The sequence below is a fragment of the Anarhichas minor genome, unplaced genomic scaffold (assembly GCF_050575085.1).
Source record: "Anarhichas minor isolate MPS153535 unplaced genomic scaffold, ASM5057508v1 ptg000024l, whole genome shotgun sequence".
Lineage (NCBI taxonomy): Eukaryota > Metazoa > Chordata > Actinopteri > Perciformes > Anarhichadidae > Anarhichas > Anarhichas minor.
This window is the reverse complement of record NW_027466470.1, coordinates 16,673,160-16,817,338: the sequence shown is the minus strand read 5'-3', so window position 1 is coordinate 16,817,338 and position 144,179 is coordinate 16,673,160. Positions and strand designations below refer to the sequence as shown.

General features: G+C 44.9%; 3 protein-coding genes and 1 long non-coding RNA gene across 25 annotated transcripts; 3 read left to right on the top strand and 1 right to left on the bottom strand.

Moving 5' to 3' along the window:
• Window positions 1-16,419: 16,419 nt before the first annotated feature.
• On the bottom strand, window positions 16,420-19,603 carry psma8 (proteasome 20S subunit alpha 8). The gene is made up of 7 exons (XM_076097766.1): window positions 19,400-19,603; window positions 18,428-18,554; window positions 18,116-18,240; window positions 17,845-17,967; window positions 17,600-17,719; window positions 17,035-17,097; window positions 16,420-16,935 (listed from the first exon to the last, which is right to left on the bottom strand). The coding sequence occupies exons 1-7, from the start codon at window positions 19,499-19,501 to the stop codon at window positions 16,840-16,842; spliced, it is 756 nt and encodes a 251-aa protein (XP_075953881.1). The 5' UTR covers window positions 19,502-19,603; the 3' UTR covers window positions 16,420-16,839.
• A 635-nt stretch (window positions 19,604-20,238) lies between these two features.
• On the top strand, window positions 20,239-30,701 carry ss18 (SS18 subunit of BAF chromatin remodeling complex). 6 transcript variants are annotated; one of them, XM_076097765.1, is made up of 10 exons: window positions 20,239-20,407; window positions 20,888-20,964; window positions 21,058-21,142; window positions 22,256-22,412; window positions 23,892-24,116; window positions 24,296-24,466; window positions 24,784-24,861; window positions 25,920-26,042; window positions 27,673-27,803; window positions 29,066-30,701. In XM_076097765.1, exons 1-10 carry the CDS (start codon window positions 20,339-20,341, stop codon window positions 29,090-29,092), a joined length of 1,143 nt encoding a protein of 380 aa, XP_075953880.1. In that variant the 5' UTR covers window positions 20,239-20,338; the 3' UTR covers window positions 29,093-30,701. The 6 variants fall into 6 exon arrangements, 5 of the variants coding, with proteins under 5 accessions (XP_075953880.1, XP_075953879.1, XP_075953878.1 ...); XM_076097763.1 differs by lacking the exon at window positions 24,784-24,861 and adding an exon at window positions 28,245-28,307 and having other exon boundaries at window positions 20,241-20,407; XR_012956011.1 differs by lacking the exon at window positions 24,784-24,861 and having other exon boundaries at window positions 20,241-20,407; window positions 27,673-28,307.
• A 23,036-nt stretch (window positions 30,702-53,737) lies between these two features.
• On the top strand, window positions 53,738-143,734 carry znf521 (zinc finger protein 521). 17 transcript variants are annotated; one of them, XM_076097756.1, is made up of 9 exons: window positions 53,738-53,892; window positions 61,655-61,708; window positions 68,588-68,788; window positions 94,179-97,690; window positions 97,813-97,897; window positions 99,002-99,082; window positions 125,568-125,699; window positions 131,127-131,242; window positions 142,258-143,734. In XM_076097756.1, the coding sequence occupies exons 4-9, from the start codon at window positions 94,535-94,537 to the stop codon at window positions 142,285-142,287; spliced, it is 3,600 nt and encodes a 1,199-aa protein (XP_075953871.1). In that variant the 5' UTR covers window positions 53,738-53,892; window positions 61,655-61,708; window positions 68,588-68,788; window positions 94,179-94,534; the 3' UTR covers window positions 142,288-143,734. The 17 variants fall into 17 exon arrangements, 16 of the variants coding, with proteins under 16 accessions (XP_075953871.1, XP_075953870.1, XP_075953864.1 ...); XM_076097755.1 differs by having other exon boundaries at window positions 53,743-53,892; window positions 61,652-61,708; XM_076097742.1 differs by having other exon boundaries at window positions 53,892-54,612; window positions 61,652-61,708; window positions 97,816-97,897.
• LOC142956266 (uncharacterized) lies at window positions 71,748-90,259 on the top strand. Its single transcript, XR_012956012.1, has 2 exons — window positions 71,748-75,081; window positions 75,636-90,259. It is a non-coding gene; the product is annotated as an uncharacterized LOC142956266 (long non-coding RNA).
• Window positions 143,735-144,179: the final 445 nt, after the last annotated feature.

Genomic DNA, 144,179 nt, shown 5'->3' with positions numbered 1-144,179 from the left:
TGAGGAGTTGTTGCAGAAAGAACACGCAGGGGATTTTGGGAGAAGCCTGACCATCCGGATTACATGCTGAGATATTTGTTTTGTTATTTCTTCTTTGCTAGATTCTTAATCCTGACAAACAACACCTGCAAGTGTGTGCGCCAAATAAAAGGTATTTCTTCTGGATGGGTGTTTTGTTTAGTGGAAGAAGTGGGAGATCACTGTCTCCCCCTCAGCTTTTCCTCCAACGTCCCGCTTTTGTAAATGTATTTTAAGTGATATATGCAGCTCCTCGCCCTCCTCCTCCTCCTGCTCCCCCTCCCCACCTTATCTCAGGTGAGAATCTGCTCTCAGCGTTTGCCCCCGAGCCAAGATCCGCAATCTGGGTGTTGGGTGTGTTCTTTTGGAGATTAGTGCGGATGGAGGCTGTTGCATGTTAGAATAATAAACAGGTGAACACTTTAACGGTGCATAATTCTCTATCTCAGCGCCACCTTAATGTATTAAAATCGTATTCTTCCTCGGGGCAGAAAACCAGCAGCAGATTATGTCCAGGGCACGGCGAGTGGAAACCCAATGACAAATCCCGCCACTCGCACACAACAATGATCACCTGGGCAGGAGGTCGCTGTTTATCATGCTTTTCACCGACTCCTGACACTTAAGGGTGCGACTCGAGCTCTTTTGAACTGTAAGTATTGCTAATGTGACTGGTGATGGTGGTAATGTCATGTTTACACTGGGACGCACTTTGCTGTGTCTGCAAACAACTACTTACTCCAAACACATGTTCACGTTCGCACCCCCCCCCCAAAGTTCTTGCATTTCCCATCCAGACCGTACCCACTCCACCAGCCCCCTCTTTGAGTACTCCAAGGGTTATTCCGGTCCCCTTGACAGCCGAGCCAGGTAGGGGGTAGTGTTCATAATAGCTGGTGTTCTCAGCTTTGGGTTTTAATGCCCCCTCCTTTTACACACTCACACACACACACACTCGCACACACACACACACACATGCACACAACAACGCCCCCTGCACCAGTCTCATCCACCCCCAAGCGCTCCCTCCCCAACTCACTCTTCTTCTTCTTCTTCTTCTTCTTCTTCCCCCAGATCTCTTTTTGCCACAGCTGCTGCCTCCCAGCCTCGCCGAGAGTCTTCAGGAGGCTTCCCAGCTCCCTCTCCTCTCCCCTGCAGCCAAGAAGGAAAAGCAGGCAAAGGAGGAAAATAAAACTTCAGGCACACCACGCGAGGCCATCTGGGTAATCTTGTTCAAAAGGCTTGAGGTGATAGCTGCAATTTACACAGGCAAAAAAAAAAAAAAAAGGAGAAGAGAAAGAAAAAGAACAGACCTCATTTCCATACCTACCAGCCTCAAGGAGATGAAATTGAATAAACTAAGAATTAGAAAAGAATTACAGTAAAACCAATACGGAATATTCAACATTAGTTCATTTTGTCCTTGTACCACCCCCTTCCTTACACACACACACACACACACACACACACACACACACACACACACACACACACACACACACACACACACACACACACATACACACATTTTGTGATTTACCAAGAAACAGAACAGTTTGGGTGACATGACGGTGCCATGGACAACTAACAGAAACACACACACACACACACACACACACACACACACACACGCATGCACACATTCACTAACACAGCTCCACTTAAGTACACGTGCAGAAACACACACACACACACACAGCCGAGGGGGGAAGCAATATTTGTGATGAAAGCAAATCAAACTGAAATCCAACATGTTAAAAGTCAACTTGATTAGTGTGAAAATGTAAAAGCATCTTCAACTGGCATATCCCACAGTCATAAAGATATGTTAATTTGCAACTTAATGGCTGAAAGCATAATTTTGCTTATATAAACCTTGAAACATGCTGCATTTTTTTATTTTTTTTTTCCAGTTTTTAAATGTGCCTTAATTTAAGGAAGTAAACACCACCACAAAACAATAAATGCCCCAATTAAAATACAGGCATGAAGAGAAGTGTCTATTCCCCATTTTGCCCCCGCGGACATATGTACCCAAGCGTGTCCGTGCATTTACCCACACGCGGAAGCATATGCGTCGTGCGCCGCTCGTAAACATCATGCTTTCACATTAACATATGCGCCGTGTTGTTGAAGATGTAGGTTGTCTGGTGTGAGATCCAGGTTACATGTGTATGGCGATATCACCTAGCGCGCACGCATGCGCGCGCGTTGGGGTTATAGGAGTCTTGTGTGGTTTCACGCAAGTGTACGCCAGTGACGCTGTGGTCTTACTGTATAATTAGTGCATAATGTAGTCACGGTTACCATTCATAATTGCATGCTTGTTATTGGAACATATTGCGCGTTGAAGGCAGGATGTGCCATCCTCTATTCTTCCTTCCTTCTTCGCCTGCCCGTGTCTGTATGTCATCTGGCCTGCTTCGCAACCCCCCGGGGGGCATATCCCATCAGGCTCGCTGTGCTCCGATGTGTCCCGACAGACCTGATGTGATCTGAGTGGCTGACGGGTTTGTCCCTGCTGCCCGCTGTCTTTTCTCTTCCCTGTTTCTCTCCCCCTACACACACACACACACACACACACACACACACACACACACACACACACACACACACACACACACACACACACACACATGTGCCTAAGAAAACCCACAACCTGATGCAGGCTGACCGGAGTTTTAGCACCTCCTGTGGAAAAGCCTCTGATCACGGTGCACGCCTCACCGTCCACCCCCAAAAAATGTTTTTCCAGCACGTGCGCGGCGCCTCGCGACTTTAATCTCCGGCTCCATCTTGAGTTTCAATTTTGCCGTGGCTAATTCGAGTGTAGATCACGGTTACGTGCTTCACTTCCACTTTTAGTATCCATTTGAATGAGTGCATAAATGTGAACGTTCAATTATGAAACCCCGCTGGAGAGAAACAATGCCCTCTTGGTTCAGTAGCCATGTTACACGCACGCAGAGGCCTGAGGGGATGCAGAAAGAGTGGGGGTTGGATACCATGAGACTAGGGCATCAAACTGGGGCTTAGAGACAGAGATATACCAACTGGAACCTTAGATATATGCGTGTCGGCTCGCATCCTTGTGTTCACAAAATCTCACACATATGGAGGAAGCGAGTGTCATACTGAGGAAGGGAGAATGCTGCATAGGGGAAATACGCTTTTGTGGAGGCTCTCTCTGTGCGCGTGTGTGTTTGAATATAATCTAATTGCTTACTAGTGGAGGACAAAATTGTTTCGCCTGCAGGTATGAGTATGGATGGCGCTGATGAGAACTGGTCTGATATCTCTATCCACCAATCAGCGGTGCAGGGCCGCCCCACAGCCTACCCTCTTAAAAACATCACGTCTTTCATGTGCTAATGCTGCGCATGTGAGCGGAACATGTTTCGCTTATAAAACGTGTTTTATGCTCTAAAGTCTGTGTTGCGAGTACAACCACAACGGAGAGCATCGGGCTTTTAGCCTTTAATTAAAAAAAAAAAGATCAGGGGGGGTTTTTATTGATATTTCTCTGCACACTTGAGGCACAGAACTAGAATGCCCTGAGTCCTCAGTAATGTTTTTTTTTTTGTTGATCAATGATTAACTACGTTAGTCGGGATCGTAGATCACCTTTAGGTGCTCCTCACAAGCTAGTTTGTCTTGTGGCTAAAATGAGCCTCGACGTTGGAGGAAATGGCTGCAGAAATGGCTCAGGGAGGACGGTGACGGAGCAATGTCATTATCCCGCTTGTGTCCGTTCAAGCGGCAAGCATTTGCTTGAACTCAAGGTAAAAGGTCCAATGAGACAGGTGCCTTCTATCACTAATTTGCTCTCAGTGACCATTGCAGAAATGACAGATGGCGTGCTTAGTTTCACTGTAGTCCTCAAACTTTCTCCACATGAGTAATATTGCAGCTGTACTGCTTTAAGATGACACATTAAGGCTGGCCGTTTCTGACATGATGTTTTGACACTGTCAACTCGGAAAATTCTTCCTTCAAAAGCCCAAGGACATAACCGCCATTTTTTTTTTCTTTTTTAGGGGAAGGGCAAATGTGACCCTTTTGCCGCCTGTGATCATTCTAACCGACTCGCCGACATGAAGGGAGGGGTTTCAGGAGGCCAAGCAGGTCAGGAGTCACTCGAGTCATGTGACGACCCCCAGGGTGTTGTTGGGAGTGACGGGGAGACCAAGAAGCAGAGCTGTGGTGTAGCTGCAAGCCCACGGGTGAAAAGGAGGTCAGTGGCCACAGGAAGCAGTAGCAAAAGAGCCCGGAGCTACTGTCCTTAATGAGAGCACATCCCCTGGGGTGTAGATCCCAGCAGCCTAACTGCCACATGAAAAACTCCAATCTATACAGAGTGCTGCGGGCACAAGAGAGCAGCCATTTTCATGGTCCATTCCCTAAGCCAGGAGCCATCTTGTGAGGTAAATAAAAAAATAAAAAATAAATAATAAAAAAAAAAGAATATAATGGTTATGGGCCAGTGCTGTTCCATCATGTGGTCCATGACTCCTTGTGTCACCGTTTGTTTGGTTTGAAAGATCCTGACTGCTCAAGTCTCAAACAGGAGCCTCCTCCTCCAAAGTATTGTAAATTGATTTATTAATAAAGTTTGTGTGCCGCCGAGGAACCGAGGCTAATAAAACAGGAGCCCTACAGGGCGAATGGGGGGAAAGGCATTTGAAAATAAACTTTGAGCAACTCATTAGATTAAGAAAATTATAACAATAATAACCCTGAGCGCTGCCCGGGGAGGGAAATCTCATTAACAGGTTTTTCGATTCCTCCTTTCAATACATTTGTTAAAAGTGCCGGGGAGTGTTCAATTATCGCCCGCCCTCTCACCTCCGAGACACAGGGTGACAAGAAACCCCAGAGAAACCCCCGGGGCCGGGGAGGGGTTTGTCCACACAGGGCGCGCGTATAACCACACATACGTATGCACACGTGCGGTTTCACTTCATTCCCCCTTGAGTGATGGACTTTCTGACCATTTGTTTGATACCGGCAACAAACAAGACAAGAGCCGGAGGGCTACTCAGGCGATGCAATCCCACTCTTGAATGAGTTTAAAAACACCCACCCATGTACACTCTGAGGTCTATACATGTCCAAATGTTCACATCCTGAAAAGGAACAACAATATTTCTTACATTCGACGGAAACCGCTTTCATCCGGCAGGGTTTTCGTGAGAGCCATCAAGAGGCCCCACCGTAGTTTCTTTCTCTCATGTGTTTCCAATCTTCCCATTGGCCTATGGGCTACATCCTTCAGGCAGGAGGCTTGGAAGGCTATATTTGCTCTGGAACCATTTACCGTTCCCCTTCTCGAGACATGGCGGAGCGCCGGAGGGAAAGGGGGGGGGGGGGGGGGGGCTGCAGCTCGGCCCACCTGGAGTGCTGTGTCTCCACCCAACCCCCCCTCCCACCCCACCCTCTGGTGGTAGTCGCCAACACCGTGCAGCATTGCGTTGTGCCTCGCAGGTCGCCAACCACAGCGACTGCTTGGAAAGACATTGCGATCTGGAGATCAACGTTGAACAGCGGCAGCTTCCAAAACACCACTTTGCACGGCACAAAGCTGAGAGAATGGATATTCGAAGCATATGTGGCCCATTGAAAGCTCGACCACAGCTATGTTGTGGCAGCGCCCATTACCATTTACAAGCTGGGTTTTTAAAAAAGCAGAGACGAGATGCTGGGTGAAAAAAGAAAGTTGAACTGTATGCTCTAAGTGCACACTGTACTATTCCCGAGTTTATTTCTGGTACCAACTGGCTAACAGTTTGCTGCACAGCAGCAACACCTGGAGCTACCGCCTCTTGCCAGCTAATATTCCTTAAAATAACTTTCAAGATCCATGCAAAGAAGGTGTAAAATGGACTTGTAATCAACCAAGACAGCTAAGTAGATTGTTGATTAAAAAGTAAGACTTCAATTAAGTCATATGTGGTTAGGCTGCCTGTGCCAAATTCAGCACAGGCGAAAAACTATTTATGTTATATCAGAAAAACTTGTTTTCTTGTTTACTGCTAAGATACACTCTTCCCACTTAAAAAAAATCATTGGTGGATGTACTTTTGCCTATCAGTGTGTCCAATATACAGTATATGTAGTAACAGCTTCTGCCTTATGTGTGTGATTTACTACTAAACCGCAGAATGGATCGTACCTTTGTTTTTATAATGATGAATCCCATTGTCCTCGTGAATTAGTTTACTCGTGAAGCTTTCTGTAGTTCAAATTATCATCAGGCTATAGAAAATGCCGTGCTGTTTACAAATGCAATAACATCAATGGTGCAAATAGGCTACAAATCCATAGCTTGGCGGTGCTTTATATGTTTTTTAAAATAAAAAATAAACATCACCAAATATAGAAATACAATATGAAATAAATCAAGTTTTTCCATATGTTGTCATGTATGAAAAAACCCTCATAGGTGAATGCCAGATTCCTCGTGAACGGCCCATTGTTCCTATAATGTAGAATGTGATTAAATAACACATTGTGGACAGAGATGTATGACGACTATTTGGTATATTTACTCACATTGTACACAAGTGTCTGTTCTTGTGTACAGAGGGCAGATGATTTGCAGATAGGTAAAAAAATATAAAAGATGACGATCTCTTAACTTGAGGCAAGAGAGAAGTCATTTCGTTTCTAGCCCTCGAGCAGCAAACCTCGGCGTCAACCATTTCCATTTCTCTGTTGTCTATGTGACGGTTGAAACTGCAGCGTGTGCTTGGCCTGTTTCATTTTATATCCGATGGATTGGCATTTCGTGTGACAGAGGAAAGGAGAATAAGTGAAAAAAATCAATCCTTTGAAAATGGGTTTTCATCGGGGCCGCAGTGTCTGATGTGATAGGTTTACGAACGAGGGCACACGGTGCAGTGGCATTGATGCAAAGCACCAGAAACCAGGACCAGACTAACAGCATCCAGCCACAGAGCTGCAGTGGCAGTTCAACCTCAGCCACTTATTAGCAAGGAAACTATCAGCAAGTTTTGACCTGCGTGTAGATGATGTGCACGTAGACCCTTTTTTTTTTCAGCAGACATTTTGAGTTGTCACGATAGTAAAAGCACAGGTGTTACAAATACCATTAAACATGGCTCCGTTCTATTCAACTGTCCCTTTAACTCGTGACCGTGTGAGAGTGAACGAGCATGCACCCGAAAACTGGAGCAGCTGAATGGAATTTAGCCATTGTTACTTTCATTACTTACACCTGTTTTACACCAATTTTAATATTGTGCTACAAAATGTATTTTTATTTTTCATATCTGCTGTTTGTGTGTGAACATACAGTTTGTGCGTGTGTGTGTGTTATTGAGGTTTAACACTTTAAACCCAACCATAGAAGGGGAAATAAATGACAAATTGACTTAATAGATATTGTGTTTTATAGCCACAAAGTTGTGTTACTATTTAGATATATTTACTGTATATGATATCCATTGGAGGTCAACTAATTATTTTTATTTTGGTAAAAAAGACAATAGCAGTAACACTCGTTGCCTGTAGGTGGTGCAAGTGTTAAAAATGTATCTTTTTCTTTGCCTGTAGGTGGCGACATTAACGTGTATACATGTAGGACTACGGCTGCATTCACGCATGGCGATATGTTGCTGTGTTGATGGAAAAACACATATGAAATACAATTGTTTCATGTAATTATTCTAGTAATGCATGAAATACAGCTTTCTCTTAATATCCGATTGCACACTTAAACAACTCTCTCCGGTCTGAGGGAACTACGTAACATCCAGTTGTGAATCCCGTCACGAAGGACGGCAACGTTTATTTCTACTTTAGACAGCATCTACTGTTGCCCGTATTCTCTGCCGGCCTCGCCGCTAAAATGATATCCACTTTGCCGTCGGCCTGTTTCCATGTGAATGCAGCTTGTGCCTGACAATGACTGAACAGCCATCTCTTGTGGAGAATCTCTAGCATGCTAAACGTAAATTTGAGTTTGTGGGTGAGTTATGAGCAATTTTAATTATGGGATTTGCAAACATATATATATATATAAAAGAAAAAACGTTGACGATCAAATGTTGCTCTGTCTATGATACTCACAAGCCCCTGTTCCCTGGCTAAGATTACCCATTTGCTGTAAGCTACAAAATCTAAGGTAAAAAGCAAAGACCGAAAGGAGTAATGATGCATTCATGATAGAATGTAGAGCAGAATACACAGGCACACACATACACACACACAGCCAAAGTTTTAGTGCTTAGTTTTGATTCAGCTCTTCATTAGCCACAGGGCCCAACTCCGGTTAGCTCCAGTATTAGGCTCAATTAGAACAAGATCCAATTAGAGGGCTCCTTTCCCCTGGGGCAAGGAGAGGCAGGAAATGGAGACTGAGAAATGTATAAGTCGACAACATGCGGACACAGCCAACATAAACAAACTTACTTTGTTGATCTCTGCTGTTGCTACGCAGGAGTCCTCTGGGAGTTAAAGCCCTGCTAGTCTAAGCTATGAGATAAAACAAAATAAAAAAAAAAAAGCCCCGCAGCAAAACATGAACTCTGTGAACACAAGGGCTCCGACACCATGAAGGGAACGTCTGGGCCCAGAAAATGAAAAGCCCACAGGCGTTTTCCATTTACAGCTAAAAATCCAGCACTAGCTCCTAGCCAGGGTTAGTATCAGACTCTCAAAATGAACACTTACACTACGGGGGGAACAAATGAGTAGCTTTATATCGGCGCTCTATTAAATCTGTCGGCTAATAGACATATACCTTACTACTGACAGAAATCAATAATGTACAATAAGATAAAGGGCATGGAGGGAGGGAAGAAAGAAAGAAGGGCGAAAAAAAACAAAAGCATAATTGGTAAAAGAAAAGACGAAGATCCAACTGTGTGATTCGGAGCTCAGTATTTCTGTCCTCCTATCAGTATGGTTAGAGGTGGTGATGGCGGCAATGTTGTGCGAGCTGTTCGGGCTTGCCCTTGCCTCGGGCCTCTGGTGTTCCTCCCCCGGGCGGCGTGTGAGGGAAATGGTGTGTGGTGCGAGGGTAAACCTTGACCTGCCTGCCAGGAGGCTGCACACGGAATGAAATGAGCACAAACAAAGCAGAGAGGAGGAGGAGGAAGAGGAAGAGGAAGAGGAGTAGGAGGACAAGGAGGGGTGTCAGACAGCAGTGGAGGAGGTACATGGCATTTGCTTGTATCACCGCTACACCCCTTTTCGTTGCCTTCTGATATGACTCCGAGTGGCAGGATACCCACCATACATCCCTGGCGGGACACACACACACACACACACACACACACACACACACACACACACACACACACACACTGATTGGGAGCGCTCAGGTGTTGTGGGTGGCATCCTGGTAACGCTGCGAAGATGGAATGCGAAACATTTCCCTTCATGCTCTGCCAAGTTGTGGTTCGGGGAAAGATGGAAATCCCATTATGTCACATGCCTAACTTGGCCCCCACAATCTCTGAAACTCATTTGTGAAATTGGGTTCAGGTCTTAATGAGTTGCAAAGTGGTTTTGGTGTCATAAGTCTGCAGAGGATATATTTGTTGAGACATAAATGTGTATCGGTCCTGATTTTGAGTTAACTTCAACTATCAAGCTGGAAACCTTAAGTTGCGATTCTATTCTGCTTACAGTAGACGTTGTATTTGAATCTTCATTCCGTGAGGATTATAATCGCTGTAAACCAGCGTGTTGACAGAGGTGTGTGTGTGTGTGTGTGTGTGCCATATCAGCCTGCTTACCTGTGAAAAGCCCAGTGAAATCCATTACATACTTTAGAGACGACTCGTGAATGTAATAATTAGCACAGCATGCTTTTCCCGCCCGGCTGGAAGTCTCTCTCGATAATGAACAAAGGAAAGGAAATTAGCTTTTGTCTCATAAAGTCACAACTTCAAAGATCCCTGCCATTGCATTAATACAGCCATAGCCTGCAGCGGCATGGAAGAGAATAAAATAAGCACTCTCACTCAGACCCCATTCCTACCAAGGTCTTTCTCAGGACAAATACTGTGAGCTTGACTCTTACAGACCACACACACGTGCACACACGCACGCACGCACGCACACACACACACACACACACACACACACACACACACACACACACACACACTTCAATGACACTGATTCCGGACTGGACTCGATCAGTAAGAGAAATTGGGAGAGAAATAAAAAGGTATGCAAATCCACCCCAAGCCAGCTCTCATAAACCAGTAAAATAACCAGTATTCTTTGTGGATTCCGACTTAAAGCATGGTTTGCATTAGTGAAAAAAATATATAATTTCCAGGTGTAACACTATTTCAACAAACTCTCCCTCCATGCAGCTGGATAGATACACTTAATCACATCAGGTCAAGCCTTGGGCCCAGGGCTTCCCAGCTGTGGCCTGGGTGACCTGAGACCGTCGTCTCGCCTAACTGCCGTTCCAGTCAGCTCCCCCCTCGGGAGCGTGAGTGGTACAGTGATCTGGTGCTAGGTCATCCTGCCTGGCACTATACAGCGTTACAGCACAGTGAAAAAAAAGAAAGGAAAAAAAAAAAAAGAGGCCTAAACAGCCCAGTGTTTGTGGTGGAGCTGACACGATCAATGGTGAGTGCAGTTTAAATCACAAATTGAATCAATTTGAGGGGTTTCCCCCCCGATTACTTTGCAGTATCTGTATGGAAAGTGAAAACACATAGTGGAGAAATTACATTAAATATTTTCTTTAAAAAAAGAAAAAATATGACTCAAAAACAATATGACTGGTTGCTTTCAACCCTCCTCCTCCTCCTCCTTCTCATCATCATCATAACCATCAAAAGTGGTGTTTTTCCCTCCCAACAGTTGTTATCGCCATTGTCTCAGAGCTGAAAGAAGCAGCACTGAAGACCACAGCGAGGTTTGTCCAAGGCACTCTCCCCGCGCGCTATCTGCTCCTTTATCTGCCCAGGATCAGTTGTTAGTGCTGGCAGTTTTCCTCTCCTGTCCTCTGGAGAGAGGTGGCTCTCAGCTGGAGAGAGGCGCCGGAGGCTACGCGCCGTCTCCATTGTGTGGAGAGAGAGAGAGAGAGAGAGAGAGAGAGAGAGAGAGACGCATGGAGGACTTGAGAGACCCAGTGCAGGTGCAGAGAGGAAGAGCGAGAGGGAACACACCTGAGGGGGCTGATTGTTTTTTATATTTTTTTCTCTCACAAAAGTCAGGCTTGTTTTGTTGAGGGGGCCTTTTAGGCGCAGGGACGTTGGCTGTAGGGAGGACAGATTTACTGGAGGTACAATACACTGGAGGGAGGGAAAGGGTCCTCAGTCAGAATGCTTCACCCTCCAACTGCCAGAGACATTTGGTTACAAACGCGGCCTGCCAGAATTAATACAATTTTTTAGCGTAGAGGACAACATGCAGGACGTATAGTACGGTATGATGAGGCGTGACACTGTCAGGTGTGTGGGGTCATATTCCTGTCTACAGTCGGGGTCGGTCTTCTTGTTCGGACAGGACATAACAAGCCGCCGCCTATGACCTCACCTCAGAACTGGGAGCTTTCCTGGGAAAGTGATCCTTTTGCTAACTGTTTGTTTAAAAGCTGACAGGCTACAAGAGTCTCAGTGACAGCATCTATTCATCTCGGGGTGTCAGACAGAGAGAAGAAAACAAACGAGGAAGGGATAAAGAAACAGAGAGAGAGAGGTGGCGGATGAAGAGAGATTGAGAGAGGAAGCTCAGTAAAGAGGAAATGGGGAGATTGGTGTGCTTTAACAATAGGCTAGATTTACCTTTAGCTTTGAAGCACCTTCGGATCATCTCGGTAGCGATTTCAGAAATTCATCTGGCTCAGTGACTGAATGTGTACTGATGTTTTCATCACTTTGGTTTTAATTATATGTCTCACTCAGCACAGTCTTCCTTCTACTCAGCTAATTTAGATTGAGATCCTTCCAGGCTTTCCCCTATCTTTCATTTCCCTCCCCTCTTTCTCTCCTCTGCATCCCATCAGCCCCTTTGTAGAAAAAAGAAAAAAAGAGGAAGGGGAAAAAAAAAAACCTTCATGTCTGTGACTTTCTTGCCCTCCAGCATTAGAAGCCCTCTTTTATTTTGATCATCGCAGCACAATGGATTCATGCCATTCTGGCAACTTTATTCAGTATCAGCCCAAATTTACATACTGCTTAACAAGTTTGTGCGTGACTGTTGATGCCTCTGATCAAAGTGCTTTTGGAAATCTTTCTCATCAGATTTTTTCCCCCATCCTTCATTTCAAATGCATGCTGCAGACAGGCATCTTTGACTCAGGGGCAAAGAAAGGTAACCTTAGTGCTGCACAAGCCCAAATGTCATCCAACAAGGAGGGCTCATGTCCCGGGGATAAAGATAATGTAATCTAAGCAGTATACAGTGTGTGACTGTGTGTGTGTGTGTGTGTATCTATGCTAGCCTCGGTGTTTGTTGGAGGCTTGGGTTCAGGGGGGGTGGGGAGGGAGACAGGGGATGACAAAAGTCAAAGCAGTCATGTGTCATTTTCGGCGCTGAAGGGCTGGGACCTGCCTGCAGGGCTGTCCTCTCTGTCAGACGCACTCACATATCTGCGCTGAACTCTCTCGCCGTCTCTTTTTTCTTTGCTCCGTCCGTCCCTCTGTCTTCATCCGATGCACGCCGCATTTACTGCAGCTGCACGACTCCGTGCCCTGAGCTGCATTGGTAGAACAACATTTTGTGTCACAAAGATAATACAAACATCTGCTTTTGGATGCGCGCCGTGCGGTGACTCATTTCATATTTCTTCATCATTGTTGCGTCTTGATCACATCTGGCACAGGAGCAAGACTGGGAGGGACCTGATTGGTTCCATGACCAGTGAGACACTGTGAGAGTGGAGGAGGACATGTGTGTGTGTGTGTGACAAAGATCAGGTTGTAAATCAAGATATCAGAGGCCAAGCTACAAGCCAATGGCCCATAACATTCCCATGGGGACAACAGAGAAGGCTGCACACACACACACACACACACACACACACAGACACACAGAACCCACTGCATGAGCCCAGTATAGCCCCCACTTACAAGTAGATTCGTAAATATACGACTACCAGAGCAAACAACAGAATTGAAAAACATTAAATAACTGAAAAGGAAAAATTGGATTCAAAAATACAATGAAAAGAGGGCGTGGGTGGAAAGAGAGGAATCGTGGGAATGCAAGATTGCACCTCCCTCAGGCAATCGAATTATCCTATGGGCTGATGGTTCCTCCTTATGCGTCGGCTGACATTTTCCTGTAACCCCATCCCGTGTAATGCTATGTGATGTGTGTGACTGGCTTCTGCCACGGCCCTGAGAGGCCCCGGAGCCCCGGGGCCATTTGCTTTTGGCCCGCAGCATCCTGGGAATTGTTTATTTTTGCTCTGTCTGCTCCCTTTTTATTTGCCTCTCCGTCTCATTTTGCCTTCTCCCTCGTCTCTCCTGTTCTCTCGGTTTCTCGTCCTCTCCTTCTGGCCCAGTGGTGTCTACTTTCAATTAGGGGAGGATGCACTCGTATTCTTCCGCGAGACACAACTCCCTGACAGGTGACTCTTGAGGGGTAACTCAAAACCATGCCTTTAGTCTCTTCGCACAAACTGTTAGTATTCCAGCACCTTTTCACTGGACACAAAAAAAAAAAAACTGAAGCTGCCGGTGGTATCTGTTACTCAACTGTATACGTTGCTCTGTGTGATGATGATAAGAGGGGAGGGTGTGTTCAAGAAAAAGAAAACAGTAGGAAATCAAAATGTGCTGTGTGTTGTGCGAGGGAGAGAGAGGAGGAAGAGAGAGAGAGAGAGGAAAGAGATTTGAGGACAGAGAAGATGAGATGTGTGATATGAGATAATAGAATGATATTCAAAAATATATCCCTGGAGCTAAGAGTTGAAACAGACCATTAAAAGAGAACATATTTCTGATGGCTTATGGATATGTAAGCCAGCACACCAATATGCCCAGACCTTATTCTCATACTGCAGCAGAGCCCCAAAGGGCATAAGAAGAGGAGGCGGGCCAATCCTGCTAATACACAAATAGTGTATGCGTGGAGCTGTCGACATGTGACAAGCAGAAAAGGGACAGTGTTGAGAGCCGTAGCCTTTTATGACCCAACACACTTTGACAGCTTGGCCATCGCTCCAGGTCACGAGCCATGTTGCTTTTTTTCATCTGACAATTTTGTTTTAAGCAAAACAACTCTCCCTCGATGGATTCAATTGTTCTGAGAGCTTTTGTGGCTGCGTGTCAGAGCGCAGAGACAAAACACCAAAAAAAACAAGTCAGCGGCCCCGTAAATTCTGCTCGCTGTTAGCTGGAGGAGTCACACTGTCAATCTGGAGGCCCAAAAAAGTGGGATGAAAGTGTAAGCGATATGATAGGAAGGCTGCTTTTATGCAACACTGCGCTCTGCTGGTGGAAGGCAACAACCACCTCGGGTAATTCCGCAGCAGTCTAATGCGACCTGAGTTCCACAGGGGACCCTAACGTCGAATGCTTCTGTACCGTTGAAGCAGTTGCCTTATTTTGGACCTGAGGACATTCGGCACTGACAAATTTTAAACGTCCCAAGAGGGGCACGCTCTGAAATACGGCCACAGGGTGGCACATTAGAATGACAAAAATGGAGATCCTCAAAGTGAAATGTGCCTGTGACTTGGAAATGAGCTGGAGAGAGAAGAGCAGTGGGTTTTGTTATGAGAGGGACACACTATTGGTGTTGGATGCATCCAAACAGCACAATCAGATGCAATGGTTTTTTTCCCCCGGTGTATGTTCTATATTAACTACAACATGAGAACACTCTTCGCCTAAAGTGTATGTGCATGACAGATCAAGAGAAAAGGAGATGTGGGCACAGTTTAAAAAAAAAAGAAGAAGAAATCTGTTGTGTGCTCACATTAATACTGTTTGGTACGTGTAAGCTGGGTTTCTGTGTGTGTGTGTGTGTGTGTGCATACAAACAATGCACTCAGTCGACAGCCCGCAGCACTGCTCATTCTTGCTCGGAGAGTACATGTCCTCGGGCCTCGTTCCTCCGTCGATGACCTCTGGTGAAGCCATTATTTTCTGCATTAATGATGAGCAGCAGCCAGCGATGAGAGAGATGGACTTTGTCCTGAGGCGCAGTAGCGCTGATTATGGGCAACAACAATGCCGGCAAAAAAAAAAAGAAAAAAAAAGAAAGAAAGAAAACTCTTCCCAGAAGCAGTTGAAAAGACGAGGAGTCTTAGCAGCAGCACAAAATAAGCTGCTCTTGCTCCATTGACAAGATGGATCAGATAACCTCTGTGGCTAGAGGATTACCCAGAGTTAACTTTAATAAAGTTTACCTATGGCTTGTTTTTGTCATCTGCTGGATTCAGCACCTGCGCGTCAACAAACCGGTGGCTGTGACAGCACAGTAAACATCGAATTTCTTTGTGTACCTGAAATGCATTAGTGTGGGGCCAATTAGCGTATGGATGAAAATGGCTGAGTGAGTCATACAAACCCCTGTGAGAATGTAATGACATTACGTATGGGAAGTAATATCAGAGGCTTAATTGATCCTCTGACATCACCCATAAAAACACCAACCTTTAAGACTCACAAACAAGACAAATTGCAGACAAAGTGCAATTGCTCTAGTTGAGGCAGCCAGGGCACCCACTCAGGAAATCCTGGCTTGGGGAGATGACTCTAAATGAAGGACTTTACCATTCACCATTATGTCTTTGGTGAGAGTCAGAGGGAACCCCCGGGGCTCTTCAGCACAGCACGGTACAACTTTTCAAAGGGCTCCAGATTAAAGTCACTGAAAGTTCCCACTGGGGTCTGAGGCCAGGATCCCATTAAGCAGCCCTACCACACCGCCGGCCATAATTGTGTCGTTGAGAATTCAGAGCAGCGGTTGCTTGATAAGCGAATTTAGGGTGAAAAAAAAAAAAAAAGAGAGGCAAAAGGGGGTCTCATTGGGCCACCATTAGACACTTCATTCGCTCCTCACTAATTTGTTTTAAATGACTGAGGGAGAGGTGAACACTTTATTAAGCAGTCCGAGCTACCTCTTCTTCCCCTCCCCAATTCCAGGTCTGTGCGACAGAACGCTGATAGATGAAAACAGCTCTTTACAGCCACACAGCATACTGCCGCTAGTGGGGTTTTAAACTGTAGTTCTCTTTATCGCAGTACTTGCTTTGCAGTCGGATAATCGATGAAGAGGGGAAACTCATTCCTCTGCTGTTTTTTTTTTTCCAAGTCCCTATAGTCTCCTCTTAAAGAAACCGATCAGGGCACCACTAGTTAAGACAATAGTACTCACTCGTATACACAGACACCATCTAGTGAAGCCATCTGCTAATACAGACCGTTTGATAACAAATGACGTAAAAACATGTTACAAACAAGTCCGCTTTTATTGAGCATTTAGTTTCATTAGGTTTCTGAATGTTACAACCGGGTTTGCTATTTCAGGTTTCTCAGCGCTGTTTGGTGTACGATATAAAAACATCTTGTAAGCGTAGTTTAAGATCTAAATCCTAGCTTGATATCTATGCATGTGCTTTTAAACATCAGTTAACTCAACAGATGGAAGTATAGGAACTGGATATTCTTTGCGGGTGGCACAGTGTCACTCGGAAACAAATGCAAAACATTTGAACAACATCAACGGATCTCAAGTTAGGATTTAGGTTTTCACAATGAAATGAATGCAAGAAGAAAACCCTTTGAAACTTACTAGTATTTGCAACCCAAATATGCTATTGGCATCAAAGTGTAATAATGAAAAAAAAAAAAAAACTCTTGGTTAACTGCTTCAAGTGGATTTTTTCTGCTTCTTCTTCTCTGCCTCTTCCTCCTTTTCCTTCTCAATCTCCGCCACCAGGGTCTCGATTTCCTTGGATTCCAAAATCTGAAAAGTAGCAAAGAAAAGCAATTATTAGCCATTTCATAAAAAAGTAAAATAAATAAAAAAATCAACAAATGCCAGATATAATATGCAGTGACTCACCTTCAATGGCTGATTCCGTCTGATAACAGCAAGTTCGATATTTTTCCCTCCTGACTGGACAACCTGTGAGGAAACAAATCCCAGCGAATCAGCGTATATTAACTTCTGCAGCCTCTAACACATGTTCATGTTGAGGTTAGGAAACACAGTTTTAGGGTATTTAAATGGAAATATAAATACAGAAAACAAGTCATTGAATACTGCAACTCAAATAAAAACACCACAGAATGCAACAACACATATACAGGGCAAAATGACTGTGCTTTTATTCGCTTAATTTTCTCCTTCTTTGGTCTGCAGGTCCAGCCGAGCACAAGCAACCAACCAAGCAATGTCATGCATGAAAACCTAACAACTATGGCAGATCACTTCCTGGTTTACATCTGGAAGCAGTTGTTGCTCTTTGATAAAGTCACGAGGAAAGTATTATATTCGTGCCGGGGTAGATGGAAATACTTTTGACGGGACAATTTCTCTTCTTTCGCATTTCACAGTATTTGTAATCGAAAAAGATCTTTCTACTTTATACAAAGTGTGCAAATTCAAAGGCTAAATTTGACTTTACCTCAAGCAAAGCTTTGATAGCCAACTTGATCGTTTCGTTGTCCCCAGCAATGGCGTCATCCGTGTAATTCTTCTCCAGGAACTCTCTCACGGTTTTTGCGCTACGGCCGATTGCATTTGCCTGTTTTTTTCCGACCCCAACAATTAGACAAAAATGTGTTATTAATCAAATTCATACAGACGTGGTACTTGTCGTACAAGTGCAACAAGAAAACAGAGTAATGTACAGAGGGCGGACTCGCTGACCTTCCAGGCATGGTAGGTTCCTGAAGGGTCCGTCTGATACAGCCTGGGAGTTCCATCGTCGTCGAAGCCGACAATTAACGCGGAGATGCCGAATGGCCTGCGCCCATTGCTTTGAGTGTAGCGCTGCAAATAATAGGACCAATGTACAGACAGGTGTGACTGGCCATTCTTAGAAACCTTTACATAAATAAGCCAGTTCTATTAGAGCACGGCAACTAAAACTATGTTCTTGAATAGTAAACAATAAATCATGGGTTAGAAGGTTGGGCACCTGTTTCAGTGTAGCTATGTAGCGTGTGATGTATTCCACTGTGACTGGGTCCTCAACAGTTAGCCTGTGGCTCTGGCACTCCACCCGAGCTCTGTTGATCACAATACGGGCATCTGCCGTCAGACCTTTAAAAAAAATGGAAAGATGTTAAATGGCTATACAAACATAAAAGGTCAAAGACTAGTGCTAAATAGATATCTGTTATGATGTAGTGGTTGTAACACCTTTTCTTAGTCCATTACTCCACTCTGCCATGTTTCATGATAAATGTATTATTCAGTTACTGGTAAAAGGTTTTGTTGTTTGAGGTACCTGCAAATGCCATGCAGACGTGCTCGTCCAGGGCACATATCTTGCGGACGGTCCTTTCCTCCTGCAACTTTGCCACAGATTTCTTCTCAACCCCAAGGACAACAATGTCTTTACCTCTGATTCCCACCTGCAAAGAAGGAAAACAAAATGAATTTCTGAACTTTGGCATCACAGAACATTTCACTCCCAGTGGCAATTGTTGATATGACGTATTGAATAGCAATGAGCAAATATCAAGAATCGAAAAACTGATCTAACAAACTGGGGGTCTGTTACAATTAGGATAGGGACACCTTTCAATTGAGGACTTCAGGCTGAATGTTAAAAAGACGGTATTTTGATGGTTTACAAGCCCATCCAACACTTTTATTACGGTCAGATCTTCTATTAAGGTCTATTCAACAAAATTGGCTTGCCGTTAATCAGACTACTCTAACAATTACTCTTTAGATAAAAGCTCTTCTAAACATTTAAGGGGTTTTAAGGGTTAACTTATAAATAACAGGTTTCGATGGACGGATTACAATCAGACAGTTATCGTTCAATGTAATTCTGCCAGAAGTCCCTTTACAAGCTACAAAGTTACACGAACTACCACCATACTATTGTTTAGCAAAGTATGACTTCGCAGACAGTGTATTAATCAAATATTGTTTGAGTGAGCTAGCTTGAGTTGATATCTCATTGAAACTGAAACTATTGAGAGAGTGACACAGCAACAACATGCTTGCTAGTGAGTCTTTCGTCTTCAGTATTTTACGTGAGCTTAGCTGTTATAGTTCTTTCATTGGCTACAGATTAGCACACCAGCGGGGTCGTTGAAAATGACAACACTTAAGTGCAACAGATTGTGTGATACAACAAAGCTAAATAGAAGAGTACTAAGAGGGTATGCTAGTCGCTAGCTTAGCTGGTTGGCTAACTGACGTGTGCTAACATTAGCTTAAGCACTAGTTTCATTTCAGGACTTACCGCTGTGGAGCCTTTCTTTACAGCTTCTTGTGCATACTCCACTTGGAAGAGATGACCATCGGGAGAAAAGACAGTGATAGCTCTGTCGTATCTTGCCGCCATTGCACTGCCGGACAAATGACGATACAATCGCAAGAAAAAAGGGAGACTAGCACCAAATGATTCAGCTAGTTAGCAATCTGTGAAGCTGGCTGCCCTGTGTTGAAAACAGCGCATGCGCATGCCCTCTGAACTCGGGCGATACCATTACTAGGGTTCATACGTTCGCTAGAGGAAATGTGTAATTAACATTTGATTAGAATCCTCGCTATTTGATTTGCTCTTCGTACCAATAGTTTTTATATTTCAAAGTTACAATACGAGCATTTCTAAGTTTTCATTGACTTTGTCAACTTCAAGACTGAGCCAATGTGGAATGAGAGTTAAATGTGGGTGAACTAAACACATACAACGAGGACTAATATACATGTGTATCAGCTATTACTGCACAAGTGCAGCATAGACGGTATTATTACTACTATTTTCTAGAAATAGATTAAAGATCTGACTGTGTTTCCCCTTTCTTTAGTTTAGAGCATTCCATTTCCCGTGGCCTTGAGGACCAGATCTAGACTGTTCCACTATATGAAAGAAATAGGTGAAATCGTGATTCAATTAAGCCAATCTATTGTGGCTATCAATTATATAAGTAAATATGTTGAAATATTATAATACATGAAACTTTTATTTTAACACCAGGTGTCCCCGTGTGATTTAAAAATCAAAAATTTCTACTATGTTTTCAAATGTGCTGTACGGCCCCCCCCTAAAACGGACCACTGCATTACGAAATTGAATCCTATTCTAAACTGCTTGATCTGAGTTCAACCGATGTGAGAAGTGTGTTCGCTACTTTGGACTTTTATGCTCTCGTCCACTTTAATTGCATAGAGTATCACCATGTCGGTGGCGTTTGCACCTCACAGGCAGCGCGGGAAGGGTGATATAACACCCGCTGGAATACAAAAGGTAAATCATGTTGGCGCGTCTCAGAATGGAGGCAACGGCATCAGACGGTGCTAGCGGCGGGGCTAATCTGTGTAGCGGTGCGCGTCCAAGTCCGACTGGGAATAGATCGGGAACAGTTTTGCAGGGTCAAAGCGCGGCGGATATGAACCTCTCTGGAGTCACGACGCCACGCGTGAACGAGTCTTAGGTCGATGTACCGGCCTATCGCATAATTATATTTCTAATGAATGAGGGCCTGCCGTTTTGTTAGCGTGGGACAGCTAACGTTAGCTAGCGAGACGCGTCTTTTGTTAGCAAGAATCGCAGACTCGTGTCACTAAACGTCCTCCATCCTCCACGTTGTTTTCAAATTGCGGCAGAATAACCCCCACAAATCAAAGGGGTAGCCATACGACATTACTCCGTGTCACTAATTGTAAACGGTGTGTTATCACACATAACATAAACACGTGACATAAATCTCTGCATTTGCTGTTGCAGTTACTTGACGAAAACAACCAGCTGATCCAGTGTATAATGGACTTCCAAAGTAAAGGCAAAACAGCAGAATGTTCACAGTAAGTTATGAACCCCCCTCTCTTGTATGCACGTTAGTCATTTTAAGTGCACATTAACTCAAACCCTGTCTTGACGACTCTCCACCTGCGCAGGTATCAACAGATGTTGCACAGAAATTTAGTGTACCTGGCCACGATAGCAGACTCCAATCAGAACATGCAGTCTCTCCTCCCTGCTGTGAGTATTGGTCCTTGCTGATTGTTATGAGTGACAGAATTGTGTTTAACAGTGTGACCTCTCTGCATCACGAGGTAATGTTTCTGCTCATGTCCAAAATAAGTCTTTTTGGTATTAGTTCAGGTAAATCACATAAACAATACTCAAAGAAAACTTTTATAAAGTCAGGATTCTGATCAAAGAGTTCAATGCAATATTGCATTTACCAATGAACAAGAGCTAGTTACACTAACAAACAGTTTAAGTTTAAATGTATGATGTAATGTTTTTTTCTTATTTAATGTCAAATCCAGTCAAACTAGAGGTTGAAAGGTGTGTGCTCCTCTAAGTATCAGTGTGACCTGTTGACCTATTGTAGATGTTATTTATGGATGCACAGCCAGTTTAAACTTGTTCTATACTGGGTTTGCTTGAAAGCTCATTCATTTTGGAAGAATCAGAATCGAAGTATATTAACATGCAATGAATTTGGTTTGGTGTATTGGTGCATAACAATTAACTTAGTGAGAAATATTTTTAAAAAGCAAGTACTACAAAAGTCAAGAAATATAGATAAAGAAGTACAATAATGTGAAAAAATATACTACGAAGAATATGCACAATATAAGTATTTTAAAATGAAAGAGCTGAACAGTTTTAGAAGTAGTAGTTTTGTGCTGAAATGTGCTAAATATTGTGCAGGGGATGTGCAAAAGTTCACCATAGGAAGTATAAAAAGTGTAGTCGTACATCATATTTAAAGCTGCAGTGTATCGGATTGATTTACTATTAATTAGATAATAATGGTCTGTGTTTAATGCTTTTCTAGTCATTGATGAGCCCTGGTTATGACTTCATTGAGAGCAGTTAATTCAGTGTTTGTGTGACTATGTATTGTACTGCATGCGTATTTATTGTCCCTTTTTGAATCCACTATCTTTTAAAAACGTCTGGCTTCCTTGATTAATGGAGCTACAGCCGTTCTACTGTATTGTAATATTTTCTACAGAGATCTTGGCTTTTATCCGCTTCTCTTTTCATCAGTTTTCTCTTTCTTTTTTTAAAGCGGCTCCGGCTCAGATGTGTTTCTAGCGAGCTGATGTGTGTTTTTGTGTCTGTGTTGTGCGCCTGCAGCCGCCCACTCAAAACATGCCCATGGGACCTGGTGGGATGAGCCAAAGTGGACCCCCCCCTCAGCCTCCTCACGGTCACAACATGCCGTCTGAGGGTATGGTCAGCGGTGGCCCTCCAGCCCCACACATGCAGAACCAGATGAATGGACAGATGCCTGGTAAGTGACCCCCCCCCCCCCACCTTCCCTCACTCGTCTTTCTCTCTATTTTTCTTTCCCCTTCTTCTTCTCTCAGTCCCTGTCTCACTTGGGTTGCCTAGCAACACCACAGAACTGTGAGGGCGGTCGCACTGCTGAAGGATGATGTCACACATTCGCCTGCATTGGTGGTCTTGGACTTGACCTTCGTTTAGTCGTGGTTATCCCCTCCTCCTTAAACATCATGATTTGTTTCAGTGTGTGTGTTTTGTTGTTTTTTTGGCAAATTTATATATTTTTTTATTATGTTAAAAAAACATTAAAGAGGCAGTGATTGCTGTACCACGCAAGCATTGTACATTGTGAAGGGTAAGCGTCTAGGACCTTATTAGAAACCAGAACATGTTGCATGTAGGGTCGTTTTTTAACTGGTAGTGTTCACTTAAGCTGTGCTGTGATGTTTCCTGAATATCCATTGACAGCTTACAACAGTCAATATACATTTATAACAATATAATGGTATTACTTTTACTCTTTAGATGACTTAAGTGTAGGCACCGGCTTTCAGTTTGAAATGCCTTTGTAGCATCACGAAAGAGTTGCCCTCCTGGAGGTTGTCTTCCCTCGCAACTTCCCATTCTTCATTGAACAAATGGGAACCTTGTTGCTCTGATCTGCTCATTTTTCTTTTGCCATGCTGTTGGACGTGTCGTGAAGTCAGTGGCATTTTTTATATAATGTGTGACACATGGTAAATCGTTAAGCGATAGAAATCTTTCTACATCTAAATATGTAAGATTCAGTTGCTTTTTGTGGATCGATCAGCTTTAAATATTGCAAGCGAGGAATGAAAAGAAGATGCAAACTCAAATGGACTGGTTGGACAGAGGTGCAGGTGATAAATTATAGTTGCTTACAATTTGGATCAGCTTATTTACTCTACACAGGAACAACAATAACAACACGTGTCGCTCGCTACCTCATCCCTACAACCTGCCTGATCGGTACTGCACATAGTACTGCACACCTGTGGTCAAACACTCTCATCCAACCTATTGTTCTCTGATAATGCTACATTGTGAACAACACATCTGTGTTGAAATTGGCAGGAGGAGAGCAGTTCAGCTTTTAGCAGCTAACAGCGGCTAAATAACGAAGCTAACGGCTAACGTCATCAGAGGTTCCATTGAGTTACATAATGATGAGTTCAAGCTTTATTCAGTAAAAATGAGTGTTGGGTGAAGTTTTAGCAACTGATAATATATTTTAAAAAAACTGCCAATGCCAAGATTTTTAAAGTAAATGTTAAAACAAAAATACAATGATTTATTTTCTAATCGTATATATTAAAAATCTAAGGTATCTGCGAGGGACAAAAATGAAAGAATAGATTGATTTCCAACATATATCACAATGTGATGGAAATTACACACGTTTGCGTACTAAATACGATGGTGGTTTTTAAAGTCAAGTCATGAATCGTCTGTTGTCGTTTTCCAGGGCCTAATCATATGCAAGGTCCCGGTCCAGGCCCCAACCAGCCCCCAAACATGCCCAGTGGCTCTATGAATATGCCCCCCAGCAGCCATGGCTCGATGGGTGGTTACAATCACACCGTCCCTGCTTCCCAGGGCATCCCAGCGCAGAGCCAAATGAACATGACCCAGGGCCAGCCCATGGGAAACTATGGGCCTCGGCCAAACATGAACATGCAGCCCACTCAAGGTAAAGCAACTCATTTTGTTAGCTTTCACTTGGTTGTGTTGATTGATTTCCAATACCTAATCACCTACCGGCCTTATTGGTGCTTCACCATCCACCTGCATTAGATGAGCCGTATCCTGCTGGTATGTTTTTGCTACCTAGTACAGTTTGAGAGTTGACTCTTTGTTGGTGTGCCGCAGGCCCCATGATGCACCAGCAGCCTCCCTCTCAGCAGTATAACATGCCTCCTGGTGGTGGTGCGCAGCACTACCAAGGACAACAGACTCCAATGGGCATGATGGGCCAGGTCAACCAGGGGAACCACGTCATGGGCCAGAGGCCAATGCCGCCCTACAGACCCCCACAGCAAGGTATACCCCTCAGTGTGTCTGTGAAGTGTGCAAGTTGTGAGCGTTGGCCTTTCTTCTTCCTAACCTGCCCTCCTGCATTTCTTACTCTTGTTCTTCTCAATTTCCCCTATTTCCACTTCTGCAGCTCACAGACATCTTGATGACTAAACATGTAATCTAAAGCCTCCAATTACACAACTAGTCGAGTGGCCAAAAGAAAAGCTTTCTAACAAGAACTAGCGGCAAGGAAATCCATCCTCTCCACTCTTCCCCTCACACAGCCAATCCAACAACACCTTGAATCTACTTGTGTGTATGTTGTGTGTACGTGTATGTAGGACCCCCTCAGCAGTACCCAGGGCAGGAAGACTACTATGGCGACCAGTACAGTCACGCAGGACAGGGAGCCTCAGAAGGTAGGAGAACCCTCCAGTCACTTGGAGAAAAAAAAAAATAGAAACAGAAAATAAGCCCCGGAGTTGTGTTAAAACACAAATGATGCAAAGAGACTGTGACAACACCAATGTTTCAGTTTCTTCATCATTTTCTGGGAAATCAAAGTGACTTTGGGCTCTTATCAAAGGCCAAATACGGCCTCTAATTTTGAAGAAACATCCAACATGCGCGAGTGCACCCTGTTCCAAAAGGTGCTGCAGTCCATGAACAAGTTAGCACCTAGCCAGTCTTGTAATGCCCCCCCCCCCCTCCCCAATCATGTCTGATGCTCCACCTGCTGGTGTGAAAGAAAGGTCAGGGACAGTCTCGTGTGAGTCTTAATGGCCAAAGTTGTCTTTAAGTGCAATGTTAATCCTTCAGATACTCACAATAACATGCCAGAGGATCCTTTGATAACTCCATGGCCTGCCACTGGTTTGCGTGTTTGGAGTATAGTAATAACCAGAGTATTCATATTGCCAACTTGCAAGTACTTGAAGCGTACTGCCATTGTTTGGCGATACACAGATTTTGTGCACACTGATTTGCAGAAGAGCAGCACTATTGACAGTTATTTTTGAGAACTGTGCTACCACTGCATTACCCTCTAAATATAACATATGATCTACTGCCATGTTTCCATGTTTATGTGTTAACGGGTGGTATTATTTCATTAGCAGCCACACTGACAAAAGTCACCACAGATTCATAATAAACAGCTCCTTCTCTTTCTTTGTCGAATTAACAATTACTTATTTGTTGTGTGTGTGTTTTGTTTTTCTTCTCTACTGTCTACGCTGGTTTCCTTTTGACCTTTTCCAAACACAACTGCTTTCCTTTTTCTTGAAGTAAAGACAGTCCAGCCATTTTGACACAAACAAAAACAACAAAATCTTCTTAAAATATGGCTGGCTCAAACACTTTGTTTGTCTGCTCTGCTGTTGTAGCTGTGAACATGTTGCTCACATTGCCTGTGAACATGTTGCTCACATTGCCTGTGAACATGTTGCTCACATTGCCTGCTGTTGCCCCCTTGAAGGTAACGCCCAGTATGGCCAGCAGCAGGAAGCATACCAGCAAGGCCCCCCCCAGCAGCAGGGCTACCCTCCTCAACAGCAGTACCCGGGTCAACAGGGCTACCCACCGCAGCAGCAGGGCTACGGTGAGTTGCTTTCCCTCCAACAGTGGCACACATTTGTCCTGCAGGAGGCACTATCCGCTCTCTTTCGCTCCCCCCTTATTTCTTTTTGTAACTGTCGACTAATAATTCCTCCTGAGTGAGTCGGTGGTTGCGGCCCCTCGACTGTGCCAAATGCATGTCGAGGCATCATCAAGAGCAAGGAATTAAAGAACCACCTTAATGAACGGTTGGGGGATTGGAGCTCGGTGGAAGAGAAATTTAATCAGCATAGTGGTGGCTGGCACCACATTAGCATTTCTCCTGGTGCTGCAGTTTGATATGACACACTGTTCTGAGGGAGTGGGAGAGCAGCTTTGGCTGATGGGTACACACATTGGCAAAGTGTGTGTTGACTGCCAGCCAAACATTTTGAACTCTAGTTTTTTTTTTTTTTTTGAATAGTAAGCCAATATGTTAATTGTATACATACATATTAAAGAGTAGGTGTAAGTTTAGTTATTGAAGAGTAACTTTTTTTTTTTCGTTGTTGCTTGAAATGGCTGAATCATTTTACATTCAGCAGTCTCCACTCTTTGGAGCTCACGATAGAAAAGGCAAGCTCATGGAGAAATTAACCTGAACTGAGAAAAGTCTAGTAGACTTTGGTTAGACCACTTAATTTACCTATTGTGTATTCTTTTTTAGATTTTCAAACTTGAAGGCATTCACAATGAGCGTGTGGCCTCTGGGTTTTAACCAAAATAAAGTGTGTTTTAAAACAATGTTCCGCGTGCTATGTCAGTATGTCGGTTCCTGCAGCTCTCTGGTCTTTGTGTTTTTTCTTCTTCATCCCATTTTTCACCGGAACTTTCCATCACTCACCCCTCTGTCTGAGCCAGAGCTCGTGTTAGTAATGAGCTTGCGGAGAAGCAGAGGTTGTGAGGTGAGCTCCATCTGGCACACACACACACACACACACGCATGCCTTCTCTCGCCGGCCCTCACAAGGTTATGCTCAACAGCAGAAGGCATTATGAGCTCCTAACGATGCTGCGTGGGCCTCATTTGACTTCAGCCACAGTCGAGCTTAGCGTGGTCCTCCGCAGCACCTGCATAGATAGCTACGGTGTACGGGGGCTGATGGAAGTCATTTTTTCTCTCCTTTTTTTTTTTTTTTAATGAAGCCCGCTCCTCTAATGAAGACCAACAGAATCTCCTTGATGTCTCCTTGCATTAGGAAACCACCGCCCCAGCTCCAACCCGGCTCACTCATTTTCATTCATTACCGAGTCAGACATGGACGCAGCCTCAACAAATGGGTCGGACATATCCACCATCCTGTCTTTGTCATCCATCAGCTTTTTTTGTTTTTTTTATTGCAGCCCATTAGCAATAGTGAACCAACAGGGATTCCCTGGAGTTCTCAGAGTAACAAGTGGGAAACAGAAATAGTTAATGAGCAAAACACGGGCCGCTTTCACACTGGGTTCCTTTGCTTGAGTCCAAACCTGAGTTCCACTGTCCCACCTCCATCGAAAAGACCGAAGCGTTGCACTGCGTTAAAAGAAAACGTGTGCAGTGGGGCAACTCTTTTAATTGTGTGAGCGAGAGTTCGAGTCGACTCTGCCCAACAGCATTTTTTTTTAATTTGAGTTCTCATCGTTTGTCGTAGGGCCTACCCAGACTGCCCCAGGACAGTATCCCAACTATCCTCAGGGGCAGGGACAGCAGTACGGGGGCTATCGCCCTCCTCAACCGGGACCCCCACAGGGCCAGCCGCAACGCCCTTACGGCTATGACCAGGTGAGTATGCCCACAACACCGGAGAGTCACAGCGACTAGTTAATGCATCGGCCTTAGTTTGTCCCTAAGTTGCCAGACTAAGTTGTATATTTTATGTAGTGACACCAATACGAGTGAAGTTAGAAGGTAAATATTAAAAGTTAGTATGTTGTGCATGCCCACATCATATTGGGGGGGTTAAATCTGCTCTTCCCAAAAGAGTGTATGTGTTACTATTGTCTTTCACTTGTTTAGTTAAGTCTTAGTTGTATATCCTGGCAAATACGGTTAGATAATGAGGAATTCAGTGAGATATGAGGGCTTTACGAGGACGCTTCCTTAAACGTGATGCAGACTGCTGCAGTGTTTAAAAAGGGGGATCTATTTGTTTCCCTTGTATTTCCTGTGGTCTTATGTGGGGACCACAGCTACACTTTGATATCTTTATCTTTGAATATTCAGGGACACATCAGGAAATAAAGACCCGGGGATTTGAACCCCTGACTAGCTCTGTAAGAAGCAAAGGTAATGGTTGCTGTCAAGACCTCGACGTCCAATCTAGACGTTTGGCCACCTAGCCTTAATTTGCATTTATTATGATTCTTCTGTCTCTCTTTTGTCTTTCCTCCATCTTTCTCTTTTTCGTTCTTTAATTTCTTTAATTTTAATTTTATTTGAATAACCAGGGGTCGAATTGTAAGTTATGAGGTCCAGAAACACAGCATGCTTAGTCTGCAGTGACACAGCCAACAGCTCAGTGCTTTGGCTGTGTCCTTAATCTCTTCAATTCCCTGTACTGGTTTGGATGACTACTGTGCTTCTGATAACACCATATATATATATATATATATATATATATTTGAATTATATCAGACTGTCAGATCATAGTTTGTTTATCAAAATTTGTGTCCATTGTATTTTGCATCAATGCCAAACGCATACTTCGACCCCTGTTTAGAACTGCATCAACTACTGTTGTCGCACTTGAAACAAGTGTCTGCTATTTATCGAGGAATACCTCGTGTCCTCAGCCATGTTGCTGCTGAAACCTGAGGTACAAAGTTAGAATTTAAGAGCTCTCAAGTTGTGAGGCCATGCTGCCACCTGCTGGTCACTACCAGCTAATGCAGCCATACGTCACGGTTTGCATTATGATGTGGTCGAAACCCCAGATGTTTGTTTGCACCCTATCGTGATTGTGTGAATAAAAGCTTTTACTGTGCGTTTTTTTTTTTTTCTCAAGAAGGTTCAGTAACACGACTCTGTCTCATTTCTCTCTGCAGGGCCAGTATGGGAATTACCAGCAATGAGAGACAGTCACAGCAACCCACACAGCTCCGCTCTGATCTCTGCCTCAACTTTGACCTCTGGTCAAATGCCGAGCAGACTCAAACGATGGTTGTAGCTCACTGAGAGTCTCAGACAAAAACATGCAACACTCAAAAATACAAGATACGTTTCCCCCTCTCTTTGGGCTCTGATCCTCGCCTCTAAAATGTATTCTGTTTGTCATGTACATTGACCCTCACCCTCTGGTTCAGTAAGTCTCAAAGCAGCAATGCCTTAAAAGTGGAACTGCCTTATCCTTTAGCATTGCAGATTGTGAAAACGGGCTAACAAAAACTTTGGATATCCGAGATGATTTAAATGTACAGTTTTAATCTACCGTGGTGCATTGTTTCTCTGTCCTTCAGCTCCTCGTTCATAAGAAGCAATAATGCCAGCACTAGGGAAATGTGGGGTGGGGGGGGGGGGGGGCTCGGTGATGAAAAATGCACCAGATGAACTTCCGGCTAGGCCATGGTACGTGTCTTGATGTATGTGATGATGTAAAAATATATTTTATGCTTTTTAGATCACGCTAACTTTGTATAAGACATTGGAAACTAGTACTATTAGCTGTGTCGTTTATTTCATGAAGTGTATGTGTCAAGTTTTGTTTTTTTGTTTTTGTTTTTTTGTTTGTTTGTTTGTTTAATGATGATCCCATCCAGCACATTCTGTTTTTTTTGTTTTGTTTTTGTGTTGAATTGTACTTTTGAACGATTCCATTGGATCTGCTACATCAGTGACATGGGCACTGTATGAATTTATTTGTGTAAAAAAAAAAAAAATTGCAACATTAATTGACATGCATGGAGATTCCTTGTAGGATAAATGCGATCATGTCTGAAAACCCATTCTGTGTAAAGCTGTGTATTTAAGTCTGTGAAAACAACAAAAAGTTATACAATTTTGTTCATGCATAGATTTTTTTTTTTAAACCACATAACTTGACAGAATAATGGCCACTGGCCTTTTTTTTTTACTATTTTTTATTTTTATTTTGGACAGATGTGCCCTATGAGGTGATATGTAGCAGATGCCACTGCAAATTGCAAGTCAATGCTCTCCGGAGCCTTTTTTTTTTTTTCTCTGCAAGCACCTCAGTCTTGTCTGTTGACTGCAAATTGGTGAATGGGAACGATCAAACTTGGTATAATAAATATTTCTGACTAGGACTTTTGTTTTGTTAGTCTTGACGATGCTGGAATCCCCTTTTCCCCTTTGAATAAAACGTCGAAGTTGATGTCATTCAAAAAAAAGTGTTGTGTGTGTCTGTGAATAATAAAGATTGTTACTGTCAAATATGTAACATAAGATGTGAAAATACTGTTCTCAAATGGATTCCTTGATTTCACAGTAAAGACCGGTTGTGCAGTTTTTATATCACTGGCTTGATATTTGTTTTTATGGTGCATACTTTATTGATCCCACATGTACAGCGGCGTAAAGAAGAGGAATTCATTCGTCCTCCGATATTGTTTATATGGCTGTTTTTAATATTTGGCGTTCTGCACCCCTCATCCAAGTGGTCACATGTGTGTCATGGCAATGTATACCTGTACATTACAATAAATCGGAAGAATCTTTAATATATTTTATGACTTGTGTTATTTATAGCATTTGACCGTTTACTGGGAGGCTGTGAATGACTGCATAAACAAGGCGTACGCCGTCATAATGTGACCGTGCGATATAATTGTTTGGTCTTCATCCGCTTTCTGGTAATCACCTTACCGACTGATAATGACCCTGCGCCGCTCAGCAGCGTGTCTGCTCCGTCCAGATGCATCCAGAGAGGTCCAGAGCACATTTACACCCAAAATTACCTCCATGCCTCCCTCTCTCACCCCCTCTGCTCCCTCCAGAGAGGGAGAGGGACTACCTGTCACATTGGGGGGAGCGATACAGATGGCGCACCAGATGTGTGGCCGAAGCACGTGATGGGAGAGTGGTGTTGGGAGTTAAGAGGGCCACGGGCTGCGTGGGTTGCCCTGGTGGAGATGATGAGTGTGTGCGTATGTAGAGCAGAAAAGGTTTCAGAAGTGTCAACTTTTTGAGTGTGCCGATACGTATATATATATATATATATATATATATATATTTAAAAACTTGTTTGTGCATTTGTGTAAACCCTGCTCAGGTTTAGTGGCATCTCCTAGTCACCCCTCCGTCCTGCTGCTCCACAGCTGGCCGCCCCACCCTTCCCAGCTGCCACTGGGGCTCCCCCCGTCCCCTTTGCTTGGCAGAGCCGGCGTTTTGGGCGCTCCCCCACCAGTCCTCCCTGGCAGCTGCTGCCCTCAGCTGCGCTCTCGCAGACGGTATTGGGGTCGGACAAAGTCACTCCTCCTGTGACTGTGTCTGGGGCCGTTGGGGGAGGATGAAGAGGTGGCAAGGAGACTCTTCCCCTCCTGTGAAAGATCTCCTTTTAAAACACTCATGAATTTCAATGGATGGACGCAGGACTAAGAAGTGGAGATGTGGGACTTTCTACATATGTGACAAAGTGCAGAGATGCACCAGCTTTGGCTGTGTTCTTCTAAATGAGTTGTTATGAGAGCTTACAGGAGATCATTACTCCATCCATGTTCTAAGACGGCAAATAGTGAAGTGGCAGCATCATGTAAGAGGATGATTATCTTGTTCAATATTTTGATAATTATAATTCAGGGCACCTTTCAGAGGAGGCTCCTAACCACTGAGGGGGAAATGACATTGTGATCATAGCTGATCTCTCTCTCTCTCTCTCTCTCTCTCTCTCTCTCTCTCTCTCTCTCTCTCTCTCTCTCTCTCTCTCTCCCCCTCATACCCACGCTCTCAGTGTGACAGAAAGTCTATGGGGAGGTATAAGAGGTAGTTATGGGGGGGAATGCAGCAGCCTCCACAGTTTAATTGGAGATGTGTCACACTAAATAAATGGTGCAAAAACAAGCGCTGACTGGAGGCTTGAGGGAGAGGCCCTGGGGACGCAGCCTGTTTTATTGGGCAGGAGCTTTGCACCGCTCCAGGGTGAAACGGGGCTATGCACCGCTGAGATAGCCTCCAACTCACCAAAACCACCAGGCCTCCAGAAGAAGACAAAGGCAGTCATTCCACTCCGCAGGGGGGGAGAAAAAGCATCTCATTGGCGCTGAGGAGAAGGTGCGGGTGAACCCGGCAACCCGGTTGCTCATTCCTCCAATAAGGGAGCGCATCGTCGTCCTCATCTGCAATTTCAATTTCGGCACGCTGGCGAGCAAATCCATAATTGTAAAAATCTCGAGCAAGCGCCGTCTGCCTCACTTGCTCCCAGATCTTATGTGCGTCAATTTATGTTTTGAGTAGACGGCCAACGGCCTCCAGCCAATCCCATTTTCCTGTGTAATCCATACATGACCTCCAAGTTACCAGCAGAATGTGTTTTCCAATATTCTATCAATGTTGATATAACTGTTGTCTCGCTATGCGTATGCAGTGTGTGTGTGTGCGCGTGGGTGTGTGTGTGTGTACCTCAGATTCCAGAGTTCATGGCACGAGTTATGATTTACCTCTACAGTGTGCCGCAGTAATTGGATGTGACACCATCCTCTCTGCTCTCCCCGGGGGATATAACAGGAATCTGACTATTATGGCCCCAGTCATGAATGTGTCACGACAGCTGCAAACAAAGGCCTGTGATTTGGATAAGACTCTGTACGTCGTCTCTGCGCTGATATATGGGGATAAATGCTGCGAGGGCAAATTAGTTTTCTGTAAAGCAATTTGCAGTGTTTACAAAGAATGATTAATTGCCATTGTTTGGAAGAAAAAAAAAAACTATGGTCGATGTTCAATATTACATGTTCATCGTTATCCCTGCCAGATACATACTCGCCCAACAGATATTTGTGTAAACTGTCACATCTAGTTTTCAAAAACAACAGAAAATATTTTTTGGACCTGACGTACACAAACAGGGGTGATCCCCTGGACACACGTTTTGCATGCATCTGATGTGCGGCGCTTTGTTTAAATCCCATCGTTTGTTGAGGGCTGAGCCATCAAATCAAATTGAGTGTGCTGTTTTGTATGTGTTCTAGCCTCATAAAAGTAGTCTCTGAGTGAAATAGCAGGTATGCTGATATCAGTATTCCCACAGCCTGCATAATTGCTGTAATTTGCTTTCCCTTTGGGTAATCTGTAAACATGGCTGTTTTGATGTTTTTGGCATCCTCCATTGGCTGAGCTCTCCACTCCTCCAGCGGAGCCCCCATCCCAGCCCAGGGTGACACAAATAGATCCTTCCCCAGAAGGCGCACGTAGTTCCACGCGGGCACAATCAATATGGCCCAGTCGTCACTGGAACTATGGCAGTATTAAAAGCGCCCCGTGAGCTGGTTCTCGCCACGCCGGCGTTTTAGGGAAATAAAGCTATTGATCCTTGGGGGCCTCTGGCGGAGCATTAACCTGGGCCCGCAAATTAGAACGTGCTCATCTGGACACATCTGCCCTGCAATGCTCCCACAAAGCCGGTACCGGGGAGAGAAAAGGAGGGCTGTGAGGCCTGCTGCTTCCGATGATGAGTAGAGCGCTACTTGACGTCCGTGTCGGAGCGGGGGAGGTGTCTGGATGCCCGGGACTTCCATTAGAGGCCCAGGATGGTGGCACGGGTCGATGTGGTAAGGTTTGGTTGGGGGTACTCCATCTCAGATCCGTGTGGTTCCTTCCCCCACCGATGTAGAGAGAGAGGGGGCTGACCCGCAGAAAACCTAAGCTCCTGACTGGAAGGACAATGAGGGAAAGAGCTTCCAATGCTTGTTCCAGCGGTGTCAACGACTTTGCCTCTTTACTCTGTACAATTCTCTTTGTACGAAAAAAACTGATACATCATTTTCTGTTATTATTTTACAGAAACATGCAGAAGATTTTCACGCCCTTTCACTCTGCACGCTGCAAACGGTAAACATCACCTTGTTTGAAGTATTGTGTACCAGAAGTCTTGGATTTAGTACAACAGTAAACTGTAAATTCCATTTTTCAAATTGCATTTTTATTCGTCTGCAAAACCTAGAATTACACTTCCCTCCACGGACACCACGAGGCTCTCTGAGCCATCGATTCAAATGTATCAGTTGCTGGGGTGTTATACAAGTCAGTAATTATATTTGACTAGGAGATCAGAGTCTGGATTCACAGAGATAGAAACACAAACACAGTTATATGCATCTACGTGCACAGACATGGGTTTAGTATTCCTATATTTGAACTACATCTCCAATGCAACAACACACCTATGACTCGTGACCCCGGCCTGACCCTATTTATTTTGACACAACATGTTATTTAAGTATGAATTATCCAGTTTGGTTTCACCCGTAGACCACATTTAAACGTTCTTTGCTTAACATTTGCCTTGTTAGTGTTTACCGACCAAGAGAATGCATGTATGTCTCCTAACAACGCATTTCACCAGCTACGCTCACACAGACAGAGACACTTTGGAAACTTTCCCTCTTTTTTTTTCTTCTTTTTTCCCCCTCAGCCTGCCCTACCAGTGGGACGCCTGGAAGTTCTCTGCCCCAGTTCTCCATGTCCTTGAGAGTTGTGCCTTCGGGCCGGGGCTGGTGGGGTCCCGCGGTGCACAATGTGTGCTTCTCACTCAGGCTCCCGCTGTACTCCGCCGCCCCTGCATGGCTCTGGAGAGTTGCCAAACTCCGAGGGGTTGTCGGCGCGAGTGGGGGAGCGTGCGCGTTGCCACAGAACCCGCTCTCCGAACATCTCACTTCCTTCCCCCATGACAGTCGACCGGATATAAATCACTTTCCCCCGGATTGGCCGACTATAATGGGATGCTTGGGAAGATGTTGTTATGAATAATCAGACTAATGGCAGCAAACAGTGTGAAGTGATGTGCATATGACTGAGGATCTTTCCACATCCTGCTTTTGCAAAGGTTAAACCATAGGGTAGGGTGTGCGATGCCAGCTTAGTGAAGTCAACACAAGCCTATGTGAGATTAGAAAAGAGAGAGAGAGAGAGAGAGAGAGAGAAAGAGATTATTTAACTTGTTTGATGATCAAATTAACACGAGAAAAGGAAATTCTAGAGGGTGGTCAAAATTTGTAGCTGTGTGTGTTCGACAAATCTCTTTATATTTTATTCAGTACAAACCCAACGTGTTTTTTCGTAATTAATATGGATATTGGCCGACAGCAAAGATAAAGATCCATTTTCTATATTTTGTCCTTGGACCGTGCGCTTAGGGAATTCACTCCCCTTTTTCTTTTCCGTTTCCCTGGCTTAGGCATGGGGAATTGGTGGGATAAGAGGCTATTCCCTAAATAGCCCATGGCAAGAGGTATCCTGATTAGCATGCTGCCTGCTCTCTGGCAGCAGTCCTCCAGGCCACCAGCGCTATCACTTACGTGCTGTTTGTATTTGTAGTTGATAGTGTGTGCTGTTATAATTGGAATGAGCTCAGGAACCTCGTTTGCTTTTGATCCGCTGCCAGCCACTCAGAGTGCTAGTGGGCCACAGCTCTCACCTCAACACTCCCGGTGGATTATGGGAAACTGCAACGCTTATGTTCTAAAAAAGCGCCTGACAGCATCTCACTCAAGGTCGAACAATACAATGGTAAGAGTGGGGAGCGGAAACCGAAAAAAAAAGATGGAGGAATAAAGTTGAACAGATATTTGATGTAAACACTGGATATTGAGTGGGGAGCTGGAAAAATGGTATTTGGCATCGTGGAACAAAGACGCAAATGTCTGAGGACCGTCGTGATTGTTTGGGGGGTAGTTTCAGTAACATGCAAGAAGACATGGAATCATAGCTCTCAGAGGACCTTAGCGTAAATGTGAACTTCTACGGACAGCAATCTGAGCTAGTGATGTACACGATTAACCAGTGCAATCAAACTAACAGCAGTCCTTTCCACAGTAGACATTTTGACTGAAAAGTACACGTGTTACAAATAACATTAATGTTCTAATCCTTAAGGTTTCAGTCCTGGTTGATTTGGCGATAGCTGTGGCTGCAGCATTAATACTACAGCACACACTCCTGGAACAGGAAAGTTACTGCAACCAAACAACATTTATTCTTTTTGAGTCACATTCTTTGTTTTCTTTTTACAATCATTGCCTGAACACAACATCAGTGAGAAATACATTGTGTTTCCTGTTACTGCTTCACAATAAAGTCCACCCTTTGCTTCCACCAGCGCACTGCTTTTAATGTGAAGCAGCTCAAATAGCAATTGTTCCACTTGAATTAGCAGCAACTTAACAGAGAGGATGCAGCTGTGTGAGAGTGAATGGTGAGGCTCATATCAGTGAGATAGCATTACAAACAGTAACATTTGTATCCCGTGAATCCCCTGCACGGTGATTTGAATCCAGCAATGATATAGCAGACTCCGTCACTATAAAAACTACGATGATAGGAGGCCATTACAGAATGTATGGTATCATCTTTTCATGAAAATCGCATTATATTATTTTAACTTTAACATTTCTATTGAAGTCTCCAATGAAAAACACCAGGACCCTAAAACTGAGGCAGCTAAATGGAATTCAGCCGTCATTCATTTTATTGGGTACGCCTGTGTCAAAATGTTAAATGGTGCTTTAGAACTTAGCACTAACTTAAATGCATAATAGTTTCTGCGATTCAACACAGTATCCCTCACCTGGACCTCATCAAGAACCAACGCGTCAGATGCGAAGAAGACTCTCAATTGATGCACGCTTGAGGTTCACCTCCTCTCACTCACTGTGGCCTTTCGACAGTTTGATTTGCTGGCTCAGCACTTTTCCAGAGTGGACCAACTCCTGCGACTTACGGGAGTTTGATGCTCCCTTGCTGCCAAAATGCCAGCAGGCCGGTGAAAAAGGATATCCGAAGCTCCTAAGCTCAATATTTAATCAAGCGCTAGGTTACATTTGCTGTTTGATTAGGTAAGAGAATTCCACCTCCCAGAGTCTCTGATTGCTTTGAAAATATTTGGCCAAAAAAAAATTATTACTCCTCTTTGAACTGTGTGCTCTCAGCACTAGTAAAAGTTTATAATTGTCACAGATTGTTGCTGTATTCTCATTTCCCTTTTCCCTCTACTTCATCTCCTCTGTTTCTTCCTCTTCTTCGAATATTATAATTATTACTAAACATTGTTTGCATTACCATCCTTATTATTGGTGTTTTGTTGTCGTTACTGTTGTCCTATTCAGCAGCCTCATTATTATCCATGTTTTTTTTTTGACCATGAGTCCATCTTGTCGCGTCCTAATCATCCAGGACTGCAGGAATTCACCTGAGAATAACCCTGATGAGCTTGTTCCAGGAGGGCATTACCACTGGTTAAGTACAAGCACCTGCTAAAATATTGGCAATTAGGACATAATTAGCTGCTAATGTATTTCTAATCCGAAGCGGGCCATAGATTTGTCTTTTTTTGCGTAGACTCCCTTTTTTTTCTAATGTTCTCTGTTGTTATTGTTTTCCTCAGGTATTTGTATCCCGAGAACATTGACTAAGTGCCCTAGTTCATCATATGCAAATGGCTTATTAATTACACATGCATTATGCCCGTATTCAGAAGACATCAAAGGGCCTGCGAGTCTTCAGATGGTCCCCCTCTGTAACACACTCGGGTTACAAATGCCTGCGTGTGCACTTTCCTGCATGCCTTTTCGGGCAGAATAACTACATCCTCAATTAAAAACAAAATTTCACAGGAACCTCTTCCTCCTTTGCCTCCTAATATCTGAGAAACACCTCCGGTGGTCTGGGGTTGTTTGGTAACTGCAAATGGCAAAGAATCATTTGAGCCTAGATTACATAGCGCTATTAGAAAGCAGTGCGACTGTGAGTGTATCTCTGCAGCAAAGCAAAACCAACATTTGCTTTCGTAAATGAGACATGCCTACAGTCAGTTCAGTGTGCGGCCTCACTAAGTTGTACCAGATCTTTCCATTGATCGGCTCCTTGATCACCATAATACTGTTTTGGTATCAATGCCTCGGCCCGAGCCTCAGACATTTCTGTTCTGTGTCTGCGGGTTGGCTCTGTCTATCTCTCCCTGGTGAGTTCTCTGTTAACGACCCATACAGCAGGTGTCAGAGTGTGATTTATACGACCTATAATGCCTCACATTGATTAGCAATAGCGCTCTAATGGGATGCCAGCTCTCAAACTCAGGTTAAAAAGGGGGAGAAAAAAAGGCATTGCGCATCACACCTTCTTCGTGCTGTTCTATATCATGAAGCATCCTTCTTTTTTGCATTAATATCAGCAACCCAAGCTGCCCGATGAGATGGCGTAGAGGGAGTTTGCGGCGTGCAATCACTGTAACCCTGGGCAGTCCTCTGTTATCTGTCTCTGGTGGGCTGCTCCGACTGGGTGCTGCTAGCATAATTAGCACAGCACTCACTTTGATGATAAAATGGGTAATAGAGCATTCCTTCCCTTCCCCTGCCTACCTGATTTTACCAACGTTTATTGATCTAATTAAAATAATTCTGCTGTTAATGGTGTGCTTTTTCTTGTTATGGGAAGGAGGTTTTGATTACAGACACTTAAAAAGATGACGAGCGTGAGCGGAGGCATTTGATTTCAAGGTAGATTTCATGTATCGGTTTAGAATTTTGTTTTATTAATGATACCAGTGCTTGGTGCTGACAATAAATGTCTTCTGATTTATCCACCCAGGAAAGCTGGAAAAAAAAAAATCTCCCATTGACAATATATATAGAAGTGCTGTGGAATACTGATATTAGAACATTTCTTCTCTTCTCATGTATAGGAGCGTATAGTGTACATCAAAGCCACCAGGTGGGGCTGATTCTTTCACAAATGAGTCTCACTTTGGACATTTTTCTTGAGGATCACAGCGGAAAATGCTTAAACGAGGTGTTATTCTATGGCATTTTTGTATGGCACTTCCAAAACTATCATTTCTCATTAGGAGAGCAAACTGTTTGTGGTTGTCCTCATTACTAAAAAGACAGAGCTCTACCCCCAAAGGTAACTTCATCAACACCAGAGACAAATCTATCTTAGGTGCTCTATTTATATTTCTGACTCACTGCCACAAAGATTTATTCTGCACTCCTGTCAATCCATCTCTCTAATGGGCAATGGCATCCTTTTTAGTTTCGATGGCTGGTTGTGTGTGTGTGTGTGTGTACACACATGCATGCGTGCACATTCTTTAGCACCGGGATTATTCTTTTTTTTTTGTCAGACGTGCACACAAAAACAAGTACCTCGAAGTCACAGAGCCCGTCTCCTCTCTAAAGAGAGTCATCTTTAGATAGAGAGCTCAGATGTCATGTAATTAAGATGATAAAAAAAAAGCCCATTTGCCATTCCATGGGTTATTAATGTGGACTAATGACGCTCAGATCAACTATAAGATGTCTGCCTGTTATGGGGTTAATCTCCTCATTCTCGCAAAAGCCATGAAGATAAACATCTTTACACAGAAATGGGCTCATGAAAATCCCCGGGAGAACTGTATCCCAACTTCATAAGAAAGTTTGAAGGACCAAAAATAAAACTGCTGCGCGGACTTGCATGGTCATTTCTGCAAAATGTTTACACGAAGCAAAGCTTTGAATCTTAGATTCTTTGCAATGCGGCATCCATGAACAAATTCGTAAAATTTGCACCACAAAAACTACACGTTAACTGATAAATATTTGTAGTAAACCATTTAAACACACTAATATGTCCATTAAATACAGTCAAAATACAGTAGAACTTGCATTATATCACAATTGAGCTACAACCACTATTTGTAATTGAGCTTAATGTCTATTTTTTGCTTTCTTAGTATGTTTTCAAAAGGTTTCAGCTGTGCAAGTATACAATATTTATTAATCACCTTCAGGGGAGCTTGTAATCCTAACATGAGACTCATCCAAACTGAAGATGCAAAGTTTTCATCTAAGAAGTGAAGATACGACAAGTTGTTCGTTGCCACTGAAGGTCACAGTTGCACACTCTAAATTAAAAATGTTAATCACTTTTCTTTCTCAAATTGGCAAATTCATGAGGAGTAACCCGTGGGTTCACCGGAGTGTATGGGTGGCGGACGCCCCCTAATATATCGAATGTGTAAATGTCATGCCTTCTGATGGCTCTATCATGAATGCTGTGATCATTACGTTGTCATTAGGTAGCAGACTTGGTTGCACCTCGTTAATGCACCCGAGCAATCTGAGGAGCGGCAGATAATGTTGTGTGGTGGTGGTGGTGTTTAATGAGGGTCCGTATTTGCATACTGGCCTCCACCCCCACTTGCGTTCCCACCCCGCTCTCATTTATAAAAATAAATCACATTAGAACATCACCGGCTAATAAAGTCGTCTCCGGCCCGCATCCCACGTCCCAGTGATAGCCAAATCTCAGTGCAGGAAATACAACAAAGCAGTCTCTCCGGATTAGAGAAAACCTATTATAGAGAATTCTCACATGGCACGGCAACATTCTTCATATTAACACCGTGCTGCTGAAGTAAATTACCGCGGTTGTTGTGCACGCTACAATCAAATGATTTATCAAGAAATCTCCGATTGGAAGTTGGAGCAAATGTTGAAAGCCAGCCTATCAAATAATGCAACCACTTAGACGAGTCAGATTTAATTACACATCCCATCACTGCAAATAGAAGTAAAATAGGAGCGTGTTTGATTTTGAAGTAGTTTGTAATCTTGATTGCACATAATTGTACAGGGTACCACCTGAGGCGAGCTAGTTTCACTGCCATTTCTGCATTATTGAAAAGCTTTGATTTTTGCGAAGAAAAGAGTGTGTGGCTTTGATTGTGAAAGAAATGTAATTAATAGCAACACTTGGATTTTAAAGTCAAATGACGAAGCCCGTTTCATATGCATCCCTGATACCGTGTAGTGCTGACTAGGAACATCACTTCCCAAACTAGAGAGGCCAAGAGCCGCAACCTTGTGAGAGTGCTTTGTCCTGTGTCGGTGTGTCTGTCCAAGTGTGCACTCTGTTCATGCCCCCAAGTCGAAGCCCGCTAAATAAACAGTGTGTTTCCTGATGCTTAACGGTGTGCACGGCCCATGCACCGCCGATGTCAATCCACCCAGGACCACCAGTGGCCCCACTTCGCGTACTTACTTACTCTTTGGCTCACTCCATCCTTCCTTCATGCTCAAATTGACACTTGGTGCAGAGGCAGGCAGACAGGGGGCCTCTCCGCCCTGCGCCTCCAGAGATGTGGCCCAGCTGTCAGCCGTCTAATCCAGTCCAACCTCCCCCTGAGCCAGGCAGGAACTCCGGGCCTCTCCCCCCTCGTCCTCACGCCTAGAGGCACAGCAAACAACCCTCCCCTCGTCAACACTAACACACAGCAGGCCGGGAGGGGACCACTTTGCTAGTCAAATCAGTCTTGACCAGTCTTCATAAATCAAGTGCAACCGTGTGACGGCACACCCCAAAACCCTGTTGTGCACGAAGGACAACAGGTTATTGACATTATGTTAACGTCGTGCTGGAATATATTGCATTACGTATCACAAAACCAGTTAAAAAATTGGGTTTGTAGCACAACCACCGAAGTGGTGCAGACAATTTAAATCATTTTTGGTTTCCAATCAGCTCTCACAATCTGAACAAAGAATCCTCCGGCTCTATTGTCTCCTTTTACATCATAGGTGCTACTGTTGGCATTGTTACTATGGAAACGACTGTACAGAGAAAATGGCACATTGGCAAATATAGATACACTAGTGCGGACATGAGTGAGATATCCAATACACTGCTGTGTTTTACAGATATAGTCATCTGATCTGGCTTTTGCAGCCATGCATATGTAAATATGTGTATTACACTAATAGGCAATTTGATTAAACATCAGAACAGCATTTAAAAAAATATGTGTTTATTTTTGGGTTGTTCGCGAGTGCTCGTGGCACAGTCGTGGGCATGTGTGTTTTATATGTCTGTAGTGTGGACTCCCCAAGGCATTCCCAATATCAGTATTCCTGTAGATGTGTTTGATGTGTTTGAAGCCACGTAGCATACCTTGGAACATGACAGTAAACATGGCAGAGGCTCTCCCTCAGTGGAGCAGTGATGCACGTCACCCCTCAGAAGTGTGTGACGGGTGTACAAACCAAACCCACCGGGCCACGTCGTCCCCCTGGGATTCTCCCCTTACTATGCTGCGCTGGCTGGCTGCATGTTGCTCAATGCCACGCTGTTCAGAATAATTCCACCCTCAGCCTGGATGACAAAAAAAAAAAAGAAGAGCAAACTAAAACGGGAGACAAACAAAGAGAAGGAATGCAAATGGACTCGTGACAAGTTATGGAACCCACTTAACTTGTTATCTGACCCAGCTGCAGCAGATGTCATGATATATCCCGCTCTAATGTTTTCCCGGTGTTTCATCCCTGGAAAATCACTAGTGTATGCCTCCTGCATGCACCCCTGGGGAAATTAAGAGGCACACTATGTATCTCGTGAGGATTCCCCCCCCCCCCCCCCAAGAATGAGAATAAAGCAGGCGGCATGAAAGAGTAGTGTTGGTGTGAGGGAGTTATTGGTCTGGCAAAGGGATTGCCAACACATCAAAATAGCATGGGTGTTGAACAAGACAAAAACTTGCACCATTTACACCTGCCAGAGAGAGAGAGAGAGCGAGAGAGAATGAGCGAGAGAGAGAGAGAGTCATCCTGACATGGAATATTTCCATAGCCACATGCGCACAGCATGATGTGAAGTGCAAGAGTTGACGCTTCATGTCAGACGGAATTTCATGAAGTGACATGTACAACATGTTCATGACAGAAGGAAGTGCTTTGAATGTTGTTTTTGGGGTTGATAAGATAAGTCATTTGTATACAGTAGCAGTTTGAAAATGTCACACAGGCAAAGCTTTGAAAACAGAAGCCTATGATCCGGGACAGAACATTTAGAGTGCGTCAACAATTTGACAAAATAGTCAATAGTGCAAGCAATTTTTTCTCAGTGTGTTTGGCACTGAATGCCAAAAGTGCCAAGAGTGATGTTACAGCGTAATGAGACTCACAGTGGAAGATTGTGTCTGGTCTCACCTGGGATCCTGTAACAGCAGACATGCAGCATTGATGAGTAAACATGCATTCACATCATCTATAAAAAAACAGAAAGACCTGCTTTTAAATCACATCTTCATAATTCTAAAGAAAGAAAAAAAAAATCTGGTTTTAGAGCAGAAGCTTAACTCAAGGAGGAGGGCAGAGGTCCAGAGAGGTGACACACTGCACCCAGCTGACAATTTGGAAGAGACATAGAGGGGTGAGGATGCGTGAGGACCCTGGCCATCTGGGGATAGCACTCGGTGTAAGTGTAGGCCCGCAACAAATGCACAAAAGTGTAATCAAATTAACTATTGTTTTCATTATGGGATATGGTTATGGTTTGCATTACTGGTGTAGTTGAAAGAGACAAAGATCACTGCTTTAATGCACCACCTAGCAGCTAAGTGACCCAAATCAAACACACTCATGATGCTGAGTCACGTAGAGTCTTGCTAACGTGCTAAATGCTAAAATACTCTTAGTGGGTCCGGACTTCTGTGTTTTTTTGTTTTACCTTCAGTGAGGTGTGTGAGGCCTTGCTGCTGTTTGTCACAGTGTGACTGCAGAGCCTCAGTCAGTCGAAAACGTTTAGAATTTATTGGAGAAGCGCAGCGGGACCAGAGAGGCTGAGTGGACTTGTGATATCATGCTTTGAGAATGAACGAGCAGGGAAGCTGAACCTGGAGTGTGGAAGACTTTGCTGTACTCAACACTCGCAGACTGACGTTCACCCTCCAGATTAGAACTTTGACTTTTCTAGCCTCTTACTTCACTTAATCAGCAGTCTCTTTTGACAAAACGTATCCACTCAAATCCTAAATTAAGTCACATAACAAAAAACTATTTAAGAGCCCAATATTATCAATCCACCTGAATCCTAACACATTCATTCACTGCCCATTCATCTTTTTAATAATTTTACTTTTGTATGTATTGTTTATAATTCATCCAGTTCAATTTGAAATCTGACAATAAATACTGTTGAGATATTATTCAATTGAACTTTCTTCATTTTATTTGACAGTCAGTTGTTGACTAGACGTTGACACCACTGCTAGGCTGCTTCAACATGTATGGCACTAAATCATAGCGCAATTTAGACATTATTGTGATGTTCCAGACCTTTGCATGAGGCAGTTCTCTCTAACTGGACCTCGCTGCATTTGAATGGAACACCCCGGGCCTATTGTTGAGGCTTCGCTGTCTGCCTCTGAGATGTTTTATTCTGCTGTTGGTTTTATAAGAAGCATCAGGCTATTCAATTTATGTGGCTCAATAATACTTGTTGCACCTCCTAGTGGTCCTCGGACTTTTTATTGACTGTTGGTCAATTTTGTTTAATTATTTTAAATGTTGTCCTCTTTAGTTAATCCTAATAAGGCTGCACTGAGGAAGGTCGTACTGTTTAAAATGTACAACAGTACAAGTAAACTACAGTACATTTTTCCTCGAGTAGCCTACTTTTATTTTAATTGATTAAAATGTGATTAAAGTAACAGTCGGCTGGGTGGAAGTAACGAGTAAGTTCACTCGCGTTACTATTAGTCGTTTTCTTGTGTACTTGAGCTAGTATTGTTTAGAATTGGTAACTTCACGCAGCCCTTCATTCCTCTAAAGTAGTAGGCTATGCTTCGTTACATTTCATGTCGCGTCCGTTACAAAGTAAAAAGAAACGTCACGTGAAAAAGTCTTGATGGACCGCGTGAGAACGGAAGTAAAAGAGATAAATCAGCAGCTGCATTAGAGAAGAAGCTGCAGGTGTGTCTGCGGCCGCTGGAGAGAGGTGACGCTCCGGCTGTGATACTGTTGGGGGTGTAGCTATTAAAACAATGTTGCACCTATCTTAATTAATCACCCATGCAGCACGTGACACACCCGAGACGTTCCTGACCTGAACATGTGCAGCACGGAGGGGCTAGCATGCTAAAAGCTACTATGTGTGAGGACTCTCCTGCTGAGACGGTTAAATACCTTAATGCGACAGTATAGCGCCTCATTCAGCTCAAAACCTTTGTTTCTGTGGAGTGCAGTGGGACCACGAGGCCCAGAGAGAGAACTGGTTATACCGGAAAGAGAGGCAGACTGTACCAGTGACGCCATATGCTTTAAGAGGGAACGAGCAGAGCAGTTGAACCTGGAGGACTTCACGGTGCTAAAGACGTGCAGGGTGTCTCTCAGACGGGTGAGCAGCCTACAAACATATGCCATGTTCCATATCTATGCCCACAACAACACACTGCTGAACTCTATGAAACATGGTTAAAAAACCCATCTCTGGCAACTGTGCAGTCTATCCTTTGCTGTAATAGTTGGTGGCTGCAGCTGCTGTGGAGTCTATATTGTTTATACATGTCCACGTTGCCCGTGTTTCATTTAATTATTTCGATCATTCTAGGAAGGCATTTGTGCGTCTGTAATTGATAATCAGTTGTGTGCACAGACTGCAGAGTGCTGCCCATCTGTTGGTTTGGACATAAGGAGCCTTGTTGCTAATGTTGATTCATGGGTGTATAAATTGACATTTAATGCGATCTATCCTGTACCCCCCCCCCCCCCCCCCCCCTTTTATGTAACATTTACATTTCAATCTACCTGCTTTTTACTGTTACTGAAGTTACTTTTACTGGAGCTCAACATTCTCCACATTGTGCCTTGAGTACATTATTCTGGTACTCGTTGCACCTCTGGTAGTGTGGACTTAGATGCACAAAGCTGGGCACGACCTTGATGTTCTTGTTTACAGTAGGACAAACTATTTTGACTTGACTTTTAAAATATCAAATGTTAACGGGCTTGCCGAGCAGCAACAGTGAAAGCAAGAAAGCAAGATGGGGTGGAGGGATGGAGATGGAGGTGTTGGAGGAGGAGGAGGAGGGCAGTTCATTGAGGTCAGGTTGACAGTAAAGAACGGATGAGATGGGGCGGCTGAGGAATGTTTTGTAGGTGAGATGTTGTATGATGGGGGGGGGGGGGGGGAAACTAGGCCAGTGTCCAGACTCGGAGCTCCAAAGGCCCCGCGTCCCTGGGTGCCCCGTGTCAGCCCTCTGACAGGAGAGATGGGACTTTAACACAGAGTTTTTCCACCACCAGACGCTTCCCCGTCTCCTCTGAAGAATATACCCCTCCTCCTCGACGCGCTCACCAGTCAGAGTTTGAGGAGAGAAATGCACTCGTTACAATAAGGAGGGCACGTGGCTTGGGACCATGCGGCTTTGAGTGCCGCCTCCTCCACACTCTCAGTAGGATAAGGATCTTTCCTGCAAGTACTGTGCATTTTCCAAAGTTGACACGCAGTAAATAGAATTTTTGAGGCGAGTTCACACTGCTGAGGCGGATGACAATACAATATGTGTCTGCTCTTGTTGGCTGTAGAAAAACTAACCTTATTAAGCATGGACACATGGCTCGCCGATGGCCGAATTTCAATATTCCCCCTCACCCCTGCAGTCTCTTCTGCTCGCTGCTACCCCACAGATAAAGCAGACTTATTGTCGGGCTTAATCAGGTGGTCTGTTACCTTGGCAATTAAAGCCTTGTTAGAGATATAAAACCTTGAGACTCAAATGGAGAGTCCCTGGCGAGTCAAACCACTGAGCAAATCCTTAAACCAAACAACCTTCCAGTGGGAACACTTCTTCTCCGAGGATAGATGTTTAATTATCTCTGCTTGTTTGGGGGGGGGGGGGGAATGAAGAAAAAAAACTGTTTCACTCCCTCTTGTTTGTCTTAAAAGCTCATGAGTATTTATTGGAATTAATTCAAGTGGCAATCAGTGTGCTGTGTTTGATTGTCACAATGTATTGACCTAAGATAGAGAATATTGTGAACCATTTGTGAGAGACTTTACTAAGAGGGGGGCAATCGTGCATTGTCGGGTTCACCATGACAACAAAGGACCAAAATACAAATATTAAACCGTCTTTTGTAAGGGATGTGAAAGTGATTTAGTGTTTCTTCATTTGCTTTAATGAATTAATCTTTATAATATTGCTGCTAAGTGTGATCATTTATCATTTATTCCCAATTGATGCATAACACACCTATCCCGGTGTTGGCTTTCCTAAACTAGGCCAGCTATTTCCCCAAATGAATGTTCTTTTTTTTGAAAATAATGCAGCACATTTGAGCAATATGAAGTGATAATTTATCATTATTTAATGGTCTCCCACAGACAGTGCATCACACGCGGTGCAGTCAGTGACAACAGCTGTGCAGGATCTTGATGGGCTTGTTCTCCGAGACTCAACTTCTCTGCGTGTTCGATCCCGCGTAATCCTTTGACCCCTTTATTTGATGTCCAGTTTGACTTTTTACCCTCCTAAAGGCCGTTCCAGTACCTCTCCTTGTCTCCCTTCATCCCACACTTTGTCTGTTGCTCCTTACCTCCGTGACATACTCCTCTAAATGGGCCTGGCATGCGTCCCACTGTCTAACGAAGGTATGTGTGTGTGTGGTGTTTAGGGAGGTGAGACCTTCTCTGGGACACACTAATCAGCTCCAAACCAAGGCCCGGGCAGGGAGGTGCTGGACAGGTGAGCGGAACCGCTCGCTGCACCCCCTGGCTGCTCCTTAGCGTGAGGGTCAAATCAGCTCCATCCTTTATGGCCCAGTCACTCCTTCATCCTGGTTTCCCCGATCACCTGGCTTCCATCCCTGGGTCGTGGGCCTCTGAGGGAGGAAACGGTGAGCAGCTGCTCTACCAAGGGAGCCTCCTGAACGCGCCTTCTGCCTAGCCCCGCGTGTGTTAACCTTTTTCTTTTAATTAACGCCGTCCCAACTCCCAACTCCCGCCACCGGGGTCCGGAGAGAGGTTCTTCGGGACTTATGCAACTGTCGGGGAAGTGGGAGAGTCATCAGGGAGCGAGAGAGGTGGTGGGCGGGTGGGGAGTGATGAAGGTGAGAGGGGTGAGGAGGACGACGAGGAGGAGGAGGAGGAGGAGGGGGGATGAATAATGCGTGCAAAGGCCTTGGAGTGAGGGTTCTTCTAATCCTTCAGAGCCTTTTTTTATCCACATGCCTTCACACAGCTACAACACACCAGTCATTCCACACAGCTGCCTCTTTTCCCGGGACGATCCCGAAGTAAATTGGACACGCTGATGAGGAGATGGCCGCCCTTAACTTGCACGACAGCTCATTATTCTGCAAGCGAGACAAACATACATATTTTTCCTCTTACCTGTAGAGCTATTAGTCAATCTAGATTGTTTTTGTGTGAGTTGCCTAGTTTTGGGGATATTGGCCAAGGGACGTCTTCTTTCCTTCCAATATAATGGGACTAAATCACATTCGGCCTGTGACGCTCAAATCATCCAAAAAAATGAATTTGAAAAACTCAACAGCAATGTCTCTTTCCAGAAGTCATCCGCAGACCTTGTTGTGAGTATTTTCATGTAGGAACTCTGGCTGAAAGCCAATAGTTCCCACATGAAAATGCTCTTTTTGGCTTTTTAGTAGTGGCATATAGTCCCATTATATTGGAGTGAAGGCAGACATCTCTATGGCCGATATCTCCGAAAACTAGGCAACTCAGGCCAAAACAATCTAGAGTGATAAATAGCTCAACAGGTAAGAATATATATGTATTTAGTAATATGTATTTTTGATATTGGGGTGAACTGTCCCTTTTAAGTTAATAGCCATAAACCATTTGTTTCTTAGTTTAATCATCAATGCAACCCACCACCATAGCTACTTAGCTTTAGCCATGTTCTTCATCCATGTTTTACGTCTTAATTCTGAAAATTATGCTCAACTTACTTATTAAATTCAATGTGAGATCCATTGAACCTGGTAACCAGACATCGGTAGCACTTGGAGGTGCGTCTGGCTGATTGTGTGAAATGCTCTGTATGATAAGGGGCTCTGTAGCACACTTACAGCAGCTTAGTTATAGAGGGGTGAGTAGGCTTGATCTCATCTCTCAGTGAAGATCTCCTAATGAGAGAGTGGTAATGAGCAAGAAAAAAAAAAATCACTCTCATTCCAGTACAAAAAAGAAAAGAAAGTGTTGAAAGGTTTGCTATCTTTTCCCTCTCATCTTGTGTGGCGGTGCCAAGTGGAAAATGTCCATCTTTCACCGCGAGATTTTTATGTTCGTCTTGGCTCATGGTAATGCCCCCGGGGGATCCTCTTTCTTGGCATGGCCAGAGTGGTCACCATTTGCTGGAGACGGGCTGTGGAGGTCAAAGCCATTCGAGAAGGACATAAAACCCCTAGAATGGTTTTTGATCGCACTATGAAACCGTCCCGTTGTGGTTAAATGCTATTCTTCATGCCAGCAACACATCTTTGTGGAGGTTATTGTCAGGACGAGCAATTTAAAGTGGGTCTGAGAGTGTAATTCTGCTGCCCGTTTAGTCGTTGCATATTCTGGGCATTACAGTAAAGCAGCCAGCTGGTGAGTGAGTGGAGATGTTTCAGCTCGTCTGAGGAATTTAATCACGAGCTAGCCGATGATGTGAAATAACTTTCAGTGCTGGATCCAGAATATTGTCGCCAAAGCCAAGACACCGCCCTACGGCTCGGGTCGTGATGCTGCAAGTCGGGGCTACGTCTAACGTCTCGTGACCTCGGGTTTTTATGATGGAGTAAGTAAGGGGGAAACTGCCAGGACCTTCTCCTCACGAAGACCCAGAGCAAGGGCACTGTCTCCCCAGCCCCATAGATCAGCCAGCCCTGAATGTCAAACCGCACAGCAGCCACCGCGGTGCCAGGAGTCCCCCTCTTGCTCCCTCTCTGGCCCGTGATCCGCTGTCTGGTGACACCACTGCGCTAATGACCCGGTTTGGGAGTTGCTCCACGGGGCTCCTTGGCTTGGGAAGACGGAAGTTGTGGATATATCCAGCTGGAAGGTCACTGTCGAAACGACGACCACTCACTCAACATTCCCTCTATACTTTGTAGACATCCTTCAGTTTGTTTAAAGGATGTTGCGACATGGGGCCCTGCCGCTGACCTTTTATCGAAACAAGGCGTGGCTTAGCGGCGAATCAGGAGTAAGCTGATGTGGTGTCCATGCTGTTTTTGGTCATTATATGGACTAGTTCTTGTTGGAGACAGGCCCAATGTTTATGTGAACTGCATACATATGATACCGTAAGTGTTTAATTGGCCAGCAATTTGGATAAAAGTGAAGTTGGAAAGCAAGCGCTCACCCTTACTTGCCAACTCTGAAGCCATCTGATTGTTAGCTGTTGTTTTTGTTCTTTCTTTTTTTTTTTTTTAATCAGTTTACCGTGGAAGTATGTCTCCGTGCTCGGAGAGCGCAATGTTTTTAGTCACTCGCTATCTAGACTTTTATTTTTTTCCTTTTTCTCAGCCTCAGGAGTTTGGCTTGTTGGAGCAGAGTTAAAGTCCCAGGGGTGCACTCCTCTGGTGATGGGGGCGCTGCCTCGACCTCACTCATGCCTGGTGTGGGTGGCATCCAACCAGGGAGACGCACAATGGAGAGCAAGACTGAAGATGGTGATGCTTCTGGTGGACTCTCCCAGGACTCAGCCTTATTCTCAGGGTCATGCATTTCAGCAATCTCTGTAATTATAAGCAAGTAAGAAAAAAGTTGAATCTTCTGCCTTTCTCGAAAATGAACGTGCCCCGCTCCTCAAGGGAAACATTCACATCTCTGAGTTCTAGTAGCTGGATGGGTTTTAATGAGGCAAGTCAAGTGTGTGTGCGTGGTTTGGTGCACATGCATGTCTGTGTATCGGCCCCGTTCTAACGAGCGTAATTGACCGACTGTGCTTTTAAGCCGTCGGTTTTTTTTTTTTTTCACCATTTGCGAGATAATTCTACTAAAATAGCCTTCAGTGATTATTATTTCTACAGGAGACACTTCATTTGGATTAAAACTTTCTCTGGGTTTTAAAGTTCAGTTTTTTTTTTTTTTTGGACAATGTGCAGTCGGAGCCAAAATGGTCAGAGGGCGAGGGGGCCACAGGGTCAGGAAGAACTGCTGGAGGGTCTCGCCACACGAGGGCCACTGATTCCTCGGGGGAACGTTTCACCCCCGCAGAGAGGCAGAGTGAAATCTCCAATGCTGCGGCACGCACACTTGCTGCGGCGTCTCGATGTCTAACTAAAAGCTATGGGTGGTGGCAAAAGGAACAAATCTCCACATAACTGCTCAGTTTTACTACAGATGTAAGAAGCTTAGGTGATCTGAAAACAGACTGTGCCTTTGTGCGTTTGATAGCATTTCAAAGGCATTTCATGGCAGCGTAGAATTTTTTGAAGGACAGAACAATTAGAGAGTCGATTAAGTCGTTTATGTGAATGAGTAAATGCAAAGATGCACCGTGTAGGCCTACACGAATGAATCGCTTGCTTAATTTTCATAAAGGCACATGCTAAATAGAACATTTCCTGGCTGGCATCGTTTTTTATGACAAACGTGTCACGTTTTTTTATTTTATTTTATTTTTCTCATTCATCTTTGTTTGATTCCCTTTTCCCTCGCGCTCAGAGGTGAGACTTGAAACAAAAGCATTTTTTTGTTGACTTTCATTGTGCCTATTTGCTCCCAAAAATGTATATTTGATTCTCCTTTCCATATTTATAAAGTCATCCCCGAGGGACCAGCCGTGTCAGGCAGTTTGTGGAGCATCATGAGCAACATTCCTCACATGAGGTTTCTTCACTTGAAGAGGGGGAGAAAAAAAAACAACAACTTCTGAGCAAGTGTGTACTGTAACTTAGACTGAACTGTGCGAGCACTGAGTCAAGTCGAGCCTTTTCCCAGTTACTTTGTCACTAATGAAAGTAGCAAAGAGCCCTGGAGGACTGAAGAGCACTGTTTGTTTGTTTTTGGGAGAGCATTCGAGAGGTATGGGGGGGAGGGGGGGAGGCAAGGTGGTAAAACTTTGGGAGAGCCGCCTGACAGAGCGCTGAGACAGAGGGGAGAACTTCGGAGCATTTTTAAGATTGAAGTTTTAAGGCACGCTGGGATCTCCTGACAGATTCCAAGCACCTACAAATAGATGTTTCATATGTGTGTGTTTACCAACTTTACTGTAGCTTGTGAGGGCTTTGAATTTACCAAAGCGCATCACGTCAATCTGTGTCATACTTTGTTTCATTGATCTTCGGCACGCATTTCGTGGCAGCGTGTGGGTGGGGAAATGATTTGAAAAAAAAAAGCGAAAAGGGGTGCGGATGAAATTGCACGATTTCAAATTGAGCAAACCGAATGGAAGCGTTGACATCATATGTAGGTCATAAGTCCCCATTTATTATGTTTAAGTCTCACATCTGCTGCCCATTAGGGATATAAGAGGGGAAATAACAAGGCCTCTTCTAAAGAAGGAGGCTAATAATGACTGTCAGCTACCAGACAGAATTTTCTATTACATGTATTACTTTGTGCTGCTGTAGGTGATTACCTTAGATGTCTATAACAGTATAAGGCCTCATTATGAACTCCACATTAAAAGGTGGGAACACCCTATAGAATAAGAGCAGCCTTATTATGTACTCGCATCATTAACTTTTATAGTTTTTGGTTAACTTTAGTGGATAATTTCCTTTTAGCGAAGTTAAATTCAGCCACGGTAGAGGCTATCAAAGGTTGTTGTTAATTTTCTTCCTCTACTCCAGCCCGTGTTTGGGAGTTGCCCTATCGACTGTTTCCCTCCTTCCCCCGTAGGTGTGCAGGGAAAAGCTCGCTCTCCTCTTACGACTTGTCTCTGTGAATCAGTCGGAGAAGAAAATGCCAATTGAAAGTGGGGGAAAAAGGCGAGTCGCGTGACTGTGATTTTTAGATGGGGCCCCTGGCGGAGGCCGCCTACAGGCTGCAGAGGGGCAGGGTGAGAAGCTCTCTGCAGGACTCCTCTCTGGATCTCATTTTCACATAGCAGGGGTAGCATGGGGGCCTGCATGTTATCATGCAGGTGAGGGTGGATTCCAATGCACCGTTGTGTTTGAGATAGAAAGAGAAAGAAAGAGGCTGTGTTTACATCTTCTAAAAAACAAAACAATAATAGGCCTTCTAATTAAATCACTTCAAAATTTGAATACTAAGATTAGAGTTCATTTTACTGGAACTTATCCTGGAATGATAATTATCGAAATGATAAAATAAAAAAAATAAAGACAAAAGAAAAACTTATAATAATACTAAAGTCTTAGCATCTTTTGACTCGACCTCAAAATAATCAATATATTATTTTTAAAAAACAAGAGTTATTTCTTTATAAATAGAATCCAAATTAAAGGGATACAAGAGGCTATCATTTAATTCATAGTGAACGATAATAGTGAAGAAGAAAAAAAAAAAAACTCAGCAGTAAATAAAGCCATCATCCCAAAATTCTATGCGTGCCATCGCATGTCATATATGTCAACAGCCTCACAGAAAATGTATTTCTGCTGAACCATTTCTACCAGAAGGGGGACCAGTCCGTCTGCCGTAGACGGAGAGTGGCCGACGGCGAGCTGAGGCGGAGGAGACGCCAGGGTGAGCAAGCCGACTTTGGGTTTAGAGTTCGACTCCGGATCCGGGGACCAGCAGATCCAGCAATCCGCATCTTGCCGTGATCCCTAGGATTTTAATCATGCCTCTCTGTCTGTGTGTGAGTGCAGGCAGGCTGACAATGATTTCCTCAGTGATTACGTACAGAGCGAGTCCCTGCGGGGTAGGGGCCCCCTCTGGAGCCATCCTGATGGCTTTGGGGGCCTTGCTTCCATTTTCCATTATTATGTGGACTACCGGAGCGACAGCGCAGTCCAAGACCTTGCAGGTTTGTGATGAGGAGGGAGCTTCCATCTTCTCTCTGCTTCTTCATCCTCTTTTAAGAGCAATTTAGACGTAGACTTAGATCAGATTCCGAACCTAATTCATGATTAGCTGACTGGAGTAAAGAGAAGGAAGAGTCTATCATAGTTTTGATGCTGTTAGGTGGATATGAAGTGAAAAGTGTTATTATCATTTTTCCTTCTTTTTTTTTTGTGGTTTTGTTGCATTTTTTTGTACTCTCACAGGAGGCGTTTGGCTGATGTCTTTCTCGCGCGGATGCATTTGAGATGAGATGCGAAAAGCAAATATTCCGCTTTTATTTCTAAACGAACATCATGCCTGCACGCGTGTGTGTTTTCCCGGAGAATGGAAGCGCATGACGGGGGATTACTATATTCTCACACTTTTCCAGATACCCAGCTCAACTAAATAGAGTCGCCTGTACCGATCGGGGTAATTGGATTTTATAACATCCACCTACTCATCATCACACACAAAAAAAAAATAACAACGGCAAACTCGTGTTTAGACCGCACGGCAAAGGGCTAAGTTGCATCGTTCTGTAATGGTAAAAAGGCTGCCGCGATTGTGGCCAGTGGAATTTAGAGAGAGACTGCCTTTAGACAATCCCGTTTTACGCAAATTGTCAGACTGAAACTGAGCAACTTCAGCGTTTTCTATAGGATGTCGCGCCGCAAGCAAGCTAAGCCAAGATCACTGAAAGGTAAGTGATAAGCCTATGTTTGGTGGCTCTCCGCACATTTTATTTGAGGCTGATGACCAGTCTAAACGAGCATGAACTGAACTTCTCGCTCACTGAAATGTAACTGTCTGCCCCTATTTTGTTTTTTTTGTTTTTTTACGCATTACCAAGTGTTCTTCCTGTTTGTGTTGCGCATGGGATCGACTGCATGTAGCTACGTAACGTTACTTGGCATCGGGTATAAAAAAAACAACGCTGGCCGTTTACAGTTCAGGCTTGTATCGTGATGATATAGTTAAAAGTGCAAGGGGCCGGGGCAATGGATAATCTCGAGATGCAACAGTGCAGGGCGACGCTGGCAAACATCTGGATGTGTTAAAGACGCTCCTGGTCGGAACTTAAGCCGTCTGATGGAATGGGGCGCAGAGTCACGTGAACCCCCCCCCCCCCCCCCCCCCCCCCCTTTCCCTCTGTCTGAGAAACTAAGGAGGAAACATTTTATATGTTGAAGAAAGGGAGGGCTATGATGTGTGTGTGTGTGTGTGCAATAGTTAAGAGATAAATTAGTGGTAGTGTTTAGTGCTAATTGGACGTAAACACATCTGGATTTATCAGGCAAGGCAGAAAAAAGAAATTAACTTTATGATGTTTTTATTTCATATCAAATCTCAGCACGTCAGGATATGCACAGTAGACATCCTGTGTGATTTCTTTTATTTTTATTTGTTTTTGTTTTTATTTTTACTTTTTTTTTTCACACAGTTGGACTGGTGGTAATTCGACCATGCATTTGTGTCTGATTGTACATGTGAGCGAGAGGGGGGGGGGGGGAGATAGAGACAGAGCAACATGCATGAGCGCACACACACACATATTCACACTACTTTTCTCTCCGTAGCATTTTGGTAGTGTTTATGTGTGTGTGTGTGGGGGGGGGGGGGGGGGGGCTGCTGGGCTCTTTTGGAGGTTGAGCTCCAGTTCATCTGGCAGGCATTGTATTTTGCTCAGCAAATAATTGTCCACAATTTCACATTCCCAGCTTGTGGTCTGTGGACCCCTTTTCTCTCTCCCCTTTCGTTCTCGGAAGTCTTCATCTCAAAGGAAGATTACATGGTCTGCGGTAGTACATTCATGCAGCCACCATTTTAAATCAATACCCAGGAGAGGGTGGAAATGTGAGTGCATGCACGTCTTGAAATTGTCACATTCTGTTTCCAGACATGCACTGCTCTTTTCACAGTAAACAGCTCCATACATAGATTCCATATTTTCCCAGACCAGATTGGCATTGACTGATTTTTTTTCTTCTTTTTGTTTTTTTTGTTAGTTGGCGTTGACAATTGCTATTCTCAAAAGACACGTCACTTAGATATAATAGTCCCCTGCAAGCGTGCCTACATGCTACAAGTGTGTGTGTGTGTGTATGTGTGTGTGTGTGTGTGTGTGTGAGAATTCTGAAGAACATCTGTCAACATTCGTGGACATCTATGTGTGCGAGAGAGAGAGAGAGAGGGATAGACGGAGAGTGAGCAAATCAGTATGCAAATGAAGTCAGAGTGATGACATTGTTTGTTTTGTTATTGTCAGTAAAATTTAAATTGGAAAAATGTGGTGCACAAAACATCTCGACTTTTATGTCCTCATAGCGGCTGCTGAAGCGGAGCAGAAATGCAGATACGTCATAGATATTTCCCTGCTTTGGATCGGACCCAGAGAAGGCCAGGCAGATGTTATTTATTGTTCTTTGTCTGTCTCTTTCCTCGGGGACAGAGATGCACTTATACAGATGTCCACAATAACTTTCCTTGTAGTTGTCTGACACTGTATTATCCTCTATTGTTTAGCAGAAGACAGGAATTGTCATTTTATTTCCAGGGTTTTGTAAAAATATTTAGTTGTCACAAAAGCAGCATCTCTAAATTTGCGGCACCACGTTTTCACGCGTGTCCTCGTGAGCACGCACGTACCGCGTGTTTGCGCTGAACAGAACGCAGTCGCAGAGTTCAGGTTTCACTTTTATAGGTTGTCTTCTGCTAACTTGAGGCAGTGGTCAATGTGGACGCTGCCCTTTTTTTTTTTTTTCTTTCTTTCTTTTTTTTTTTTTTCGCAGAAAGAACACTTTGTTCTGCGGAAGGTAAAATAAACAGAGGTGCCGGTGGAACACGGAGGGTAAGGTGGAGAATGGGCACCGTGTGCGGCGTTTTTAGGGACTGGCGTGGATAGTACGGACATGGAAGTGTGTGCGCAGGAGATGAGAAAATAATGCCGTGACAGTTGGCACTCTTTTCTTCCCCTGTGTAGCCCAGCACACCCACTTCCTCGGTATTGGCTGCTTGTGGGAGTCAGAGGTTATGTTTTTGGTCCCATTGAGGAAAAGGGCAACATTACAAGTCCCGTTTCAATTAAGTCTGAGAGACAGATCCGGCTACGTTATTGCTTGGGGGAATAAATGGCACAGGACACGACCATACATCATTCGCTTATATGCAAACACTTCACCCTCGCCACTGACATTTACTCAATCCTGAGCCGTCTACATTTCTCAACTGTAGGCACATTGTAATTTTGTTTTGATGTGCAGAGGCTTTGGGTCAGCACATTGCCTCAGTCGGTGGTGAGCAGAGAGAGAGCGAGAGAGAGAGAGAGAGAGAGAGGGGAGGATCTCGCTCAAAACTCCTGCATGTAGCGCATGATGACTGCCACGTTGCCCCGTCCTACAGCACTTCCTGAATAATGCGAGGCTGGGTTGATATTTTCATCTGGAGCACGAATGACAGTCTCAAGCCTGACGTGTTTATTGGCTGAGGAGGAAGTCTCCAGGCCTGTCATCCGCATATATAAATATATTTTCTGCGCCATTTACTTTAAGTACAGAGGTTTTCATGAAATCAGCAATGTGTCATGTACACCTTAAATATTTGATGTTTTCGAGGAGCTGAAATTTGTCGCCACATGAGCGAATTGTGCTCGTCATGAAAGTGCATATTACTTTACTCTTTAAATATAAAGGTTGACTTTGCAAAATCTGTGATTGGCCTTTTGAACATAAAGTTAATGCAATTTTACGTTAAAATTCCTCTGCTCAGAGATGAGGAGATTAGACTTGAAGCACATTTTTATTTCCCTTCGTGTCAGGTGAAATAATACTGCTATTCAAATTAATTAATTTTTGGAGAAAAGAAACAGTGTCTGTCATGACATGCGTAACCACTCCCCCTTTCACTCCCTATGAGCATAGGTCTGTGTAACAAAAAAAGTGTGGTGGCACCTTTAAGCCCGAGTATTTTTGTCAGCAGAACTCCTCAAAACTCATTTGACTCTATTATTTTGAAAGTCCACTATATTCAGTGCGTTTAATGATAAATGTCACAAAGGCCTCTTCTCAATTTGAACGATTCAAAAACGCAGAAACGTACTTCCTCCGGCTCCATTTCTCCTCCCCTGTTATAACAGTTGGGTCAGTCTTAGTTTAGAGGAAGCTGCAGTATTCCAGACTGTTCACAATTAATGATCTGTGGCATAACACCCATTAACACTTTTCTAATGTGACACAAAAATATGGTTAGTATTATCATTAAGGAAATTATGATGGAGCCGTGGAAAAATCCCATTAGCACGGCTGTCAGTGCTCTTGACATGCGGCTCAGTGTGTTGGACTGGGTGTCGCGGGAGCTGGCCGATATCTCTCCCTACTCCGTGGCATGTGTCTCGCTTGTTGTCATGGATTGTCTGCCACATGGAGAAAGAGTCCTGATTCAGAGACGGTGATTGATTTGCATCGCTGCCGCAAACCCAAAAAATGTTTGCAAGGCTTATTTGCATCCGTCTCGTTTCCCCCTGTATGAACAGCATTAATCATTTATTTTTTTTGGAAGCTAAATTTGCAGTAATTGCATAACGGGATCATTGATTCGTGACATTTTTTTTTGTCTCGCTACTAGTGGAGTTTTTTTTTTTTTAATCTTCTTTTTTTTGTTCTTATGATTTGCTTACAGTACGTGTTAATATATGAAGGATTACAAATATTACGCAACGTGATTAACATGCTCCTCTATTGCAAATATTTTATGACACTAATCACCAGTTCAAATAATGCTCATTAAGAAAGTTATTCATGTGCAGTGTGTGTCCTCCCTCCCTCCCTTCCCGGCCCTAATTGAGGAGGGTTGACCTCTTGACCTGAGCTAAATTGAGTTGTAGTCCCTGTGGCGAGCGTCTCCTTGCCGGTCAGTCAGGGCGGATTACACAGCCATTGTGTTCGCCACTGTATCGTCCAAGCTGGCTGTAACCAAGCAGATGAGTCACGCATATCCAGGAACACACTCTGGGCTGCTTTCTTTTTCTTTTCTTCTGATGTGTATGAGAAGTGCTGCGAGATGCGTACGCGCACAAATACGTGGCAATGCACAAAAATATGTACAGTAATTACACACACGTGTTTGCGTGCGTGTACGTGCTCGTCACTCTCTTCTCCTCCACAGCAGGAATTCATTTGATAGATTAGGAAAGGTCCACGCTGCTGAGAGTTTGTCATGTTTTTGCTTATTCACGTCTATTAAATCATCCGTTTTATGCAGGCTGTGTGCATGTGGTGATCAATCTGTTTTGTTGTTTTTTCTCTTTTTTTTTTTTACTTTGCATTTTGTTGTTTGCGTCTCGTTCTGCTCCCCTATCTGTAGAAAATGAATTCATCCCTAAAAAGGAAACGTCCTGCCTTGGGGATTGTCACTCTCAATATGACGACGGTTACTCAGTGTTAATTTTTCGTGTGTGGCCAGTGTGTTAATTAGTGGCCTTTAATGCTGTGCCACTTGTTGTGGGATTATGTCTTTCCTGCTCCGCGTTTTGAAAATCAAAAGGAGCAGTGCTGAAACGGTCCCGCGTGTGTGTGTGTGTGTGTGTGGTATTGTATCAACAAAACCTAGCAGCATGATTACAGGTTGTCACCGACTGAGTGATACACTGTACCTTGTCAAACATTAATTAACTGATAGCGGTGAGACGCGTAGAACAATGTGGACTGAGTTTTATTCCGCTTAAGTCGTTGTCATTATGAAGTGGTCGTGAGCGTTGAGAGCGTTTTTTAATTAAACCGGTCCAGCTATTTGTTTTAGTACTGTGTCACGATTGTTGATCAAATGTCCAGCCAGTATGAAACATCACGGGGGTCTGGCCTTACCTGACAGCTCACCCTCCATTATCGCTCCTAGCTTGCTATTAATTATCCGGAAGACAGGTGCAAATGAGCGGACCGTTTTTTGCGCTGTTGACGGACGCCATTTACTTTAAATGACAAAACTTTTAATAAGTTCACAGTGGTGACAAAGCTGGTCGCAAGCCGCCGTAATGTTTAGGTTCTCGTGGAATTGTGAAATGGAGTTTTTCTGCCTGAACTCCCTCATCTCGCCAACAGGGACGGTAATCAAAACAAAAAACCCCCGGCTCCCACCGCCAATCTCTGATAGAACCGTGGGGGATTTATTAGGACCCCCCCATCCCTAGCCCATTTAAATGATCCTAGATGCAAGGCGCTCAACAGTGCTGGAGAAACTCATTAAACTCTCAGGGCGTCAGTCGCTAAGGCCTCCTTTAACAGGACGTGGTTTCTGTGTTGGCTGATGCAGTCCTCTTTGGTGTCTCAGAGGGACGTACCTCCATGGTGTCCAGCTATGTCTGTTCCATCACTTTTAATTGATTTAGCTAATTAATTGCCAGACCCATGGACATTTCTTTAGCATATTTTCTGTGTGCATCAATTCTAATAGTAACTAAAGGAAAATATTTCAATATTGTGTATGTTGGTATGTATTGAGTGAAGAGTGCGATTTCTTTGAAGAAGGAAATTCTGAATAAAAGCGTCTCAGAAGAATTGCTTCGGTATTCAGTTTTGGCCGGACGAGGCCAGACATCGAAACGGCGTCGTACGGTCGTTCGCCGTCTTCACAAGAAACAGCTCGACACTTTCCTCTTGGTTTTTCACCGAGGTTTGACACCCTGCTTGACACTGACTCTTGCTCCCCTGAGGGGGCTACTGCCACCATAGGATCCTGCCTTAATTATGCAAAGTACAGGATATTTTGTGCGATTTTTAAAAGTGCGCCAGTTTCTGCTTTGGCAGTCACCGCCACACTCCCCTACTGGGAGGTCCTGTCAGACTCCCCCCTTCCTCTTTGCCCAGGAAAATGAAAGGCTAGAAAGAAAAGACATAATGGAGAATGCATTTCAACTGCAGGGGTGGAACGCAGAGGCGTAAGAAGTCCTCAGTGAGACCCTCATTTTACATGGAACAGGTGGGAGACTCTTTTGTTCTCTTCCCGCTGTTAAAATCCATTTCATTTCTTGTACTTGACATGGCACGAGGAACTCTCACCAGTTCCCCCCCCCAAAAAAGGCTCTAATGTAAAAGGTTCCTGCCTTTTACTAAACAGAAGTTGGGTTTTTCAGGGCCATGCTGTTTTCAAAAAGTCAAAAGTGGTTTAGTTGCCATGTGCCTAATGAGAGCATTTTCAGCGTGCCGATCGAGCTGTCACTACTTTGTCAGCCGTCCTTTTTAAAAGATGAAAAATCACTTTGCAGCCGCTTTGGTTGTTACGACGCGTAACGTGAATATATGTTTAATGCATTCATGTTTTCTTTGCTTTTTAAGTTTGGATCACAGTCAGCTTTAAGAAGGTCCACCTTTTTTTTACCGGGATCTACGAATCTTGTTTTATCTAATTTAGCGAGGCGCTCCGCTACCTTCATCAAGGTGTTTTTCACTTGGTCACTGTTGATGTTGGGAGGACGTTTCATAATTCATCGCGTCATTACCCAGTCCAATATGTTATTTACGTGGGTGGCTGTTTGCCTTGTTGCCAAACCTCATACATATGAAAGGCTTGTGTGGATTCCCAAACCACAGGTTGAGCTGTCGAAAGCTGTTGAAATCTCCTGGAGTTTCCATACAGAAAAACCTCAATTGTAAATAATAAAAAAGAAGGAAATCTCAATGTGTCTAACTTGTTTTTCACCGTTAACTGTTTCTTTCCCTCTTTTTCTCCCCCTTCTCTGTTTCTGGCAGTAGAAGACAATGTGACAGAGGACCAGCACAGTCCTGGGCAGACTGCCATTCCAAGCGGTAATGCTCCATTTCATAATTTTCGGCTGGAAAGTGGATCATGTGTCATGTGATTGCGCGTGTGTGTGTGTGTGTGTGTGTCTGTAAAATCTTTGTTGGGTTCGGAATGTTAAGAAAAAGTGTGTATTTCCTGTCTTTGAGGTTCTCACTCTGTAAACTGCATGGTTGCATGCGTCTGTATACGAGAAGTGGCAGAGCGGTGGCACTCTTCTTCTTCTTTGTTTGTGTGCATGCGTACGTGCAGGTGTGCTTATAGCTGTCCCTGTGTTTCTGTGTGTTCCTGCCGTTTTTTTTTTTTTTTTTTAACACTCTTTGTTTCCCAACCCTCTGTATGATGTAGAATAGAGCTACCCAGATGAATGTGTCCTGTCTCCGCGCGTGCCATTCACAGTGGCCCTCCAGGAACGGAGCGGTAATTCAGGTCAGGCTAGCAGAAAGCCCCCTATGAATGAAGCCTGCTCCTGATGCTCCACACTGTATATTTTCATTTCATTTGTCTCTGGTAAAGGTTAAGTCTCAGGCGTGGTTATTTTAAACCCGATATGGATGGTTTTGCCCAGCAGGCTGGGGACCCTGGGTACTCCTAGGCTGCCACATTAGTCCAGCATTTACCCAGAGCTTTCTGAGTGCAAAATACGGACGCAAGCACCACCACAATAGGTCCAGTTTTCTGCTTTTGACTTCAGTATTATTGTTTCAAAACGTAGGCTTTGGCGTCTAGCAGGTATTTAAAGGTAGACACCAGTCAAAGGTTTCTGACCTTTGGTGTTACCCATCATCACGCCTCTCATGCGTTTCCGATTGATCTGAAACATTTTTGCAACATTTTCTTTTTTTCTTCATCTCTGGGGAAAAAAAGCAGATACGTGTCCGCCGCTGAGTTAATGTGTATTGATAGGTATCGGTGGGCAATGCCGAGGAGAGAAACCGCCTCCTCAACAGCCTCTAACCCCCGACTCAAGGGATGAAGGACTGGGCATAAAAGGCAGACTTGCCTCGGAGACCTCCCGTCATCCAGAGCCAAAGTAGAGCTAATGAGTGTGCCTGATTACAGCGACCCCCTCAGACACACGAATCTCCCCTCTCCCCATCCCTCCACCGCCTCTATCTCCAGAGTGAGGGGAGACAGCCGCCACATGATCGATGTCTGCCTGTGGAGAAATCAGGAGGGCGCACAAATTAATTTCTCACTTTCCTCATTTGACTTCGTCTGACTTCGTTTTTTCTTTTTTCTTCTTTCAAAACCCCCTCTCAGGATGCGGTTTGCCGAATGGTCAATAAGAAAAGAGTTGTTTGTTGTCTCCTTTAACTTTTAAAATGTCCCCCCCGTCGCTTGTGCGTCTCGATCGTAGCAGCAGCAGCGATTCATCCTCGTGGTTAAACCACTGCCCAAAGCGGGCCCTTTTTTAACTCCCAATTGAGAAGCGGCGGAAAAGCTTACCTACTCGTCATGCATTTGCCACTTTGACGGACGTGGCCACAATAGCCGTTAGAGTCCTGACAAGCCGAGGGCTTAATCAGACACGGTGTCAAGATCTGCCTCATAAGTAGGACCCCCAGTCGTGCTCTTCTGTGACTCTGCGAGCGTTCCGCAGGCCCCGCATCCTGTTTCTCATTCAATGTTTGATATGTAGCAAAGGAGAAATGCTAACAAAAGAGGCCCTCTCAAAGACAGACAGTATTATGCATAGTATAGAGGGGCAGGAACAGTTTGATATCTGAGATTTAATGAGGCGGTACGCTTTTTTACCCAGAGAGTGTCGAGCAGGCTTAAGATCTGCAGCTTGGCTTTACCACTGCGCTGCCTGTGTGTAATTATAAACACATGCTCCGTGCTTTTTCTTCTCTCATACATATATATATATATATATATATATATATATATATATATATATATATATATATATATATATATATATATATATATATATATATATATATATATATATATATATATATATATATATATATATATATATATATATATATATATATATATATATATATATATATATATATATATATATATATATATATATATATATATATATATATATATATATATCCCTTTCTTTTTTTCTCTCGTTCTCTCGCTTGCTCTCGGCTGTGTCAGACTCGGCCTGTTTTTTTTTGGATGAGGGTGTCTGCTCTGTCAAAGTGGAGTGGACTGAGGCAAATGGGAGCGTTGTTACAGAGGATCTGAAGGGTTCGTCTGGGTGGCAAGGTGCCGTACGGGGTAGAGTGGCGTAGCGCAGCGGCGCGGGTGTCTGGGTCTCTGGCTCTGGCTGAGGCTGCCCACAGATCAATGTACTGCAGGGCTCACTACAGCAGGAAGAGGGAAAGGACTCTTTCACACCACCACTTCAGAAAATCATATTCTCTATTATTCATTTCCTTTGATGTTTTACTGCACTAATGGCATAGCAAGGCGCTCCGTTCAATATCATCACTCCGTGCGAGAGAGGGAGGATTAGAGAGGGAGATAGCGTTTGGTATGATCAAATGTTTCTCATTCAGCTGCTTTGATTTGCCGTCCTGTTTGTATGCTCGGCTCTTTTTTATTTTTATTTTTTTTTTTGAGATTTTAATGGTGGATGATGCTGTCTGTGTAGCCTACCTGTTGTATGGGCTGCTTCCGTCATGTTGTCGTCGTCAGTGCTTGTTCTTACGGCTCCTGTAATTGTTTCAGCATCTTTTTCTTTAACTCGGCACGCATCATAACCTCGTCATAAATGTACTGCATGCTTTTCTTTTTTTTGTTGTAACACACAACAAGGGGGGAAACATTTGTCTGTCGGCGCATCACTTTGTTCTTGTAATGTGCTCAGTGTTTTTTTTAGAGAAATGGCTTTTGACAAACAACCTTCGCTAATCTACTTTCAAATTTCAAATGCATCAAAACATTAAACAGCAATTAGTCCTTAATATGAATCCGGGGGACTTGAAGCAGATAACTGGAATTGCGTGCGCCGACCATATGAACACAAACCCCCCCCGCCCCCTCCCCATGCAAATTGTTGAGGATCGTTAACAATCTGGCAAGTGTCAAGCGCACAGCCGCGTCGTAGGATCATGACATTCTTTAATGATGGGGGATCAGTGGATGTGACGGTCTAAGTGGAGAGCCCCAAATCCCATCCACACAGAGGAGGATACACTCGGAGGCACATGTGGCATTAGAATGTGGCGTGACCTATATATATGGCGGGTGCTCGGCAAAAGTTTTAGATTTTTAAATAATGAGGTGCCGGCAACCGTGTGAAGGTTATTCAATCTTAATGTCCTCCTATTTCTGACAGCCTCCCTCACTCTGATAAAGGAGCGCACTCACCTTTGATCAGGCCCGCCGACATGTGTCGACAGAAGCTGCTCGCTGGTTGAAATAAATTCTTAATTCCAACTTGGGGGTGGGTGGTTGTAGGGTGGGTTGCCGAGGAGAGGGGGAGGGGGGGGGCATCATAGAATCAGGATCTCTGGGAAACGATGAGGGAAATGAGGTGATGGGTGAGCTGGTAATGATGTATCTGACACCGAGGTCTTTCATAGCACAAAGGAAGACTCGGGCTGAACCCTGATGCAGCGAGACATACTGTATCTACAGGCAAGCACGAGCGTAGCCCTGAGTGGTTTCACGTCGCGCTTTTGGGGGCTAGATTTGAATGAATTTCAGTTTAAGACACTGACATCCATCACATGTTGCATTTCAAAAATGGCTTCATACCCAACAACAACTTTTCCGAGTCTCTTTTTCTTGTTTTATGCTCTCAGTATTTTAATCTTAAAGGCTTAGACAGATCTCTAGCAAGGCTAAAAGCAGGGTTCATGGTGAGCGATAACTTATTAGATCATAATTCTATTTTCAGGCTGTGCCGCTCGGCCAAACGCTTTCTTGGAGTATTCCTATACATTCGTGCCCTTCCTCCTCTCCCCGTGGTCAGTGTGTCTCCACCTATCTCAGTGTGTGGGCCCCGGCAGTGGGGGCACGGGTGTAGGCTTCCCTGCTAGGGACCGCGGGTCCCTGGTGGGACCGAGGGGAGCAGAGAAGAGAATATCAATTAAAAGGTTATAAATATTTAAGAGCAGAAATATTCGATAATATAAGGGTGGGGGGTCCAGGGGACTCTTTAACTCGCAGGATGAAAGTTGTGGCATGATAAATGTCACTAGGCGCCATAAGAGACAAGAGCGTGCATGATGGATGGACTCGCACTCAAGACAGATATTACATGGCTGTAAAGACGTCAGTCACCATCCAGATATCCACGTTTTGTTAGTGCAAAACTAACGTGGATTCAGTATCATAAAGATTAAAAGTGTCTGCTTTTGGTCAGATCTTCATCGTATTCCCCTTGTTAATAATTCCTCAGTCCGAGCTGCGATCGTCTTACTTCGAGCCGACCTTTTCAGAATATGGATCAGCGGTCAATGTGGCCTCCCTCTTCTCCTTCCCTGCCATGCCAGCTTGGTCAAGCTGATTAACTAAAGTAACAAGGGCGTCAGGCATGATGAAAAAAATCTCAATATGCTATACACACCCCCCCCCATATTCCACATGTGATTTTCAGCCATTCCAAGCATGCTGGTATCGATCCGCTGTCCAGCCTGTAGAGACTGGTAGAGGAGGATGTCCTGATCTGATGGATTACTGTATGAGGCCCAGAGGCACTGGAACCTCAGTATTGACGTGGCTCTTTAATCCCAGGGTTGGACGTGACCTTGCCGTGTCAAGCCCCCCCCCCCCCCCCCCCTGCTCCCCACCCTCACTCGCGCTTCCCCAACAACCCCCAAACAAACGTGTAGTAGTTTACACTTCCAGCGTCGCATCACAGTGGTGCACCGTGGGGTCACTGGGCTCAACCGAGAGCACTGACCCAGCGTGGCTTCACTCGACGCTGCAGCTGAAACTTGTCGCTCGAAACAAGAGAAAAACAAGCAAGTGGGGATTATTAAACTCACACACGCGCATGAAGCTCTTTGGGTTTTAATAGCATAAAGGTCCCTGAAAACATGTGACGATAATATTAAAAACAGAATAAAATGCATCTTCCTTCTGCACTGAGAAATGTGTTGTGTTTTTTAAATTGCAAACATAAAATGCTTAAACGTAGCCATCGGTTGTTTTTGTCTGATGGGATTGAGCTGTAATATTAGACAAATTAATGATTCATAAAGGCCGCTGGAAGAAAAGAATCTAAGCCTTAACCTTCTCCACAGGCACTCCGTAAAAAACAAAAGTGCAGATTGTGAATTCTGTGTCTGTGCATGAATCATTAGTCTATATTGTGTGGCTTTTGGACTCAGTCAGAAGTGTTTCCCCCCCCAGAGCAAGAAAGGCCTGCATCTGTGAGGATTGGGTTGGGATTTTCATTTTCTTGAAACACCTTCTGTTCTGTTCTGCATGGTCCCACTGGGGACCACAGTGCTGATATTTTTAGAGGGCATGTTCCGAGAGCCTCAGTCGCCAAGAGGGAAGGACAATGGAGGGTGTGATGTTACATCAATACTTGGCGCAAGTGGGGGGGAAAGAAAAAATAAAAATAAAAAATCCTGGGTGGCCTTGATGAACGCCTTTCCTTAAGGAATTTCACAGTTTAAGAGCACCCTGCAGAAGGAGGATTTAAAATGGCCGCCCATGTGTATAGACACCCGGTGTTTATATACAGCTACACCTGCGCGCGTCCATGCCACACACGCCGTTGTCCTCGAGCGCTGTTAACCGCGTGCTAGGCGAAGAAAAAAAAAAACAGGCTTCCTCCATCGCGTTCCCGTCCGGAGTTTCAACAGAAGCTGAGGAACACTTGCATCAGTGGGGCTTAAAATGGCTGCCGGTGAAGTGCAAGGGCTCTCCTCTCCCACAAAGCCTTAACCAGGGTGACGTGATTGTTTGATTGTAAGTATGGCTTTTTAATCAGTCTTATTGTGAAGTGCAATGGTCACAGCAGGGGAGAAAGAGGGCTGCAGGCCATGCCGCCTATTTTTAAGACGCTGTCGCAAGCCAGATTCACCAATGCTTCCGAGGGAGGCTGTTTATGGCGCGCTGTGAGTGAACAACGCCAGGTTTGATTTGTCGTCCGAATATGTAAGCGCCGCGACGAGATCTTCAGATTAGACTGCCGGCCTTGAAAGATGATTCCTAGTCCTGGTTCAGTCAGTCGCCCACCCCTGGCACTGCTGCAGCACAAAGCCAACAAGAGACAAAACTGCAGATGGATTGGAGAATATTGATGTGTGCGACCCGCGGCTGCCTGCGAGCAAGGCTGAATAATTTAAGGATGTGTGTCGTGACGACAGCCTAACGCACACCAATCTCAATTTTTGTGTGTGTCTTGCTGCGCTCCATACATCCACACATCTGGCATAGATGTCTGGATAGTATGGCGAGGTCTGCCTCCTCCGATAGACGCTGACTGATGCAATTCAGCACTCACTGGCGGAATTTCATATTTCTTTGGTCGAGCCAAAACTGCAATCCAGGATTTATTAACTACACATATTCCCATCAGTCTAGTTTCATATACTGAAGTTTTGCTTGGGTGAAGCAGGGCAAACACAACGTAAAACCATTTCTAATAACAGAGGCGTGTGCGTGTGCATGTGTGTCTTAGATTTGTGTGCGTGTGTGTGAGCGTCGTGCCACCTTGTCTGTGCGTGCCTGTGTGTCTCTCGCCCTCACCTGCCCAACCGTTCCGTTATGGCATGAGTGGTTGAGTTACAGAGGCCCAAATTGAACCTGCATTTTTATTACAGCTTTTATTATTGTTTTTATTAAATCCAGAGTCTAGAAATCCATTTTATTGTCACCCAGAGGAAGCTGTAGTGCCTCGCCGTGTGGGTCACCCCTCTGACTATGTGGTGCTGTCATTTCCTGTGGCTCGGCAGATCCAGAGTGCGCCCTCGAGAGGGCGGCGGAGGATGGTGAGACCGGGCGTCTGAGGAAGAGGCTGCTCTCTCCAGAGGAAGCAGAGGAGGGAGAGGACGACGACGAGGAGCCCGCGCTGCACAGCTGCGACAGCTGCCGGCAGGTGTTTGAGTCGCTGAGCGATCTCACCGAACACAAGATTAATCAATGCCAGCTGACAGGTAAACAACGTTCAGCCTCCCCTCCACTCTGCCACTCAGCTCTTCTCCCACTCCCACTCTCACTCTATGCCTTCACCAGAGAATATGCCACAATATGTGTGTTAGTGTGCTGCACTGAGGGGAGTGCAACACCAGACTATCACTTTCCTTGGTAGATATCCAACAACGCAGACACACACACACGCACACAGGCCTCACACAGCACATTATCTATATGTGCTGCACGTCAATATCGACAGGCGTGACACACAAATAGGCCTCCATGTGTCCTTATAGTAGATCACTGTAGGCTGCAGTATGTGTATTTATAGTATGTGCTTTGTGTCCTTGCCTATTTCAGTGTAACATTTTTATACAGCACTACACCAATTCTAACCTTTCACTAGAGTGTAACATGCAGCTACGAGGTCCCACAGTAACCAGACCACCAACTGGAACCAGACCCGCGCTGCAGGAAAAGTCCCTCAGCTGGTCCCGTTCGCTAGCCGCAGTAGTAATGCCTAGTGGGAGTGAAAGAGAAGGATGCCATTGGCAGACTGTGTCATTGACCTGTTGATGGATGAATAGGACTATAAATACCCTGACAAGGTGGCAGACAGAACTAATGATGTGAACTGAAGGTTTCCATGCGCTTCTCCTGGACTTGCTGTCCTCCTTTTGCACGTCCTGATGGGCCCGCGTCGAGAAACGCCAGCCCGACACACATTTTACCAACGTTTTGGCACAGCCCTCGCCTCTTTTTATCTTGTTCTGAAACATAACATGAGGAGGCTCGCAAGTAATAATCCCGATTCTGATGTGCAGAAGCTATAAACCTATCATCTCGAAAGCAAAGCCAAAGCCCTGTTCATGAGAAAGCTAGTGGAGTCTCTTTTCTGTTTACATTCAAGCGCAGTTTGATTTCATATTTTACAACCCACAATCAAAAAGCCACAAATTACAGGCTACTGTGGATATCCCACGAGTTGCACAAAGATTTTCCACTAACTGTAGAACAGTCCCACGAACCGAGCCCTGTGTTTGTTTGTGTGTGTGGATGTGTGTGTGTATATAAGCGTGCACGTGTGCATTCTGTCGTGCCCCCCCCCCCCCCCGATTTGTGTTAATTTAAGCAGAAATGCACGCATGCTCATTGAAAGAGTGACTTCGCATGTGCAGGGCGGCGCTTGTTTACATGTATGTGTGCGCAGGGTGTGCTCATGCATGCAAATTCAAAGTGACGCTCAGTTGACTAAAGGTGTGAAAATCAATACGCTGTTCACTTTCACATTACTGTCCTCCAACAAAAGCATGCACGGGTTTGAAGGAAACTAAGTGCAGCACCTCCTGTCACCTTTTTTTTTTGTCAATGTAACACCTAATTCCATCAAGCCTGTTTCGGGAAGCTAGGAAATAAATACACAAAGGGTATGCATGATAGGGGGGCGTGCTCTAACACTGCATGAATTTAAATGATCTTCAAATTATACTCATTCGGATGTTCTGGACACAGTCATTTGTGTTGATACGAGTTGTGTATTTGATTCTGGGGCAGGCCTTCTATCTTCAGCACCGTTGCAATATGGTCATGACTGACTCAGCCATATTTTTTTCAATAATTAAGCCTGGCTTTTATAAATGTCAATCTTACGGACAAATAACTCTTAATTGCTCAATGGCGGAAAAAGAAACACAGTTTGGATAAGAGCCCCCGTGGAAACCAAACAAAAGAATCTAATTGCCATTAGGGTATTGTGATTGTGCAGAAACACTCTATTAGTATTCAAACACAGTGGGAGAAAAGAAACTTCTAGATGGCATACTAAGTACTTTGAATGTGCGTGTGTGTGTTTGTGTATACTCTGGAATATGGGAGGATATTTCCTATGTGGCATTATGTAGACATCCATGACCAATTAATCTGCCTTACATCAAGTCTCTACTCACAGATGGATCCTTTATTAGAACCATTTTCTAATCAACCACCAGCACCTGCTAAACCTTCCATTTTTACAATTTCAAATGTTTTATTTTTGGTAAACAAATTGCAGAGCTTGACTGGAACCAATCCACGTATGGAAATTTGCTTGCTGTTCCCTGACAGAACTCGGCTCTTTTTTCCCCCAGCTGATATCCCATAAGCGTATACAGTGTATTACCACAACCAGACATGCCCATATAAACCCCACTACCTCACATGTTTATTCTGGGCCTCATACTCTGCATCTGTGATCTACGGTAAAACACGAGTTTCACCACAGGAGTGAGACAAAACAGACTAAAGTCTAAACAGATGCTAGCTGCATGTCGACCACGCCCGGTGGACTGGGAGAAAAGAGAAAGATGTTACATGTCACCGCGATCAATGGCGGCCATTGTTTCCCCCCCGTCTGCCAGAGGTATAACACCTTTCCATGCACTTAAGCCGTGACCACTGCAGTGCGCTAAGGGAGCGCATGGGTATGGATTGCCTCGTGTCCCTGATGCGATCGGTGCTATTGATCGCACTAATGCTGGACTGCGGAGGAAGGCGAGAGTCTTGAGGAAGGGAAGGAGGGAGATGGGGAGAGAGAGGGAGAGAGAGTGCTGCAGGAATGCGTCCCCAGAGAGCCCGTCTTGGGCTGGGGCAGGGCTTCAGGAATGCTCCCCAGGAGATCCCAGTGAAGGCTAGGGCAGGGCTGGAAGAATGCTCCTCTAGAGAGTTGAGAGTGGAGGCTGGCTGGGGCAGGGCTAGAGGAATGTTCCCCCAGAGCACCCCTTTAACTCTGGAGCAGAAGTGGAGGGGCTCCGCGGGGGGAGAGCGCTCCCCCGTCTCCCCCCCCCCCCCCCCCCGGCTCCAGGATGGCTGCGGATCAGGTTTCCGTGTGGGGATCAGCATCCTGCCGACAGGGCTTTAGGCTGCCCTGGGGAGGAGACAGGAGGCTGGAAGCGCTGCTATTCCATAGGCCTTTCCAAAAACACTTCACAAGCGCTTTGTCTCACTGTATTGTCTGTGCAACCCTGTATTGTTACCGATCCTTCACGGAGAAAGAGAAACGGTGTCCACAGTTTGACTTTTGTTCTCAGTTGGCACAAGACGTGTTCATCTGCTGGAAATGAGATTGCGATGGTAGGCAAGGAACCGTGCCCTAAGACCTACTCGCCAAAGAAATACCTCACTCCTCAGCTCATTTCAACTTGTTTACCAGCTAGCCCACGCCGTAAATGAAAATAACACTTCCAGCTCAGAGTTTAATTCAAAGGAATTGCATTTTCACAAAAGCCTCTCACTGTCAGCTCTCCACTTCCATGTCTCTGAAGGTATTTGAATAGTCCAGTGCACACATGGGCTGGCAGCCTGGTGGCCATTCTTTCATTACGGGTCCAGCTCCCTTGAGCAACACCTTTTCTTGTGTCCTTCACTAGAGGAGGGGCATGGCTGCCCCCCCCCCCCCCCCACCCCTGAGAGATCTGTGCCCTGCTATTTTAACCCTCTGTGAGGTGACCTTTTTAATAAGTGTCTTTCGCTGTTTTCCTGCCGGCCACTGCGCGAGCAAACAGAGCATGTCTTCTGCTTCCCTCAGATAAAGGAATCAATCAGAGAGGGTGCAACAGAGAAAGAGAGGGAAATAACTGGGCCATATATGGATTTATGTTATGTAGATTTCCCCTTTCTTCTTCCCCGTAGACGCTGCAAAAATGCACTCAGCTTCAATAAAATACGTTTCAGATTTATGAGAAAAATACAAATGAAATATTAATACTCTGTGAAAAACAATAAGATCCCCCCCACAATGAAGAGGGTGGTAATATGATAGAAATTTTAGACAAATTTCTAATATGAAGTCTCTGTTTGCAACGGGGATCCAGACACATTTTTGAAACCCACTGATGTATGTTTTCCCCGTCTTCCATTCCCAACCACGACATGTTTGTTTTGAAGTGTTTGAATTCATTTGCATCAAGTCGTTGGGTCAGCAGCATGGAAACATTCAGTAATACCCTCGACTATGAACAGGCTCCTGGCAGTCCATGTTTTCTACTAACTGTTTCCAACAGGCTCCTATTGGTTGTACTGGGGTTTTCTTTTTTTCTTTTTTTCAACTAACTTTGCGTATTGATCCAACAGCTGCTTTGTGGCTGCCAAGAAAGAATGTGCCAAACTGAAAAGACTTTATTTGCTTCAAAAGGGCTCACATAAGAGGAAAGCGACACGAGCAAGACCTGATTAGCCGAACTCTGAGCCACTGCCGTTCATCAGAAATTCTGCTGTGTTTTTTTTTGCCGGGGCGTCTTGCGACATCCTGGTACAAAGAGCAGCACACTGATTACAAGGCTTTGAAAGGAGGAGAGGCGGTCAGGGGAGAATAGCTACTTCTGGCACAACGCAGCCACTGAAAAGAGACCTCATGCTAGAGTGAGCTCTCAGAATTGGGCTTGAATCTTTCCTGTGTGTATGTGTTTGTGTGTGTGGGGGGTGGCATACTCTGTGAGTGTCTATGGGAGAAAGAGGAATAGGTAAGGAGAGAAAGAGAGGCTGGGAAAGAAAGGGAGTATTAAAGTAGATGTTTGACTCCACGGCGTACCATCCCTGCGCGTTTCCTCTCGCTGTGCGACCGTGCCAGTAACGTTAACAGGAATGTCATTAGGAATTCAAAGCATATGCCCTCGTGAGGACGCCCTTGTTCTCTCTCCCCAGTGCGTCGCACCGCACACATTATGCACTGTATAAAGTATTTATTGGTCTTTGTCAGACGAGGGCTGCATTTTCTGCAGAAAAAAATCCCCAATCAAAATAAGGAAAGAGGAGCCTGCGTTTCTATTCGTGCCGTTGCGTGTTCATGGCAGAGATGGCGATGGCCAGCGCTGTTCATATTCACATCCCCCTCCATCCAAATAACGCTCTGTCTCTTTTGCTTGCTCAATCAGTCATCCGCTTAGGCGTGCAAACACACACACCGACACGTGTTATCGTGCGCACACACACACACGCACGCTCCTTCGCAGCACCTGCGTGCTTGCACTTTGCATTTTAGACGACACATAATTCATCGCCCGAGAGGGTAAACACATGCTGCGACTTCATCCAGCTGACCTCTTTCTTAAAGTAGGTAGCCACAATAGCAGGGGTGGCATGTGGACAAAACGGAGACAACCTCGTGTTCTCACCTAGAAGGACACACACCGGAAGAAAACAGCATATCAGCGACACTGTTGTTATTTCCCCCCTCCACTATGTAGCATCCCTTTTGAAACTACTGACTTCGGCAGAGTGACAAAGACGTGGCCGCGGAGCGGTTGTCTCGGTTTCTCTCGCTCTCTTCATCTCTCCCTGGCCCTGGCTCTGCCTGCTCTTTGTTCACTCTCCTCAGCCTGCAAATCTTTTTCAGCGGCACAAGCAGAAGAATGGCACATTAAATCTTAATAGGACTGCGTCTGGCCGTGTTGAATTGCAGAGCGTGTTAAGCCGGCGCTTTCCTCCCCCTTGGCACACGCTCGTGGAAGTGGAAAACAATTGAATAAAAGAAACCGCTCCCTCCCTCTGTAACACAAGTGACTTCGGCTGCCCTGCTGAAGCTATGAGACTGAACTGACTCCGGCTCACAAATGGCATAAGCCCTCGCTGAGAAACTGTAGCATAAATGGCATTAGTCCTTTTCTAAAATGCACAGCCACACACTGGAAAGGTAGACACAGGATTTACCTGGCCACCCACAATGTAGCTGTTGCATATTCCCTTCTGAGTTGGAAAATACCACCATAAAACTCTGCACTTATAGTCTAGTAGCCTGTTGGCTGAGACAAATGCAATGGGGTAGAAGAGGACAAAACTAGCCAGCAGAGACAAGTGAAATGGATTGAGACATGAGAAGGAAAGGGGGATGGGTAAAAGACAAAGAAGTGGAGAGACACACAGTCAAGGTAGGAGAGAGCCAATCTTTGCAGCAGCAGCCGTGATGTGAGTCCAGGCCTGCTTTGTAAGGCAGTCAGAGGTGGTAATTAGTCAGTGATGAGTTGACTGGTTGTGTGTCCAGTGCACGGCACTGCTGGGTGGGGCTGTGGGAGGTAGATAAGGCCAGCAGTGGGCTTATCTCTGAGAAGGACAGGCACCAGGCCTGCCAGGCAAATCCACCCACAGACCAGCCGCATTTTTATTAACAACATCATTAATGCCAGACAGGTTATGTGCAGTGGCTCAGAGGAGAGACGGCTAAAAGTAAAAAAAAAACAAAAAAAACAAATAGTCTCAATTCCTGCTTGGCCGGCCAGTCTAAAGTACATAGGCACCGGTTGACGTGTTTTGAAAGCAAGGAGCTTGTGGAGATGTTTACCAGGTAGGCAGCCAACGGAAGGGCACGGAGAGCGAGCTTGGATCTTACCTCTGGGTTTTGCTCACTCTCCTCCGGGTCCCCAGAATTCAAATGATTTTCTTTTTTTTTTCCTCTTTCAAACGTGGGACTGCTCACCAGAATAATGATGAAGCAGATACAGAGAAAAAAAAAAAATCCAAAACTTTACGGACATCCTAGGCTCGGTTTTCTGACAAATGCTTTGTGAAATGTCGCTTTTGTTTTTTTCTCTCTTCTCTGAATCGGCAAAGAAAAAATCTGGTATGCATGGTACAGTTTATTTGTACCTTTTTAAGTAATAAAACACAATGTTAAGCGTAAAAATGCAAATACCTTTTAAGGTGTGTTCTTTTTACACTGTTGTTAGCAGTAATCTGATTTCCTTTGATCAGATGGCACCCTAACAGGTGCCTGGCGTGCTACATGGCAAATGAGCATTCGCTCGCTCTGTATTGACTTTATAAACAGTCATGTGAATTGCCTATCGTGAACAAACACTTGGTTTGTAATCAACACTTTTCTCTTTATCTTTTCAACAGCATGTTTCCCTTCGATAGGTTACACCCGGAGTTGACAGGATGTAACATGGCTTTGAGACAGAGAAAAGTTCACCAATCGAGACGTACCTCATTCACAGACACCTTTTAAAGAAACATCTATGGGCTTTTAAAATCCCGTCAATACTCCCTAATGAAAAGGTCATAGGATTTAGCTTGTGTCTGCGTGGAAGTGTTCTGCACATTGATCCCCATAAGGCTTTTTCCCTTAGATGGCTCTTGCCAAACTCACCAGTAATGGGAGGAGAGGAAGGAGGGAGACGGAGGGCGGTGGAAAGAGTGACCAGTCCGACAGGTTTATGTCTCCCCGCAGGCTGAGCTCCATGGAGCGGGCCCGCAGGAAGGAGCGGAGCCAGCTGTGACGGCATCCTGCTAGCCTCTGTGGTTTAGGAACTTTGGGGCTACACTATCACCGACTCAACATTTCCCCCTTCTCCTCTACCCCTCCCAGGGGTTGTTTTTGTTGGCCAGGGGGTAGTGTTTGGGTGGGGGCTGCTCTAGGGCTCTTTGAAACAGCCACTCCTATGCTTCAGGATATGGCAAGTTCAGCCACCCACAAGGACGGGTATTCTCAAATATCATGTGAAGTAACACACTTGTTCCTTCGTGCTAATTGTCATTTTCGGACTGGAAGGTGGGTTCATAAATTGAGTTTTATGGGCAGGATGGGTGTCGTTTAAGGTCTCCAAGGCCACCAGCTGGACTATGCTTTGGCGGAGGGAACATTGTGTGTCGGTACAGAATGGAATGGTTTGACAGTAAAGCCACGCTGTCAGGTAATACAGAGATGTCCTCTTAATGTTAAGAGCAGTGGACAGTGGGGGGTCCAACGCCGCTGAGAATGTAAAGGTCATCTAATCTATTCCACCTCCAACCTGCCTGGCTCATCGATCATCCTGGAGGAGTCGATCGATTTGATCAGAGAGCCTCTCCGAAGAGATGGCCTCCCAACGAGTGGCTGGGATTCTGTGGAAGGCTGCAGAGTGTGCCAGCTTGGTACATGTCTCCGTGATAAACCAAGACATTAAAATCCCTAATTAAATAGTAACTCGCCACCTGCGGTAGCCATTCTCTAAATAAGCCGCTGATTTAAGACGGCAAAGAACATGCAACTGTTACTATTGCGTCATCGTGTTATCGGGCTCATTCTATATGCAACGCATGTACGCTGAAATCAGATCAACAAAAAAAAAAAGCAGCAGTGGTAAACAGAGTGGTAATCTGTATATTGGGACATTATGTGCCCCCAGTCAAAGCATGATGCATCTTTCTCATCATGAACTTGGTTTGTAGAACATACCCCACAAACAAAGTCAACAGACAAAACCATCGTGTGATTGGATTTTAATCCAATCGCATTATTATTCAGGCCTCCCATTGGCCATTCATTACTCTCACATGGAGCTTGTGTGGGTTGTTATCACCCAATCAGGCTCAAGACTGTATTCTGGAGAGCATGCTTTCGTTTGCATCCTTTAAACCCTGTGAGCCTTCCCTCTCTCCGGGCCCCGCCAACGGAATACCTAATTCCAAAGTAAACTGATTGCTCTCTCCAACAAGATTACGCTGTGATGATGTTAGCCAAATGAGACCGCTATTCGGATGCAACCGGGGCAGGCAAGGATGCTTACCGCAAGATGACTGATCAGCATGTTAAGAGAAACGAGGTTGGAGAAAAAAATAAAAATGAAAAAAAAACGAGGGATAGAAATCGAAAAAGTGTGAGAGAGTTGTGAGCGTGGGGGTAAGCAGAAATGTAATTTGCTTCTCACCTCAGGCGACTGGGCTCTGAGGCCAGTAAATATGCAAACAAGCTGAGCCTGGCCATCAATATGAAGACCCTAGATGATTACTAATCTCCACCACAGAAGTAGATTGAGGTCTGTTCAGCAGCGCCATGCAACATGAGGGGAAAAAAGAAGAAGACGGTTAGAGTCCAAACCACATCTCCATATTGGCCCCAATATTATGCGCAACTCAGAGTTAAGGGTATATCTGACCTTCAGTTTGAGATATACTAGGCCATCCACGATGCATACAAATCAGCACCACCACACCATTACAAACATAGGCGTCTTAAACCTAAGGATGCATTCATCTCAACTTCAGAATGTAAATAAAATTCAGAAACTACTGCCATAACTTCTCAGTAACTTTGAACCCCGTTCTCAAATCGCCCCGGCCTTTTCATCACGGAGAACTCCTTGTCTGATGTGAGCTCTTCGACGCGAGGCACAGTAGTTTACCAGCCCATTGTCATTCCCCATCCGTAATCCGGGATAAAAAAACCTATGGGACACGGACCGGGCTGGAGTCATTAGGTGTGTGCGTGGCTTACCCAGACAGCTAGATAAACCAGATGCCTCGGGATGGCCAGGGGTCATCTCTCAGTGAGAACAAGTTGTTGATGTCCTTGTTTCTCTCCACCTCTTCTTCGCCCGCACTCCCTCTCTCGCCCCTCTCCATCGTTCCTTCTCTCGCTTGCTTTCTTTCTTTCTTTCCTTCCGTCTGTCTCTCCCTTGATTGTTGTGCACAGTCATCTCAAACACAGAGGTCCGTGTTGGAGCTTAGCAGTTGAAGAACCTGTCAGCTAAATGGAAGGAGGAAAGACAGACAGGGGAGCTGTCTTTGGCCCTAGGTTGAATGCCTCAGGGTGTACTACGTGTGGAGGATAGTTAGTGCGGTACGACGCACCGCAGTCTGCAGGTGAATCCTCTCATTTTTCGGGAGACTTAATGCATTTAAATCATTACCTCTAGGGGGGAGTGTTATGACTTTCTGTTCCGGGAGGAACCTTGATATGAAATGCAGCAAAAGTTGTCTTTTTTTATTTCTAAATACAGCAGGAGGGCCATGTAAGAGGAATATATATTCTAAGAATGGCTTCGCAGTCCTAAACATAATTGACTATTCCTTGTATTTTAGAGTGTGTTTCCAGCATTGAGCTTTACCCTCTGCAGTGAGTGCACAAGGCTTGAGGATGTTTACCTGGCATGGTGCCTGTTGTAGCTGCCCTCCTGTTGAGGAAAAGCAGGTCAGGCTATAGCTTTGTGTTTGTTTGTTTGTTTGTGCATGTGAGCATTTTTTTGCCGGTGTGTGAGTTTGAGGATGTGTGTGTGTGTGTGTGTGTGTGTGTGTGTGTGTGTGTGAGAGGAGGAGGGGGAGATCATTAGGATGGAAAGGGTCAGAGAGCGCATCGCATTCAGCCAGGAATAAAAAAGCGAGATGTAAGCATTTATATTTCAGGAGCGGGTAGGATGGGTGGGTATGTGGGCGGTGTGTAACTGGACTTTCAATCCAACTGAACCATCCATCTGCTCAGCCATCAATCTCCCCCCTCCCCTCTCTCTCTATCCTACTGTTCATTTACCCATCCAGCCATTTATCCATCCTTACCTGTGGTCAAAGGGCCATGTCTCTTCGTGGCCCTGATAATCTGGACCAATTTCCTCTGCAATTTATTTCCCAGCCAACCACCCACCTGGTCAAGCAGCATCAGGCTTCTCAAGGTAGAGCCACTCATCCCAGCAAGCCCCTTCTCACCAATCACGTCCTGTTTTTTTTTTTTTTTCTCCTCAAGCCTCAGATCGTTTGTGTTTTTGAAGTTTCAATTCGGTACTGGAGTAATGTAACCTTTCCTCCTACCTATACTGTAAACTTTGACACTCTCGGCCGCCATTGTTTACGTCTAATGTCCTTACCCTTCTCCGTCTTTGTTTTCTATCATCACCTCCCATTTCTGTCCGTATAGCTCTCTCTGCTGCCTCCCCACTTTCTCTTTCTTTCTCCCTCCCTCCCTCCATCCTGTCATGGCTCCTCAGTATTCTGCTGCTGTCTTGTGTGGAGTGATTTTGCCCAGACACGTCTGGCTCTGGGTAAAGTGCGGTCCCCAGAGAGCGCGCTCCGCAGCCCCCAGGTCGCCGGCACCATGAATACATTATGATCCCCATTTCCATCCTGTTGCCACGGCAGCACTTTTTGAGCCGCAGGGCGATTAAGACGTGTGCTGTCGATACCCTGATAGGAGCAAAAGTTGGATCTGGAAGCTGGCCTTTGATCAGATTCCATCCTCCTGCCTGCTACTGGTGGCTTCGACACAGGAAGACGAAGGGGAGGTCTTTTGGGCTTCTTAGTTAGTTTGACAGGCTCACCTGCTGTACACAAGCATACCATACATCCTCAAGCGCCTTTTCCCCCCCACCTCTCTGCTTTATCTCCTTTCCTGCCTGAAACCATTTCCCTCCCTTATTCTCACTTCCGTTGCTCCTCCCCATCGCCGCAGTTCAGCTAAGGCAGCATTATACGCAGTCTCTCGCTGCTCTCTGATATTCTGCTTCCCTCACAAAGGAAGCAACTCCCTTACCTTTTATTGTTTCCTTTTTTTCTTTGGGGGATGATGTATAAAACATGGTGCCTCAGGTAGAGGATGTTGGGGAGGAAGCCATGTCCCCCTAAATGGCCAGCCGTGTGCATGCGCCTAACACTTCACTGAGCAATCTGTCAACATGTCAGCAACACATGTTTTGTAAAAAGCCTCTGGTGGGAGCCAGGGGAAAAAAGGCACTCCTGCCAGACCAGAGAGGAAATGCTTTTTTCTCCTCCATGCAGTGGATTTTCTATTGCTGGTGCTCGGTCCCACGGGCCCCCCACCACCACCCTCCCCTCCCCCACACATACACCCGTTGTCTGCACTTCAGAAATTTGAACTGGGGACCCTCGAGGGGGTTTACTGGGAGGGTGGGGGGGGAAGGCTGGGAGGGAGGGGCTCCCTCTTTTTTTCAGTGCGCATGAAATTGTGAAGGTATATTGTGGCAGGTCCCCGAGCGGTCTTTTCTAATACCTGAGTTTCTGGCGAAGCTGGAAATTACCAGCGGCTCCCCCGAGGGACGGCTTTATCCACACCAGGAAGGGGAGCAGAACTCAGTGGGGAGGTTACTTAATGCATGGCTGAAATAAAAGAATTTCTGAGACAGAGGCTGAAAAGCAAGCTTTTTTTTCTTTTTCAACTCCCCCATCCCTCACTCCCGCTCCCTCTCCCTCTCTCTTTTCCTCCCCAGTAGTATAGTTTACTACTCTCTGCCTTCTCTTGAAGGGTTCTAGTTTAATAAACTTTCAGAGGATCCTGCTGGTGTAGACAGCTAGACAAATACCCTTGTGTGTTCTCTTTTGTCGGAGATACAGCTTTTTGTTATGTTCTTGCAAATTTGATTTCTCCCTCTGTCTTTCGTTTTTCTCTGCCGCCCTCTGTCTCTCTCCCTTTCTGCATTTGTCTTCATCTCCCTCGTCCTCCTCTCCCTTTCTGTCTCCCTCTTCGACACACACACACACACACACACGCAGTCCAACTCTGTCTCTTGTGGTTGAGTTTATTGTTTGGTCTGTCTCTCCGTTCTCCCCCTCTGTGCTCCCTTTTGTTTTCTGTATGTTTTGTTGTATTGTGCAGAGAGGCAGAGATGCAGATAGAATGCAGACAGTTTGCCCTGGGTGAAGAGTGTGCACGAGCACCCTTGGTATCTATTTACCAAGACACATTCATCTATTCACACATGACCAAATGTATAAAACTCTACCGTCTTTTTTTTTAAGCACAGGGCGTTCATCATCAAAGGGATTTAATGCATAATGTTTTGAGGGCAATTTACTCATCCCAGTATGGCCTTATTTTCCACTCATTGTATGCAAGGATGCCCTTTTCCATAGTAATCAGCACCTGTATTTATGTCCATGGATCATTAATCTTGTCCATAACATCAAAAATAAAACATCAAAAAATCTCATCCCATGTATGAAACGCCTCTCTCTCTCTCTCTCTCTCTCTCTCTCTCTCTCTCTCTCTCTCTCTCTCTCTCTCTCTCTCTCTCTCGCTCTCTCGCTCTCTCGCTCTCTTCCTCTCGCTCTACTGTTGGTAAATAATTCAACCTTTTCCCTGTAACAAGTGCTGGCCTTAATAGGGAGCAGTACCTGCAGTTGGGATAAACAAGGCAGCCGGCCCCACCAGTGAAACAGAGGGATTTGAGCTCCATGAGGGCAGAGAAATAAGTTGTTTCCTTCTGAAAGTCAGAGTAGACTGGCTGACATTAATTAAACCCTATAGGATAAAGGTTATCTGAGGCCTAGCAAAGCAGAGTGCATGCGGTATGCTGTGTCTGCCGCATCCTAATCAAGACTTCTTCTTAAAGCGACATGTGTGGGCTCGGGCATGCGTAATATGTTGCGCCGTTATGTTCCTAAATGCGTCTAAGAGAATAAAAATACAGAAAAATACGAGGAACAATCTAGCTACCACCTCTGCTGCATTTCCAGCTTTCTACACATTTTTAAAAATAAAGACCGAGGCAACTTCCTAGAGAGTTCCATGTTCGGAAAACATTGTGTTGCCCACCTTGATCTGTTGTGGGAGGTGTGCCTCCTCGCTAGAGATCGTCCCATGGTGCACCTGTGACTGAGTCACCTGACCCGAGCATCAGCATGGCGCTCGGGTGCTGTGGCTCATGTTTTACAAATTACCCAGGGGGTCGTGCACCACCTCTGTGCCCATATTTCCTCCTTGCTGTAGGCATAGTGCGTGGGATTATATTCCCCAACTTCAACTCCTCCCTCAGACAATGAACAGCCGCAGAGACGACAGTCACCTCACTAACCCGAGAACGCGAAGGAAAATACAAATTAAGGCAGGGAGAAAGCACTGCTCTGACCTATTGGCCTCCTCTGTTTGTGATGGATATATGCTGGTTAAAGAAAAAAGCAGCACGGATCCAGGCGAGTCGGGCTCTTTGTGTTATGCGTGTGTCATCAGGACTCCAAACTATTTCTCTGCACTCTCTTCCTGACTCGTCAACTTATTTGCATGCCGAATGTAATTAAAGGTCACCTTATTGGTAATATTCTCTTAATATTTAAAATAGTCTATAGTTAGAGAGCCACTGGAGGCGACGCAGGTTTTATTACCACCCCACTGTATGGCCTTTCTATATCGGTGGTACAGTAACACAGGCCCTTTCACAGTAATAGTATAATAGTAATGGCTTCTCCTTTCATATACAGATAAAGGCTGGTGTCCTCTCGTCGACAAGCCCAGTGAAAAGTAATTAGCTGATATGGATGTTGCTGTCAGTGATAACTGATATTGGGGGACTATTACATTCACTCTCTGGAATGATGATCCTTGAAATGGGCTCATCACAGGGAGCTGCATATTCAGATAGATGCAAGATTACCGCATATAAGAAGGACAACTCCTTATTTCTGCAGGAGAGCTTTATGCGAAAGGTCGCAGTATCTACAAAAAGCACACAAAAAAACTGAATATTTAATATGCCGCAATCTCTTCTTTTTCTTATTAACGCATGACTCGCGTCTAATGTTTGATTTATTCACTGAAAAGTGCTCAATTCAATATTCGGAACATTGATATAGCAGCAAACAACTATTTGCTATTCGTGTGTGTTGTTATCTGGCGCTTCCTTGCTATGTTTACATAGCAAGGAAGCGCCATGCAGGCCTTTTAGTTCATGTCCGTGCACGTGAGCATGCCCCACTGGTTGTATGGTTATATGGCGGTTACAGCTGAGAACGTTGTCGTCGCGGAAGCAAAGTGCCCGCCCTCCGGTTCCCCCTCAGTTAAACACCGTTTGCGCTGTCGGCACTTTTGCCGTAGTTTGCATTGTTGGCGTTGCGAGCCAGCCGGCTCAGCGGTCGCCATTTTGCGAGCAGTTGAAAGGCAATCGAATCGTCCCCAATCTTGTACTGTATACAGCCCCTTTGATATCATACAAGCAGAGTCCAAATCTAAAGTCATACTGAGCCTCTGAGGTCTTTCCTCAAGTTAACTTGTATTGAATGGATGATAATTCACATGGGGGTGTTGGTTGGCAGCTCCTCTCCAGAGAGAGACGTAAATAGCCTCACAGGTGGTGGCGTGCAACTAAGTAAATGGTTACCGAGCCAAGGAGTGCTGGGCCTATGCAAGTAGGGAAAGGAATGGTACCCATTGGGGTGTTGGAGTGAGAGAAGGTATTTGAGGGTAAGATGAACCTAAATTATTTATTTTAGGGATTTTTCTACATTGACCCTGAAAGTTTTCCTCTAAGTACTTCAGCATCCAAAACAATCGGTGGGGGCGAAAGTTTTTCTTTGTAGCTGATAAATAGATAAACAGGAATAAATCAATGTGAAGTGATGAATGAATAAGTAAAATGCCCCGTAGTCATTTGTCTGGTTGTATTCAGGCCTCACATTCCAGCCCTGTTCTGCTAATGAAGATGACGGTGATGGCAACGGAGGAGCCGCCTCATCTGTTGAGGCGCGTGCACGTTTGTGTGCACGTGTCAGTGTGAGTGTGTGTGTTTTCACAATACTTAGTAGCTTTAAGATAATATGATGAGCTGCCTGGATACCAGCGGAAAACAATAGAAGGGGAAACAAAGCAAACCCCTAAATCTGTCTGCCATTTGTGCTCACATACTGTACACACATGTCATGAGTATTCTGGCACAGTTACTGGGCCAGGGAAGTGCTGGTCTGGGGCCTGGCCCATTCTCCAGAGACAAACCCCCCCTCCGCCTTCCCCCTTCCTGTGCAGTCTGTGGACACAGTCTGAGGCGACAAGGTTGCGCAACAGCTCGCAAAACCTCCACTTTACAAACGTGATCGTAAAAAAACACGGCCTGCCATTAGAAATCTGTTAAAGAAGAAAAAAATAATTAGGAGGACTGTGATAATTGTGTCAAGGGGGAAATAGATCAGAGGAAATGTGGGAAGCACCAGAAAATCTTGCCGTGGCTTTGTTACTTTGCTGTTGGTTCATTTCGACATTGATCCACCCTTCCATCTGTCATCCCTTTTTCTCGTGCTCCTTCTTCAACTCTCCATTTCTTTCTTTCCCCTTTTCTTGGATTCGAGAGCGGAGGAGCCTTCTGGCTTTAACGGAGAGGGGATGAAGATGTTTATTCATCTGGAGGGTATTAGAGCCATGATTAAGGAGAGGAGGGAGTAGTGAGGCTGATGCGACGTCTGCATCGCTCGTTCGTGGGCCGCCTGCGGGACTCGGGCCAACAAACCAGGAAAACAAGAAATGAAGAAGAATGGGGGAAAAAAACAACTTGTGGTGAAATTCGATTCTCTCGGGAAAGAACAGAAGTTTAAATTTTAGCCGTCTCGCTGGCTCTTTCATTCTCGGTCTCACTCCCTGTTCTCACAGCTAAGCTAATTATTAATGAATGCGGTTTCTGTTGAACCTTGGAGAGGTGTCAGCGCTGCAGCCACTGAGGGTTAAGAAATCTTGACATTTAAGACAGGGATGCATGAAAATACATCGTCTTGCTTGAGTTGATGCTTGTTTTTCTTCCCCTCCCGCTCTCCTCGCCAAGATGCGTGTTTTCTTCTCCCTCCTGGGCTGTCTCCAGTTGTTTTACCACTGACAAGCTGGGATGGCGTTGAGGAGATATCAAATGGAGCCACAGTGTATTAATCAGGGGAACCAAAGGTCGTGGATCAAGAGGCAGGGTCAGGCTTTTCTGATGAATGCTAAAGCTGGCACGTGCATCTCAGGTTTCTTGTCCATATGCATGTGATATTCGGCGTCCTCTGCAAGAAAACAAAGCTGGTGTTGATGTAAGACTTTTTTTTTATGGGCATTTGGCAGACTGAGTGCCCTTTTTTTTCCAAAAATATTCTCATGTACTGAAACGTAGATCCAAGTTTCTGAAGTTACTCCTCAAAAAGTGAAATAATTGTTAGCAGCATAGCTGAAGTTTTATGGGTCACTATGAGATGGTTTGATTAAAATGAATTAGACCCTATTTTCCGAATTCAGTGTGTGCTCTGCGTGGTTTTAAGTAATGGATAGCGCCTCTTGAAACTTGCAGAGCAAACCCTATTTTAATGAAGCAACCATACAGTAACTCAGCATATTTCTGTACGCACAACACATTTTTTCTTCTTCTCCAAGCTGATGACATAAATCATATTTTCCGTGGGTAACTAAGAGTGGGGGAAAATAAAAGAGCATCCAAGTAAACTCTTGCGCAGTGAGGAAATATTAATAGGGTCGTAGCACAGTGCAGCACAGTGCTGCAGCATCCCTCACACTGGCTGACTGACTGACTGGCTAGCTGACTGTCCACTGGGTCCTGCGCCTGGTCTGCCGCAGTGTTGAGGGAGCAACACACACACACACACACACACATATGCACAGAGAGGCTCCCCTGCTGATTGAAGCCCAGCCCAGCCCAGTCCCGCCTGGCCCAGCACTCCCTTAGAGCCAGTGCAGTGAGGCAGGCGGTGAAGGGGCATGCTGGGGGACAGATTGCCATCCTCCTTTCTCCCCCTGGGAGGCTCACTGTGGCTGCTGGTCCAGCCAAGACCTGGGGAACAGCCTCCTTCCTGTTTGTGCTTTAGCCTACCTGAAGTGGTCAACTGTCCTTCCTCTCCGCACCACCCGCAGCTCCGTTCCACAGGAGATGACACCACCGCTCTCCCACACACTGCTCCACCTACATCCGAAGCACATCCTCTGACCATCTTGCATTGCGTCATAGCTTTAGGTGTTATTGCTCGTTGCCAAAGCTTAGAACGGCTGCCTGTTTTAAATGTGTAAATACTGTTTAGCATACTGACCATTTAAGTTATTCCACTTCACCAAGATGTGCCACAGTGATAGTCAGTTAATATACATTTATTTGAAATGTAAAAACACAATATCAAGCATTACAGAGATAATAACATGCATGCTGTGAAGTGTATTGTTGTTCCAGTGTGAATCCCTTTTAATATTTCAAACACTTCAATTCAAGTCAAACTCAAATGAAACAAGACATCAACATTAGCCCTCAAGCCCACCCACTGCACTCTGAATAGGAACCTATTATCAACCCCAAAGTCACCTTTCTTGGATAATTGTGTTATTAAATGTCTCCCTTTTTCTTTTCTGTCTTTTTCTCTTTTGAAAAAAAGATTTGATTTTGAAAGCAGCAAAATGAAGCACTTTCGGCAAATTAATTTCTTGTTAACTGTTACTTTGCTCTGCCCTGGTTTAACATTTGTTTCTCTACAAAAGAAACGCAACACACAGCAAGCAGTGACAAACTTAATGATAAAAGACAACACTCTGCACAAGTTGAATGAATTAGCGTTTTTATGCTAAGCCTACGTCAAAATGAAATGTTGATAATCTATAAAGCAAGGAATCTCTGCTGTCTGTGGGCTATGTTTGCATAACTCGAGAATCGCTCATTAGATCTACTTCACACTTGGCGGGTGTATTTGCTGGGCACCCAAGGACCTGCAGTGTCAAATTTGGAGCAATTTGAACATGTTGAATCTGAATATACTTAATAAACAAACGAACAGTGCAATCTACTGCTCCATGCTCCAGTCCGGTAGGTGACGGTAATACACCTTTAAGTTGGTTTGTAAACCGCCAAATTAACTCTGAAGGAGAAGAAGAAGAAAAAATATTTGAATAAAATGGAAGATATGGGAGAATTTTGCCTTCAGGGCTGTCTGCCAAACCATGATCTTTTCCTTAACCTAACCAAGTAGGTGTGTTGCCTAAACCAAAGGAGCTTTCTGGCAGAAAACCCTGAAGGCAAACTTTTGTGCAGAAGAAAAAGAAGAAGTAGAAATTGTATTAGTTTTGCTGCTGTAAGCTGGAAACAGCCTGCTAACGCTACATGGATGCTAGATAACATCACAAGCAAACTTTTAATTTACCATCCTATCAGTATCACTGACGACCAAACAAAGCGCAGTGTCGAGGGTGAAGTTTGGCTTTATGGCGGATGGCAACTAGGTAGTGAAGTTGTTTGTATGAGCGGTTATTGAGAATGCAGGAAAAACATTTGGCTTGTTCCGTTCACGGGCATGTTGTGCACAGGCACTGCACTAGTATTTCTAAAGCAGTCAAATACTACTAACAGCATCTTTAAAGGTTATCTGGCATTCATGTTGTGCTCAAGCGTGCCGCTGACCTCCGTGACCTCAATGTTATAGTATGCAGTTATTCTGGAGGATAAGAAATATGTGACCCAGCAGTAAGTCTTCTCTGGCGTGCTTTCAGAGTTCAAACACTGCGGTTATGGATTGTTACTTAATGCAGATTTTCACAGGAAAAAAATTGAAGCGGAGCACAAACATCATCTGTCATTTCAGAGGCATTACCTCGGTTCGTCCATGTTGGTGGAGAGACATCGGTGTAGAAGGGACACATCTCTGCGATAAGTAATGGAATTCCACTTTTCACCGTGTCTCACTATCAAGGAAAGAAAGAAAAAGAAAAAAAAAGCCGATAGTAAAGGATGACTGGCCGCCCTACTTTTCCTCCTCTGGCCTTCCATTTGTCTAACTTTCCTGGGACGCCACTGGGGCGCTGTGATTTCTGGGACAGTGACCAAGTGCTCCTGTCTGAGCTGGGGGACGTGGGTAATGTGGACAAAGTAGTTGACAGTTTGCCGCTTCCCCATGGTTGAGAGACGGAGCCATGAGGGCCAGAATAATGGACGCCCAGACCACAGAGTCAGGACAGCGCTTGATGTTCCAGCTCTTTGTGTCAGGCCCTGTGTGAAAAAAAATCCCCATTGACTGCTGTCTTTTGGGGGCGGGTATGCATTTCTCCTCAGCGTGTGTGTGTGTGTGTGTGGAAGTTGCGTTGTGTACATAATGTTAGGCCAGAGCCACTACGGCACTGATGAAACCCCAGGAAGTGAAACCTCATTTCATCTAGTGTTTTTCCACCCTGTTCGGTAAAAGATAGCATCCTTGTTCGCTGCTCCTCACAGTCGTCTCACACAACCCCACCTTCTCATCCTGTAGCATAGTGGATTTGATTGATCTGTAGCAAGTGGGGGGGGGACCTGACATTTCTCAGTGATGTGTAAAAAAACATATTGTGTTTGCTAAGAAGGAAAAAAAGAGGAAAAGAGGGAGACAGGCCAAGCATACACACAGCACACACACGCATAGACAATACTATATCTGAGGTTGACTGTCTAATATTAAATAGCTGCACATTTTAAATACCTCTACTTGTGCGTATTTGTGTGTTGATCAGCTGCACGGGGCAAAAAGCCACGTCTAGCCACCTGGCACTTTCGTTGACAGCTACTGGGAATTCTCAGTGTTTCATTTTGACTGGATTTGATGTCTTAAAACAGGACTACTGTGAGTAAAGCCCGGCCCTGGGCCTCTTCCAACAGCTCTGTGTCCTCTGAGCTCTGGGTCCTGAGTCAACAGAGTGATTGTGTTCACCTGACTGGAATTAGCCCCCAAAAAAAAAATCGACCACCCGTCTCTCTCTGTCAGGAAGATTGGAGGCTTAGCTAATGTAAAAAAAAAAAAGATCTCTCACCACCTCCTCTATTAGATCTTAAGTGATTGTGTCACAGACAAGGCCGTACATGATAGTGTGTTGTTCAGACACACATTGCTATTTGGGCATCAGAACAGGAAAAGCGTCGAGATGACACATGCATTGTCTCGCGGGAGAGGCTCACTACTTTTCCCAGTAACTGTAAAAAAGATTCCCTCTCTGAATATGAAGTGGGGTCATGGTGTTACATCAGACAAGTTGTCAGCTTTTTGTTTATTCATTGAATCCCCAATCCCCAACGTGCCACAAATACACTCACACAAACACATCTCTTATGACAACCACTACGTACAGATCTCTGGTACAACACACGGGAAGATAAGGTTTGGCGGCTGAAAGCATGGCCATGCTTTGCTTCACTAGAATGGCTTTTGAACAAAGTCTGGCTTGCAATAGAAGTGGCAGATGAGTGATAGCGAAAAACACTTTTCTGATAAGATAAGGTCCTGGACCTGGATAAGAGTTTGGCTTCCTAAATAGGAGAGGTGTACTCTGTTGCTGTCAGGCAGTGATAAGCCATCTTGAACTGCTTCCAAGACCTTAGACACGAAGGTCCGGGCGCCAGCAGTAGGTTATTCCCAAACCATGGTCCCTGAAAGGTTTTAGGAGGGTGTACTGGATTAAAAAACAATAAAATCACAAATGCCTCTTTTATGTTTAAGAGTGGACTTGAGGCAAGACCTGCTAACAAATGTTAAATTCTCTGATAAAAAAAAGTAAGTAGATAAGTAATCGTGTAACCAAACTTTATTCACTGATGTTATTATTGTACTTAATGGATTACAAAGTGCTTCACAATACAGACAAAGACAGGGCGTCTCGGGACAGTCATCGTTATTTTCATCCAAGTGAAATAACTTCACAGAACATCTTAGGAATCTATAGTTTTACACCTAATCAGCTACTATGAAAATTCTGAAAATACATCAATGTGTAGCGCAGGCGGTTTTGGAAAGAAATCGCAACATTTCAAAACGACAAGACAGGTGTGTCTGGGTTTGAGAGGAGCAGAATGACTTTGCTGAGCACTGCTTATAGATTTGTAATGGTCTTTTCTGTCAAAATGATTTGAACAGATTGAGGATTTTCTCCACCAAATGTAAAACCAAACATCCGAACTTCAGCCCTAATACATTTTTTTTTCAAGGACCCCCTTGAAAATGAGATTCAAAATCTCATCCTTATCCTGGCTAAATAAAGGTTAAATAAATAAAAACATCTAACATGATAATTAATTATACGTTTTTTTGTCTGTCTCTTTCATTCCTGGCATAAATACATAATAGGCGTTAGGCTTTTCTCTAATTCCATTACCAAACTCACATATATTTTTGTATGCAAAGAATTTAATTGGAATCATTCTTTTCAAATTAATCATATTATTTAGCATTTAAAATTTAGAGACAGTATTTTCCGCCATATGTATTATAGTCCAAAGGGAAACAATGTCATCAGGAAAATTAATGACTTACTCTCCTAAAAATATATTCATATATCTTGCTAATTCTCAAATACAATTGCATAAATCAAAACATTCTTCGGGGGTTTTGAAAGCTGTGCCGCCGTGTACAGCAATGGCCTGTTCCCAGCATTAACGATCTTATTTGAACAGGAGTATTTACTCTGTGAAACGGTGCTATAAATGAACATAGAGGAAGTGGTGCACAAAGAGTAGTTCAGACTGGCTGAGAGGAAACTGAGACCTGCGTGTGAAGGGGGGATTTTTAGTGGTTACATTTGCAAAAAAAAAGAAACACTCATTTGTATAGAGCTGTTTATTTACTGTATCATTCCTTGATACATTGAACTTGTCAGGCAACACTTTTTTATTTTATTCTTAAAAAGTTTTCGTCTACTGCAGCTTGAGGCTGGATTTATATCTTACTCGTAAATATGGCTATGGCACATTTTTTTGCCATCCCCTATAGGAGCTCTCCAAATGAGGTTGTTTTGTTCCATATAGGAGGCATTTAAAAAGAGCAAGAGGGAGGGGGGTAGGGACAGAACTCCCAGAGAGGGACAGGCCTTAAGATGGAGGTCTTCCTCCCAGGACGTGACAGGCTGTTGGCTGGAGGATGCTCAGGAAGGCCTTGGCAGACCAACAAAGACAGCCCTTCAGCTGCAGGGTGTAGTTTTTCAGGCCCCAGCATCCCCTTTGGCAGCAGCACAGAGAGTGCTGGCGTGCACAGGCCCCCGGCCCGAGAGACAGGGAAGTAAGGCCCGCTCTTTTATTTACTCAGGCTGCTGCTGAGGCCTGGGCATTTCTTGTCTGGGTGAAGAAGGGGGAAAAAAACAAGTCTCTCTCTCTCTGTTTCCTCTTGGGGTCTCCTGAGGAAGATTGCTCTTTCATCTACAGTTGTTCACACACTTGTTTCGGCCATTGCGCTTGTATCTGTGTATTCTATGTGTACATGTATGTCTGCACATAGTATGCTACTGTGAGTGAGTGTGCAGTGTGTGCACCCTTGCTTTCTGTGTGTATGTCACTGAGTGTGTGTGTGTGAGAAAGTGTAAAACTATAGTAAGTCTCACTATGAAGGTCATTTGTACTCAAAATGTACAGTTTCAGCTTTGAATGCTCTAAAGTAGATTTTAGAGCATTTTGATGGCCGTAACAGTAGGACAAAAAGATTAACACTCATAATCATAATTTCTGTTTATTTTGAATATTTTATATCAAGTTGCTGGTGGACAAAATATGATATAAATATTAAATAACTTCTTTAAGTTTATATCTATGTATTTACTTGTTACATTCAGTTTTACAAAGTTAGGAAAGCAATGTTTACGTCATGCCTGATGTTGTGCCTTACACATAAAAGAACGATCCCAGTCACATCCACACATTAAGGCATTCAGCTCATTAATGAAACACTGGTATCCGATCGCTACCCAAAGGCTATGGTATCGGTATTGGAACTGACAAATCTCGATCAGTGCATCCCCTAGTATGATGACACCTTGAATAGTGTTAATAGGTGTAACTTAGAGACCAATTGATTACATCATTACTCTGTAATATTAATTTGATGGTGTTATTTTAGTATACAGCAGCCTCTGTAATAGTTCAAAAACCTAATATCAACATAGCCATTTGCCCATCTAAGCATGTTAGCTGATAGCTGAACTCAAGCAATGTTTTTCGACTCCCACATGTCCCCTACAGATACGGCTTTATGTATGTATGTGTTATTGAAGCTAAGGCACTAAATAAATAATCTACATCCAGTAAACAAACAAAAAAAAAAATGCAAAGGAAGTTGTCCTGACAGCTTAGTAATGTCTTAAGGCAAAGACATCCTCATTTAAGACAGTAGAATTTAATTTAGCCTTGTATACGGCCCCATTTATTTGTTTGTTTTATACTATTGTCTCCAAGCCAATATGTTTGACTGTAAGGCATCGGCTGGGGTCATTCTTCTTGCACTGTCTTCTCCTCCTATACCCTGGGAGGCAGTATGAGTGAGGGCAGATCCGCCCCCTCTGTGGAGGAGGGCATAGCACTGAGTCACCCATCCTCCCTCACACCAGAGAGAGAGAGAGAGAGAAAACATTGAGACATGTTTGAGAGATAAAGCAAGTAAATCAGGCAAGGTTCGCTCCTTGAGTGAGATGTGTGTGCAGAGTGGGCGCCTTGCCAGGGGTGGGAGGTTTCCGGGAGGGCCACGATGTGGAGGTGGGCTCTCAGTGTGCTGCTTTCAGCAGTTTGGAGGGGCAAGGGAATGGCCTCCGACCCCATCTGTTTCCTGAAGATAGGCCCTGATGGGGGTAAGTGCTCAAAGAGGGCATGATATCCTGACAAAGGGCAGATCGCCCAACAAAAACAACAGTAAGGGGAGAGAGAGAGAGACTAAGATGTGTCAGCTGAAGGAGAGAACAGAGGTTGGATCCTGGAAAGAGCTTGTGCTTTTCCTTCGCCCCACTCATAAATCTTTGCAGTTTCCTCTTGTTTTTCCCATTCCAAGTTTTGGCCTTTTGACACAGTTTTTTTTTTTCTGAAGGGTTTGGGATTACTTTGTTTTATTTAGGTAAGGAAGTTCACAGCACTTAGAATTCGGCAGCGGGAACAAGTGGTCTGTAACCTTTTGAACTTGTGGAAAGTGGTGTCCCGTGTTTTCCATTCATATCGCTGTACAGTGAACCAGGGGAATGGAATGTTGGCATAGAAGCGATTTGTAAAGGGACACATTAAAGTGTTTGTAAAACAAATGGGGGCTGCATTGTCAGTTGTCTGGTGTTCCCTCATCATTCTCTGCACCTGCTTGTCCTTGAGTGAGATAGTTGGCCACTCGGTTGTCTTCCCCTATATCCGTTTCCCTGTCCGCTCCTTGTCCCCCTCTGCATCAGCACATGGCACATTCATCCATCCTGTATCAGTTGCCTCACGGCTTAGCGCAGACCCCACAGACAAATATGATAATAATGCATATTCTTTAATCTGATATCTATTGACTGATGTTCTGAAAGATCCATGTTTCATGAAAATCATCTGTTTTGCAGCGGAGGCTTCCTAAAGGCTATGCATAACTGTGGTCTAAATTGCACATTTAATCTTTTCTTTCACTCTTGAGAACTGCTTTTCCCTGCTTTTCCCCCCCTCTTGTCTTAAGGTCATTTCAAGGGCTTTTGTGTTTTAAAAATATTCGAGTAATTGTTCAGAGAATAATAGAAATGTTCTAATTTACCTCATGCCGGGTTTACATCCTAAAGTACACCCATTGTCCTGTGTTGGCTTTAAATGTCAGAGAGATTGGGGTTTTGAGTCACAGTGGGCTAAGCCATTACATGGCCACATACAAGGTTAATTGTGGTAAAAGTATTTCCACTTATTCTCTTCTCTAATTATACTTTAAATTGCATATTTAAGTGTAACTTTTTAGATAACACCTAGGGAGAGGTATTGTTTCCGCTGAAGAAAAGATTGTCTAAATTGCAAAGAATTCTAAATTCATACACCACAACCATATTATTACTATGGCAAATAACAGCACGGCAGCAGACCTTTTCTATTCAAAAGAGTGAGACAAATGACTTGCTAATACAGTCTTACAAAACACCTCTCTTACTCACTCTCTCCTTCTCTCTCCATCTTTTTCCCTCTGAAATACCCCCTATACCTTCTTTTCTCTCTTCTTCTCTCTTTCTGTCTTTCTATCCAGACGGTGGTGATCTTGAAGATGACCCATCGTGTTCTTGGCCAGCATCATCTCCTTCCAGTAAGGATCAGACTTCTCCAGGACACTGCGAGGACTACGATTTTGGCGAGGACGAAGGGGGCCCTGGCCTGCCATACCCATGCCAGTTCTGTGACAAGTCCTTCAGCCGCTTAAGCTTCCTCAAGCGCCACGAACAGAGCCACGGGGATAAACTCCCTTTCAACTGTACCTTTTGCAGTCGCTTGTTTAAGCACAAGCGCAGTCGAGATCGACACGTGAAGCTACACACCGGTGATAAGAAGTACCACTGTGGAGAGTGTGACTCTGCCTTTTCCCGCAGTGATCACCTCAAAATCCACATGAAAACTCACGCCTCTAACAAACCCCACAAGTGCCCTGTGTGCCGCCGAGGCTTCCTTTCCTCCAGCTCTCTCCACGGCCACATGCAAGTACATGAAAGGGGCAAAGATGGCAGCAGTTCAAGCCTTTCTAGAGGTGATGAATGGAAGCTGAAAGAAACTCGCAAATGCAGCCGTTGTGAGGAGGGCTTCGATGTCCCCGAGGAGCTCCAGAGGCACATCGCGGAGTGCCACCCTGAGTGCTCTCCATCAGAGGATGGAGGCCTGGGTGCCACCCTGCAGTGCATTTACTGCCATGAGCCCTTCAGTGATGAGGGAACCCTGCTGACCCACATTGACCAGGCCCACAGCCGAGACAGGAAGGGCCACTCCTGTGCTATCTGCTCTGAGCACTTTCTGTCTGTCGAGGACCTCTATGCTCACATGGACATCCACCAGCTCCCCGAATCTAGTAACCATAGCAACAGCCCTTCTTTGCTGACCGTGGGCTACACCTCTGTCTCTAGCACCACTCCTGACTCCAACCTCTCTGTCGACAGCTCCACAATGGTGGAGACGGCGCCACCTGTGCCCAAGACAAGGGGGAGGAGAAAGAGGGCGGCTCAAAACACATTGGATATGGGAGGACGTTCCTCCAAACAGCCTAAAGTCTCCTACAGTTGCATATACTGCAACAAGCATGTGTTTTCCAGTTTGGCTGTGCTTCAAATTCACCTGCGAACCATGCATCTGGACAAGCCAGAGCAGGCTCATACTTGTCAGTTTTGTTTGGAGGTTCTGCCCTCTTTACTAAATCTAAATGAACATCTTAAGCAGGTCCACAATGCAGAAGACCATGCTGCACTGTTAGCCAGCTTGCCTGATGCCCTCCTTCAGTGTAACTTCTGCCCTGAGGTAACGAATGACCTCAACGGCTTACAGGAACACATTCGCTGCTCCCATGGCTTTCCCAGTCCTGTGGCAAAGGAGAGCAATGCCTTCTTCTGCCCCCAATGCTTCATGGGGTTCTTGACAGAGACTACCTTGGAGGAGCATGTTCGTCAGACTCACTGTGATGGGGGAAGCCTGCGCTTTGACTCCCCCCTGGCTGTAACTCCCAAGGAGTCTATAGTAGAGGTGTACTCCTGTTCATACTGCACCAATTCCCCAATATTCAACAGTGTTCTGAAGCTCAACAAGCACATCAAGGAGAATCACAAGAACATTCCACTGGCACTGAACTACATCAACAATGGAAAGAAATCCCTGCACACTCTCAGCCCCTCTTCACCAATATCTGTGGAACAAACCATGCTTAAACCAGGAGGCTCAGCCTCACGTTCTACCGGTGAGTTCATATGTAACCAGTGTGGAGCCAAGTATACCAGTCTAGACCTTTTCCAGACGCACCTAAAAACTCATCTGGATGGCATGCAGCCTCAACTCACCTGCCCACAGTGCAACAAAGAGTTCCCCAACCAGGAGTCCCTGTTGAAGCATGTGACGATTCACTTCACTATTACCTCCACGTATTACATCTGTGAGAGCTGTGACAAGCAGTTCACTTCAGTGGATGACCTACAGAAGCACCTACTCGACATGCACACCTTTGTGTTCTTTCGTTGCACTTTGTGTCAGGAGGTGTTTGACTCAAAGGTGTCTACTCAGCTCCACCTGGCCGTAAAGCACAGCAATGAGAAAAAGGTGTATCGCTGCACCTCCTGCAACTGGGACTTCAGGCATGAGACTGACCTACAGCTACATGTCAAACACAGCCATCTGGAAAACCAGGGCCGTGCCCACCGCTGTATTTTTTGTGGGGAGTCCTTCGGCACAGAGGTGGAGCTGCAGTGCCACATCACTACCCACAGCAAGAAGTTTAACTGCCGCTTCTGCAGTAAGGCCTTCCATGCCATTGTCCTTTTGGAGAAGCATTTGAGGGAGAAACACTGTGTGTTTGAGGGAAAGGCACAGAACTGTGGTGCTAATGGTTCTACTGGAAGTGGTGTGGATGGCCAGCCTAAAGAAGATGCTGAGCTACATGGTCTCCTAACCAACAGCCATGGTTCAGTGGTAGCAGTAGGATCCGTGGTGGAGCCGCATAACAACCATGATGGAAGTGAGGAAGAGGTGGACACTGCAGATCCCTTGTTTGGGTGCGACATCTGTGGGGCATCTTACACCATGGATTCACTCCTCACTAACCACCAGTTGAGGGACCACAATATACGCCCTGGTGAGAGCGCCTTGATGAAAAGGAAAGCTGACATGATAAAGGGCACCCACAAGTGCAATGTCTGCTCCCGCACCTTCTTCTCTGAGCCTGGGCTGAGGGAACATATGCAGACCCACCTTGGGCCTGTCAAACACTATATGTGCCCCATCTGTGGGGAGAGATTCCCTTCCTTGCTCACCCTTACTGAGCACAAGGTCACCCATAGTAAGAGTCTGGACACTGGCAGCTGCCGCATTTGTAAGATGCCACTGCATAGTGAGGACGACTTCCTGGAGCATTGCCAGATGCACCCTGACCTGAGGAACTCCCTGACAGGTTTCCGCTGTGTGGTGTGCATGCAGACAGTGACCTCTACATTGGAGCTCAAGATCCATGGTACCTTCCACATGCAAAAGACAGGCACTATGTCCGGCAACCACCAACCCGTGGGCCGCAGCAATATCATCTCTCATCACCAGCAGCAACACCATATCCAAAAACCTTTCAAGTGCGCCTCTTGCCTGAAGGATTTCCGGTCCAAGCTAGACCTGGTGAAGCTGGACATCAATGGACTGCCGTACGGACTCTGTGCATACTGCGTAACAGCAGCTGGCTCCAAGAGCTCCAGTCCAACGATGAACGGAGGAAGGCAACAGCAGCAGCATGGTGGAGCCACCACCCCAGCAACAACTACAGCCGCATGGATCCAGGCGGAGAGGCTCAGCCCTGGAGACGGGAAAGGCAAAACTGTCTCTTCATCATCTTCATCCTCTTCTACATCCTCATTATCCGCTGCCAAGACACGATGCACCAGCTGTAATGTGAAGTTTGAGTCTGAGGCAGAGTTGCAAAACCATGTCCAGACAGTGCATCGGGAACAGGCTGGGGACAGCAACGGCGGGCAGCTCAAGACCCCACAGGTGTCCCCCATGCCCAGAGCCAGTCCCTCGCAAACTGAAGAGGTATTGTTATTTAGTATTGGATTGAATTAGGTTGACAAGTTCATTAAAACATGCTGACATTCACAATGTGTTTTGTATTGCTATGTTGTTTATAATCCCTTTCCTTTTGGTCTTATTTTCAGAAGAAGACCTACCAGTGCATCAAATGTCAGATGGTGTTCTACAGTGAATGGGACATCCAAGTCCATGTGGCCAACCACATGCTGGGTAGGAGATGACTCTTTTTTTCATTCATTATGGTCTCTGTTGCACTTCTGGAACAAAGTCACTAAAACAGTCCTTGTGTAATATCTTTGTAGATATGTTTCTCTACGTTGTAGCATACAATAAATCAATTTGGCTTTTAGGTGTGCGATTTAAATGTTAGCGGGAATGATTAATTTGTGTGACCATCATCGATACAATATGCAAATCATTAACGGAAAATTCCCCTAATTTCACAAGTATTTGATCATTTTGAAAAGATTTCATACTTTTTCATACTTTTTTAAAAAGGTGAATCACAATCTCAGGACTGATGTGATATATGTAATAAAATATTTGACCCTGTCTCATTCAGGCTCACAAGTATCTGGATCACATCACCAAATAGGTGGAATTATTTTAATATTTTGACCATCAACTGCATCCCCAGTGTTGTGCATTTATAAACCCATCACCTTCATATCCCCATGCATGTGAATGGTATAAAATAGTACGTGTGCATGCTTGTGGAGCAGAATCTCTCCACTTCAAACCACTCTATATGGAGGTCGTTTGAAGTAGTGGAAATAAACAGATTATTGAAATATTAAAAATACCAAAACAGATTTTATTCAAACTGTTTAAAATTCCAACTATTATTCCACAGTTTTTGAAAAATCTCCACATTGCTACTGTACATTATTTTTGTTTGTTTGTTTATCGTGCCTTTTCACTTAAGTAGTCTGTTCAGATGACTGAGATCTGAATACAACATTTGGTAAAATACTTTCATACATTTAATGACGTCAAATCAACTGAAAAAATGGATATTTAATTTGATCACATTGTGTTTCACAAAATTATTCCAAATTTCTGATTTTCTTTGACAAGATTCTTAAACAAAGAGTGCTGGTGTAAGACTAACCTCCACATTTTCAAAACGTCTTCACTTTCGGTTGTCATTTGTATGCAGGCAGAATAATTTGTAGAGAACAGACAATTGGAAAACAGGTTTTCTTGCCTGCAGTAAGTAAGCGTCTGAATTCCAGTCTCACGTTCCTTTATTCATTCATTTATTCAGCTCGTTTGGCGGCTCTTTCATTACACTGCATTATCTGTTGTCTTCAGTGGGAGAGAGACTCATTGATCTGGAACCAAACCGCCTCTCTGTTTGGGACACGCTTCTAGGCGCAGGTGAATTTAAACACGGTGGGCAATTCTATCAGGACCGGCAGGCAATTCTATCAGGGACCCACTGTTTGTGCATAAACAATCAGAAGCATGTGATTTGTGATTTTGATGCTTCGGTGTATTTGCAAAGGAGAGAGACGAGCTGAGAGTGTGTAGTTGTGGATTTTGTATTCATCTTTGCGATCTGCTCACCCACTATTCTACTGGGGGTGCCTAATACAGTACCATGCCAGCATTAGTCCTTTCTCTCGCAAAGGCAGGCACGGAGCACACTGTGAGGGTAGAAAACAAACCCCCCTACTGGTTATTTTATGTCTGTCAGCCGTACAAGCACACAGTTTCCCCATAATAGTGGAATTGAGAAAGCTTAAGATAACAGGAGGATAGGTGATTGGGTTATTGCCTGATGTCTTACTTCTCTGATATGCCGTTGCTTTGTATTCAACATGATCACAGGTTTCATCAGACTCCTCAAAAGGGTTTCTGTTACATTAATTTGTTTTTGGGATCTCTAAAATGCGGAGAAAACAAAACTCATTGTGATGAAAATTTGGTAGAAAGATGAAGTTGTCAAGGAGTGGCTGCATTTTGCAAAACAAAGAAACTAAAATGGAATCGAATAAAGAAAATACATTTGACTGAAGAGGCGTATGGAAAAACTTTTGCATCAAGGTTAGTCGTAACAACACTAACGGTGATCTCTTGGTTTTATACAGCTTCTGAAGAATTGGTCACTTTTTAACAAGTAGAATGGGGTTAAATTCAATCCAGCCTGTAATCACCTCAAAGCCAATTTGGGCCAAAAACACAGGAAAAAAAAGAGTCATTAGGAAAAGCTCTAAATACCTTCTCTACTGAAAAGGGGACACTTTCTCCTTTTAATGGCCATCTGCACAGGAGAGGGGAAACAGGGGGCTGGGGTCATCTCCGCTCAGCTGTCAGCGTTATTAGCGTAGGTAATGGAGCAGACGCTGGATTCATAGGGGTGTTGTTTTCATCCGTGCCCCGCTCCATGGTGTCCGTTCACACTGATAACTCTATATATAGTGATGTGCCGTGACATAACCATAGTGCTAAGTGTATGGAACAACAAAACCTGAGCCTGTCTCACCCAGACAAGTCCATATTAGCTGCCTTTGTAATACAATAGTCTCCCTAAACCAAGTGCACTCCTCCGCCCTCCACCTCCTCTCATCGGTCCGAGGTGCTCGTGGCTGCCTCTTCTGTACGACTGCCAGCACATTTTGATGCGTGGACATTACACTCAGACGGCGGCGGTCCTGCTTCACACTTAAAGCACAGCTCTGGTGCCCAGCTACTCAACATTTACTACGATAATAGAGGTAAATGAAAGAGAAGGGGGTGGCCATGGGTGCAGAGGGGTGTGTGGCAGAACAGCCCCAGCCAAGCCTGTGAACGGCCCCACGTGTTTTAAGATGGAGGCCGCAGCCTGCTAGGGCCCAGATGGATCAGTACACATTTGCTGTACAGCTGGCCGCTCTGTTTGGGGACCTGGTGTGATACTCCTATGGAGAAAAAAATGATATCGCCACCATCCAAGGAGCAATTTAATAGCAGACCAGAAGACAGCTGGCCACTCTTTAGTTTAGAGTTTTTTTGGCATGGCTCACTTACAGAATTGAGGGTGTCCGATTTTTCTCTAGAGACACACAGATTTATACAGCTTTCAGCTGCTGCAGTCACTATCAAACCTTTTTATTTCTATTTTTTTTTCCTTGAGATTAAAAAACAAATCTGTCCTGCAGTTCAATTTGCCATCTTGATCTGTAGTAATTGCATTGGACAGAAATGTTTAAAATCACAGCGCTTTCACAAAGTCGTCCCTTTTCTTTTCTTTTTTTTTTTAAGAGGACCTTTGAAGGTCTTTCATTGACACAAAAGCCTGTTTGGTTTTTATCAGCATGCCATCATGCTACCCCATTGCTTCACTTTGACCCCACTGTAAACTATGACATTTGGAGCCTCATGGGGGGGGGGGGGGTACGTTTGGCCCATTTATCGCACTGTTTCAAATGTCCCTGTGTGGATTTTCAGAGCCCTGACATGTTTTAGAAGCACAGGCTCTGTCTTAAAGGGTTTTAAAGGTGAAAAGGGTTTTTGCTTTCCTGTTATATCTGCTTTCAATTCAATTGTCATCTCACTCCTGTCTGCTCCAAGCAGCTACTGCCAAGGTGGCAGCGCTCCGAAGGACAACTGTAAACAAACAAACCAAACCTCATCCCAGAAAAGTGTTTTTGGGGTCACCTCTATGGATTTTTTTTGGGTCGGTGACAGCGCTGAGCTCCAAGCCAAGTCAGGGAGGAGCCTTCTCTCGCAGAGAGGAGCCAGTGGCCTGGTCGGCCCAGGCAGAGGGGGGCACTGGAGGGGTGGAAAGGTTCGGGGGCGGAGAGGGGAAAGGCACATTTGCTGTACAGCTGGCCGCTCTGTGTGAAGCAGGCACTGTGGGCCGTCACGGAGCTGGAGAGGAGAGCGAACGAGAGAGAGGCCTTTAGCTCTCCTCTAGTTTCTCCTCCTCCTCTCTGTTCTCTCATTCTCCCCCCCCCCCCCCCCTCTCTCAGGCCGCTATCTCTCCATTTTCCCCTGCCTCACTATCTAGCTCTTACACTTTCATATTTACTGCGCTCCAACCTGGCAAAGCACACTGCGTTGGCTGTCAGTGGGGCAACCGACAGGAGGCACACTGTAACAGTATTCGAAGCTGGAAGGCTTGTTTGTTTTGCTAAAGGCCGCAAATTATCCTTGACACGTATCCTCTTGTCTTGGGCCCCGAGAGCAACTTGACCTGTGTGTGTTGATTACATGGTCTCCATCACTGTCTCTGCCCTGGTGGCCACACATTTACTACTCCATTAAGTGTTTCTTTTTTTTCGTCCTTGTGCATAAACAGAATTTGGTATTTTCATTCTTTTATTTCTTTTTTTTCTGTAATCCTCTTTGATTAGGAGTGTCTGTTGGTGTTCCCTCATTCATAGAGAAACACACACACATGTAATCTGCTAACAAACATGGCCAAACACTCCTCATTTGACTCCTAGGGGGTTGGATCAGAGTCAGAACTCAATAGACAACACGGCACAGGAACAGGATCAATCTTATGAAATAAATAAGAGAACAGGCTTGGACCAGCCAGTGGAAACAAAGGAAACTATGCGTGCCATATAGTGAGTGTGATATCTGCCTGCTTTTATTAATTGGTGATTAATAACGCCTCTCTGTTCGTTAGCGCAGTCACCTCCCGTGCAGCCAAGTGTGTTGCTGCTAATATGCAATTATGCGCACCTTACTGCTCGTTACATTATACCTCTCCCTGACTAATGTGGCGTCCATGAGGAGAATAGAAAACGGGAGTGAGCTGCAAAAAAAAAAAAAAAAAACATCAATAAGATTCTCACATTCACTGTGTTACCTACCTGTCTGGGTGAAAAAAACGTTTCTTACAAATTCCTCAATGCGACCAGGAGACTGCATTAAAAGTTTTACAGCATTGCAGAGACTGTTTTGCTCTTCCTGGTGTTTTTTGTTGTAAAGCAGAGGTAATTGACATCACCATGGGGGATGCTCTGTTGCTAGGCCAGACAAGCTCAGGCTGATGTGGTCCTTATCTATTGATTTTCCTGACATTTCCCCCACACTTCACAGACTAGGCCAACATGTGAGAAAATATCTGATGCTCTCAGTTCATACGGCCTGTTTGTACAAACTCGGAGCGAACGCTCGCTGCCCCCTCGCTGCATTGCAATTGGAAGGTTGATGTCACCATGGCGATCCGGGGCAAATTCCTTCCCGTGATTGGTCGAACTGAGCTCATTTATTGAGCGAGTCGTCGTAAAACACGAATCCCACAAAATAATACAGATTTGTATGAATCCTACAATTCTATTTTTGAATTTTAAGACATCTAATGAATGTACTTTAAAAACAACAACTCCTATGCAAGCCTAGTTGGGGACCTGAATAAAGGTAGGCTCTTCCTGTGCTTCTGGCTATGTTTTATTGATATACAGGAGGGATGTCTCCTTTAGAGTGTTAATGCCAACCCTTGTTCTGAAGTGAAGCCCATAAATACTGGATGATCAGAATTAACCTCTGCATTACTCTACCTCCCAGTGGTCTCCGAGATGTCACCAAGGCCGTAGGTGCACGCGCACCCCTGGTCTGATGGGGTTGCTTAGCAGTCTGACTGGAGGGGGGCTTATGGGAGAAGTGCAAACAGACAGTCCTGCCTTAGTAAAAGGTCAGCACTGCAACCTACACCTCTCAAATCCCAGCCTAGCCCTGATGGGACCAGGGTTCCGAGCGTGCCTAGAGATGCTTGTGGTAAGGGGGAATTACAGCGAGAGTCGAGTGGAGCGCTGCTGCTGAGCTGCATTGCTTTTAGAGGTTGTCAGCACCAATAGCAGTGTGACAGATTTGATCTAACTTTGTGTTGTGGCTCTTACTTGGTGTGTTTGTGGAATGACATGCGCGCTGGGACACCAGGAGCTCTCATATGCTACTGAATAGGACAGTCTCAATGTTGTTCACTAAATTGTTGTTAAGTATGCTTCATAGGTGTGGAGAGGTTTGTTTTAGAATGCAAACAGACTATAAAAGAGTACCCCCCACCTCCCCCCCACCCCCCAAAAAAGTTTTAGCTCTCTTTATAGTGCACAATGGTGGTTTTACAAAGTACCTTGTAACGAATTACTATCCTCATCGAACTTTGGCTGTGTGAATGGCAGACAGGGGAGGAGAGGGGAGGGGGATAGGGTTCTGAAAGGCCCCCCAGCGTCAAAGCCTTAATAATCATGTGAGCAGCGCTGGACTTCATTACCCTCCTGTTCGACAGGCCGAGTGCCAGCCTGGATTGCTGGCTGGCTGTGGCAAGGTCAACGGCGGAGGAAAAACCAGTTACTGTGTTACTCTGGAGCGGAATGGAGAGGGGCGGCCATCTGTCAGCTCAGGCCTGCCATACCCGCAGAGCAAATGGACACGGGCGGCCAGAGGAGAGGCCACAGACACCCATAGAGCTAAACCCAGTGAGCATAACACTGAGGCATCGACACAGATCCAGCCAAAGAGATGGGCCTTGGTACCACTAAAACACATACACACACACACACACATAGCGGAGAAGATAAGGCTATCTGCAAGATATTTGGCAGCAGGTTGTGTGTGTTTATGCATGTTTGTTTTTAGTGTCAGCGCACTATTGGGCCCCTACTGTTTTAAGTCCAGATGGCAAACCATTTGATAAAAAGTTGATAAAAGTTTTGCTTGGCTTGCCAATGGTAAATGTTTTAATCATAGTGTTTCTTTATGAAGACAAATTCCATGTGAGTCTAAGTGCAGAAAATGTTATCATTGTCCGTAGACCACTTTTTTTTCATTTCAGCAGGGACAACAGGCAAGTTAGGGATCTGGTGGAAGCCGCATGTTTTCTTCCAAGTGACAGTAATAATACTGCCATCATATATACTCTATCTATATCTCTCTCTCTGTCTCTCTCTCTATATATATATATATATATATATATATATATATATATATGCTCAGATGTCACGCACGTTTTAGTATTTCACCTTGCTGGCTGTTTGTCGGCATCTGAGTCGCTCCGACCCTCTCTGCGAGGACCTTTACGATGCCCTCTGGCCAAAGTGGAAGAACCCTGTGGAATGTTCCAAAGCTCTCTAATAGGTTTCAGGTGCTGCGGGCCACCGGCCAGCCCCCCGCCATCACCCCACTCTGTGTGTCTTGTGTGATAGGACTCCCTGCTCAACAGTCAAAGCTCCGCCATTTCTCCTCTACAAGAGAGAGAGAGAGGGCAGAGCTGCGAAATGGATACCCATCGTTGTTTACTGTAAAATTCACTTTGAGCCCAGTGCACATCCTCCAACTTAACAATTTTTTACATTCAAACAGTTTCTCTTACCACATATGGTTGCAGTTCAGGCGGAAGAGCAATTTGCATCTCTTCCATCCCACAACTCAGCACAACTAAAGTTCCTCCTTGTTTTCCCTCCCGCACCGAGAGTACCGACCCCCTGGCTTGAGCGTCAACATGCGCCGGAAAACAGGGAGATGGTCCTGGGCCACATTAATGGAAATCACACAGGAAGTCCCTGGATGAAAGCTTTATTAGTTATTAAGGTTTAATGTTGATATCAGTGCTTATATGTTTACTGGAGTGCACGGTGCTGCTGATGTGGAATTGTCAGAGTGGTGCAGATTTAGTAAGGAATTAGTGTACACCCAGGATTTAATTAAGGGATCTATTTCCATCTTGTTAGAAAGAGATAATGTGAGTACTGCATGCATCATAGGTTACCATATTAAATGCTGCTTCCTGTAACAGCATTAAATCCACTACAGTAGTGCTTGTAGATTATAGAAATGAAACAACAATCTATATTTGGCTGGAAGAATTGTAGCTTAAAGACCGTCTCAAGCCCATGAGCTCTCACTGTACACGAGACATTTTTGAATTTTGAAATAGTATGGCGTTGTATCTGTGTGCAACCGCACACGTGACGTTCATCGGAGGTGAAATGGTCACGCTTCCACTCTTTTTATACGTCTCGTTCCATTTCCAGCATGACAGCGGAGTGTGAACACTGAAGCGACGTGGCCTCTTTGTCTCTCCATTTGTCCCACCGCCGCCTAGAGACGCAAACCTTAAGCCACTCACTCTCTGATTAATCTTTAACATTTATAATTACTAATTAAGTTAATAAGAGACTTTTAATGTAGTCCTCCTTCAATGGGGAGCAGAGAGGACAACAGATCATTAGCTTCAATAATGAACGCGGATGAGACAGATAATGGCCTGTGATAGGTGAATACTGACAGTTATATTAAATGAGGCGAGTATATGGGAAATGCTGCAGCACTTCACGGATTCAAAGGCACGGGGATACAAGGTGGTGAGGCGCTCCCGTGACACCGAAATGAGGCCTAGAAGTGTGCGGAAATCTTAGAGATAGTTTGTACTCATTAAAACATATCTGTAACACAGTCAAGTCCATATTAGCATGCGGTATGTATCATATAATGTATTTCTGCAGTGTTAATTGTGTCAACCTCAGATTCAAGTACAGATTTTATTTATTCATCCGCTCTCATTGAGTTTTTGGGCTCCCTAACGACTTCGGTGTATCTCATTATCACATTATTACATTAGTGTCTGCATTATACTGGTGGCTGTAAGTTGCTGCCCATTAAAAGAGTCATTTCATCTCCGTTTTTTTTTTTTTTTTTTTTTTTTACCTTAACGACGATGCTACTCTGGCACAATCCGTGAGCCTTCCCACTTTGGGGAAGGTGCTTATGCCATAATGATTATTATCATTAAGAAGATATTAATGTGCTTAGTGTTTGCGACCCAGCTGCTCATCATGGCCTGAGCTCCCTGCCGGGGAGTGGGAGAGAGCTTCTGCCAAAACGGACAGTGCACGTAGGCCACCGCCCACCTGTCCAGAGGTTTCAGGGTCAGTGGAGGTCACACCCACCTACCTCCCCGCCCTCTGCTGAACTGGAGGAGGGATGGCTTCGGAACATCAAATTGGAGGAGATGGATTGTGTTGTGTGGGATGAAGTCTAAAAAGCGCTACTGGATTCATGTGGGTTTTAAAACTCACCCCAGATTGTAAGCAACTTCCTCTTATACAATACAAGCACACATATTAATTATAGTTATGTTACTCTGCTGTGAGGGGATATGTGTGTGTGTGTGTGTGTTTCCCTGCAGACATTCATGCCACACAATTATTCATTGAATTTCAATCTCGCTATTATTTCAGGCTATTCCGGCAGCAGAACACTAATGCTTAACACTACTTCTTTTTGCATTGAATCAAGAGTTCTTGTAAATAAGTTGGTTTGTTTTTATAATTGATTTAATCGAAAAAGATCGACAAAATATTCTAAAAGAGGTACGGTGGCAGGACGCTGTGATGACTCCTGTTTTGAAGTCTTCTATTCACACACACAGATAGACAGCGTGGGGGCTGAAGGCAGCCTGGCTCAGCCTCCTCTGGTCTCTCAGTTTCAAATTGCTGCTTCATTAGGGCTTGGAAAAGAAACCCATGGTTACATTTAATCAAACGAATCGGTATGGCAGACCCACATAATCAATCACAATCCTTATCCAATATGCTACATTCTGTAACTACCAAGCTGGCTTGGAGAAAAGTCAATTATGGCCCTTCTCTCTGCTCCTTTGCCGCGTTTCGCTGTGATATTATACTGTTTCTGCAGTTGTTTTCATTATGCAAACATGGACTGTGTGCATCTATTCATGCAGTCATTTCCTAGTTTTCCTTTTTATACTGCTGGTTCTTGTATGATGCACAAACTGATGGTTTGTTGGGGAGGATGATGTGCCATATCTAGAATAATCAAATTAACTATTAATGATTTTTTGCTCTCCAACCAACACTTGTGTTTCACAGTGGGCTGCAGTCAGTGATGCTGTTCTTCATATTTCATATGTTTCGTGTCCATATGGATCTGTTCTCACTGTCTCTCTCTGTGTGAAATCGTTTACAGCTCTACTTTCTCAGCCCCATATTGCCGAGCTCATTCATATGAATGCACACACTGCGCACTAAGGTAACACGCATGCCCACGCACAAACACTGTAAACAGGCTCACATACTGTACACACACACTCATCCTTCAATCCATCAATCTGATCTGTTTCCCCTCCCCTGCTTGTCTTGTGTGTTCTTTCTCCCTGCCTTTTCACTTCAACGCGCAGCCTCCGCTCGCAATCAACGTGCTCCGCGTAATACACACAAGCGAGCAAAGCGCTCATAAGCGCGCACACACAAGGTAGCTAGGTTGGTGGGGGCCACGGCTGCAGCTCTTCTGCGCAGTCCCAGAGTGGCTCCCGGGGCTCGGCTGCCAGTTGTTTGCCAGCGTCTCCGGGTGGAATTCATTCAAATTAAAGCGGTGGAATGAGGCCCGAGTCCCAGAATGCCTCGTCCCTCTCCTTCATCAGCATTCCGCCGATGAGAGTAATTAAAGCAGAAATTAATTCTGCTGTAAGCAGAGGAGCCACAGAATAACTGATATTAGAGGCTGGATGATGAATGCTTGGCATCAAGGGAGGTCTCGCGGGAGGAAGGAGGAATTCACAGATCTCTCTTTCTTTCTTTCTTTTCTTTTTCTATCGCTCCACTTTGGCTTTCTTTTGCTCTCTTTGCCCATTCCTGTGTTGTTATGCCTTTAGTCTATGTTGTCTACATTTCTCACGTCTATGCACTTCTTTCTATGTGTCAGCTTACTATTTGCCCTGCCTCTTTTATCCTCCGTAGCAACATTTGTCCTTCCGTGGCGCCTAAAGATTGCCACTAAGAGCGAAAGACACTGGTTGTAAGCATGACTGAAGACATCGCCACTAAGCCTCCTCTGCTCAGTAACAGTATTTCACATTCTGTCAGCACTGGTGCTCTCATTTCTAGTCAATAGGCATATTTGAGTGTACTGATGCTGAAAATGCAAGCGCTTTGTTGTTTGTCAACAGAAGCCGAAATGGAGAGTGCTTCCAGGTGAATTCTACAACACCAGGAGCTCACAATTAATTGTCACAGAAACAAATATAAATCAGTGTAACTGTTAATCAGAATGTAAGCAAACATATAATGCATATGTTTGTAGTAGACCACGTATATAAAGTGGCTAGGAGCTAAACATGGTGTGTCATTTTCAAGACAAACTGTCTTTCTCTCTCAGGCAGAGTGTGAGATTGAACCTTGAAGCTCTCCAGATGATGTGATATTCTACCCAGGATGATTCAATGATCCCCCATGTCCCCTGACACTTTATTTTTGGAATAGCACATCTTTAGCAAGAGCAGTCACAAGACTGAAAGACAAACAACTGAACTCATGAAACACTGAGGGTGGATGGGGCTGTCAGTGAGACTGTTTTCCTCTCTTAGAATCAAATGGAATTGAACAAAGGTTAGCTCTTTGGGGCTTTATGGTAATGTGATATACGATGCTGCCATGGAATTTGCCAATGCATGTCTTAGCACTGTCTGACTCCAAGGAGGGAGGGAATGGTAATTACGCTGACCTCTGCCCCTCCCTCTCTTATTCTGCCCTCTGGGTAAAAAGCCAGAGGAGGTAATAAACAATAGATAGATTTGTCTTGTTTGTATTGCAGCTGCCGCACTCGTAATGACACACGAGATTGATCTCTGTTTTGAAATTAGTACATGCCGAGATCTGCAGGTAGTTGGACTGCATTTTAAATTGGTTTTGTGCGGGAATATCTCAATCAGATGTAAATGAATGGAGGCTCAACCTGAGCGTCACAGAACTGTTATTAAGAATTTAGCAGGCTGGCGTGGAGTTGAAACACAGAATGAACGATTAGAAACGAGAAAGGGCCCAAATACAGAGGCGATGCAAACTGGAGACAGGGTGCTAAACCCACCACGAACCTATTGATAGGGCCAGGTGGGGAGGCTGAAGAGCTGAGGTGGCAGTGACCAATAATAAGTAAAGTCTTATTGGGACAGACGGGATGTCATTTCTCTGCTGTTTTCAGTGGAAATTGTTACTTTTGATACACTATACACCATGCTATCTCTAATGCAGATTATTTAAATGATATACTCTCATTTTAAAAGATGAAATATGCTTTTTGCTATATGAAAGTTAGCAGAATGGTGGATGTCTAATGTTGCAGTGAAACTCAAAGGCACACTATTATTCCACCCCCTCTCGTCCATGCCATTTGGCTGTTTCTCTTTCCACTCACCTTTTTTCCTCTTTTTTTTTTTTGGAAAGATGATATGAAGCAGAAATAGTAATAGTACAGTAAAGGCACTTCCTCTAAATTATTTAGCAATGGTGCCTTTTTATAGACACAAGGCTTACCTATGGACCTTACTAAAAGCTTGGTACGCGGCTGCAATTTTCAGAGTGTATCTCTGCAGTGGATCACGTTGCTGTAGTGCATGATATCTCTGTCTATCATTCAGAGCGGCGACGCCGCCGTTATGAAAAGGGAGGGCATATCTTGATGTCTGCCGTCCTGGAAATGGCAGCGCCATTGTTTGTTTGTCTACTTTGTTCCGCACACCAATAAAAATACACTCAAAACGAAGCCTTGGTGTAACGATGACCTTAAACGCAATGACACTCTTTCCCATAACATTGTCCTGTCCAATAGTCCAGAACTCCCCAAGAGGCCTTACAGCAAGTCTAGGAGGAACCAAATGAGAGAGAAATCGATGACTTTCCTCTCTCCACTGTCTCTGCCCTGGCTGAATTACTGAAACAAGATGCTGCACTTAGAGGAGTCTTTGGAGAGGCAGAGGGAGAGAGAACGAGATGTGTGGGGGGGGGGGGAACACTTTTAGGGACATGGGTGCCATTTAGACTAGGACCATCTTCTCACAGAAAGCCACTAAAAGCAGTGAATGATCCTCTTCCTGTCCCTGGCTGGGAGGCGGTTAGCCTCCTGTGGTTAAGTGAATACAGAACATACACTCAGGTTTGAGGTCAAAGCAAGATCATTAAAAAAAGACTATTAATTTCTGAAGTCCAAGCACAACGATCTTACACATATGACTGTATCGATTCATCCTCAACCTTGAGTTAAGCCTATCGCAGTCACGGTGCGACCGAATGCACCGGACCAGGCCACATGGACCCAATCTGGTGTTTTTTTTTTAGAGTTCCTAATGTCAAATGGGTGTTGTTTAACATCCACGCCAGGTTTTATTGTCTGAACTATGAAGATGAAAATGAATCCCGCTCGTTTGGTAGACAGAACGTGGTGCTTAAGGGACCCAATCCCTGTAAGTGCCATTAAGTGGAAATTGCCGTTCACATATTCCAGTGGTTTGATTAATTACACTCTCTCATGTGCTTTCATAAAGTCCCAATGAAATATGGGGAGCAAATTGCATTGTGTTCCTGTATCCTGTTATGTAAAAGCAGTTTAATTATTGACACATGTTTTGCCACCTGGCAGGGGAAGGGATGGTTGGACATGAATAGAGATTGTACAATAGACGTTATGGACGGGTAGAGCTAGCACTCGAGATGCCATGTGTTTCCGTACGTGTGACTCGTTTCATGTCCCCGCCTTCACCTCGCCTCAGGTTCTCCTGCTGAATCAGAGCAGGGAGCAGACGTGATCAGCTGGATGTGTCACAGTTGTAAGTGGAGCCTTTTTGTGAAAGCGACTGCACTTTAGAAACCTGTTTAACTTTGTGCGGCAGGACTGCTGTTTGAAAGTCTCTTCTAATAAATATGTAGTTAAGGAGATATTTTGTGAAGGCTACACCGTCTCTCTGGGGGATTAAAAGATCACTGCTGGCTTTGTGTGATATCTCAAGATAGCTCTTTTTGATCAGAGGACTGGCTTAGACACTGCTTAGTAACTGACACACTGCTACTTTGAACTCAAGGAAGCAGTGCGGGAAGACAACAATCAAACTTGCAGTTTTAACACAAATGTCTTTATTCTCCCTTTTTTCTTTGTTCCTGGGCCGTCTCTTCCAGGAGCACTGCCCTCTACTGCCACGGAGACTAAATAACATCAGAGTGCCAGGGCAGTTCTTCCCTTCTGTTGTAGCCAGTAGTACTTAGGCTCCACACTACTCTGTATTCTACAGTGTATGTGGAGGTATTAGCTCATAAAACCCTCCTACTGTCATATGAACCCACTGCTGTCCATGAGCTCCATATGAACAGCAGGGCTCTGATACTTAGTCCCAAGCTGTTCCTGTTTGCCCAAAATGATCAGGCCTGGCCTCGTGCTCTCTACCTGATCTAGTTGACTGCGCTGTGTAAGTTAGGTAGGCAGTCCCTGTCTCCACCCCATCCCCCCCAACCCCCCCAACCCCCTCCTCCCTCCCAATATGCACTTGGACCCGGGCTCAGGCTGCACCTTTTCTGTTCCACAGGGATAGGGGGGCCAGATGGAGGAATTTGATTAACCAGCAGTGGAGGACCAAATGTTCAATTGGATACAGAACCAGTTGGAAGGCGGGAGGGAGTGAGGGATGAGGCAGGGTAGAGGGAGAAATCTAAAATGGCTGGTCATGTGCGCCGGCCAGCACTTTCCAACGGGGAGCCCATACTGACACTGAGGTGTAGTAATGCAGAAGCCCTTTTCCAAGTACCAGCTGGGCCTTTTAGGAGCCTCTATCCCCACAGCAGACACTCTGCAGCCTCCGAGCAGCTTGACTTTACCATATGTGGAACTTTTTTTTTTTATGCTCCACCTGGTTTCCCCAGGGGACCTGTGCCACTGGGATGCCGGAGGCAGGTGAATTGCTCTTAATGCAAGGCACTGAATCACTGGGCCAACAACATGAGGGAAGTGCCTAGGGAGATGAAATGGATCTGCAGAAAGGCTGGCGCGGACTGGCGCGACCTTGGAGCTAGTGCCCGCTGCGGAGTAGAAAACGAGGCCGCGTGACACTACTCCACTTTGATAATATTCACACTTGTGTTTCTTACGTTACAAAAGAGAGAAAATGAATCCCTTTGTAAACCTTCCTCAGCTTCTCTACCAATACCTGATTTTTCTCCCTGTCTCTCCCTTTTCTCTTTTAACTGATTCATTCTGAGTCATAAATTGATCTATTGATATAGATTTTGCAGTATTGGTTCAGTAACTGTACAGATTTTTTGTCACAATCTAATATTTGCATTTACTCGGCAACATCAGCTGTTGTGCGTCTGGTTGGTTTTGTGATTTTTGTTTTTTGTTTGAGAGTCCAGACCATCAGGACAGCTTGGTCAGATGAGGGAGATTTTTGCCTGGACACTGGGGGTGTGGTCACTCTCCTGCCTGCACCTGTCTCACTGAGTCTGTGGCACAAAGCCAGAGGTCAGGGGTCACCACAGGGGGCTGTCAAGGTCAAAGGTTTATCACTCTCCGAGGGGTCCTGGAGCCATCGCTCAGATCCTACAGTACACACGATCTGCCCAGTTGAGTTTATTTTTTCCTTCCCCCACTTTTTCTAATCCTTCCAAATGGCTCGGGCAAAACTCCTGACAGCAGCAAGAGAAACAAACTGTGGGATGTGGAGCTCTAAGCCATCAGCTGGAGATTTCACTTTGAAAAGAATCCTTTTTACTCACTGCCCTTTCCACCAATCAGAGGGCCCCGCCAGAGTCCAGGCACCCAGAGCAGCTGCCCTCTGACCCTGCCAGCGGTTGTTGGTTTATTTTGTTTGGGCGTTTTAGAGACGATGGGGCTGCTTTTGACAGGGCAGGCAGCAGGACTTGGATGAGGTCTTTAGCAAAGACGGCCAGAGAGGGAGAATTTCACAGCTTCGGGAAAAAAAGACTCATGCTACCCGTAGCTGGTGTTGCAATTCCAGTATCACGCTCATATTGCTGGAGCTGTTGTCATATTCATTGAGACATGTGGAAAATGGGCCATTTCGGGGGGAAAAGAGGGGCCATTCATGCAAAGTCAATTCCATCAAGCAGACAGAAATTCCTCGATACCCCTGTTTATGCAGCTGTGCCCTCTGATCAAATTACACCAACCCTCTTGCAACACCCACACCTCCTTCTGCCCCTTTGTCCCCCCCACCAGACCTCCTCTGAATGTGCCAGGAGCCTCAGATGGGTCTCCCATTCATCAGGGAGAATGGGAAAGGTGAAGAGACATGAGGGGCACGCGACCCAGAGTTACACCTGCCCGCAGCAGTAATTGGGACAAAGACACGACGCTTCCATGGGTCAAAGCAGGGGCCTGTCATGTGAGGGGCACAGGGGCCGGCAAAGGAGACACATCCCCGGAGAAGTACTAACCGTCATGGTGTAGCACCAACTCTGACAGACCGCAGGGAATGGACCCGCCGCGCCGAGCCTGTCAGCCGTTCCACCAGCGCAGTGATCGCGGAGCCCTCCACCGGGACTGTATTACTGAAGGCTTTTCTTCTCTGCCTCTGTTTTATTTTTTTTGGGGCGGGGAGGGCAGGTTTGCAAGTCTGTGCGTGAGAGGGGGGTGTTGAGGGGTATAATTGAGAGCACAGAGGGAGCTTCGTCTCTCCATCTTATGATTTGGAGGTGAAGACAAGCGCCCTCGGGGGCCCCCTGTCAGAGCTTTTGGGCGCGCTCAGTGCAGACTTCAATAAAAACACACAAAAAGAATTCCCCCACAAGGGCGCCTGGCTGAATTGCTGACGCCAATGTAAAAGATTCCGTTTTCTGTGAATCATTTAGTACGCGACCCTGAGCTCTCTACACAACGTGACAATAACAGGAACCCCCCCCCCCCCCCCCTTCTCTGTCCTCCTTATCGCGGAAAAATTAAAATTGCAACGAACGGCAAATTATTTTTTTTCACACATACAATTTCGCACATCGATCACCCTCTGCCACTCCTCCATTTCCCTCTTCTCCTCCCACCTCTCGCTCCTCTTTTCTCTTTTCTCTTTTTTCTCCCCCTCTCACTGTATTCCTGTCATGACAAATGTCAAACGCAGTCCGTTAGGAGAGTGTTTTTTTCTTCTCGGCAACCAAGAACTTGCCAAGTCGAATGTGCGCTGGGAGAAGACTGCTGCGGAAGCATCACATTGGAGCACCAGCCTCAGATATTTCTGTGAAAGTAACAGAAATGTTTGAAGGTGTTGTCACAAGCTCACAGGTTCCTGCTGTTTGTCTGCACCTGAGGGAAATGGCGCCTTCTCACCCCTTTCGTCTCCACCTTCCCTATTGTTGTTTTTTAAACTTATTTCTCTGTTTAGTTGTTATCACTTTTATTGTGGTTAAGAATCTCAGCATGGCTGTTTTTTCTTTTTTGCGGGTTTTGACAGAGGGGGTCGGTGTTGTAGTCAGAGTTAAAATTAGAGGAGTTGCTTTTCTGTGTGACTTGGAGACATGTCATCTTCTTGAAGCGGTGGGGAGTCTGTCAGTCACAGCCATGGTGTGTTTTAATCATCTCTGTCCCACTTGGAGGAGCGCTGACGGTTAGAGTGAGGGTTCCCTCCCCTGGACAATACCAGTATGCTAGAATCTCATACGCTCTGATGTCAGACGTAGCAACCAGTTAAGAAATATGAGACGTTTCTTCCTCAAGTTAATCCTGCAAATTCAATAGGGGAATCAAGCGATGTCTGGCGAATTTGAAGACGTATCACAAGTGTGTTTGAAGGTTTTTTTGTGATCTTTCAAAAGATATGACAGCTGGAAGGAGATTGGCAACAAAATAGCAGGGGTTTGTCACTATAATAAGAAAATGAAGCTGATAGAATAATCAAAACCCACGACATCTTAGAAGCTTAATGAGCGAGGGCTCCCCCCAAGCGAGCAATAATAATAGCGTTTTGTAATTCTATAGCCCTTTTGATAATACTCCAAGGAATTTTAAAAAGACGTTTCTTTGTAAAGCAAAGTAGGTTAGACTGCAAATGATATTCTCCATAATGTAGCAATGATGACGGGAGGTTTGTTGTTACAGTACGTCGCTGAGAGAGAAATTCGCGCCTATTTAGATATTAAAAGATAAATATACAAATATATGCAAACATTCTAAAATACACCTCTTAATCACAGTGTCCTTTTTTTAATTGCAGCTGGAGTGAGATTTATATTTAATGTTCACCAGAGTGACGTGCGCCACCAAATTGAGCTTTAAACCGAAGTACTTAGCAAAATATTCCTACAAGCCCCCAAGCAATTAGTCCAGCTGCCTGCCTTTGTCCACCTACCCATTGTGTTCTTTGTAAAAACCATTCTCTTACACCTCCACTTACTCCATCCTTCGAGACGCCATTGGAAATCCAGGGCTCTAAGTTGAACCCACAGTTGGTCTAAGTGTAATGAAATGTGTGTCATGTCTCTGGCTCTCTCCCTCTGGCTCCCCCTCACCCCTGGCCCCCTGAAAGCACTGCCTTTGACAGGAAGGCCTCAGTGGCGTCTTCTGCAGTGATCTTTAGCCCCTCCAGGTCCCATTGACTATTTCAGGATGTCCCTGCGATTTGTGGGTGGACTCAACCATTCACGCATGCTTCAGAGCATCGACAGTGGAGGAAAAGTAGACAGATAGATGGAGTGAGAGCCTCGAACAGCTAAACCAGCCCTCTGGGAAATCCTACCCTGATGCCTGGCCACATTTAAAAAAAGAAGAAAAAGAAAAAAAAATAGCCTCTACACTGATTGTGTTTGTTAGTTTTACATTCAACTTATTGAAATGCCAAGTTGGCAGTGCCTATTATACACGCTGTGGACTACTTTTTATTTTTTTTTACTCTGCGGCTTACACATAATAGAAACTATGGCAACCGAAGTCAGGTGCGGTTTCTGCAAAAGGACCCAAGCTGAGCCATTCCAGATGATGCACATTTAAATTTGAACATATATTGACTCAGTTCCTAGTATCTGTTTTTTTATTTTTTATCATGTATTCAATCTTTATGCAGATGAGGGCGAACAGATCATGCATGGAGCACTTACCTTGCATCCGTATGCGTGTGCGTGTGTACGTTTATGAGGCCGTGTATGCGAATTTCCTGGTGGCTTTTGTGAATGTGAAACTGCGCGTACGTGTGTTTTGCTCCCATGTGTACGTCTGTGCGTGGACGTGTGTCTGTGCATGGATATTGCAGCTTGGAGAGAGAGAGAGAGAGAGAGTGTGCATGTCCACTATATTAGACAGGGCGTGCGAGGGGCGCCTCAGCATGTGTGTGCCGCTGTCTGTTCAGAGCTCTCGGCGCCAGCAGGGAGCGCCATTCCAATTTACCCATCAGCCACAGAGGTAGGGGGTAAAAGCGCGGGGCATCGCTGTCGGAGATTTCACATTCGAGGGACGAGATTACCAGTCAGGGGACCCCTGTGCAGAGGTGATGAGGGAGGGAGACTGCAGGGGCACAGTGTGGGGTGGTTGGGACGGCTGGGGGACGGAGGAGTGCTGAGAGGGGAGGAGGGCAGCACGACTCAACGACACCCTGGAATCCATGGGCTCTCTGTTTTCTGGGGAGCGTAGCTGCCAAGCTGCACATCTGTTTGACACCAGGCGCTGTGGTATGGCAGTCAGGGGCTGTCTGTCCTGATTCACATCTCCTCACTCTCTAGTTTGTGCTAAGGATCTGGACAACTCTGTCTCCTTAGTTCCTTGCAAAACTGTGTGTTGTGTAGAAAACCAGAAAAGAAAAGGAGGCAAGATTCTAACTTTCATAACAGCAAATTATTTATTCTCCTCTTTTATTTGTTTGTTTATCGTTCTACGTGCTGTAACCACATGCACGGGAAAGATTACAAACACTGGAACACAATCATGGCCTTGTAAAATCACCGTGAATAGTTACCTCAGACCCAGTCTGCTGTCTGCCGTGCTCACTCAGCCTGTGTTTGAGTGCCGGCCAAGTCAGCCATGGCTGCTCCAGAGGCCCCGAAGCCTGTTGGGGAGACGGGACATTCCAAATAGCATAACTCATTCTTTACACCCTCTCCGCTGCCATTAGTTAATTATATGCAGGTGTTTTCCTTTCTTCGTTTTTTTTTTTTTTCTTTAGATCTAATAAAAATGTAACCATAAGTACATAAAGCCAAATAGACGGGGAAAAGGAAGGGGGAAACATTGTGGAGGAAGTGGCTGAATGTGCTGTGTGAAGCAAATTATTGCCCCCATGTAGATTCATCAGTTCTCCCTGCTGGATTAAGGAAGGGCCTTTCTAATGAAGTTCGCCCCGTCAAAATGAAGGGACTAATTCTGATTTAGCTGAGGTAATGAACTTCCCCTCTCCTAGTGAGAGCAGCACCATGGGGCGAGGAGAGAGAGGGGTGGTTGTGTAAGGGGGGGGGGGGGGGCAAAGGAGAGTGGCAGCGAGGCAAGACAGGAGAGAGACATGGAGCGAGGACAGGAAGATAGAAGGGAGAGAGGAGGCTGGGTGGAGAATGAGGAAAAAAAATTATGCAAAACGCCTGTCTCGTATTTGCTGAGATGTATTAAATTTCCAGCGCGGTTGCCTGTGTTATATAAAATTATGCTAATGTCTCGTGGCCCGCTGCGAATGGCGGCTTGCTGGTCCTGAGCATGCGTGGCTGGCCGCTACACGGAGCGCACTCAGTGGGACTCAGCTTTTCTATTAAGGAAAACCTCTAGACACCTGATGATGAATTCTCTCTCACCAAATGTTCCCCCTTTTTTTGTGTCGAAAATATGAGCGCTTTTCTAAATGACTTTGGAGAGCCCGGCGTGGCACTCGGCGGCCTGCGTCGAGCAGGGGGGAAGGGGGTAGGAGAGGGGGGGGGGGGTCCCTCTGCAGCAGGCTAAGGGAGTCAATTAAGGCAAGCACTGATAATTATAAGCCGGTAGAACGCAGGGGCTGGCTAATTGTACAGTGTTCCATGCCGTGAGCCCAGCCAAGGGGCCTCTCCGCAACGCTCTCTTTCCCCGTTCCTTTGTGTGGACCACAGACCCCATAGAGCCGCATACCTCAGCCCGACAATGCCACAGTGAGGCTCGCGAAAAAAAAGCCGGGCATGTGCCCGTAATTAACTTCTTACATTCAGGCCATTCACTCTTTTGAGACCTGAAAGAGATTCTGGTTAGATTCACACCTCATTTCTTCTCTCCTCTTTGCTTGCCAGAAAGTTTTTTTGTTGTTGCCCATTTTACTCTTTCTTTGCTTGTTTGTAATTATTTCTTCTTACTTTGCACAGCAACTGTCATTGAGCACAAGAGTCTTGGAAAGTTAGGGCATAGCCACTTGACCTTTTATTTCCTTCTAACGAGAAAAAAAAGCAGCAATTTAGAATAGACATGTATAGAGTAAATTAGAGCATTTCAGTGCTGAATGGTGTTAGTGTGGCTGCAGGGGGTCCAGCGCTCCCGTGCAATCCATCTCAGCAGCCTGCACTGTTTGTCCCCGACGGACCTCCATACCTGCCTGCAGCTGCAGCGCCTACACATCATTCGTTAACAAGTATTCGGCTCTTGCCTTTGTTGTTGTGGATTTCTCCCTTCTCTCTTTTTTTTTTTTCTTTTCTTCTGCCTCTGTAACCTACACACTTCATTTGACGGAGTTTTAGCCATTGTGGGTTTCAGCTGTAAGAATAGCTGGTAATGTGGTCCAGGCGAAACACAAAATGGCAGAGCATCCTTCAAAGCATACAGTGGTCCTGCTGAAACACAAACACCGGCTTCATCTGGTTCTACCAGCTCGTTTCCCCTCTGGCAGGCTGCACGTTAACACATTACATTCAGAGCCGTTTCAAATCTAAAAATGCATATATGTACAAAATCTGAAATACAGGCCTGCAGTCATTTGGCCATTTTATAAGGGCTATGTAGTGTATTTCTTACTTTACTACAGGAGTTGAGTGAGACTGAATGAGATGTAACCGTGATACGCAAGAATATAACGATTATCTCCTCGTCTTATGTATTACGCCACTGTTTGCCATGCCGCCTTGACACACTTGAGTCATAAAAGCTTGTGAAGACCTTACTAAATCAATGCATAGAGAAACGCACAGCACAGCATGTTTTTCACTCTTTGTTTGCACATAGCTCTGTGTACGTATGCGTGTCAACAGGTAGTCCATTTGTTTCTATGGGAACCTCCGTGATGTGTTTGCCCAACACGTTGACATTTACTTCAAAAATGTGTAACTTTTGTGGCAGATTTTGGATGGACTGTTTTTATGCGTCGTGTCTCTATTTAAGTGAAAGAGTTTGCATGTTAGTGGCATGCTAGCTGTGTATCTTATAGAGTGCATGCATAGTGGGTCATTTAGCAAAATATTCCAGAAAAATCATCACTTTTTTGTCGCCATGCATTGACAATCTGACAAAATTGACTTCTCTCCCATCTCTGCAATGCCGTTTTTAATCCATCCGTAGAGAGATGCATTTTCTTGCGTTGAACAATAGGGGGCTTACTCCTTATACTATATGGAATTAGGGACAAAAAACATAACTACGTGTAAACGAGGCATCATCAATTTTTGTCTGAACGTTTAAACATTCGGCCTCTTGTCTTCTGGTACAAAATTATTTCACATAATAATAATTATAACGCACCGTAAAGCTGTGCGTTTTTCTCTGTTGTCTCTGATATTAATGCTTCAACAAAGACTTTTGGCTTTAGTTTCTTTATTTGCTGCTACAGAGTATCGCTCAACACACATGCACGGGGGGCACTTGGCAAATAACTCGAGTGGAAATGTCTGCTCAGTGCGTTTATGTTAGGGAGGAGAAGTGTCCTTATGTTTTTGTCCCCCCATGTTTTTTTGAACTCCAAAAGGTGTTCTAGTCTGCTAAACCTTTTGTAACATCCGCTCAAGCGTTACGCATGTTTATCTCGACACAAAACCTGTCAGTTCGGTGTTTCTACCTCTGGTCCGGGCAGCCAGGGGAGCTGTGAGGCGGTTAATGTAGGCGCAGAGTGGCTGATCCTAGCAGGAGCCTAGCCCTGCTCTGATTAGCACCTCCAACGAGCCGCCATGCATCAGAGCTGACATTCTCCCAGAGACATGTTCCCCCAGAATCCTTTGCTCTTGCTGCGCGAGGGGGCGTCGCCGTCACTGACATGTCACAGCCAACACCTCACCCCTCCTTCTCCCTCTGGAGGTTGGAAAACTGCATCAGGCATGCACCGAACTTGGGACCCTGACACGAGGGCTTCGGTGCCTCGCTTTGCTCGTCTTTCGCTTTTTCTCTTGCAGACACACAGTGTGTATTTTACATGCCCACTTCCCTACAGGCAAACTGAAGTAAAGCTTTGTCTTTCATGCTGCAGTAGTTTTCCAATCTCTTTGATTTTATTAGCTTGCAGTCGACCACATTTCCATCACTGTTTGTGTAATACATTAACTTATTGATAGAATGGGGTGAATTTTAGAGGTGCTATGATTAAATATTGTACTTTCATTTTGACATTTTGCACTTGATTCACTCTGTCATTCTCAAACTGTGGAGGCAGGAAATAGATATTAGCAGCGTTCCCCCCCAGGCGCCAGTTCTCCAATCAGCTTTGGTCCGGGGGGAGTCCATCCCTTTGCGCTCCCACCTACCACCTTTCCACCCCCATCTGCAGCATTCTCCAGGCCTTAATGGGCCTTGTAGTACTTCTGAAATGAGTTTGTTCCTTATGAGCAGTGCTTCAACCTCAAGAGAGCGCACCACACGGAGGTGGAGTCAATTTGTATTCACCCATAATTCCCTGGGCCTTAATCACTCTGATTTTCCCCCCATTATCTGTTAATGGATAGTACCCGCGGAGAGAAGAGAGAAGTAAACCCACCTACTGTTTACAGGCCTGAAGCTGTCTACTCTGCTACCATCCACAATCCCGTAGTGGGTTGTATATAAGGCAGCGAGTCCGCCAAAAACCAAATCTTCTTGGCTTATTAACATGCAACTCCAACATCAGGCTGATTATTGTGAAACAGATGGTACGGAACGGAAAGCAAACTCTACCTAAAGGTGAAATTCCTCATAAACAAGATCGCTCCAAGCAGGTATTTTCTGCCTTTATGGCACAGTTTGGCAGTTTAGAAACTTAGTATTGCGTTGACCTATCGGTTTGACTGGGCCAACTTTGATTATGATGGCAGTTCTGTCTCCGGCTTTTCCAAAACAACCCATTCCAGCCCACTAAATATTCTCAATTTGTTCTCCCACTTGTTTATTCATTACTTTCAGCAAAGAAGTGCCTTGATTGATGTTCTTAATATCATTTGTTAGTGTGCTGCTTTCGCGACACAAAGCAGCATGGGTCCCTCTAAGAGTGAGCTTCAGAGAACCATTCACCATGCCCCAGAGGGGAGTGTAAATCTAAGTATCAGATTTTTCTCTTCCAAAGCCAAATGCTAAAAGTGATCCTGAATTCCCCTCCAATTCAAATTGCTCCTCAGCAGACTTGTTTAAATAGAGTAAGGGGCATTGGTGGCGGGGGGGGGGGGGGGGGTGGCGATGGCGATGTTGGAGTGGAATCAGCTGAGGGACAGTTTTTAATTAAGCAATGCCCTATGTTACACTTAACTACACACTATTATCAGAAAGTTAGACTGTCTTTAGTTACTTTAGTTCATTCTTTTACTCACTGTCTGATGATGGCTCTGCATTCGAACTCTGAGCAAACCAAGACATCTCTATCATATTCACCGACACCTTTATGACTGCCTTAAACATATAGAATTCAATATGCTGCAGCTGTGTCGTTGTTACATAAAACATTCACTAAACTATGCAAGCCAGACCCGCAAGCCCCCGTGTCCCAAACAACCTTCAACAGCACATGAACTTCAGCCGGGATTTTAAAAAAAAAGTAAACAGCGCAGAGAAATAAAGACCATTCTTTTTGAGAGTCGTTTTTTTTTTTTTTCTCTCTCCCTCTCCTGTCCTCCACGTGGGAGAGATATTAGGCGTTTGTGTTTTAAGGAGCTGTGAAATACATAAACCATGAGCCACAGGAACGCGAGGCCCTGTGGATATGCAGATGGGCTTACTTTGCTGGTGTCAGGGATGCTTAGAGGGAGCAGGCACAGGAGCAGTACTCATCTAAAGGATTTTTCTTTGGAGTGCGGAGGGACAGGGTGGTGGCAGCGGAGAGACGCTCGGGAGACTCGGAAACAGAGAGCTGGAGGAAGGGAGAGAGACGGAGATGAGGATAGAGGGAGAGAGAGCCGACGGTCCCATGTGGCCCTGTAACTATATCCAGAGTCTGCTCAGTGCATAGAAAGGGGTGAGGGTGGGACCACGCAGGGCCATGCTGATTGGGCAGCCCCGGAGAAGGGCTGGGGGAATGACAGGAAGTGACCTCAGCCCAATGAGGCAGCATATAGGGGTGATTGAGCTGACTTCCTCCCCTGGCTCTCACTAAGAAACAGGCTGCCAGCTTGATTCAACCCCCGTTACACTGCCGAATGCAAACCCAACCCTACACAGGCTGCGTCACAGGAGCTAACGGAGCACAGTTTACTTAGAATGTAGTTGAACTATGTACTAACTCTAATTCAAACACATCACTAGACATGTTGTATTTCAGATATAGATACATATATATATATATATATATCAACAACGTTTTAGAATTATCAAAAAATAAATCCCATTAAAACACCAAATCCAACACTGAATTAATCCTCGTCACAAGTATTGTGTGTGTATCCAAAGATATCCTGTAGCTCACTGCTCACTGCCATAGACCTCCATTGTTGTCCTAAAACTATTAGAACACGTCATTGAGCGACACCTGTGCACTGGGTGACATGTTCACCATAATGTAGTTCATTCTGATCCCAAATACAACATCCTTCACACCAAATGTGTATTAATCCACAAAACATAGTTCCCAACAAATGCACGATTTAGTCCTGTTTTGGTAACATTTGGTAAAAACTACAATTCCTAGCTGTTTTAGGGAATTACTGACCTTTTTTAAAAATGAAACTACGTGTTAGTGACCTGTTTTAAAGGTGTACTACTTTAGTAGGAATGAGTGAGCTAGGGCCGAAGAGCCACAGTCAGGTTAGGAAAGTAGACCCAGACTAACACATTGCTGAATACAATCCATTATTGATATTTGTTGGCAATAAGAAAAATATAGAATAACACCAGCCTTATTCTTCAAAATTGAAGCACACTGTATACATATCTCTTTGCCATTTCCCCTTGATGCACCTGCTCACAGACATAAACACACACATGCATGCACACAAGGTCAGTCAGGCAGGTGCAGAGTCATCTGCATAATGAAGCAGGCCAGGTCTCCGAAGGGACAGCGTTGTGCACCAGGGTCAAACTAGGGCTGCGCATATGGCAGAAGAACAGATCCATGAACCCTGCAGAGAGCTTGACCTCATAGTGTACACCCTCGCACAAATAAGCAAGCTGGATGGGGATCAAAGAGCGCGGCGACCCCGTTGTACGGCTACTCGGACGCACTCGTGCCACCCTCCTCCCCCTCTCTCGCTGATGCCTGCTGCTACAACCCTGAAGCACATGTGGGCCACAGAATATCTCATCTGTCAAATGCATGATTGCAGAACACATCATCAATTCGGTCCCTTTCAAACTAGAACGAGCAGCTTTGATCGGCCGTTACCTTTTTACTAGACGGTCATGAGGGAGCATAGTCTGTCAGCCTGTGCTGAGGCTTGCAACTTACTGTGCGGTTTGTTTTTACCCAGTAGATACCGCCTTATGCAGCATGCAAGGCCATATGTTTATGTTATTGAGAAAAGATTGTAAAAAGGACATGTGGTAATATGTTACAGGACAAAGTTCAGTATGTACACACTGTTTCTTTTGGCGCTGCAGGAGATGTTTCCATTCCCCTCTCGTCCTGGAAATATCAGTGGTCACTGAGTTGCAACTGTCACTATAATCTATTTTATAAATATATATACCCCCGTATCAGGTGAGCTTTTAGAAAAAAAACAGGAAAATTAAAAGTTGTTTTGAACAAACCTTGCCCATGGCAGGTTACAATTGAATTGCACTGCACTGTTTTTCACCAGACAATCGCCTAAATCGATTAACCCTCGCCTTGGATCCTCCATGAGCTCGCGCCCGACACAGCTGTTTAGGTGGATTGCGTATTCGTGCCTCTAGTACCCAGGGCCTATGTGGTGGGCACCGGGCTGTGGAGACCTGGGGAAAAACCCTCGACGAGTCCCCGGTGTATCCACACCACCCCCTCGCAGTAGCTGGGCTAATGTCAGCGTTGGCAGGAGTTTGATAGAACACTAGTCTGGCCCCATGGCAGAGTGTATAGGCCTTTTATTGACGCACTGGAGATGGGCAGTTCTCTGGAAGCCTGAGTCAGCAGATTGTTGTGCTGCAAACGAGTGTGCAGGTTCACAGTCTGAACGACATTTATTGCGGCCTCGGCTGAGGCAGAGCAATGTTTGGATAGACGTGCAGGGAATTCTAATGCCAAGCGGTTAAACTGGGAATCTGTTGTGCTCTTGAAATAACTGTCGTATCACTGTATTAAAAATGTTGACGCGTGAGCATGTCGTAAAGGAGAGTTGTTTTGGCAGCCTTGACAGTCAGTGTATGTCGACTGGAGACATGATAAGATTATTGGGTGACATACAATGAAGGTTTCAGGTTATAATTTTGTCCTTGCAGTAATAGTAATAACACTCTGCACATCTGAAATGAGACTATTTAACTGTTCTTTCTCTCTTCATTTTTGATTCACCTCTCAGAGCACACATTCCTTCATGTAGACCTCCTTCAAAATCTGTTTTCTTTTGCAGATGCTAGAAATAAATGATTTTGCATGTAAGTTAATAAGAAAGACGACGCTCACCATGTTCAAAGTGCAAGGCCCCAGCTGGTCATCTAATTTATGCCTGATGGGAGCAGATCACACTTTATATTATTTCCTGTCTCATGCAAATCACAGGCAGGGGCCTTTGCCACAAATTTGTCGAATTCCAAATTCCATGTGTAAGAAGTCAAGAAAAGAAACAAGGCAGAGTGAGACCTCTGCCATTCACGCTTTGCTTATTTTCCTTCTTATGATTTTCTTTGTGTTTTTGTCGTTTCTCCGCTGCAGAGGAAGGATTGAACCATGAATGCAAGCTCTGTAGTAAGTCATTCGACTCACCAGCGAAGCTTCAATGCCACCTGATTGAGCACAGCTTTGAGGGCATGGGAGGAACCTTCAAGTGTCCGGTCTGCTTTACAGGTATGAATTGTGTTTGTGTGTGTGAGTGTGGGTGTGTGTATCATGGGCTTGCAACCTAATGATCTGATAGAAAGATTAGAAAGGTAGAGTTTTTTTATGTACATTTTTAGAGACATTTACATTCTCAATATGGAAAGTTTTTAATTTCCTAGTTGTCTTTTTTTTTTTTTTTTTTTTTCTAGTGTGAAAAGGCAAATGGGTTCTAAATGAGTTGGGAAAGGTCAAGCAAGCGGGTCGGCTAAAGCGGAGAACAGTTTGCTGCATGTGGCTTTTTATTTAGTCAAATTGCCTCCAAATCAAGGCCAAAGAAGTGTCATGAGGTGAGAGGGGAGGGGGGGGGGGGGGGAGCAGGGGGGAAGACAGTGTGAGCGAAGGGGAGATGAGAGGGGGGGGGCATGGAGGAGTGGGGAAAGAAAAGGAGATGTGTTAATTGTGGATGGCAGTGGTGCTGATAGCTGTAATGATCTCATCTGTCTCTGTGCGTGGAGGTGGAAGGACCGGACTCCTCCTGAGAGGATAGCGCCCTCCTTCAGTGTCAACAGGGTTAACTATCTCTATAATGAAATCTGCAAAGTCGTTAACTTCAGCTCTTCACTCTTTCTCCCTTCTCAGCTCTTTACTCTTCCTCGCACTTTTTCGGGTCCTCAGCTCATTTCCCTATTTTGCCCCCCACACACACACACACACACCCAATTAACATCATTAGCTCACGTTTTGCATTTGGCTCAAATATATTTTTACACATCTCTTACCTCCTCATCCATCTTGCGGCTCGGCTCCTTATTCATTTGCCTCATCTCTCTTTCTCTCCACTACCCTCCCTCTACTTCGCTCATTGCTGTTTCAGCCTTATCTCTCTTTTAGCAGAAGCCTATTGATATATCCCCACCCCGAGCCCCCCCACCCCCCTCCACCCCTCACAGGGGTCTGGGCATTTAATATCCAGAGCATGCCTCCTTCATCTGAGCCTTCATTTTCCACCGCCGGCTTTGACAGACAGGTCCCCCCTCTCCCTCCGCGTCCATATCGATCACGGCGCATGAGAGAGAGGGATGCTGGGAGGGAGAGGGGAGGAGGGAGAGACAGAGTGCACCCTCAGGACAGTGGTCGCAGAGCAGACAGACAGATGGGCGAAGGCCCATAGTGGTGGGGAAGGCAGGCTGTGGAGAGTACGCATTGACTGAAAGGCCTCCCTCTGTTGGGGATGCACGGGACAGCCAGAATGAAGTCAGAGCACTGGGAGGAAAAGGAGGAACTGAGAGTTCGCCTGACAGCTGTCCTTGAATATATTTCTTCAAGTTGAGCGTTGCAGAAAGTGGAAAGACTTTTACAGTATATTGTTGGACAAATGTAAATATTTTCCATGATGTGTTAGGACATTTACCGTACAGTTGTGCAGCAGCAGTATTCAGATCTTTTAATTAAGGGAAAGTAGCAATGATTGAAGCATGATTAACTTCTTATGTTGAGGCACTCGCAGCACTTAGTTAAGGTTGAGGAATGATTCTTGTCTTAGGTAAATGTTGCAAGACAGGACGCGTTTATTTTTTTCACATTCATTCAAAACCACAATCCTTAATTAACCTTAGACTTAGTGGTTTAGTTGTGTAACCCAAACCACACATGGGATTCAGGAAGTGAACCCCTGGTTTCCCTTAAAAGTAAAACAAAAGAGGGTATAATTTGTTTGTTTGGTTTGGAGGGAAAGTATATACAGTATTGTCAGCGCAATGTATACAAGTATCAAAATATCCAAATAAAATATCCGACCATAAAAGCAAAACTTTGATCAAAGTAGGTGGTGCCAGTAATAGCAGCTGGGTCATTAAGCTCAGATTTACAAGGTTACTCTTAGTACAAAAAGTCATCCCAACTCGATGACCATGTTTTGGTTTGATCTACCCGCCGTGACCCAAAACCTCCGTGGGGGGCAGGGAGTGATTGTCACTCTTTGACACACCTGATTATCTTCAATCTGCACCGAAGGGAGCGGAGAGAGAGGACAAACCATACCACAAAACAGACCAGAGGAAAAAGAATGGGGAAAAGTAAGTTGTAGTCGGTAAGATGAGGGGAGACAAAATAGAGGAGAAAAGGAGACAAAACTTGGAGGAAGCTGGGAGGGTTGCAACTGGCAAGTTTGGATGTGAGATGAAAGAGGGGAAGAGAAGGAGGAAAAGAGAACTGTGTAGGGAAGGGAGGGTAAATGGAGAGAGGTCCATAAGCCCCTGGATGATGAGAGGGAGGCTGACTCTCCCAGGACAGATTTGACAGGTTTCAGAAGTGGGGGAGCCTGCAGCTAGAAGTGTCTGCCTGCACCCTTAGGAGCGTTGGTGAGGGCTGGTGTGGAAATTGTGATTGGGAATATGTGCTTAAGACAAACAAAACAGAAGAAAGTGTGCCTGATGAAAGTCGTGTGTGTGTGTGTGTGTGTGTGTGTGTGTGTGTGTGTCTGTGTCTGTGTGTGTATACACTTTTCTTTTACTTATGTCACAGCGGGAAGTATAAACTCGAAAAACTACAGGATGCAAATCCACAATAGTCTCGACAAATACAGTAGTTTAATTGGCTTTTTGTTTCGTTGCGGCCCACGTTCTGCTGGTGAAGCTGGTGTTAGAATTGTGACATCTTGCATCCAAAAGCAACGACATCGGCTCAGCTTTAACCCGAAACTAGTAGTTATCAGCTCGTGAAGCCAAATCAACGTACGCAGCCGACGTGCTTGTGTTGCCTCGGAACACTTGGATCAGCCTCTGCATTGTGAACTCTTGGATTAAGCAGAAACAAACACATGTAGGCTAGACGAATAAATAAATGAAAAGGAGAAAAGGGGGGGGGGGGGGAAGGATAAACTTTTTTTTCCCTGCCTGCACAAACAGCTTAGTATTGGTGCAGTGCAGCCTGCAGAGAGCACCACCCTGCCAAAATAAAGATGAGCTGGGGCCTGTAGTAAAGGAGACGTCTGCCATGGGCGGCCCCTGAGATCTAATCAGAGGGCTTAATATCCCCCACAGCGAGGAGACCTTGGCCCCTCAGCCCCCTCAGCCCTGACACCCCTGACGCCCAACCCGGCTCAGCGCTCTGCTCCGCTCTGCTCTGGCTCCGCGGCCAACAAACTCCACAAAGTTCTCTCCCTCCCTCCCTTATTCTCTCTCGTTCTCAGCAGGGAGAGACACAATGGCCGGCCACTGATCCTGTTTGGATGTGGTTTTGGATTATTTCTCTCCCGTTCCTCCATGTCCTCATTTTAACCCTCCAGGACGACTTTCTCCTCGCAATGGGCTTTGCTGTGGCATGTTTCATATACGTGACCCATGCTGCTGAATTCCAATACAATGTCCCCTCATTGCCCGTCTCAGCTTATCCCTTTATTACACGTTGCATGCTAATTTGATGATGAAGACAAAGAAAGAGTCTTCATTCTGGCTCGCACAGTTAATATTAGCATGCGCTGCGTTTTTATTAATCATAAATACAACCCAAGTCTGCAAAAATGTCACAACTTAACAACATGAATTAGCTAAAAAGTGCCTTAAATGTCATAAGTCCATTTAGTATTTATTGTTCTTACAGCAGACTTGTAAGTGCCATTAGTGCATTTGAGGCTCTGGCACTTTAAATCAGCTGCCATTCTCCACTCGCATAAGAATGAATGCAGAGCCATAAATTGATAAATGCATAGCTGATTAAATGGGTCTCTTACTGGAACTGGACCAGATATGCACGTAAGCAGCGAGCATCAGCCAACTTGACATCTCAGTTGTGTTTGGCCCTATTGTACAGTATTTGAAGGCCCCCCCAAGTCTCAAATCCATTTTTATTTTTGCTGTATTGACTTTTTCCTCCGCTAGCCAAAGACATAATGAAGGCTTCCTGCGGCTGCTGTGACCTGCCTCTGTACAGTATAAGCAGACAAATCGCAGCCAAAGAAAAAAGTTATTGTTTATCAGCGCATTTTGTCTTCCAGAGCATGTATTCCCCACAAAGAAAATTGTCATCGTTTTTAGAGCATAACAGAGGCACAAATGCACATGATAGCCAAGGCCTTAACCTTGAGCGGCAATGTTTTGTAGCGGACCGTAAAACCAGCCATCTATCTCCAGTTATGTTTGTCTTCATATTGTTGTGGTCATTAGTTTCAGAAATGGACCATGGAGTTGTTGTTTGTTCATTAGCGGAGGTTTGTTCATTTCTGGTTAACATGCCGCCATGTTCCAGAGACAGCTGTCACCCAGACATTAGCAGTCTGAAAGCACCACCACCAGTGTGACTGCTTTGAATCCAAACTTTTATTTCCCAGGTCAGGAGTGTGACATTCAATGAAACCGAGCGCGTCTCAAGTGTACGCAGCTCAATAATTAATAACCGCTCTCCCAGGTGAGCTCAAATTGGGACACGTCAACGTTGCGGAGGCTGCGGCGACCCCAAAGCCATCTCCGACAGACACCTCACCTTTTGTGGCTGTGCGTTTTTCCCCTGCTCTCCTTGTGCCCCCCCCCCCCCCCCCCCCCCCCCCCCCCCGGTGCATACATTAGAAGAAAAAGTTATTTTGAGCCGTAAGAAATTCAAATGAAGCCCCCACATGCTAACTTTTCCAGAGCATCCAGACCTTTGAGATTAGACAGCCGTCCTTAAAGCACAAGGGTCTGGGATAACAAACGGCATGTTTGAAGTGCTCCTTGGAGAATGCAGACACACACACACACACACACACACACTCAAGATGCACCCAATTGGCTCCCCCTTAGCTTTCCAGTGCGGACTATGGCTTAATTAAAGCACACATGTATGGTATATGTTTTAAGTTCCAGTGAGTTGTGTGTTTATATGATGGTGAATGTAGACGGAGCCTGCATGAATAAGTAGTGCAACATCATGAATATTTATATTGTCAATATAATTAGCGATGTAGACTAATGGAGGCCATGTTTTGCACTTGAAGCCATGCCAATTTTTTCGTGGTTGTTTATTTGCTGGCTTGTTGTCCCCACTGTAGTGCTAAATAAAGAGCATCATTATTACCAAAACATTATGCATTCGCTAGCTCTAGTGCCATAAATATGGCCACTCTAGCTTCACAGTTAACATCTAAATTGTTCTGTTATTTTTTTTTTTTTCAATTATATTGCTCATAACAATGTTTTTTCTGTTGTTGATAGTGCATTCATTTGTTTGTAATTAAGTCATTTTCCTTGCCATTTGACATACTCTGTCTTCAATTTGTATTCCGGCAGATGCAATTATGATGTTGCCTTTTTTCCCTTAACGCAGGCTACTACTCTAATTTACCACAGTCAACAATAGGAAGCAAAGAGTATGGGCATCTTACGGTGACTTTTTGAAATGCGTTATGTACAACACTCAGGAAAAGTCTCACTCTAACATTCCTTCTCTCTCCCTGTGTCTCCTCTCCTTGCATGTGAGCAGTATTCGTCCAGGCCAATAAGCTCCAGCAGCACATCTTCTCTGCACACGGTCAGGAGGATAAGATCTACGACTGCTCGCAGTGCCCACAGAAGTTCTTCTTCCAGACAGAGTTACAGGTGAGCCTCGGGCTGGCGTTTGCAAAAAAAAAAAAAAAAAAAAAGGGCCACCAGCAAGAAGCTGCGACCACTAATCGCACATGACAGCTTAACAAACACTAAACACCGCTCACCGCACTCCGGCTATCAACCTCCATCCCGGCTGGGATGAGAGAGAAGGAATTAGGAATTATTTCGGTCCGTTTCCAAAACTCATTTGTGATGTGCAGATATGATTTGATTTGCTTATTAGACCAGCAGAGCACTAAAATATCTGGAATTAGAGGATTAGCGGAATGTTCGTTTTTGAAGAGGTAATTACATGCAGTGCAGAGGCAAAAACACAGTTGAGTCAATATGCCTGCATCTCTCCTCCTAATCACAGAGGAGGCCTCATGGCTAAATATGAGCTTTGTCCTTCGGGAGACCGTATCTGCCCTTCAACAAAGTTAGTAGTTGGACTTATGAACTCGCAACGTTAGAGAGATAATCCGTTTTCTAGCAATCTTTTTCTCCGGTCCTTGGAGGAGCTGAAAAAATGAAACAGACCTTATTATATTATTTCAGTGTGGTGGTGTTTTCAAGCAGCTCTGTTTTGTTTTGGGGATTATCTGCCTTACACACGGCACACTTCTCATATCCAGAATCTTTTTCTATTACCTTTTGAAACTGAATCATTAAAAAACGAGTGGCCTATAACAAAAGCGTTCGGTCCAATCACCGAAATTGCTCTTAATTCGCCTTAAAGCGCAGAGAGAAACCAAAAGCTCCTGACCTCATCCTCCAAGTCAATTTATCCGAAACTTGGATTAGCAGCACGGCGTATTAGCAGGTAGCCAGAGGAAGTATCCAGGGCCTGGCTGCCCATTGATCGCCAACGATTTTCATATTGAGATTCAGGTTGTAAACATAGATCCGCGTGTCTGCCAGGAGGAAGGTGAATGTGATCATTATCTGCTGGACATTTGAGCGCCGTGGAAGGTTATTTATCAAGCCTCGTGCTCCACCAAACTGCCAACATGAAGTCTTTTCATTAATGCCAAGGCCTCCAATATATCACATTTTCATCTCTGATTGGTACGCGTGCTCTATATACAGACATGGGTTGGCGTAGGCACCTGTAAACAGTCTAACCTGGGGATGTTTGTTTGCCTTTTTTTGGAATGATGTGATCTCCACTTCCCGGAGGTGTTGTTTCATGCATGATGATATTGTTTTACACCCTGTGTGAAAAGACAAAGAGTGGAACATGAAAGACCTATGGCACTTTGTTGTGAAATGGGGGCTCATGAAAGGAGAGCGGGGATGAGCATGGGGGATAAGATGATCCTTACGCTCAACCTGCGCCCCGCTCTATAGGCAGTCCCATGTGAGTGCATGCTCACACTCTCTCAAACACATATGTTGCTCATTTGGATGCGCGCATACGTACCGTTTCTTTTCACATTCACACAGAAAAATGCACGTTGTCAGTTTATTTACATCATGACCGACTTCCTTCTTTATCTGAAGACGCGACTCCTGAACTTGGTGGATGTTAGATTTGCCACTTTCACTGTCTATAGTTGAAGCCCTTCACAACAGGTTGGAGTCTTGTTTTTAGTTGTTGTTTGTTTGCGGTTGCCATTTCCCATGCATCACACTTCAAAATGTCTCCCTGACATGGAGCAGTCGTTTGTCAGTCCGTCTGAAGTGGAGCTGTCTTCCAGCAGCGCGAGAAGTGGAAGCTCTCCCCCTTTGCCGGGTCTTGAGTTTGGAGTTTCTCCCTGTTTCTCCCTGACACTCTGGCCCACCTGCAGGCTGCCTGGGCTCCTCATCTCTCACAGTAGTCGGAGGGGTCAAAGGGCCAATGCAAGCAGGGAGAAGCAGCGGCGAGAGGGAGAGCTGCCACGGCAGGTAAAGGGAAGCAGGAACGATATTTTATTAATTTGCTGCTGAGATCCTGAAACAGACCAAAGGCTGTGACAGGTATCCAGTCCACCGCTCCACATCCTCCCCCCCTGCCTCCCCCCGTGAACTCTACCCTGCGAGGGGCTAGCCAATTTTCGCCAGCCTGTCGAGATGGATGATGGGAGAGCATCCGTCTAATCAGCCCTCCTAGGACCCCCTGCCCAGCCGCCCCCCTCAGACTGGCCAGATTGACTGACTCCTGGGCCTGTGTGCCCCAGAATCCAGATTCCAAAGGAGAATAATCTCTCTTGCTCTCCCTCGCTCTCTCCCTCTTTCCTCTTTCTTTCACGGACAAAAAAAATAAATAAGCACTGAGATGCAGAGACCACCATTCCCCTCGAAACTCTCCAGAGGACTCCCCTCCACCATCACACACACTCACACAGCCTCCACCCTGTGCATCCCTCTCCCTCACCCCATTAAAATATGGAGCAAAGTCTAGATATTTCATGAGGTGCTGATGGGGAGGGCAAGCTGGCTGGCTGTGCAGCGCTCTCTCTGACCCTCAACTACTGCCCACCCCTTGAGCATGGCTTCACTTCATCCTCTCTCCCAAATAAGACACTTTTAAATTTAGATATAAGAAAATTGAAAAGCAGCTGCCCCCTTTTGAGCAAACAATGTTGCTGGGTTCGAGCAAAGTCCATATTGCATTGTGAAACATAAACTTTGCGTTGGCTTCGGTTGGATGCAGTAGCTTTTTACAATTCGAAAGGAACTGAGACACTGACAATGCTGCTATAGGCTGGATTAATTAACCGGCTTCATTAACTGATCGGTGTGCAGTATTAGCCACAGCTTAAATCTGACATTTCTCTGAGTGCAGTTCATTTGTGAAGAAAACCCACAAGTTCAGCTCCTCCAGAGATGCGTCGATCTGGAGGGCTCTGCCGATTCCAGTTCCTCCGAAGACAAGACAAGACAAGACAATGAGATTGAAGTAACAGTAACAGCGAAGATGACATTTTCTGTGCGAGATTCCCTCGGTTCTTTTAAGCCGGGCTGTCTATATTATTTTTTTTTTCCTCTCAATCGTCCAATTCCATTATCATTGCTTAGAAGTGACACGAGATTGTAAGTCATGTGTTAAGTCGTGCCGCGATCGACGGAGGAGTGGGGTACCGTATTACTTCTCCCTCTCCTCAGACGCCCGCAGGACACATACCTTAATTGGAGTGTCTTTTAAAAGGATTCCTTCAAAGACGATCCAAAGCGCCCTGGCCTTAATGAGTGCTGAAAGTGACAAGAGCACATCTGCATCACGTTCTACTTCCCCACACAAATGAGATTCTCCTCTCCCCGTGTGATAGCCATTATTGCCAAGCTGTGACCAATTCCACTGTTTTAATTAAGCATATTTATAGGCTTCACGGTCACCAGGTGTAAACAACTAACGTCCGTCTAAGGCGGGCAAAGAGGAGGAAAGAATTAGAGATGGACAGCCGCAGAGAGGGGAGGGAGTTGGGGAGAGAGCGCTATAGAGGAAACAGCTGCATGAAATGGGTTAAATGCATCCAAAGTGTGTATGCAGTGTGCTGTGTTTTTAATATCATAATGCATGGAATGACTTGAGTTCATTCTATGAATGATGGCTCTTCAAAACAATATTTTAGGCCTTTCTTATCCACCTTTCTTTTCATGAAGTCTTAAGAATGGCACTCTTCAGTGTGAAGCACAGAGACCTAATTCACAGAAGTTTGTTTTTCTTCTTTCTATTTTTTTTTTTATGAATTTTAAAATATGCCCCCAAAAACGCCCCAACTGCCCCACGTCCCAAAAGTGTCGCACAAAAGCAAAGCTTTGTGTGATTGTCCCTAAGCGGCTCTCAAACACCCCATTTTCTCAGAATATCTTGATCTGCCAAGTGTGACAGCTCTTCACGCTTTTGAAAGTTGCATATATATATTTCTTTTCCTTTTATATGACAACTTGTTTTCTTCTTCATCACCCCAGGTGCTCAGAATTCTGTCACCATTTCAAAAAAAGTTGCACTACAAAATAAAAGAACAATGACTTAAGGAAGAAGAAGAAGAAAAAAAAACAGCTGCTTGTGAGGCGCCATCATTAATATTTAAGCTTCTTTATAATTATGTACAACACTGTAAATGCGGACATAAACACCCTTAGATGACTAGTGATGTATCACAATAGTGGTGTTCTAGTTTTGTAGGTGGATCAGAATTAGACAGCATGACAGACCTAATGATCCTGGGAGGATATTCTCTTTCTCTCTGTGTGTGTATACATCTGTGTGCGTGCTGTATGTGTTTGTCTTTGTGTCTGTCTCTCCCAGGGTATGATATGTGCATGCAAACACATTGTCTGGAGGGAGACATGACAAAAACTCCCAGAAGCCTTTGAGCTGTTCTTTTTTTTTTCTTTTTCCTGTGTTGCACCACTGGGGAAAGTTAAATCCAAACAAAGAGGAGACGCTTGGTGTGCTGCGCTACAATCCATCACCGGATCTCTCCCTCAAACATGTCTCCTTTACTTTTCTTCGTTGACTCTTTCAGCAACTTTGATGAATGCCATTTTTCGGCGCTTCTCAGGAAATTCACTGCAGGTTTAATTTACTGCCTGTAGTGATTTGATTTCCAAGTGTCTCTTATGCTGTTGATGTTAACAAAATGCAGCAGAGGCCAAAATAAACCGCATTAGAACAATTATTCCCTCTCGAATTTCAGATCCACGCGTCGCACCACCGAAGTAATTTGTCTCTTCAGTTTTGGAAAAGGATGTTGAAATGATACTCGTCAATTAAAAGCAAATGTTTTCCGATTCGCTCCTCCATTTCGGTGGGAAAACATGTGAGTGCAGATGGACTCTCGCCCTCCGACAGGAGCGCGGAAATGCAGCAGAAAATTTAGTCCTCAGAAATCTCTGCATTTGTGAAGTGGCATATCAAGCAGCACAGGAGAGGGAGGGGGGGGGGCAGGCGCTCTGTAACATCCCTAGTCAAAGTCTGTCCCTGACTGAAGTGGTTAAATGTGAGAGTAATTGTGTTTTGTTTCTGGGACTGACATGTGGAACCCCATGGACCCCATCTCCCTCCCAGTGACAGGCAGAGATCCTCCCCCCTCGCTCTGTCTAATTAGAGGATGTAGCCCAGGGCTCATGTCCCAGGAAGACCCATCCCCCTCCCAAGATGGCTCCCCTAAGAAAGCCCTTAATTGGGTTCTTTAGTCATAGTCTTCATTTTGGCTGGAAAGGCATCTGTGTGTTGCTATCACCTCAGACTACGGTTTGTATCGCTCTCCAGTGTTTTTTGTTTTTTTTCTACCTCTTTTTTTCTTTTCTCCTCCCTCTCGCTGGCCCTCTCTCTATTGCTTTCCTTCTCTCCCTCTCCCCCGTCTCCCACTCTCTCCTCACTTAATGAGGCCCCATAATAACACAGCAGTTGTGCAGTTGTTTTGCTACCTCAGTCAAACAGCGGGATCACTGCATAGTGTGTTTCTAGTACCATTCACTTGTCTACTTAGACAGGGTAATGAGTATCATTTGGAGCTACAAAGCACCAACCCACAAAAAGGGTGGTCCGTCATCTCCGGTTACACCTCAGAAGCATTTGGTCGGGGTAGTTAGACATCTAATCAAAGCGTTTCCACCACTATGGATGTAATATATATTTTTAGAAGCGTTCAGTGCAAATGCGACCGGACGCAAAGTGACACACGTGGAAGACATTTGAAATACATTGCTGTTGTCAACTCCAGCCTAGCCTAGTGCCGTTACTGTACGACCATGACTCCCCGGGCACCTCACTTCAAACAAGACAGTCTGTTACCAAGGAGACCAGGCCGGTTGTGGCACAACAGTGTTTGGGGTCAACCCTCCCTACGGCCTGATAAGTGATGACTGTGGAGAATGCCAACTGCTGTATTATTTATTTATTTGATTGTGTTCTTCATTGGCCAAAACTAGCCAGCAGTAAGCCTGGCCTGAGGTCAAAGCAGGGAAGGATTACTCCCTCAGTGGACTGGTCAACAGTAGGGAATGCACAAAGGGAGGACTGAGTCAATACCGGGCCGAGTTCAACACACCATTAAAGATCAAGGCAGAATGCAGCACTCTTGTCTTTCTCCACAGCGGTTTTGAGCGATAAGAAAACACTTCTCACGGTGGCAGAACTTTTGCAAAATTACCCGAGACGCGACGGGGTCAGTGCTGTCCATTGTTCATCCTTCAATCGTTGCACAGACATGCTTTAGCTCAAATATCCAAGTCATTCGATTGCTTTAAGTCACCCTGCAGCTCGGAACCTCAAAGACAGACCATGGGTTCTTTGTTTTAGTATCATTTGATGACGTTTCTCTTGTGCGTTAATTAAATTCCTGAGTGATGACTACGGGTATGCACAGGTCTCAGTGGTTTTGTGCACACTCCCCGTGCTCCAGATGTAGCTATGCAGACTTACCGTATGTCAGCCATGCAGGGTTGGAGGAACAGACTGATAAGACTTTTAATCAGAGCTTAGAGGGGGATGTTTACAGTTTTTGACTGTTCCATCAAATTTTTGATTATAGATAAACTAAATAAGACACTTTAGCCGCAGGGGTTCAAATAAATGTGCTTCACTCTTCTAATTAAATAGTTTCTTTAATGAGTAATCTTTGCTGTAACTAAGACTTACTTGACTCACATTAGCACATCCATGCTTTACCGTTACGAGCACATGTTAGCAGGTCAACAGACACAAATAAATGTCTTGATTCTTTAAGTAATTATTCATTAATGCGACTACGTTTTCCATTTGTCAGAAATTTACAATTACAATATTCTCAGAGAATACCCCAACCTAATAATCTGTTAGATATAAATAGTTGCAGTCCTTCCTGTCTGACTTTCAATACCTTTTTATATCCTGTAAACATTAAGATCAAGTACATTTTGGGTTCGTTTGTTTTATGCGCCGGAGGCATTATATTTCCGGGTTGTCCGTCTGGTCCATTCTCGTGAACGTGACATTTCTGGAACACCTTGAGCAAATTTCTTCAAATTTGACACAAATTTAAGTCAATTTGCCTGGACTCAAAGATGACCTGAAAACATGTTGGTGGTCAAAGGTCACTGTGGCCTTTTGGCCCATTTGATTCTCATGAACGCTATATCTAAAGAACGCCATACAGAGACATACAACTATGAGGTGGTAATTCTAGTTTTAGAACTTTATTACTTTACATTAGAACCAAAATACCAGCTCAGTATTATGCCCAGTTCGTCAAATACCGATGCAAGGCACCCTTTACAGGGTCTTAATGAGACGCACCAGGCTTTCAACTAATTCTAATGTGAACCCATCCGAGACGATGTAAAATGCTCACAGCAACCGCTCCGGTCATCCATTCTCTCAGTTGATGTAGGGAGGAGGATTGGGTGGATGGAAGGATGGTCTTTTACCCAGGAGGCTGCTGTTCGTGTCCGGTGTGAAACCGAAACTCAACATGGACTTACGTAACGTACTTAGGTTACGTAACAATCTTTTCCTTTACCTAGTGACGCCAGGGCTTTTATTCAGTGTCAGTTCATGCACTCAATTTAATTTTGGTGACATTTCTATGCAATACATGACGTATAAATGTTAAAAAATGATTAGAATTTGAAGATAGAGCTCCTAGAATTTGAGGGATGCGTAATATTACAAATTCAAGTTTCAAGTTTAATTCGGTGGTCAGTTCCACGCTTGTGTAAAGTGCACACTGCTTTGTTTGTGAGAGGTGCCTTGAAAAGGCCACGGCTTAAAAAGTCGTTACTGCTCACTCAGCTCTCTAACCACTCGATAAAGCCTGGGTTTAATGTTACATGCTGGATAACACCAGGTAGAAGAGCAAACGCAATGTAGGCTACTTAACATGTGCTCTGCAGGTATTAACATCGTGCTAATCAAACATTGTTAGCTTGCGATTAGGCTTTACATGTCTCTGTGATGTTGGACAGTGTGAGGATTGTCTTTAATGCAGCGAGATCAGATGAAAGAGAGGATGTGTGTTAGTTCGCTGGACTTCCTTTGCAGAGCTGATGTAAGAAATGCACCTCTGTTGCCTCACTGGAGACCGGGTGCTATCGATGAGAGACCAGAGCAATGGGGAACGACATAAAGAATGATTAGTTAATAAATCAACTCCCCAGCCAACTTGCTCAGTCTCGATCTCTCTGCTCTTCCCCCAATCGTTCCCCGTTTTTTCTCACCCTCTCTGCGGCAGTGTTAAATTCCTAAGACATGTTGCACCTGTTTGCATGAGTACACAAGACCCCTGCCGGATGTTCCCCCTCCTCTCGCACTACCCCTGAGGGCGTTGCAGTGGGGTGATGTAATCAGATGAAAGTGGTGGTTTTAACGGTGGCACAGAGCCGATGAGAGAATAGGAGAGGAGGAGGAGGAGGAGGAGGCGCGCTCAGAGCCAATGCAGCCAGTCTTCATAAGGGAGAAGCGGGTGCGCATTATTGATCAGAGCAAAATTTAATTTAGTGGAGAATTGACTGCTATGGTTTACCTGAACACTGCTGCTAACTGGTCCCTGCAGCAGGCCTGTGTGGCCAGCAGGTGGTTGAAAGGATCGAGGAGGAGATTAAGGGTCGGGTAGAAGGGAAGGAAATGGATGATAAGAGGAATGGCAGAGTTTCAGGGGGAATAGGGTGGCATTGAAGGAGGGAGTTAGGACGAGAGCTAAAAGGCTTAATGGAGGGCATCTAATCCGAAATTGCTGTGATTCTGGTGTGACACCATTAGTGACATCTTCCATTAGTGGACATTTTGGTCATTTTATTGCACGAAGATCTCAATTGGGTGTTTCACATCGGATTTGACATTTGTGGTTGGGTACTGTCAGTATTTAACTTATACAGTGCCGCCACCGATGCAGAGGTACTTGAAGAGACTTGACAAGGATGAAGATTGGAAAGTGAATTCCCCCCTCTCCCTTTCACCCTCCATACTCATACACGGAACAGTTTATAGCTACACTGCAGAGTTTAGTATCCACAGAGATAAAGGTATCAGTTTCATCTTCTTTTAAGGTTTTCTTTTTCCTCTATTTCCCTTTAGTCTGCATGGCTGCCACAGCCACTGAAGTCGTTTAACACCGTCCTTGAGAAAGCCCTCAGTGAGAAAACTCCTGGCATGTTTAAGGAAAAGGTAGAATGCAGTGTGTGTCAGACAGAGCTGGGACATGCAGAGGGGGGAGCCATTCCCCAGAGGGGTTATTTTCCCCTCTAATAGCTGTTACGAGCCCTACATTATATCCAAGGAGCTACGTTCCTTTGGGGTCCACAGACACACACACACACACACACACACACACCTAGACGCACTGGCACACTCGCACAAAGGCATGCACACTCAGTTGAGCACAATTTTCCTCTCTCTGTTTCTCTCTCTTCCACATACACACACACGGTCACACACACTCCTAGCCGCTTTGCTCTGCTCGTGTCAATATCCTGCCATTTGAAGTCACGTACTGCAGCGGCTTCTGGGAGTCGCCGAGGAGCCAGGCTGACGGGTAATGGGCCGCATTCATTAATAAGGTTGCCGTGCTCCTGTCCCTCCTCAGCAACGCCAAGGATGTCTTCACCGGGGGGTAGGGGGTTGGTGGAGTGTGAGGAGGGGGAGGAGGTGAGGTGGGGAGAGCGAGAGAGAGAGTGTCCCGTGGGGAGTCTCCTCCCAGACTCACTTAAAGGAGCTTTATTTCAGCAAGAGAGGAGAGCGGGAAGCAGAGGAGCTGTCCGGGGCCGCCTCTTAAAAAAAAAAAAGGGGAGAGCAGGGCCCAGGCGAGCCACGCTAACCCTTACAGGGGTCACACTCCTGCTCCCCCGTCAAACAGCTTATTACCCCACCTGTCGGGAAGTAATCGCCCTAGCTGAAAGGAAAGCTGTCGAGGTGTTTAAATGCTTTATATGGAGGCAGCTGAAAGGGTAAAGAGGGAAGGAATGAATGCAAGGGGGGGGGGGGGGGCTAATAGTCGTCTTCTAGAACTGCCCGAGGGATTCTGCACCAACAGGACTGAAGGTGACTGCTTTGGTAAAACCTTCTCTCTGAGGTTGCGGTAATCATTTTAGATCGTCTCTCCCTCACCGCCTTATTTTCAAACTAGTTTATCCGTAAAACTGTCATCTCGCATGCTTGTGCACTTAATTCTGTGCCTGTGTGCGGGACAAAATGTATGTGTGCGCTGAGGTGTGTGTGTGTTTGTGCATGCATGCGTGCTGATGACTCTGTGACAGGTGTGTCTAGTCCATGCCAGTTTAGAGAGTCCAAGGCCGTGTTTTAAACAGAGCGCAGCAAGTGGGGCATGTAGTTTGCATTAAAGGGATTAGCAGTCACTTCAAAAGATGACCTGGATTCAGCCCACCAGGGACACCAGTTACACACCCCCTGGTCCACACTCCCTTTAAAGAACCTGGCACAGCTGCCCCACTACAACCACTCTCAATGGCCTGTGTGTGTGTGCCTGCATAAATTTGGGAGATACAGCAAAACAGAGTGATATTGTCACTGTGTTATCCCGTTGTAGTGAATTGTGCACCGTTACATATTTACAGAAGTGTAGAGGATCAAATCGTCAACGGCCTCACCTGCACACAAAGTATTTCTCGACTGCTTTTTTCTGCACCGTGCATTTACAGCACATTTTGATGAATGTAATCACTGGATCCGAGGATAACGTTGCATCAGGTGTGCCAGTGTCTTGTTCTGGATTTGCCTCCATGCACACAGTCTTCGGGAGGCAGGTTTTCTGATGCGATGCTCGTGGTGGTCAGTGGTCTTGTGCCTTCGTGTTAGACCCCGACTTAACTTTGCTTAATCCCAAACTGCTATTAATCCACACAGGTTCAACTCCTGTGCAAGTTAATTGGATCTGAATAATGAAAGCCTAATGATGACGTCGTTCAAATGTCAAGATAATGATAAGTGTTTGTCAATCATACCATTTGAAATATATTTCTCGGTGTAGAGCATTGTCCTTGTTATGAAAGATGAAAAAAAATGTCCCCAATGTCCTTTTTTTAATGAAAGGGAAGGAAACTGAAAGATACATTTGTTGGATGTGATTATAATGTCTCCCTTGTTTCTTTCTGTGTCCTTGCAGAACCACGCGTTGACTCAGCACAGCAGCTAACATGGCAAAGATCAGCGCCGTGGCCAAGAACAAGGATCACGTGACGCAAAAAAATAATGTCTGACCGCCAATTACCATCAGTGCAGTTTCCCACTGACTGTCTTGCGCCGAACCTTTCGGTTCAGTTTCACCACAAGGAACCGTGCCACAGCAAGAAAAAAGAAAGGCGAAGAAAATAAAAGGAAGAGGGGGAAAGAACATAAAAGAGCCCTCTCCGTTCTTTACTAACCATTATTTCAAAAATAAAGAAAAAGCCAACTTGTTTGTACATAGAATTCTTCATGTGTTGCTTAACTACAGCTATATTGGAATCTTATACAGTATTTGCCAATGTACAGTTCAAAATGTTTGTCCGAATAAAAGAGAAGGGGGGGGGGATACAAAAAAATATCAATGACATTGTCAATCAGACCAGATGAGACTCAACCAGTTGTGTAAAGGAGAAACAGGGTGCCACCCAGAGCGTAGGAAGCTGTAGGAGCCGGCAAGTGTTGTCAGGAGGACTCTTTTCATCAGCGCCACTCCTACTGCGCAGTATGTCACTCTGTATCCTAACGTGGTCAATCATTATGGGGTAGAAAAGCTCGATTCACCAGCATAGGCTGAGATCTTGTCCCTGTGTCATAACATGGCTGGCCAGAGGACCAGCTGAGAAACGGCGGTGCGTCTAATCTGCACTGCCTGCGCCGGAGTTCAGATGAGAGGAAAAAAACAAAACAGAGAGATAAAACAACGCAGAGAACAGAAAAAACAGGACAGGATGCTGATATATGCAAACGCAGTGACACAGATTTGGAAAAGGCTAGTTCCTCTGGTTGGCTCATGAACAGAGGCGTGAAGCTCCCATGTGGCTCTCAGAGCATGGGGAAATCTCCAGCCCACTGACTCAACCTGTACATTTCTGTTGTCAATGTTTACTGCTCGTTGAAGCCTGGAGATTACTGGAATATTTTTTTTTTCTTTATGTTTTGTTATCTATAGATATTTTTTTTCGCAGTAGGGGAGTAAATCCATTTGGATTTGGGGTCATTAAGACTGAATATAATGTCAGTCTGTTTTGGGGATAAAGCGTGGTTACTAAACCCGGTCCCTGGCTCTCCTGGAGAGTGCCCAAGTACTCCTCTTGTTTCTTTGCATTGTCCCGTCGCTCTCTGCTCAAGCTGGAAGCCGCTGTGGCAGCATACGAAACTTTAAACCATTCTGTTCTGTAAATGTTTTGCATTCATTGAACCTGAGATGCACTTTTGTATAAAACTTTAACGTTTTGACATTTTGATTGAGAGTTGTTCGTACACAGTTTACAGGAAACCACCATCTCCTGCAGCAAAAGGACAGTTATCTCCGATCTTATTAAAATGTATTGTACAAATATGGAGTTCTGTATTTGGCAGACCTCATTTTTTTGTGTTGCACATGTGATGGAAATATTAAAAACTGTATGAGGAAACGGCTTCATTGTCCCTTCATTATCTACATAAAATACTTATCTGTATCTGAGTGTTAATGTCTGTGAACGCAATTAACCCGTCAGACAAGACCTATGATGGCAACAACATCATCAAAAGTGTACACTGCTTTTTTTTCTTCCTTGTATCAAATTGCATCCTATTTTCCCTCACTCCCTCGTGGCTCTCGCTAACAAACATCTGAGCATCTTAAGGGAGGTCTGTGTTATTAATGACTCCATTACCCATCACCCTGTGCGGTCCCCATTCTACACACCCTTGCGCTGGGTCTATTTAGGGAGTCTCCAGCACTCCGGGAGACCGCGGAAAAAGATTCTTCTGCCTTTGCCGGATGGGACGAAACCCATGCAACAACATCTGTCTGTCCCAGCAAATGATTCATCAACGGTGACACGCGAGCGGCATAACATTTGCGGAAGCTTTCAG

What these genes read in the sequence shown, in the direction of transcription:
- znf521 (XM_076097740.1), top strand. Translation starts at nt 54,573, where the DNA reads ATGTCGCGCCGCAAGCAAGCTAAGCCAAGATCACTGAAAG. An exon ending in GCAGACTGCCATTCCAAGCG is followed by an intron (nt 61,709 to 68,587) that starts GTAATGCTCCAT and finishes GTGGCTCGGCAG; the next exon opens with ATCCAGAGTGCGCCCTCGAG. An exon ending in CGCAGGTGAATTTAAACACG is followed by an intron (nt 99,083 to 125,567) that starts GTGGGCAATTCT and finishes TCTCCGCTGCAG; the next exon opens with AGGAAGGATTGAACCATGAA.
- ss18 (XM_076097765.1), top strand. Translation starts at nt 20,339, where the DNA reads ATGTCGGTGGCGTTTGCACCTCACAGGCAGCGCGGGAAGGGTGATATA. An exon ending in CTACAGACCCCCACAGCAAG is followed by an intron (nt 24,467 to 24,783) that starts GTATACCCCTCA and finishes ACGTGTATGTAG; the next exon opens with GACCCCCTCAGCAGTACCCA. An exon ending in ACCGCAGCAGCAGGGCTACG is followed by an intron (nt 26,043 to 27,672) that starts GTGAGTTGCTTT and finishes CGTTTGTCGTAG; the next exon opens with GGCCTACCCAGACTGCCCCA.
- psma8 (XM_076097766.1), bottom strand. Translation starts at nt 19,501, where the DNA reads ATGGCGGCAAGATACGACAGAGCTATCACTGTCTTTTCTCCCGATGGT. An exon ending in GAACCTACCATGCCTGGAAG is followed by an intron (nt 17,720 to 17,844) that starts GTCAGCGAGTCC and finishes GGAAAAAAACAG; the next exon opens with GCAAATGCAATCGGCCGTAG. An exon ending in CTATCAAAGCTTTGCTTGAG is followed by an intron (nt 17,098 to 17,599) that starts GTAAAGTCAAAT and finishes GTTTCCTCACAG; the next exon opens with GTTGTCCAGTCAGGAGGGAA.